This window comes from Myxocyprinus asiaticus, chromosome 14, assembly GCF_019703515.2.
Source record: "Myxocyprinus asiaticus isolate MX2 ecotype Aquarium Trade chromosome 14, UBuf_Myxa_2, whole genome shotgun sequence".
NCBI lineage: Eukaryota > Metazoa > Chordata > Actinopteri > Cypriniformes > Catostomidae > Myxocyprinus > Myxocyprinus asiaticus.
This window is the reverse complement of record NC_059357.1, coordinates 39,676,269-39,820,447: the sequence shown is the minus strand read 5'-3', so window position 1 is coordinate 39,820,447 and position 144,179 is coordinate 39,676,269. Positions and strand designations below refer to the sequence as shown.

The 144,179-nt window shown below is 38.0% G+C and overlaps 10 protein-coding genes across 30 annotated transcripts in view; 6 read left to right on the top strand and 4 right to left on the bottom strand.

Moving 5' to 3' along the window:
• Nucleotides 1-5,869: 5,869 nt before the first annotated feature.
• On the bottom strand, nucleotides 5,870-30,401 carry LOC127451316 (immunoglobulin kappa light chain-like). Of its 16 annotated transcripts, none has more exons than XR_007899087.1 (7): nucleotides 30,193-30,400; nucleotides 22,701-22,793; nucleotides 22,439-22,608; nucleotides 17,990-18,129; nucleotides 8,413-8,505; nucleotides 8,146-8,320; nucleotides 7,214-7,296 (listed from the first exon to the last, which is right to left on the bottom strand). XR_007899087.1 is itself a non-coding variant. In XM_051715893.1 (6 exons), the coding sequence occupies exons 2-6, from the start codon at nucleotides 18,027-18,029 to the stop codon at nucleotides 6,056-6,058; spliced, it is 813 nt and encodes a 270-aa protein (XP_051571853.1). In that variant the 5' UTR covers nucleotides 18,030-18,129; nucleotides 22,439-22,574; the 3' UTR covers nucleotides 5,870-6,055. The 16 variants fall into 16 exon arrangements, 12 of the variants coding, with proteins under 12 accessions (XP_051571853.1, XP_051571851.1, XP_051571854.1 ...); XR_007899086.1 differs by lacking the exon at nucleotides 8,413-8,505 and adding an exon at nucleotides 13,436-13,528 and having other exon boundaries at nucleotides 7,214-7,345; nucleotides 30,193-30,394; XR_007899085.1 differs by having other exon boundaries at nucleotides 7,214-7,345; nucleotides 30,193-30,394.
• Nucleotides 27,303-29,769, bottom strand: LOC127451318 (rho GTPase-activating protein 17-like). The gene is made up of 2 exons (XM_051715905.1): nucleotides 29,663-29,769; nucleotides 27,303-29,435 (listed from the first exon to the last, which is right to left on the bottom strand). Exon 2 carries the CDS (start codon nucleotides 28,166-28,168, stop codon nucleotides 27,527-27,529), a length of 642 nt encoding a protein of 213 aa, XP_051571865.1. The 5' UTR covers nucleotides 28,169-29,435; nucleotides 29,663-29,769; the 3' UTR covers nucleotides 27,303-27,526.
• A 9,180-nt stretch (nucleotides 30,402-39,581) lies between the features above and the next one.
• On the top strand, nucleotides 39,582-46,987 carry arl16 (ADP-ribosylation factor-like 16). Its single transcript, XM_051717605.1, is given in 6 exon segments — nucleotides 39,582-39,596; nucleotides 41,736-41,792; nucleotides 44,072-44,109; nucleotides 44,111-44,191; nucleotides 45,046-45,163; nucleotides 46,817-46,987. Coding segments are annotated over 6 exon segments (480 nt in total).
• Nucleotides 46,988-48,566: 1,579 nt separating this feature from the next.
• On the bottom strand, nucleotides 48,567-82,738 carry epn3a (epsin 3a). 2 transcript variants are annotated; one of them, XM_051715889.1, is made up of 11 exons: nucleotides 82,468-82,738; nucleotides 74,218-74,970; nucleotides 69,687-69,805; nucleotides 66,856-66,948; nucleotides 66,611-66,700; nucleotides 60,648-60,734; nucleotides 58,206-58,344; nucleotides 56,460-56,636; nucleotides 55,461-55,556; nucleotides 55,080-55,310; nucleotides 48,567-50,498 (listed from the first exon to the last, which is right to left on the bottom strand). In XM_051715889.1, the coding sequence occupies exons 2-11, from the start codon at nucleotides 74,813-74,815 to the stop codon at nucleotides 50,212-50,214; spliced, it is 1,917 nt and encodes a 638-aa protein (XP_051571849.1). In that variant the 5' UTR covers nucleotides 74,816-74,970; nucleotides 82,468-82,738; the 3' UTR covers nucleotides 48,567-50,211. The 2 variants fall into 2 exon arrangements, with proteins under 2 accessions (XP_051571849.1, XP_051571850.1); XM_051715890.1 differs by having other exon boundaries at nucleotides 56,460-56,633; nucleotides 82,468-82,737.
• Nucleotides 82,739-95,895: 13,157 nt separating this feature from the next.
• On the top strand, nucleotides 95,896-98,910 carry rasd2a (RASD family member 2a). The gene is made up of 2 exons (XM_051716420.1): nucleotides 95,896-97,935; nucleotides 98,031-98,910. The coding sequence occupies exons 1-2, from the start codon at nucleotides 97,293-97,295 to the stop codon at nucleotides 98,552-98,554; spliced, it is 1,167 nt and encodes a 388-aa protein (XP_051572380.1). The 5' UTR covers nucleotides 95,896-97,292; the 3' UTR covers nucleotides 98,555-98,910.
• A 3,680-nt stretch (nucleotides 98,911-102,590) lies between these two features.
• On the bottom strand, nucleotides 102,591-111,654 carry rsad1 (radical S-adenosyl methionine domain containing 1). The gene is made up of 9 exons (XM_051717213.1): nucleotides 111,451-111,654; nucleotides 111,213-111,346; nucleotides 108,818-109,022; nucleotides 108,315-108,680; nucleotides 107,843-107,906; nucleotides 107,564-107,711; nucleotides 107,403-107,457; nucleotides 106,020-106,123; nucleotides 102,591-105,904 (listed from the first exon to the last, which is right to left on the bottom strand). The coding sequence occupies exons 1-9, from the start codon at nucleotides 111,586-111,588 to the stop codon at nucleotides 105,757-105,759; spliced, it is 1,362 nt and encodes a 453-aa protein (XP_051573173.1). The 5' UTR covers nucleotides 111,589-111,654; the 3' UTR covers nucleotides 102,591-105,756.
• Nucleotides 111,655-113,299: 1,645 nt separating this feature from the next.
• Nucleotides 113,300-118,016, top strand: LOC127451692 (GTPase IMAP family member 7). Of its 2 annotated transcripts, none has more exons than XM_051716570.1 (2): nucleotides 113,300-113,409; nucleotides 116,152-118,016. In XM_051716570.1, exons 1-2 carry the CDS (start codon nucleotides 113,394-113,396, stop codon nucleotides 117,174-117,176), a joined length of 1,041 nt encoding a protein of 346 aa, XP_051572530.1. In that variant the 5' UTR covers nucleotides 113,300-113,393; the 3' UTR covers nucleotides 117,177-118,016. The 2 variants fall into 2 exon arrangements, 1 of the variants encoding a protein (XP_051572530.1); XR_007899129.1 differs by lacking the exon at nucleotides 113,300-113,409 and adding an exon at nucleotides 115,690-116,072 and having other exon boundaries at nucleotides 116,152-116,287.
• Nucleotides 118,017-119,139: 1,123 nt separating this feature from the next.
• si:dkey-120c6.5 (GTPase IMAP family member 7) lies at nucleotides 119,140-124,701 on the top strand. 4 transcript variants are annotated; one of them, XM_051716196.1, is made up of 3 exons: nucleotides 119,140-119,307; nucleotides 123,072-123,176; nucleotides 123,261-124,701. In XM_051716196.1, exons 2-3 carry the CDS (start codon nucleotides 123,119-123,121, stop codon nucleotides 124,241-124,243), a joined length of 1,041 nt encoding a protein of 346 aa, XP_051572156.1. In that variant the 5' UTR covers nucleotides 119,140-119,307; nucleotides 123,072-123,118; the 3' UTR covers nucleotides 124,244-124,701. The 4 variants fall into 4 exon arrangements, with proteins under 4 accessions (XP_051572156.1, XP_051572157.1, XP_051572158.1 ...); XM_051716197.1 differs by having other exon boundaries at nucleotides 119,141-119,307; nucleotides 123,052-123,176; XM_051716198.1 differs by having other exon boundaries at nucleotides 119,143-119,293.
• A 3,905-nt stretch (nucleotides 124,702-128,606) lies between these two features.
• On the top strand, nucleotides 128,607-137,637 carry btr02 (bloodthirsty-related gene family, member 2). The gene is made up of 7 exons (XM_051717604.1): nucleotides 128,607-128,740; nucleotides 129,724-130,020; nucleotides 130,179-130,262; nucleotides 131,922-131,996; nucleotides 132,115-132,339; nucleotides 133,977-134,118; nucleotides 137,093-137,637. The coding sequence occupies exons 1-7, from the start codon at nucleotides 128,672-128,674 to the stop codon at nucleotides 137,635-137,637; spliced, it is 1,437 nt and encodes a 478-aa protein (XP_051573564.1). The 5' UTR covers nucleotides 128,607-128,671.
• A 3,409-nt stretch (nucleotides 137,638-141,046) lies between these two features.
• The window catches only part of cldnk (claudin k), a 5,787-nt gene continuing 2,654 nt past the window's right edge, over nucleotides 141,047-144,179 (top strand). Inside the window, exon 1 of the mRNA XM_051717259.1 lies at nucleotides 141,047-141,608. The gene's annotated coding sequence lies outside the window, so the exon portion shown is untranslated. The remainder of the gene's footprint in view (nucleotides 141,609-144,179) is intronic.

The following is a 144,179-nucleotide window of genomic DNA, read 5'->3' as shown; positions in this document are numbered from 1 at the left end:
GAAGTGGTTGTGCATAATATGTGTGCTTTGAAGGGGGAAAAGGGCTCTTTATTGAGAATGTGTGAGCATCTCGTGCATTTGCAATGAATTTTGTATTCTTTTTTGCACTTATTGCATTTTTTATTGCATTTATTTGAGTGCAAGACACAGAAACAACATTTTGAACAATATTGTGAACAACAATATTCCTTTCCCAACAAACAGTAGTGGGGAGATGGGGAACAGTGTTTTGGGGCTCTGCTTTCCACTTCAAAGGGTTGTGCCTGTCAGGAGCACTTTTGCTGCGCGTGCTGATACGCAGGTGCTGGTGAGGCAGCAGGTATGGGGTTTTTAGTCGGGCGCTGGCTCGAAACAAAGCGAGGGCGAACCGGCTGTGATATACTCTGTTTGGGCATAAAGTATCTCATAGCCTGTGACTGCTGCTGAGTCACGACGTAATGCTCAGCAAACTTATTCACAGAGCCGCCAAAGAGGCTGGCTGGAGACACTGGAGCATCCAACAGAGTGGCTTAAAATACCTGGAGCACCGCCATTGCGTAGTGTGCTGATCCAGCTTGCCCTGCCGCTGAGAAAGCTTTTCCCGCCAGTGCGGACGTTTGTCGACACGGTTTGGAAGGATGTATGGGGTGTGATTTCCAAGGCCTATTACTCGCTGGGCAGAGGTATGCCACTATGCCTCCTCCACAAGGGGTACTTAGGCATAACCATTTTCTTCCCCGTGATCTACACTAAAGAGGATGGCGCCAGGACTTGGATAGTTCTTTATGAACTTCGTGGAAGAATGGGGCAGATTTGCGGGATGCTGCCATTTGACAGCGTCCGGACTGCTGGAACAATTCATCGAGGCGAGACTGTTCAGGTTCCTCTGGGGGAGACCACTCAAGGTGAAGCTCTTCGACCGCCCTTGTAAGGATGCGGATCATCTCCCTGTCAGTGGCGCATGCATGTTCCTCACCCTCGATTGGGATTGGGGCGGCAGCATCATCCAATGACCACTTGCCTGATGCAGTGATAGACATGATGACATCGTCATTATTCGGTCAGAACCACCGCACGAGACGAGGCCGCCTGCTCTTTTAGAAGGCCGGAGCTCATCTTGCACATAGCGTATCGGAAAACATGCGCTTCGGAGAGATTGAGGGGCTCGCGGGGCGTGTGCCGCCTCCCATGCCGGAGATGCCAGTTGGAGTCCTGTACAGAGCGGGTAGAACAGGAGCTGGGTATCACAGATGGGTATCACAGAAGAGGCGGGTGGGAGGGCACATGAGGCTTGATCGTCCCTCAGAACGAGGGTGATTCACGAGCAAAGCCTCTTGAGACTCATGCCCTCACAGTGAGGACAGTCTGTCTCCATGAGAGCTGACTCTGCATGGGCGTGGCCCAGACAGTAAACGCAGCTCTCATGCTGATCTGATGTGCCAAGTGACCCTGCTTTTTTTTTTCTTGCATTGTTGAACATGTTATATGTGCAACAATGACTCTCTCAGTCGGCATTAAGGAAAATTTAGACCCTACACATAAACTGATTTTAATGTAATTGTTTAATACATTATGATATTGAAAATAACTTTTTCATCTTTTCATTTCTGTAATCATGTCGCCCTTTTATTTATTTATTTTTAAATCAGATTCATGTAGTGTTTACAATATCATAGATAAGTGATGTATTTTAGAAGTTGTCAGTCACAAACACCTATAAAATACCTTTTTTTTATTCTTTCTAGCAAACAGCCATATAAGGGAATGTAAATTACTGTATGTGTGCTATATTTTTAAATTGCAGCATAGTTTTTATTATAAAGGGGCTTGGCTTTCGCAACTCAGTACTCAATACTCACCATTCATGAGTAATTTTAAATGAGCTACTCTTTTACTCAAGTAAGAGTGGTTTTTAGGAAAGGTACTTTCACTCTACTCAAACTACATTTAAGAAGTAACAGTACTTTTACTTGAGTATCATTTTCCAGTACTCATTCCACCCCTGCTACCCACAATCTTGAGAGAGAGAGAGACTGAGATTGAGCGTGTGTGATAACCTGCATCTGTTGCGACTCCAAAGGAGTGATGAGCAGTAATGCTGCTGAAGCTGTTAGTTTAACTCTATTCCTTAGCTGTAGTGTAATCCGCTCTGAGCGATCATGGAGTGATGCTGCACATTGGACATGCTATCGGAATTATCCTACAAGTATTTCACTTACGTTTAAATGTTTTGTTGTAGCAGAGAAAACATGGAGAATGCCAGATTCACTCTTGTATATTTCTTGGGGACCTCTTCTTTTGACACCGACACAGGAAGTTTTCTATCCTCTGCCTTGTTGAAAGTTTAAGTCTTCTCCCAACTTGGAAACTTGGGCATCAGGTAGGCACCCTGAGCGTGTGTTATTACTCCATCTGTCACAACTCTCGGCTGTGATAGGCAGTAATGCTGAAGCTATTAGTTTAACTCTATTTCTCAGCTATAGTGTAGCAGTAATTCGACTGATCATGGAGTGAGAGACAAGCCGATGACATCAGTGAAACTCATGCACTGACGGAGAACACAGTCTTTCTCAAAGTCAACTCAGCTCGCTCAAAGCACACACAAGACGTTCTTTTGTCACCACCTGCTGGTTGAAACCTTAATGTCACAGGGATGAATATAAATTCACACATCTAGCTACACTTACACATCAGCACTGCTCTTACACATTAGTTTGGAATGCCAGGAAAAAAAAAAGCTGAGTGATTCAAATATAGATATAATTTATATACACTCACTTAGCACTTTATTAGGAACAACATGGTCTTAATAAAGTGCCCGACGTGGTCTTATGCTGTTGTAGCCCATCCACCTCAAGGGTTGACATGTTGTGAATTCTGAGATGCTATTCTGCTCACTACAATTGTACAGAGCAGTTATCATAGCCTTTCTGTCAGCTCGAAACAGTCTGGCCATTCTCTGTTGACCTCTCATCAACAATGCATTTCCGTTTTTTTTAATTTTTTTTATTTTGTATTTTTTATTTTTTTTTGCTCCATTCTGAGTAAACTCTAGAGACTGATGTGAGTGAAAATCCCAGTAGATCAGCAGTTACCGAAATGCTCAAACAAGCCCATCTGGCATCAACAATCATGGCGTTGTCAAAATAACTGAGATCAAATTTTCCCCCCATTCTGATGGTTGATGTGAACATTAACTGAAGCTCCTGACTTGTATTTGCATAATTTTATGCATTGCACTGCTGCCACACGACTGGCTGTTTAGATAATCGCATAAATAAGTAGGTGTACAGGTCTTCCTAATAAAGTGTTTGGTGAGTGTACACTCCAATATATATAGCTGTAATCGAGGCAAAGACTACTTTGAAGTAACTCATTAGACTCATGAATTTTGAATCCAGTCTTTACCGCCCTCTATTGGTTAAACACTATTCATCAACACATAGCAGTTGATGCTGAAACCATTCATTTTATTAAATATAATGTATTTTTAATCTCCATCAGAGGGCAGACCATGAGATGTTTTTCAGGATCTTCAGATCAGCAGTGAAGGGCCTCTTTTTAGAGGTACAGACCTTTTTCTCTTCCATGTAATGTAATCTATTGCTAATTTAATGGCATATTAAATTTAATATTTGGTTTGTACTGTAGATGGCAGCTGGATCATGTTGGAGCAAAGATAATAAGAATCAAAAGAAGTCAGCCAAGACCTAAAAAAAAAAATATGTGTGAACCTCCACATGTCTGGTTCATCCTTGGGACCACGCAGCCATCATACCGCTCATGAAGGAGATGGATTATGTCTCCTAGAGATGAACGTAGTTTGGTGTGAAATGTGCAAATCAATCCAAGAACAACAGCAAAGGACCTTGTGAAGATGCTGGAGGAAACAGGTAGACAAGTATCTATATCCACAGTAAAACGAGTCCTATATCAACATAACCTGAAAGGCTGTTCAGCAAGGAAGAAGCCACTGCTCCAAAACCACCATAAAAAAACCACACTACAGTTTGCAAGTGAACATGAAGACAAAGATCTTACTTTTTGGAGAAATTTCCTCTGGTCTGATGAAACAAAAATTGAACTTTTTGGCCATAATAACCATCGTTATGTTTGGAGGAAAAAGAGTGAGGCTTGCAAGACGAAGAACACCATCCCAACCGTGAAACATGCGGGTGGCAGCATCATGTTGTGGGGGTGCTTTGCTGCAGGAGGGACTGATGCATTTCACAAAATAGATGGAATCATGAGGAAGGAAAATTATGTATATACTGTATATTGAAGCAACATCTCATGACATCAGCCATGAAGTTAAAGCTCGGTCTCAAATGGGTCTTCCAAATGGACAATGACCTCAAGCATACCTCCAAAGTTGTGGTAAAATGGCTTAAGGACAACAAAGTCAAGGTATTGGAGCCCTGACCTCAATCTGATAGAAAATTTGTGGGCAGAACTGAAAAAGTGTGTGCGAGTAAGGAGGCATACAAACCTTACTCAATTACACCAGTTCTGTCTGGAGGAATGGGTTAAAATTCCAGCAGCTTATTGTGAGAAGCTTGTGGAAGGCTACCCAAAATGTTTGACCCAAGTTAAACAATTTAAAGGCAATGCTACCAAAAAGTAACAAAGTGTATGTAAACTTCTGACCCACTGGGAATGTGATGAAAGAAATAAAAGCTGAAATAAATAATTCTCTCTACTATTATTCTGACATTTCACATTCTTAAAATAAAGTAGTGATCCTAACTGACCTTAGACAGGGAATGTTTTCTATGATTAAATGTCAGGAATTGTGAAAAACTGAGTTTAAATGTATTTGGCTAAGGTGTATGTAAACTTCTGACTTCAACTGTATCTAGTCATCTTTATGGTGGTGTAATAGTTGTGTTATTTGTCTGAGGAACAGGAGATCGCCACTCTTAAGGCATGGAATGGCCAGCTTCACAAACAGGTAAAGACAAATCTTCAGTTTGGTTTTACAGTTTAATGTAAAGTGTTTGGCTCTTGTAATGAACTGTGATTCTGTTCTCCCTGGAGCTGTTCCTAGATTAGTGGATCAGAGAAAATGAAGAAAACCTTTCTCGTATGGAGGTAAGCTGGAAAAAGTGACTGAAATTTTTACTTTAATTATGATTGAGAAATGAACTGCTGTCAAAAGCTTTCTGGCCCTGATCAGTTGTTCGCTTTATCATATCAACAGAGGATACTTAGAAAAGGAAGAACATAAGCTTGACCATTTCACTAAGTGAAAGTACTGTACTAAGAACTGTGATCAAGTACTGTGAAGAATGACTGTAACTGTTTAAACTGTCTTCACTGGTTGGATGAACATCAATTTATGATAAAAAAAAAAAATTTAAAAAAAAAGAGAGAGAGAGCACAGAAACTTCATCATTTGCATAGAGTAAAAATAACAAGTGTTGTAACAGCAGGTGTATCCTGTGAGTCGGGGCAGAAAATCTCCACAGCTCACTGCATCTGCTAGAAGAGAAACTTCAACAATGATGAACTTAACAAGAAAATAATTGTTTAATTGTTGACTATTCTATATTGAAAAACACATAATAAAATTACAATGACCATCTCTCATTAACTAACACTAGTTTATTTACTGATCATGTGATCCATCTCCATCTCAAACTGTCATTCAGTACTGCTGCCCACTGAATTACCGCTATAACACTAGTGTAGTTTTGATATTTTAACTCACAAAATAGTATTCAATGGATGAAATAGTAGATTATTTTCATATGCTCTTTTGAAAATTAGATACTTTTTTTTTAGAATAGTACAACATAAAAATGTAAATTATACATACATTTAACATTATAACTTAATATGATTTAATACATCTTGCGTGAAGATTTAGAACATAATTCAGTCAATAAAGTTTTGAATATGCAGTTTATTTTTATTCATAAAGCATACTAATGTACATGGATCTTCTTTACAAAGCAATAGTCCAAATGTTTTAAGCTATTAAGATATGTTCTTTATATTAATTACTGTAACTATGCCAGCAAATATTATCACTCACTATCACAAAAATCAAGAAAAGACAAAAACATCTTTGATTTCAGTCACTGCACTGAGATTTCTTGATGTTTCTGGCAGTGGCTCTTGAGCCGACAGTCACTTCACATGTCAGATCTTTGTCTTTCTCCCACTCTGAGCTCTCAGTGGTGAAATAACTGCTCATTTTGAATTTCTCATTAGGCTGCTGTTCAGCAGAGCTTGTGAAGACACCATCAGTAACTGAGATTCCATTGACAAGCCAACGCACATCAGCAAAACCCATGGGCATATCATTGATCAGACACACCAGAGTGATTTTACTGGAGCTTTGATCTTCACTGGATGGGAGGATGTTCACAACAGGAGGAGGAACAGCAGAATCTACACAATTATACAACAAGATTAACACATTTATAAGAAAGGAGGTTAACTTGACTGTGACACATTTTAAATATTAAATAACAATTCCGAATTACACGTTTCTCCATGTAAACAATGAACATCAATCTTTTCTTTAGTCATTTAATACAGAATTGAAGAACAGTATTATTTATTTTTAAATATTATAAATATTATTTATCTTAAAGACAGAAAACAATCTTTAGCAATTTTAATATAAATGCACAGCATCTCCATCTTTTTGACAACAAATGTAACATGCAATTTAACAGCCAGTTAGTGCTGTATAATGAATGTATGTATGTATATATATATATATATATATATATATATATATATATATATATATACTTATTCACAAATTAATAAAAAATAGATTTAAAAAAGTGAATTTAAAATCTTTCAATTCATACACAAACCGGATGATTCTTCAAAAATCAGAACTAGACCTTTTCTATTAAAAACATTCAACGGTATTTCTGGTTAATCTGTTTAACAGCTTAATCGAAACCTCTAAAAATCCCTTCATATAAAATATTTTTATAGAGCTGCATATAACATAAAAACAGTTGTAAAACACATTTAATTGAAAAATAAAACTTTATTAGTCTTTTCAATATCTTTTCAGGTTGGTTACTGGAGGATGGATAAAACTACCAATGACTAAACTGAAATTTACATATGGAGCATGTCACAGTTAATAAATGACAAGCTGGCTAACCTTTAAAAGGATTGGGTTTTTTATATTTACAAAGAAGTGTAGACTGCATGTAATACAGTGAAAATATTAAAAATTTATAATAATACAAAGATTACTCACCAGACACCATCAGTTTTGTTCCTTGTCCGAATACCACAGTGATACATTTCATATGTTCAGCCGTACAAAAACCTCCTCAGTCTCTGGCAAGCGATACAAACATTGAAACTCAAACTCAGCTTCATCTGTGAACTAAAGTATACTCATTGTAATTTTGTATGTTAGATAAACAAGTGAACACATTAAAACCACACTGGTATACATTTTAATAATAATTTTGTTACATTGATAAATATTTTGTTTGATTTTTCTTGAAAAGTCATATATATATATACACTATCTATTTTTTGTTTTGGTTTTTTACCCTGGGAAATAATGGTGTAAATGTCCAATAGCTTTATTGTAACAAAGACTGTAAGGGATGTGCCTATACAGAAATAATCTTTCAAAAATGACGGGTTTGCGGTGGTTTGAGGGTGAAATGATGCCACGACTAGTAGAAAATCAGTAGTCATGCAACCCCTACTAGAAAGTGAGACAAGTAATTCTTTTGTTTTTATCTATTGATGTGAAAAGGTCAATCATTTAATTTCTGAGAATTAAATTGAACTCTGATTCCAGAATAATCTATTAAAGTGTCGTGTACTCATAAGAAGAGCTGTGAGAATGATACAATCTACACAAACTGAAGAATTGCATTTTGATTTGTTTAGATTTTGTTTTATATGGCCCCATATTTTTAGTGTTATTACCGTGTGCTACTTTTTTATTTCCTGTTGTATTTTAGCAGTGAATGTGAGCAGTGAGGAGGTTTATGTCATGGTGTGAATCACTGTGATACCTCCTCTTTAACAGAATCATCCCAAGTGTGACAGTAATACACTGCTGAATCTCCCACCTCAACATTATTGATTATCAAACTATAATCTGATTTAGATGAATGTGTTGATGTGAATTTAGGAGCAGAGAAACCAGATCCATAAATAACTGACCTCCAGTCATGTTGAAAGTTTAACACATACTGAGGAACTCCTCCTGGAGTCTGTTTATACCATACTGCTTTATCATAAGGACCTGTCCCCAGATTACAGTTGAGAGTGACTTTCTGTCCTTTATTCACTGTGAGAACTGGAGGATTCTGAGTCACTACAGTCACACCACTGACACCTGCACAATAAAAACAACCTTTATATGAGATTGTGTTTAAAAACACTTTAAAGATGCCATTAAATGTGAGATGAGATATTGTGAACACTTACAGGTGAGAAGAGTGCAGAAAGTGCAGAATATTGTCATCATCTTGTGATTTGGTGTGTGTTGAGTGTAAAGATGAGCAGTGCTGTAGAATAATGCTGAGATGAACAGAGAGAGAGACTTTAAGACAGTAAAGAGCTCTGGGAGGGAGGAGCTACTAAAACACAAAACACTAAAGACCCGCCTACATCACAACAATATACTGCACATATCTCAACGGCACTTTCACATTTGTCATTTCATCACAAAGTGTAATGTATTGTCATCAAATTGCATTTGATATACGTACTTTGATGACTTATTTAGAAAAATGTACTTTCAAAACACTGATAAGGGAAAGGAATGAATTAATAATTGTTACAGTTACAATTATTAATACAGTGATCATTTGCATAAAAAGATCTTCAGCACTGTAGTGCACTTTACTTATCTCCATTTTAATTCTGAATTAATGTCATATGTGACAGGGCTGCTGCCTATTTATGGGCATCACTAAATAGCTTAGTTGTTGTAGTTTGTGTTATTTTAATTTCTGCCATATACAGTATAAGAATATTGATGAAAGTACATGTTATATAACACAAGATGAGTGAATATACAGTTATTGGTAGCAGTATGCTGTTTCAAATAGGCTCATATTATAAACTGTAAAATACATTGATTTTAGGCAAATGGGCAGATCTTAAACGGATCATCACAATTTGGTCATCATTTATTCACCCTCTCATTGTTCCCGTATGACTCATTTGACTCTCCCTTAAACTCTAGTGCATTTTTGGGCTGAAATTTTTTCACAATCATTTTTAAAAGCTCACCATTCACACATACTTTGGACAAATTGCCAAAAAAAAAAAAAAAAAAAAAAATCTAAGTTTTTCAGAGAACTGCCCAAATAAAAAGAAAAAAAAAATTATTCATAAATAATATAGTATGTGTTTATAATCTTATGATAAACAGAATCCTTTTGAGAAAAAATAAATAAATAAAAAATGTGTTGTCCTAACTTTGTAAACATGTAATTCTGGTTCTGTTCACTCAACCTCAATTTAAAAATGTCGAATTTTATTCCACTAGGTTGCAGAAAGCACTAGAAATTATTATTTTTTTTTTTTTCTCTATCACAATATACAGATGCCCTAAACGCATATTAGCCCTCACAGATGTGCTCGTCCATGGACATTCAGTTTAATTTTCAGTTCAAGCACCACCCTTGTTGTTTCATTGAATATCTTAGCCTCAGAGTGGACTAGAAGCTCAATGTCATTAGTGTCAATAGACACTAATCAATAGTCATCAATAGTCTCAGTGTCATGATTATTCAACACGAATGTTTTGAGGCTTTATTTTGTTATTTTAAGTAACATAAATGCAGAAGTGATGGTAATCTTCTGATTCAAAGCTTTCAAAAGGTACCTCATATGCGACTTATGTATACAAGACTTAAACGTTTTAAGCGTAAACTTTTTTGCAATATAATTTTTACTGTCAGAGTATGTACAGTATTTGATGAAGGATGCACTTATTGAACCCTAAAACATTACATTCTTTAGTATAAAGCATGAATAGATTCCAAACATACTTCTTTGGGGGGACGTGGTTATTGACCCGTGTCCTGAATATATGGCTTAATGACAATAACCACAAATAATCTGATGGTTATTGGTGGTTAAATAATCTAAATAAATAAAAGCGCAATTTAAGCACAAGAAAAAACTTTCTTGGTAAATATAGCACTTACATAAAAATAAAAAAATAAAAAACGTAAAGAAAACCCCGCCTGACTCACCTGTCTTTTAAATCCAGCATTTTTGAATATGACGTCTCCTTTGCTCCCGAGGGATTATGGGATCAAAAAGTGTCCATAGTAGGTCATCCAGGTATTTTTTGCTTACTGTTTTATGAATACTGAGGATTTGGACAAACTACTCCATTGGCATACTGCTTTTGGCATACTAATTAGTAAGGAAGTATGGATATTCGGACGCAGCATATGCCTCCAGAAAGGTAACAGGTTTGACAGTTTTAAATCCACTTTTCTCTCAGTGTGTGTGTGTGTGTGTGTGTGTGTGTGTGTGTGTGTGTGTATATGTGTGTGTAGAGAGTGGGAGAAAGAGAGAGAATTAAGATAAATTAATAGCTTTTATTACAATATATATATATTGTTTTTAACAAAATATACAAGAAAAAAACCCATGTACAATTAAAATGGTTACTTGATTTTTTTTATGTTGTGATTAGAAGAATATCTATAACAACAAAGTAAAATCTGGCAACAGATATTCATGAAGTCTTTTTTAACACATATGTACTGTATATAAGGAGCACAAATCGCACCTGTTATGTAGAATGACCCTCATGCTGTGCCTTGTTGTAAAGATGTTTGTTAATAGTATGTTTGAAATATCATTTATTTAGGTCGGCATCAACATCACAGATATCACATTTCAGAAGAACAGCTTAACTGTACGAGAGTTGGGAGACTGTATGGGGCCCATTTGGCCAAAATACTACTTAGATTGCACATCTGTTATTGTGAGTATCAATTAGTCATTCTACTCAGCAACAATCACTGCATTGTATGGTTGCCATTCAAGGGAAGATAGTAACAATCTGTTTCTTAACAGACTGAGTTTGTGTCTTTCCATTCTAAGTGAGAACAGAGAAAAATAATTTACATACAGCTAAATAAAGAACGGGGTGTTGAAGATGGTGTATCCTGAGTTAGAAGAGATGAACAGGGATATTATACTGTTAAATCACTGTTAGATCATCTGTAGACGATTTCGGTGACAATGTGGTTTCTGGCACAAAATACATATTTTCTGTTATAAATAAAACATAAAATTAAATTAAAATAATGATTCAATGAATGTGAAAACTCATCACTGTAAGTGCTCTGTTAGATAAAGAAAACAAAAACAGCTGTCATTCAAAATCCCAAAGATTTTTAACTGAAATACCAAGACTCAAAATGAAACAATCATATCATGTCAATGTAACACAATCATAGCAGCTTGTTTCAAACCCCCCCCCCCCCCCCCCCAAAACAATAAAAGACATAAAAACAATATTCTATACATTTGGACTTAGTTGGTATTATTTTAATAACACTCAGAAAATATATTTTTTAAACATTTACAGCCTGTTGGTTAATTAACACATTATGAGTTTAAATTTAAAGGCTACACTTCATTTGATAATTATATAATAATGCTTAAGTCAAACACAGATATACTAAGGCTGTGTCTCGTTTGGAAGGCTGTATGCTAGGTAGGACACATCCTTTGAAGGCTGCGGTATACCGAGTGTCCTCCTTTAAACAAGTCTCGTTTAAACAAGACAGCCTTCATAGGACAAACGGGAACGGAACGTAACATGGTTGCTATGACAGCACGCCACTCTTTAACAAGCGCGAGCGCTTCGAGTGAGAAGGGAACAAAGTCCCTTTAGAAGGGAATGTATGAGGTACATTTTAGGAGACTTATAATGATGTAAAGAGAAAAGAAAATAGATTTCACAGGTATACTTTTAGTCTAATACTTTATTTTAATTATATATTAATATAATTATACATATTATATACTCTGCACACATCTACTGAGGTACTTCAACTTAGGAATTAACATTACTTGCATTTGAACATCATATTTAAGGGCAAATTGGCATAATTTTTTTTCGACATTTCCGTTGAAGCAAAGAATTGTGGGTTGTGAGTGCCCACGAAGGATACACCTCATGCATCCTCCGAATTCCCGTGAAAGAAGGTCGCATTCAAAGTGTCCTACTCGCTTTTCTGAAACGAGACAGCTTCGATGACGTGTGCGGCCGACAAATGTGACCTCCGGAGGACGCATCCTTCCAAACGAGAAATCTGGAAAAAAAATATGCATGTTAATAAACTGTGTCATGGTAATTTTCAACCTTGAATATTTAACTCTAAACTCTAACCCTAACCTTAACAAATATTTCCTTTTAAATAAAATACAATAAAGCAAAATAAAATAAATGTCTTTGCTCCTACCAAAAAAAGATTACAAACTATAATAAAATATTTAAAAGGCAGGAAAATCAAGAGATCCTTAATAAAATGTCATGAATCTAGTTTTTAATCAAATTAATGAATAGTTATCAAAAGGTAAATCTTACTTACCAATCACATTTTGTTTTGTTTCTTGGCTGAATATTAATGTGATACATGATGTATCGTCACTCGTACAAACATCTTCTGAATTTCAGAGACACAGAACTGAAACATCTACTTGTAACTTGACCACACATTTCATCCCAGATCTCTCGTCATTAGATCTTTCAGTGATTAAGTATCATCATTTCAAGAGAAAACTTCATTGTTTGCTATAGTGTCTCATTTTGCTAACTTTTATTTGTTTGCTGATAACACACTGACAAACTCTTCTTGGAGGGATCTGTATAGCTTACCATTTAATAGACTAATCCTAAATAAAAATCACTGTCATTATTTTTCTCATTAACAATTTTCTCTCAAATTTTCACTAGTTTGATAATTTGTTCGTGTCTTTTCTTCTGTTTTTAAAAGCAGAAGTGAATGTGAGCAGTGAGAAGGTTTTTGTCATGGTGTGAATCACTGTGATACGTGCTGTTTAAAACTGTCGTCCCATATATTACAGTAATACACTGCAGAATCTCCCACATCCACATTATTGATTATCAAACCATAATTTTTGATAGATGATTTTGTTGTAAATGTGAATTTAGACGAAGGAACATTAGATCCGTACCAATGCTCGCTCCAGTCATACTTCAGAGTTAGAATGTGGTGAGCAATTCCTCCTGGAGTTTGTTTATACCATTTAATAGAGTCAGTACTTATTCCCAGATTACAGTTGAGAGTGACTTTCTGTCCTTTATTCACTGTGAGAACTGGAGGATTCTGAGTCACTACAGTCACACCACTGACACCTGCAGAATAAAAACAACCTTTATATGAGATTGTATTTAAACACTTTAAAGATGCCATTAAATGTGAGATGAGATATTGTGAACACTTACAGGTGAGAAGAGTGCAGAAAGTGCAGAATATTGTCATCATCTTGTGATTTGGTGTGTGTTGAGTGTAAAGATGAGCAGTGCTGTAGAATAATGCTGAGATGAACAGAGAGAGAGACTTTAAGACAGTAAAGAGCTCTGGGAGGGAGGAGCTACTAAAACACAAAACACTAAAGACCCGCCTACATCACAACAATATACTGCACACCAGTGTTATTATAGTTAACGAAAACTGACATAAATAATTTTTGTTTACTAAAATACATATAAAAACTGAAATTATTGGAAAAAACTGAAACTAAACTAAAATACTTTTTCATAATGCCAAAACTAACTAAAATCAAATCAAAATGATCTTGAATTCATTTTAGTTTTACTTTTTGACATAATATGATGAATATGGGCAGAGTGGAACAATTGTGGACATTTTTCTTTCCTTGACTCTTTGAATTATGATCCAGATGACACAACCTAACATTATACCTTTGAAGAAAGCTTAGGATGTCGTCTATCTAAGTCAAAAATTAAGAAATATTCAATAATGGGAAGTAGAACCTTTCAAGATCCTCTTTTGACCAAATCCCAGATGTATTTAAGCAGCAGGGCCTTCTGGTAAAGTGGGACAGAAGAAAAATTATTCTCTAGAAAATATATATATATATATATATATATATATATATATATATATATATATATATATATATATATATATTTGAAATTAATTTTGATATTTTCTTCTACACTTTCACATCATAACATTAAGTTAACTTTGACTTGTTTATAAGCTTAACTAGATTTACCTAAAATTTTTGTCATTTTCTTTACCATTGCTTTTCCCACCAGTGATCATGAAATGAGTTCTGCCACACATCCCAAAGTAAAATCATCAATTTAAAACCTCAAAATGATAAAGGGATAGTTCACTCAAAAATTAAAACACTTATCATTTACTCATCCTCATGCCATTCCAGATGTACACTATATTGCCAAAAGTATTCGCTCACCCATCCAAATAATTGAATTCAGGTGTTCCAATCACTTCCATGGCCACAGGTGTATAAAATGAAGCACCTAAGCATGCAGACTGCTTCTACAAACATTTGTGAAAGAATGGGCTGCTCTCAGGAGCTCAGTGAATTCCAGCGTGGTATTGTGATAGGATGCCACCTGTGCAACAAGTCCAGTCGTGAAATTTCCACGCTACTAAATATTCCACAGTCAACTGTCAGTGGTATTATAACAAAGTGGAAGCGATTGGGAATGACAGCAACTCAGCCACGAAGTGGTAGGCCACGTAAAATGACAGAGCGGGGTCAGCGGATGCTGAGGCGCATAGTGCGCAGAGGTCGCCAACTTTCTGCAGAGTCAATCGCTACAGACCTCCAAAATTCATGTGGCCTTCAGATTAGCTCAAGAACAGTGCGTAGAGAGCTTCATGGAATGGGTTTCCATGGCCGAGCAGCTGCATCCAAGCCATACATCACCAAGTGCAATGCAAAGCGTCGGATGCAGTGGTGTAAAGCACGCCGCCACTGGACTCTAGAGCAGTGGAGACGCGTTCTCTGGAGTGACGAATCACGCTTCTCCATCTGGCAATCTGATGGACAAGTCTGGGTTTGGCGGTTGCCAGGAGAACGGTACTTGTATAACTGCATTGTGCCAACTGTGAAGTTTGGTGTAGGGGGGGATTATGGTGTGGGGTTGTTTTTCAGGAGCTGGGCATGGCCCCTTAGTTCCAGTGAAAGGAACTCTGAATGCTTCAGCATACCAAGAGATTTTGGACAATTCCATGCTCCCAACTTTGTGGGAACAGTTTGGGGATGGCCCCTTCCTGTTCCAACATGACTGCGCACCAGTGCACAAAGCAAGGTCCATAAAGACATGGATGAGCGAGTTTGGTGTGGAAGAACTTGACTGGCCTGCACAGAGTCCTGACCTCAACCCGATAGAGCACCTTTGGGATGAATTAGAGCGAAAACTGCGAGCCAGGCCTTCTCGTCCAACATCAGTGCCTGACCTCACAAATGCACTTCTGGAAGAATGGTCAAAAATTCCCATAAACACACTCCTAAACCTTGTGGAAAGCCTTCCCAGAAGAGTTGAAGCTGTTATAGCTGCAAAGGGTGGGCCGACGTCATATTAATCCCTATGGATTAAGAATGGGATGTCACTTAAATTCATATGTGTCTAAAGGCAGATGAGCGAATACTTTTGGTAATATAGTGTACATGACTTTATTTCTTCAGCTGAACACAAATGAAGATTTTTAGAAGAATATTTCAGCTCTGTAGGTCCATACAATGCAAGTGAATGGTGACCAGAACTTTGAAGGTCCAAAAAGCACATTAATGCAGCATAAAATTCATCCATAAGACTCTAGTGGTTTAATCCATGTCTTCTGAAGTGATTTAATCTGTTTTGGGTAAGAACTGACCAAAATGTAACTCTTTTTTTCACTGTACATCTTGCAATTGCAGTCTACAGGAACAATCATGATTTCAAGCTCGATTACACTTACTAGTGCAGTTCGCAGAGTGCCAGATGGCGCTGGGAAATATAATCAAGCTTGAAATCATGATTGCCAAGGAGACTACTGATGTCAAGATTTATAGTAAAAAGGGACTTAAATATTGATCTGTTTCTCACACACACCTATCATATCGCTTCTAAAGACATGGATTTAACCACTGGAGTCAAATTGATTACTTTTATGCTGCCTTTATGTGCTTTTTGGAGCTTCGAAGTTTTGGCCCCATTGACTTGCATTATATGGACTTACATAGCTGAAATATTCTTCTAAAAATCTTCATTTGTGTTCAGCAGAAGAAAAAGAAAGTCACACATCTGGGAAGGCATGAGAGTGAGTAAATGATTAGAGAACTTTAATTTTTTGGGTGAACTGTTCCTTTAATTATATACTCTCCAAAGATTAGTTTAGTAATGATTTATAATAATTTAATTAAATACATATGGATACAATGTGGATCAAGCTTGAATGTCTTTTGTCACTTTGCCCATTTTCACCCTATATTATAAAATTTGCAACATTTACAATCCACATTAAACATGAAAATACCACTAGATAGACGTAACACAAAACTGCCCAGAGAAATATAATGATGTTACACTTTTTAATTACACCACTAAATGCTCAGCTTTGGCAGCCATAAAAAATATTAAAACTAAAATTAAAATGAACTAAACTGAAACTAAAAAACATTAAGAAAACTAAAACTAAACTAAAACTAACAGACACACTGTGAAAACTAACGAAAACTAAACTAAATTGTAATGGCAAATTGAATAGAAAATAGAAATAAAAACTAAATTAAGAATCCAAAACTATAATAACACTGCTGCACACACCTCAACTGCACTTTCACATGTCAAACTGCATATTTATTTGTCATTTGAGTATAATGCATGTAGAAAATTACATTCATTTGGTCTATTCTATTAAACAGACTTGTATGATGTTGAAAAAGTATAATAAATCAGGGATTAAAATGTCAATATGGTGATCACTGATTTACAAAAATATATAATAACAGCAAGATATGTTTACTGTTTCACTGTTTCAACTTCTTCAACTTCAGATATTTTTACAATTTCACTGTTTCAAATAAAATTATAATTTCAGTCTCAAAATGTATGAAATCCTCATGTTTTCTGCAACTTTGTGTCAGGTATGGGACTATCCCATAGGGGGTTGTGATTACATATGTTGAGCTGCTAGATGTGTGTTGGGGAGGCATGTTCACAGAGGTCCTTCAGCTCTCTCTTCTGCACTTTAATGACATCTGTTTTATTCACATAATATGTTACAATTCTGACAATGGAACTCAAATTCATTAATAAAATGAATTCAAAAAGACATTCATCAAGACGTTTAAATTTTGTCTGGATGTAAAGTGCATTTATTTGGACTAACTGGCTGAATTTAAACCATCCATCAAAAGAATCCTGGCTATTATATGAATGAAACAAAGATTTAATTCAGTAATTATAAACATTGTGCATATCTTACATTGAATATGAATTAAAGAACTTGAGATGAAGAGGTTTTTCAAGTTGTCTAAAAGCAGAAGTGAATGTGAGCACTGAGGAGGTTTTTGTCATGGTGTGAATCACTGTGATACGTTCTCACTAACAGAGCTGTCCCATGTGCCACAGTAATACACTGCTGAATCTCCAATCTCAACATTATTGATTATCAGCTGATAGTCAATATTTGATTTGGCTTTAGATGTGAAGCGGTTGGAGGAAAAACTGTCACCGTACTTGTCAGGGGAGCCGTGTGAATGATAGTATCTCAACACAAACTGAGGAGTTGCATTTGGAAGCTGTTTATACCAGAATACGTAATTGCTTTCATCTTTTGCTATATTACAGTCCATGATGACAGAGTTTCCCTTTTGTTCTGTCAGTACTGAGGGTTTTTGTGTGAGTACTTTAACAGAACTGACACCTGCAAATTGATAAGAAATGTGAAAAATCTTCATTTCATCCCCATGACTCTGAGAGAAGAACATGTAAAGAGTGAAATGTGTAACTTACACGACAGAACAGTGAGGAGAGTGTAGAATATGATCAGCATCTTGTCTGTATGATGAGCAGTTTGAGTTTAGTGGAGAGATGAAGAGAATAAGAGACGATCGCATGAGACTCATAAAGACAACTTGAGGAAGAGAAACTCTGAAAGAGGAGGGGTCATCACAATTCAGCCAATCGTTTCATCCTTATAATAAAAATAATATTATTTGTTAATTCTGACATTAAAACATCAAATGTTAACATTCTTTCTGCTAAAAAAAATAGATACAAAATGTTCAAAAATATAAAAATGAATCATTTAAAAGCATCACATTAATAATTTCAACCAACGAGCTGCTGAATATTAAATACAAAGAAAAAAAAGGAAACAAAAATCATTCAATCAATCAAATTTACCACCAGGATTACGAGACGCATACAAATGTACACCTACAACCTACTGGAGTATACTTGTTCCTTTAAGTATTTATGAATATGGTTTCTGTCCATTTTCTTTCAAATTCCTCAACAGTAGAAACCCTCTTCACTATATCTGTCAGATAAAGAGGTGAAGACATTGTAAAGACGAATTGATGTCTGGAGCATCATATACTCATACAGTTCTTTGGGTGTGTGCTTAATGATATATTGATATTTCTATTATTTATTGTATGTTATTAATGACTCATATTTTTCTGACACTATAACTATCTGCTTCTTAACAGACTGAGTTTGTGTTTTTCCATTCTGAGTGAGAACAGAGAAAAATAATTTACATACAGCTAAATAAAGAATGGAGATTTGTGGCAGGTGTATCCTGAGCGAGAAGAGATGAACAGAAATATTTCACTGTTAAATCAATGTTGTTATTATAATGTATGTAGATGACTTCTGTGACCATGTGGTTTCTGCCTGAAAATACATATTTTCTAGTTATAAATGAATCATGAGATTTAATTAAAATAACGATTCGATGAATGTGAAAGTGCTCTGTCAGATTAAGAAAAATGAGAACCATTGAAGACAGAAAAACAATATTTGGACTTAGTTGATAGTATTTCCAAGAACACTCAGACTTTGAAATAGTTTTCTTGGAGAATTTTGATCCCACTGACACTTCACATGAGAAATGCACATTATCGGTATTAACAAAAATAAAGCCAAAATGGAGAAACCATGTGTGAAAAACTAAGTACACCTTATGATTCAATAGATTGTAGAATGGCCTTTAGCAGCAATAACTTCAAGTAATCGTTTTCTGTATGACTTTATCAGTCTCTCACATTGTTTGAGGAATTTTGTCCCACTCTTCTTTACAACATTGCTTCGGTTCATTGAGGTTTGCAGGCATTTGTTTATGCACAGCTCTCTAAAGGTACCGCCACAGCATTTAAATCAGGTTGAGGTCTGAACTTTGACTGGGCCATTGCAACACCTTGATTCTTTTCATTTTCAGCCATTCTGTTGTAGATTTGCTGGTGTGCTTGGGATCATTGTCCTGTTGCATGAACCAATTTCAGCCAAGCTTTAGCTGTCAGAGTGATGGCCTCACATTTGACTCTAGAATACTTTGGTATACAGAGGAGTTCATGGTCAACTCAATGACTGCAAAGTGCCCAGGTGCTGTGGCTGCAAAACAAGCCCAAATCATCATCCCTCCACCACCGTGCTTGACAGTTGGTATGTTTGTGCTGATATGCTGTGTTTGGTTTTCGCCAAACGTGGCGCTGTGCATTATGGCCAAACATCTCCACTTTGGTCTCATCTGTCCAAAGGACATTGTTCCAGAAGTCTTTTCCAGATGCAACTTTGCAAACCTAAGCCGTGCTGCCATGTCCTTTTTAGAGAGAAGAGACTTTCTCCTGGCAACCTTTCCAAACAAACCATACTTGTTCAGTCTTTTTCTAATTGTACTGTCATGAACTTCAACATTTAACATGCTAACTGAGGCCTGTAGAGTCTGAGATGTAACTCTTGGGTTTTTTGCAATTTCTCTGAGCATTGCACGGTCTGACCTTGGGGTGAATTTGCTGGGACGTCCGCTCCTGGGAAGATTGGCAACTGTCTTGAATGTTTTCCACTTGTGAATAATCTCTCTTACTGTATAATGATGGACTTTAAATTGTTTGGAAATGGCCTTATAACCCTTCCCAGATTGATGGGCAGCAACAATTGCTTCTCTAAGATCATTGCTGATGTCTTTCCTCCTTGGTATTGTGTTAACACACACCTGAATGCTCCAGACCAGCAAACTGCTAAAACTTCAGCTTTTATAGAGGTGGTCACACTTGCTGATGATCATTAATCAAGGGCATTTGATTAGCAGCACCTGGCTACTACTTAGCCTCTTAATTCCTATGGAAGCAGTAAGGGTGTACTTAGTTTTTCACACATGGCTTCTCCATTTTGGCTTTATTTTTGTTAAATAAATCATGACATTGTGTAATATGTCATGTGTTGTTGTTCATCTGAGGTTGTATTTACCTCATTTTAAGACCTGCTAAGTACCAGATGATTTTTATTATGTCCTGATACGTAAACTATAGAATTCAAGGAGGGTGTACTTTCTTTTTCCCATTACTGTATATTACATCCGGAAATAAAATCTAGAAAATATTTGTTTCAACCAATTTATTAATAAAATGTTTATTTTCAACTTAAATCTAACTGTGAATATTTTAACCCTATCCTTAACAAATATTTTCTATAAAGTAAAATACAACAAAGCAAAATAAAATATTTCTTTCCTCCTCTCACAATTTTTTTGAATTATAATGAAATATTTAAAAAGCAGGAAAATCAAGAAAGCTTAAATAAAATCTCATAATGAAAGTTTTTACTACAAAATGACAATATGACAATAAATTATGTGAATGAATGAACAGCAATCAAAAGATAAATCTTACTTACCGATCACATTCAGATCAAATGTATGTTAGTAAAGATAATAGTGACAAGTGCAGTTTAATTTACGCAGTTCGGATACGATAAATGTCGTGAATTAATTATTTACTGTAATTCATGTCTTTGAAATGTATTTTCAGGCTATTTGTCATGTCTCTTTAAAAATGTAAACGCCCCTATGCCAAAAGAGAGTTTAGCACACATCATTGTCACTGCGTGCTCTGCTAACCTTCAGTTTAGTACAGCTCACAAGGGTATCCGCATGTCATTACAAAGTATTAATATGTATTAAATCAATTTGGTGATAATTAAGGCAATTAAAAAGTATTAAAAAGTTGAGGTATTTTTTGTTTTATTTTGTTTTAACATTTCCCTTCTTGGGTCGTAAGGTTGAATGAAAACCTTCCACGCCTCGCAGATAGCAGCAAGATTGGGCGCGCGATTTTCACTTGTGTGTGAGCGTTCAGTGTATATAAAGCCCCATTCACACCTCCAGCGACATCGCACAAGACAGCGACAACATCCCATTTATTTTCAATGAGAGCACAGCGACTTCCGGCAACACGAGCTGTCATGACCGTTGGTGACAGAGATCGCTGTGGGGAGCGACAGGACAAGATGAGACAATTTCAACTTCATGCAAATGACGAGCGACATTCGCGAGCGACTACCAATGAGAGTGAAGACAGAGGAGCTTACTTATCACATTAAAACCACAGCAGAGAAACTCAAGGAGCAGTTTGTCTTTAATTTCTTTGTTTCCACCAGACTATTTCAGTGCAAATAGCTGCACTGTGTGATAGGTATTTACACCTAGTACAAACAGTCACTCTATGAAAATGATGATGATAATAATAATAATAATAATAATGTTATATTATTGAAGTTTCTAATGTTTCCATCATTAATACACTGCGAAAAGCACAGGCGAAAGCATCTTTACAGAATGCGCATGCGCGAGAAGTTGACGAGAGAAGGATCCCTTCTAGACACGACCAATAAAAGACCCACTTTGAATGAACAAATTTTAAAATTAATACGGACATGAATTACAATGTAAAAATAAAATATTTTACAACAGACTATTTTAGGACATCCTAAAATATAGTGAAATTAACATTATATTCATATGCTTTACAAAAAAATACAAATAATTAAAGATACATTTTAATATCTGCTATGTAGTTAATTGTAAAACTGTACATATCAAACACAGTCTTGCAAACAAAAGACAACTATGTTTGTGATATCTGGTGGATATAGGCTATATCTGATATCTGTTGAAAAGTCTGCAATCTGTCTGCAATGCATTTGCTCATATGAGAATGTGAAGTTGTTTTCCCCCCTCTTGCCTTAAAGCAGAAGTGAATGTGAGCACTGAGGAGGTTTTTGTCATGGTGTGAATCACTGTGATACCAGCTCCTTGGCAGAGTTGTCCCATGTCTTACAATAATACACTGCTGAATCTCCCACCTCAACATTATTAATTATCAAACTATAATCTGATTTAGATGAATGTGTTGATGTGAATTTAGGAGCAGAGAAACCAGATCCATAAATAACTGAGCTCCAGTCATGTTGAAAGTTTAACACATACTGAGGAACTCCTCCTGGAGTCTGTTTATACCATCTAGCAGAATTTATAACTGTCCCCATATTACAGTTGAGAGTGACTTTCTGTCCTTTATTCACTGTGAGAACTGAAGGATTCTGAGTCACTACAGTCACACCACTGACACCTGCAGAATAAAAACAACCTTTATATGAGATTGTGTTTAAAAACACTTTAAAGATGCCATTAAATGTGAGATGAGATATTGTGAACACTTACAGGTGAGAAGAGTGCAGAAAGTGCAGAATATTGTCATCATCTTGTGATTTGGTGTGTGTTGAGTGTAAAGATGAGCAGTGCTGTAGAATAATGCTGAGATGAACAGAGAGAGAGACTTTAAGACAGTAAAGAGCTCTGGGAGGGAGGAGCTACTAAAACACAAAACACTAAAGACCCGCCTACATCACAACAATATACTGCACATATCTCAACGGCACTTTCACATTTGTCATTTCATCACAAAGTGTAATGTATTGTCATCAAATTGCATTTGATATACGTACTTTGATGACTTATTTAGAAAAATGTACTTTCGAAACACTGATAAGGGAAAGGAATGAATTAATAATTGTTACAGTTACAATTATTAATACAGTGATGATTTGCATAAAAAGATCTTCAGCACTGTAGTGCACTTTACTTATCTCCATTTTAATTCTGAATTAATGTCATATGTGACAGGGCTGCTGCCTATTTATGGGCATCACTAAATAGCTTAGTTGTTGTAGTTTGTGTTATTTTAATTTCTGCCATATACAGTATAAGAATATTGATGAAAGTACATGTTATATAACACAAGATGAGTGAATATACAGTTATTGGTAGCAGTATGCTGTTTCAAATAGGCTCATATTATAAACTGTAAAATACATTGATTTTAGGCAAATGGGCAGATCTTAAACGGATCATCACAATTTGGTCATCATTTATTCACCCTCTCATTGTTCCCGTATGACTCATTTGACTCTCCCTTAAACTCTGGTGCATTTTTGGGCTGAAATTTTTTCACAATCATTTTTAAAAGCTCACCATTCACACATACTTTGGACAAATTGCCAAAAAAAAATAAAATAAAAAAAATCTAAGTTTTTCAGAGAACTGCCCAAATAAAAAGAAAAAAAAAATTATTCATAAATAATATAGTATGTGTTTATAATCTTATGATGAACAGAATCCTTTTGGGGGGGGGGGGCATTTTTTGACCTAACTTTGTAAACATGTAATTCTGGTTCTGTTCAATCAACCTCAATTTGAAAAGTCTCATTTTATTCCACTAGGTGGCAGAAAGGACTTTTTTTTCTCTCTCTCTATCACAGTATACAGATCTGAAATGTAGGTGGTGCCCTAAACGCATATTAGCCCTCATAGATGTGTTCGTCCATAGACATTCAGTTTAATTTTCAGTTCAAGCACCACCCTTGTTGTTTCATTGAATATCTTAGCCTCAGAGTGGACTAGAAGCTCAATGTCATTAGTGTCAATAGACACTAATCAATAGTCATCAATAGTCTCAGTGTCATTAGAAAGTGGTGATCCTTCCCTTTGTGATGATATAAGACATTTTATCATCAATAGTCAAAAACATAATTTTTGATGATTTGTTTTGCATGCTTTTTCTTCTGGATGGCATTTTGTTCTGGACATCTAAGATATGACATTATATTTTTCAGCCAAGCAAGCTCTCTGACAAGTAAACAATGGCTCATTTTTTAGAGAATTTCCTAAGGTAAAAGCAGATAGAATGTGTTTTGGGTTTACAGCTATTTGGGGCTTACAGCAGCAGTTATTGGAGCATAAAAGAGACATTTGTATTTGATGACTTACTGAAATCATATTTCACTTTGTGAATCTTATGAAAATCTTTTGAACTGTGGTATTAGGGCAACAAAATTAACTGTACATTCACATTCCTGAGAATGAGAGCTTTCGTTAGATATTTGACTTGTCCATTTATGTGCTAAGTGAAGGACTTTTATTTGTATAAATATTTCTACCCATTACCTCTGCGGGGCGCTAATTTTCAACACGAATGATTTGAGGCCTTATTTTGTTATTTTAAGTAACATAAATGCAGAAGTATTTGCCTGTATTTTACTGTTGTTGACACCATGCCAAGGGGCTGCCATGTCGCAACATGAAGATTTAAAAAAAAAGCAGTTCTTAATGCGAAGCCGCTCCCCTCTCCTCCCGCCATACTCCATCTGCAGCTCCCGAGGAAATGCACGAGGGAGGCGCACAAAGAGTTTGAAGCTGATTTTTCACCAGCTTAAGCCATGCATCTCTTCTCTTTTTTAATCAAAATCAATGGCTGTAATCATTCTGAACACACTATATGACACTGCAGGGGAATTACAGGAAAGGCTCTTTGAACTAGTGTGTGAAATGAAGACCAGGAGTCAAAAGTTGCAATTAATTGAAGAAGATTTACTGTAGAAAGATTGTTTGCAGTTTCAAAGGCAGAAGTCAGCATGAGAAAAATCATGTTCGTAGAAGGCTTCCTTTTCAGCTTCAAGATAAGGTAACAATTCTACTTAAATCAAAAGGTCCATCTACGCCTACGAGAGCCCCCGCGACAACTTTGCCATCGGATTGCTCAAGTCCGGTGCTTCTATACAAATTTTCTGAGGCAAAATTACATAACAGAAAATAATTTGTAAAACAAACGCCAGCCAATAGGCAGAATAAACACAAAGAACGTGTAGATTAATTCAACTGTCTTGAAGGTGTGTTCCTCCACAAAACAAATTCCAACTGATATAAAGCCATTCGGTTTCCTCGGACAGACAAACAAGTGTTCAGTGAGCTGGCTGTTTATGAGTGCAGCAGATGACATAATCATTCCAATGTCCCGTAAAAATACTCCACAAAATAGAAAGAGAAAGAGAGAGAATTAAGATAAATTAATAGCTTTTATTACAAAATATATATTGTTTTTATCCAAATATACAAGAAAAAAACCATGTACAAATAAAATGGTTACTTGATTTTTTATGTTGTGATTAGATGAATATCTATAACAACAAAGTAAAATCTGGCAACAGATATTCATGAAGTCTTTTTTACACATAGAGTACTGTGCAAAAGTTTTAGGCACTTGGGAAAAATGTTGCATAGTGAGGATGTCTTCAAAAATAATGACATAAATAGATTTCATTGATCAATTAACATCATACAAGTCCGGTAAACATAAAAAAATCTATATCAGTATTTGGTGTGACCACCTTTACCTTCAAAACAGCACCAATTCTCCTAGGTACACCTGGATACAGTTTTTCTTGGTTGTTGGCAGATAGGATGTTCCAAACTTCTTGGAGAATTCACCACAGTTCTTCTGTCTATTTAGTCTGTCTCAATTCCTTCTGTCTCTTTATGTAATCTCAGACTGACACGATGTTCAGTGGGGGCTTTGCGGGGGCCATGACATCTGTTGCAGGGCTCCCTGTTCTTCTATTCTAATCTTTTCTATTTGCAAATGTAATGTTTGTGAGTCTAACATTTATATTTCCTATTGACACTAAAGCTGAAGATATAAATAAACGTTTTAAGACAAATGCTTTTGTGAAACATCTTATGTGCCTAAGACTTTTGCACAGTACTGTATGTACTGTATATAAAGAGCACATATCACACCTGTTTTGTAGAATGACCCTCATGCTGTGCCTTGTTGTAAAGATGTTTGTTAATAGTATGTTTGAAATATCATTTATTTAGGTCGGCATCAACATCACAGATATCACATTTCAGAAGAACAGCTTAACTGTACGAGAGCTGGGAGACTGTATGGGGCCCATTTGGCCAAAATACTACTTAGATTGCACATCTGTTATTGTGAGTATCAATTAGTCATTCTACTCAGCAACAATCACTGCATTGTATGGTTGCCATTCAAGGGAAGATAGTAACAATCTGTTTCTTAACAGACTGAGTTTGTGTCTTTCCATTCTAAGTGAGAACAGAGAAAAATCATTTACATACAGCTAAATAAAGAACGGGGTGTTGAAGATGGTGTATCCTGAGTTAGAAGAGATGAACAGGGATATTATACTGTTAAACCACTGTTAGATCATGTCATTTTCTTTACCATTGCTTTTCCCACCAGTGATCATGAAATGAGTTCTGCCACACATCCCAAAGTAAAATCATCAATTTAAAACCTCAAAATGATAAAGGGATAGTTCACTCAAAAATTAAAACACTTATCATTTACTCATCCTCATGCCATCCCAGATGTATATGACTTTATTTCTTCAGCTGAACACAAATGAAGATTTTTAGAAGAATATTTCAGCTCTGTAGGTCCATACAATGCAAGTGAATGGTGGCCAGAACTTTGAAGGTCCAAAAAGCACATTAATGCAGCATAAAATTCATCCATAAGACTCTAGTGGTTTAATCCATGTCTTCTGAAGTGATTTATTCTGTTTTGGGTGAGAACTGACCAAAATGTAACTCCTTTTTCACTGTACATCTTGCAATTGCAGTCTACAGGAACAATCATGATTTCAAGCTCGATTACACTTACTAGTTCAGTTCGCAGAGTGCCAGATGGCGCTGGGAAATATAATCAAGCTTGAAATCATGATTGCCAAGGAGACTACTGATGTCAAGATTTATAGTAAAAAGGGACTTAAATATTGATCTGTTTCTCACCCACATCTATCATATCGCATCTAAAGACATGGATTTAACCACTGGAGTCAAATTGATTACTTTTATGCTGCCTTGATGTGCTTTTTGGAGCTTAAAAATTTTGGCTCCCATTGACTTGCATTATATGGACTTACAGAGCTGAAATATTCTTCTAAAAAATCTGCTGTAGAGCCAAGGAGGGTGGGGCCGGGCTGTAATGATGCACGCCCGGTCCCCAATCAGCCTGATGGGGTGCGCAAGGGATAAAGGTGGCCAGGGACGACAGTTCGAGAGAGAGAGAAATACAGGCAGCTGTACTGTGTGTTTATGGTTGTGTGTTTTTGTTTAAGTTATTTATTAAATTATTATTTAAGTTGTCAAGCCAGTTCTCACCTCCTCCTTTCCACTGAACCCCCTTACACTGGTGCCGAAACCCGGGAAGGAGGAGGGATTCCCATCGCAGAGTCCTCGACACTGCTGTCCACCCAGGGGAGTGCCACTGCCATCCGATGGGGGACGGAGTAGCCCGACCACCCGGATGCAGGGAACGGCCGCCGTCCATGATGCGAGTGGGGACGGGACTCCCCGACCACCTGGAGTGAGGGAGCCGCTGCCGGGGGTGGAGGTGTGCCCTGCCGTCCCCCGGGAATGCGGAGGGGTCGAGAGAAGACTGCCGTCCGCCTGGAGTGGTAGGGCCACTGCCAGGGGCGGAGGAGTGTCCCCACGGGATGCCGGGAACGCGGAGGGGCGTTCTGTCCGCTGGGGGTTGGAGGTCTGACTCCGGTCCGCCCGGGGAGGAGCAGCTGCCGTCCGCCTGAGAGGGTGGTGGAGTGATCGAGGACCATGCAACGGCGCATCAGAGAACCGGTGAGTTTCTTTTTCTCTCTCTCCTCTCTCTCTCTCTGTCGCTCTTTGTTGGCCTTTCCCTCGCCTATTTTGTTTTGTTGTCGTTGTTCTTCCCCTCCTGTCTCCTCCCAGGTCGAGGAAGGCGGGGATGACCCGCCGGTAGTCAGGGCGCAAGGCACTCCCCCCGGAGAGGAAGGGGGGATGTACGTCATGCCAGGGGCTCCCCGGGCCTGAGGCAACGCCGGGAGGAGTGTAGAGCCGAGGAGGGCGGGGCCGGGCTGGAATGACGCACGCCCAGTCCCCAATCAGCCTGATGGGGCGCGCAAGGGATAAAGGCGGCCGGGGACGACAGTTCGAGAGAGAGAGAATTACAGGCAGCTGTACTGTGTGTTTATTGTTGTGTGTTTTTGTTTAAGTTGTTTATTAAATTATTATTTGTCAAGCCAGTTCTCGCCTCCTCCTTTCCACTGAACCCCCTTACATCTGCATTTGTGTTCAGCAGAAGAAAAAGAAAGTCACACATCTGGGAAGGCATGAGAGTGAGTAAATGATTAGAGAACTTTAATTTTTTGGGTGAACTGTTCCTTTAATTATATACTCTCCAAAGATTAGTTTAGTAATGATTTATAATAATTTAATTAAATACATATGGATACAATGTGGATCAAGCTTGAATGTCTTTTGTCACTTTGCCCATTTTCACCCTATATTATAAAATTTGCAACATTTACAATCCACATTAAACATGAAAATACCACTAGATAGACGTAACACAAAACTGCCCAGAGAAATATAATGATGTTACACTTTTTAATTACACCACTAAATGCTCAGCTTTGGCAGCCATAAAAAATATTAAAACTAAAATTAAAATGAACTAAACTGAAACTAAAAAACATTAAGAAAACTAAAACTAAACTAAAACTAACAGACACACTGTGAAAACTAACGAAAACTAAATTAAATTGTAATGGCAAATTGAATAGAAAATAGAAATAAAAACTAAATTAAGAATCCAAAACTATAATAACACTGCTGCACACATCTCAACTGCACTTTCACATGTCAAACTGCATATTTATTTGTCATTTGAGTATAATGCATGTAGAAAATTACATTCATTTGGTCTATTCTATTAAACAGACTTGTATGATGTTGAAAAAGTATAATAAATCAGGGATTAAAATGTCAATATGGTGATCATTGATTTACAAAAATATATAATAACAGCAAGATATGTTTACTGTTTCACTGTTTCAACTTCTTCAACTTCAGATATTTTTACAACTTCACTGTTTCAAATAAAATTATAATTTCAGTCTCAAAATGTATGAAATCCTCATGTTTTCTGCAACTTTGTGTCAGGTATGGGACTATCCCATAGGGGGTTGTGATTACATATGTTGAGCTGCTAGATGTGTGTTGGGGAGGCATGTTCACAGAGGTCCTTCAGCTCTCTCTTCTGCACTTTAATGACATCTGTTTTATTCACATAATATGTTACAATTCTGACAATGGAACTCAAATTCATTAATAAAATGAATTCAAAAAGACATTCATCAAGACGTTTAAATTTTGTCTGGATGTAAAGTGCATTTATTTGGACCAACTGGCTGAATTTAAACCATCCATCAAAAGAATCCTGGCTATTATGTGAATGAAACAAAGATTTAATTCAGTAATTATAAACATTGTGCATATCTTACATTGAATATGAATTAAAGAACTTGAGATGAAGAGGTTTTTCAAGTTGTCTAAAAGCAGAAGTGAATGTGAGCACTGAGGAGGTTTTTGTCATGGTGTGAATCACTGTGATACGTTCTCACTAACAGAGCTGTCCCATGTCTCACAGTAATACACTGCTGAATCTCCAATCTCAACATTATTGATTATCAGCTGATAGTCAATATTTGATTTGGCTTTAGATGTGAAGCGGTTGGAGGAAAAACTGTCACCGTACTTGTCAGGGGAGCCGTGTGAATGATAGTATCTCAACACAAACTGAGGAGTTGCATTTGGAAGCTGTTTATACCAGGAGGTGTAATAGCCTTCATCCTTTGCTATATTACAGTCCATGATGACAGAGTTTCCCTTTTGTTCTGTCAGTACTGAGGGTTTTTGTGTGAGTACTTTAACAGAACTGACACCTGCAAATTGATAAGAAATGTGAAAAATCTTCATTTCATCCCCATGACTCTGAGAGAAGAACATGTAAAGAGTGAAATGTGTAACTTACACGACAGAACAGTGAGGAGAGTGTAGAATATGATCAGCATCTTGTCTGTATGATGAGCAGTTTGAGTTTAGTGGAGAGATGAAGAGAATAAGAGACGATCGCATGAGACTCATAAAGACAACTTGAGGAAGAGAAACTCTGAAAGAGGAGGGGTCATCACAATTCAGCCAATCGTTTCATCCTTATAATAAAAATAATATTATTTTATAAAGAGCTTTCGCATTCTTAATTATTTTAGACATGAAACATCATTTTGCTGATAATGTCTGCTATTTTTCTAGTAATAAATATATGAATTTAGTAGTATAAATGGATCAATAGTCCTATTAAATCTGTGCAAAATATAAAAATTAGTAGTTTTCAAAGCATCAAATATATAATAACTGAGCTGCTTAATATTAAAATAGAAATGTATTATGGAATCATCTAAATGTAGCACCAGAATTTCAAGAATTTCCTAGAGTGTGTGTTGATGAGCTGTTCTTCAGATATAAAGCATTTCACTACATATTTTTTCATTTAAGTGTTTTTAAATATACTGAATTATTGATTGCTGTTTGTCTCTATAGGAACTGAAGGTCTTTTAGACACACTGTGTTTCTCCCCTGAGAAAAAAACAGAGAAACCTCACGATTTACATAAAGCTATAAATGTGGGCTACAGCGAAAGCAGGTGTGAACCTAACAGATTCTTGCCCTGCAGTAGTTCATAAAAGCTCAGAGAGTGAAAAAATCTTCATCTCTACTGAAACGCACAAATTAAATTGGATGGAAATAATGACATAAGAAGATATAATATGAAGTTCCAGAGGGGAAGAAGGTGTAGGGTAAAGGAACAGTTCACCCAAAAATGAAAATTCTCTCATTATTTACTCATGCTCATGCCATCTCAGATGTGTTTGACTTTCTTTCTTCTGCTGAACACAAACAAAGATTTGTAGAAGAATATTTCAGTTCTGTTGGTTCATACAATGCAAGTGAATGGTGGCCAGAACTTTGAAGCTCCAAAAAGCACATAAAGGCAGCATTAAAATAATCCATAATACTCCTATGTTTTAATCCATGTCCTCAAGAGTGATATGATGTAGGTGAGAAACAGATCAATAGTTAAGTCCTCTTTTGCTATAAATTCTCCTCCTGTGCAGTAGGTGGCAATATGCACAAATAATGCAAATTGCCAAAAACAAAAGAATAAGAATGTGGAAGTGAAAGTGAAGAATTATAATTAAAAAAAACGTACTTAAATATTGATCTGTTTCTCACCCACACCTATCATATCACTTCAGAAGATAAAGATTTAACCACTGGAGTCTTATGGATTATTTTTTATGCTGCCTTTATGTGCTTTTTGGAGCTTCAAAGTTCTGGCCACCATTCACTTGCATTGTACAGACATACAGAGCTGAAATATTCTACAAATCTTCATTTGTGTTCTGCAGAAGAAAGGCATACGCATCTGGAATGGCATGAGGGTGAGTAAATGATGAGAGAATTTTCATTTTTGAACTGTTCCTTTAAGGAAAAAAAATTCTGGTCACAAAGTGTACCAAGATTGAAAAAATGTATTACTTTCTATAGAAAATGTATGGAGAAACATCATTTGTGTGAAAAGAAATAATAAGTGAAGGTTGTTTTGATTAAAATTCATAATAAAAAAAAAAATAAAATAAATAAATAATAAAAAAAAAAGTGGCTAGGGAGCATTTTACCCAACATTTAAGGTAAAAGGCCCCCAGGGGGGTTAAAGTGATATCGAGTACATATAGGTACAATAGTCACAGGGCAAAATCTATCAGCTTAGGCAAACATTTTTGAGACAGCAAGATGCTTTTTGAGTAACATATTAAGATAATACTTTTTCAAAACAACCACTTCAGAAAAAGATTAACCATTTTCTGTTAAATTCAAACACATTTGACTTTCCATAACATCTCCACTGTGATTGGATTAGTCAATGTGAGCCCACTTTGAACATTTTTCATAATAAAATTTGACCCACTTGTGTACATCCTGCAACAGGGTGACTTTACTCCAAATACCATCCTTTCACTTATTGGACATTTATTAAAAAACTTTTGATTGAATCACCTTGAACAAAACTGAAAATGAAGAATAAGTATTTTGTCTCAAAATAAATGTGATGATCTCAGGGAATTTCATTAGCTACATAAATTTGTAAAAATTTAAAAATAATCATGGATTAGGAATATTTTACAGTATAACATGACAAACAGCTGTTTAGGAAAGTACTGTGGTTGTCTGTGTTGCTGTTTAGTGTATTAACCCTTGTGCGACCTTCGGGACATTTTTGTCTTTTTTTTTTTTTTTTTTTTTTTTTTTTATCATTCTGGCTGTGTTAATGCCAACGGCATAAATTTTGCCAAAGATGTGTATTTTGGAGGAAATTTAGCTATTTCAACCTCAGTTCCTATAATACATCTATTATATACTGTGTACACAAAACAGTTACACTCAGGACCTTCAGGACAAAAATTTCCCCATTGAAACCCATTAAAACTATTATATTACTAAAACTCTCAAACTAAATATTTGATCCCAGTGCCATTAAAGCATAAAATCATGAATTCTATGATATTATGCTTTCATTCCGGAGCCCTGGCTTCATAATTTTTCTATTTTCCAATAGATAGCACTATTTTATGTTTAGCCTATTGAGCAAATACATGCTTTTTTTTTTTTTCTATTTTCTGTTTGCTGAGCACTGCAGACCAACTGAATAAATGATGCAGCTAAAATTGTGTGGATGTGTTGCTATGGATGTCAGAGTGTGTTTTGTATGTATGTATTGAGAAATTTGTGTTTGTGTGGGCAGGTTTAAGTGGTTTACGAGGACTTTTTTTTAGGTTACAAACTGGTAATTACAAGGGTATTATGCTATAAATGTGGTTTATGAGGACATTTCTAGTGTCCCCATAATTCAAATCGCTTAAAAAACATACTAAACTATGTTTTTTTGGAAAATGTTAAAATGCAGAACGTTTTTTGTGAGGGTTAGGTTTAGGGGTTGAGTTAGGGTTAGAGGACGGAATCTATAGTTTGTACAGTATAAAAATAATTATGTCTATGGAGAGTCATCATAATGATAGCTGCACCAATGTGTGTGTGTGTGTGTGTGTGTGTGCGTGTGTGTGAAAACAACAGTGGCATTATGTAAACAAAGTCAGTGAAAGTGGAAAATAATATTAATATATTATATTTGTATGGTAGTTTTTTGACGTGGACATTTTTGTCCTCTAAGGTCCTGAGTGTGAGTAAAAAAAAATTATAAAAAAAAAACCTGACACTGCACAAAAAATAATAATGCATAAAAATAATGTTGTTGCTAATCATTGACATATCCCAGATTGTGATAATCCAAAAACAAATTCCCCTTAGCATTTAGTATATGGAAAATAATTCATTTTGTGTGTGTGTGTGTTTTTTTGTTTGTTTTTTTTTTTCATAAAAAACAACAGTGGCATTATATAAACAAACTGGCATTTAAAGAGTTAAGATCTTGAAAATTAATGAATATTTGTTAGTTATGATCAGGACTGATGTTGGTTAAAAAAAACTAATTGAAAGCAGAAAATACTATTAATTTATAATATTATTATGGCCGTTTTTGGATTCGTACATTTCTGTCCTCTAAGGACCTCTGAGTAACTTTTTTTATTCATGCACAAGGGTTAAAAAATAAAAACAAAAGTGCATTTTATCTCAGAGGGGCCTATATATAGCCCCGTTGTATCACTAATGTCTCTGGTCTGCAGGTGGAGGTAATTCACGCTCTTAGTTTGCTATTTTGTTTTAAAAAAAAAAACTTACTTTGCAAGCGTCGTTGTCATGGCGATACAGTAACTCTGCACATGTAAACCCCTCTCATTTTAAAATACAGAATTGAAAACTGCACATCTCGATAATATAATTGCTGCAAGGCTAACTGATAGCAACCATGTTTCCCTATCTATCACTCACTCGACGTTGTGTCGATGTAGTGACACTAGGGGTCACTCTTGGGAGCCGGAGACACCTCTGGTCTTTGATAAAATGCCAGTGAAAATTGGCGAGTGGTATTTGCATGCCACTCCCCCGGACATACGGGTATAAAAGGAGCTGGTATGCAACCACTCATTCAGATTTTCTCTTCGGAGCCGAATGGTCATGCTCACTGAGCTGAATTCCCACGACTGTTCATTCACCTCTGCTGGATCTGACGGTGCATTTCAGCAGCTTCTCCCTCCTCTGCACTGGCACACTGCAGAGAATGCCCCTGGGTGCTTCGGTAGAAATAAGAGTATATTTCTCTAAAAGAATATATTTCTCTAAAAGAGCGGCACATACGGAACGTCTTTTTAAAGACGCGTCTTTTTAAAGATGCCTTTCCTTTGTGTGTTATTCCTGGTTGCGCTCGTAATCGCTCGCCTTCTGATGGTCACGATCACTGTCTTTCGTGTCTGGGCACTGCTCACGCGGAGATAGCGTTCGTGGTTGGGTCATGTACTCATTGCGAGGACATGTCCATGGCAACGATGTGGTCGCGGCTTGCCTTCGTAAGAAAGCAAGCCACCCCAGGGGCTCCCCGCCTCGGTCCTTTTACCCACGGGTATGAGGCCAGCGTGGCTAGCACTGGGGGCGATTTGGGGACCCGAATGGGACCGCCTCCACTGGGTATCCCCCCGCGGACCTCCCATTCCCCAGCACGTTCGTCTACCCCGATCGGGCTTCCGGATGAGTCTGCCGGCTCGTCTTACGGCGAGTTCGACCTCTTATTCCGAGCCCGCGAAAGTGATGAGCTCTCGAGCGCAGCATCGGAGAGTGGGCTCGTCCAGTCAAACGCGGAAGCCTCAGCTGGGCTCCTCCCTTCGGGGATGATTGCCCAGTCACAGGCTGACGCGGAGATGACGACATGCTTTCCCGGGCAGCCGCGAGCGTCTGGCTAGAGTGGAACCCTCCTCTCTTCATTGAACCCTCGCGGCTCGATGATTGGTTCCTGGGCACACTGCGCCGCTCAAAGCCATGCCGCGCCCCCGTTCCTTTCTTCCCGGAAGTGCATGAAGAGCTGACAAGGTCGTGGGAGGCACTTTTTACTGCCCGGTCCCGATCTTTTCAGTTTCCCCGCCCTCACTACCCTCGATGGTGGGGTGGCCAAGGGCTATTCGGCAATCCCCCGGTGGATAAAGGCGATCGCGGTGCACCTATGCCCGCAGAGCGTCACCACATGGCATGGGTGCCCAAAGCCCCTGTCCAAGGCCTATGGGCTTATGTCGTCTCTGACGGCCAAGGCCTACGGTGCCACTGGACAAGCCGCCTCTGCCCTGCATGCCATGGCTCTCCTGCAAGTCCGCCACGGCGCTAAAGGAACTGCACGAGGGTAGTTCCACTCCAGGATTGATGCAGGAACTGCACTCGGCGACCGACCTCGCTTTCCGAGTGACGAAGGTCACGGCGCAGTCTCTCGGGTGGACGATGTCCACATTAGTGGTCCAGGAGCGCCACCTTTGGCTGAACCTGGTCGAGATGGGTGAGGCCGACAGGACACGGTTCCCTGCTGCCCCCATGTGCCTATTCAGCCACACCATCATGGACTTTTCCCAGCAGTTCTTGATGGTGGAGCAGCAGACAGAGGCTATCCGGCATATCCTGCCCTGGCGCGGCTCAAGATTCCGCACCCCGTCTGCTCGTCGCCAAGGGCGTCCCCCTGCGGTAACTGCACCAGCTCCGCCGCAGCCCGCCCCTTCGGCCTGGCCCCGGCGTAGAGCCCACCGCAGGAAGCAGACGCCACCCGTCTCGCGGCCGCCAAGAACCCGTGAAAGGCTTCAAAGCACCCCTGAGACAGGTGACCCAGGGACGACGAAACCTGCTGCTCTGGAGCTGGAAAGCAGACCACTCCATCCCCCAGTCGAGGGCCGGGAGGAGAATCTTTTTGTTACCTTTGCATTTAATTGCGCTGCATGCCCAAGTGGCTGCAGTACCCAAGAGTTCAGCAAGAGCGGTTTCCTTGTTCCCTGGGTCACGTATCCAGTGTGCGCAGCCTTCATCACGACCACAGTCCACCACTCTATTTGGCAGGTTTGGTGCTTCAGCGGTGGTCTTCCGCACAAATCTGCCCCCGATGTGACAGTCTCCACGGGTCACGAGGACAGGCCTCTTACTCCCCCGTCCAAGGCTGTTCCAGGGGTGGTCACAATAAGCCAGGTAAGTACTTCAATGTCCCTGAATTCAGCACGACCACAACATGGTGTGACACCTCGAGCTCCGCCCCGCCGCAAGGCCCCACCCGCCGGTACGTCTGACGAGATTGTCCCTTTGTCCCTTTGGTCCCCCTCGCGTGGAGCTTCAATGCGTGGCTTGCGCTTTCCAATCCGTCGCGATGGCTGGTCCGGACCGTCTGACTCGGCTACGCGATTCAGTTCGCCAGGCGTCCGCCCAGGTTCAGCGGTATCCACTTCACCTTGGTGAAGGACGAAAACGCTGCTACCTTTCGTGTGGAGATCGCCACCCTCCTACGGAAGGGTGTGATAGAGCCTGTCCCTCCGGCCGAGATGAAGAAGGGGTTTTACAGTCCCTACTTTATCGTACCGGAAAAAGGCGGTGGGTTGCAGCCAATCTTGAACCTGCGAGTACTGAACCGGGCTTTACACAGACTCCCGTTCAAGATGCTGACGCAAAAACGCATTCTGGCGAGCGTCTGGTATCAAGATTGGTTTGTGGCGGTAGACCTGAAGGATCTTACCTCAACACAGACCCTTGCTGCGGTTTGCATTCGAGGGTCAGGCATATCAGTACAAGGTCCTCCTTTTCGGCCTGTCCCTGCCTCCTCGCGTCTTCCCGAAGGTCGCAGAGGCAGCCCTTGCCCCATTAAGGGAAGTGGGCATTCGCATTCTCAACTATCTCGACGACTGGCTAATCCTAGCTCACTCTCGCGACATGTTGTGCACACACAGGGACTTGGTGCTCTCACACCTCAGCCAACTAAGGCTTCGGGTCAACTGGGAAAAGAGCAAGTTCCTCCCGGTTCAGAGCATCTCTTTCCTTGGTTTGGAGTTGGACTCAGTCTCTTTGACAGCGCACCTCATGAACGAGTGCACCCAGTTGGTGCTGGCCTGTTTGAAGGCGTTCAAACAGAAAAAAGCGGTTCCACTGAAACTTTTTCAAAGGCTCCTGGGGCATATGGCATCCTCAGCGGTAGCCACCCCACTCGGGTTGATGCATACGAGACCGCTTCAGCACTGGCTTCAGACTCGAGTCCCGAGATGGGCATGGCACCACGGGTCACATTGCGTGGTCATCACGCCGGTCTGTCACGTCTTTTCAGCCCTTGGACCGACCTCTTGTTTCTACGGGCAGGTGTTCCCCTAGAACTGGTCTCCAGGTGCGTCGTGGTCACGACAGACATCTCCAAAACGGGCTGGGGTGCTGTGGACGGGCCCGCAACTGCATTGGCACATCAACTGCCTCGTGTTGTTGTCAATTCTGCTTGCCCTGCAGAGGTTTCGGCCGTTGATCCAGGGCAAGCACGTGTTAGTTCGGACAGACAACACGGCAACGGTAGCATATGTCAACCGCCAAGGCGGTCTGCACTCTCGTTGTATGTCACAACTCGCCTGCCGTCTCCTCCTCTGGAGTCAGCAGCACTTCAAGTCGCTGCGAGCCACTCACATCCCGGGCAACCTCAATACTACAGTGGACGCGCTGTCACGGCAGGTTACCCTCAGGGGAGAGTGGAGACTCCACCCTCAGGTGGTCCAGCTGATTTGGAGTCGATTTGGACAGGTACAGGTGGACCTGTTTGCCTCCCAAGAATCCTCCCACTGCCCACTCTGGTACGCCCTGACCAAGGCCCCCCTCGGCATAGATGCGCTGGCACACAGCTGACCCTGTGCAAAGTCAGGGAGGACGAGGAGCAGGTCATCCTGGTAGCACCCTACTGGCCCACCCAGACGTGGTTCTCGGACCTCACGCTCCTCTCGAATTTCCCTGAGGAAGGACTTTCTTTCTCAGGGATGGGGCACCATCTGGCACCCGCTACCAGACCTCTGGAATCTGGTAGACACGATCACTCAGGCTAGGGCCCCCTCTACAAGGCGCCTGTATGCCTTTAAGTGGCATTTGTTCGCTAAGTGGTGTTCTTCCCGATGGGAAAACCCCCAGAGATGCGCAGTCGGATCAGTGCTTTCCTTCCTGCAGGAAAGGTTGGAAGGGCGGCTGTCCCCTTCCACCTTGAAGATATACATTGCCGCCATAGCAGCACACCACGACGCAGTCGACGGTAAGTCCTTAGGGAAGCATGACCTTATCATCAGGAGGCTGAATCCCTCCAGACCGCGCCTCGTTCCCTCATGGGACCTCTCTGTAGTTCTTCAGGGTCTACAGAGAGTCCCCTTTGAGCCTTTGCAGTCAGCTGAGCTTAAGGCACTCTCCTTGAAGACTACCCTCCTGACTGCGCTCACTTCCATCAAGAGGGAAGGAGACCTGCAAGCATTCTCTGTCAGCGAAACGAAACGTGCCCGGAGTTCGGTCTGGGCTACTCTCACGTGATCGTGAGACCCCGACCAGGCTATGTGCCCAAGGTTCCCACGACCCCTTTTAGGGATCCCAGGAGGAGGCAGACCCAGCCCTATCGTTCCTGTGTCTGGTGCACGCTTTATGCATCTATTTGGATCACACACAGAGCTTTAGAATCTCTGAGCAGCTCTTTGTCTGCTTTGGTGCACAGCAGAAAGGAAGCACTGTCTCCAAGCAGAGGATCGTCCACTGGCTCGTTGATGTCATAGCTATGGCATATCACACCCAGGATGTGCCACCCCCGGAAGGGTACTATGAGCCCATTCTACCAGGGGTGTATTGGCCTCCTGGGCCCTGGCCAGGGGTGCCTCTCTAACAGACATTTGCAGAGCAGCAGGCTGGGCAACACCCAACACCTTTGCAAGGTTCTACAACCTCCGGGTGGAACCGGTTTCGTCCCAGGTAGTGGCACGCAATAAAAGTGGATAAGCCCGGGATAGCCAGCCGGGTGTATCGCTTGCACATAGCGCCTTCCACCTTGTAAGGGGGTTCAGTGGAAAGGAGGAGGCGAGAACCGGCTTGACAACTTAAATAACAATTTATTAACCAAAAAAAACACAACCAAAACACACAACTGAAAACACACAGTACAGCTGCCTGCAATTCTCTCTCTCCCGAACTATCGTCCCCGGCCGCCTTTATCCCTCGCGCGCCCCATCAGGCTGATTGGGGACCGGGTGTGTCTCATTCCAGCCCGGCCCTGCCCTCCTTGGCTCTACACTCCTCCCGGCGTTGCCTCAGGCCGGGGAGCCCCCGGCATGACGTACATCCCCCCCACATATTTCTTGTGGTTCGTGGCGGTAGACACATTTCTCGTGCGTTATGCCCCGACTGCCGGTGGGTCCTCCCCGCCTTCCTCGACCTGGGAGGAGACAGGAGGGGAAAAACAACACAAAATGGCGAGGGGAAGGCCAACATGGAGCGACAGAGAGAGAGAGAGGAGAGAGAGAAAAAGAAACTCACCAGTTCTCTGATGCACCGTCGCGTGGTCCTTGATCACTACTCCACCCTCCCAGGCGGACTGCAGCCGCTCCTCCCCGGGCGGACCGGAGTCAGACCTCCGACCCCCAGTGGACAGAACGCCCCTCCGCGTTCCCGGCGTCCCGTGGGGACTCTCCTCTGCCCCTGGCAGCGGCCCTACCACTCCAGGCGGTCGGGGAGTCGCTTCCCTCCTCCCCCCGTGGACGGCGGTCTTCTCTCGACCCCTCCACGTTCCCGGGGGAAGGCAGGGCACTCCTCCACCCCCGGCAGCGGCTCCCTCGCTCCAGGAGGTCGGGGAGTCCCGTCCCCACTCGCCTCGCAGACGGCGGCCGTTCCCCTCGTCCGGGTGGTCGGGCTACTCCGTCCCCCGTCGGACGGCAGCGGCGCTCCCCTGGGTGGACGGCAGTGTCGAGGACCCTGCGACGGGAATCCCTCCTCCCTCCCGGGTTTCTGCACCAGTGTTAGGGGGTTTAGTGGAAAGGAGGAGGCGAGAACCGGCTTGACAACTTAAATAACAATTTATTAACCAAAACACACAACTAAAAACACACAGTACAGCTGCCTGCAATTCTCTCTCTCTCGAACTGTCGTCCCCGGCCGCCTTTATCCCTCGTGCGCCCCCATCAGGCTGATTGGGGACCGGGTGTGTCTCATTCCAGCCCGGCCCCACCCTCCTCAGCTCTACACACCTCTTTTGAGCTGAAGACGTGCACCATTATTTCCCAGTAGTGTTCACAAACTATGTTTCCTGGTTGACTTCCTCCGAGCCCTGTGGCAGTCGAGTTTTTGGAGAGACTCGCTGCCGGCCCAGTACACGTGCTAACTAATAGTCCTGTTCTGGGGTAGGTGCTCCGCATGTGGCGGTTCCCTGTAAGGCAAACCCCATGCGATGTATATCTTCCACTAATTCGTTTCCCTGTTGGCAAACTGCATCTTCCTTGGGCAGAGCCCCACTGCCCCAGTCTCCATGTTTGTAGTAACTCCTCCCCCGTTGGGTAGGATCTACCTTGAAGACTCTCCACATGGACGGTATGATCATGTGACGTATTTTTCCACTTAAATATCCCCCCCTTCTTTGGACGAGGTGTGGTCTCCGCAGTGTCCTCCCCTTGGGAGGGACACCCCCCGACTTGACCTGGCGGCCCAGTCGGATAATCTCCCTTCTTTTTTAGGGAGTGGAAAAAAAGAAAGGGAAAAGAGGCCACAACTGGGTTAGCCTGTATTTTGGGTAGTCTACTTGTCCCCAAAGGGCTGTTCGACACTCATAACTATGTTGGGGGAGGTTACATGTCAGCCTGGTGTGCTGGCTACAAGGCACACAGTGGTCTGACCGTCACACACCGCCATATCAGCCAGTTGTGGCATTTCATATAGGGACTCCTAGTGTCACTACATCGACACAACGTCGAGTGAGTGACAGATAGGGAATGTCATGGTTACTTGTGTAACTTCCATTCCCTGATGGAGAGAACGAGATGTTGTGTCCCTCCTGCCACAATGCTGAACTACCCGCTGAAATGGCCGGACTTTGTCTCGGCTCTTCAGCATAAAACCTGAATGAGTGGTTGCATACCAGCTCCTTTTATACCCGTATGTCCGGGGGAGTGGCATACAAATATCACTCGCCAATTTTCACTGGCCTTTTATCAAAGACCAGAGGTGTCTCGGGCTCCCAAGAGTGACCCCTAGCATCACTACATCGACACAACGTCTCGTTCCCTCCATCAGGGAAGTAAGTACACAAGTAACCATGACGATTTATTGTTCTGCCCAACAGGAGTTCAAAAAACGTTTTCTGAAGCGAAGACAGAATATACTTCACTAGTTGTTTACACTAGATAGCCTACATGCTGTACTTGTTAACTGTCTGATACTTTCTTAAAATTATTTCACACTTGCAGCCTGGTTTTACATTTTGAGCTGCATGTTTTTATTAAAAACTGTTAATAACATGTTTTATTTAATTGAATAAGACTTCTTTATCTGGACTAACAGTTGTGTCGGGTCGACTCGTCTGCAGATTTGGGTGAAGCGCCCGTCACGCTGCCAACAGTGAGATGAGTCGCTGCTGCTGGTCCAAATTAAAGTAAAATTGTCATAATATTTAAAAAAATGCATCAGATAAATGATGTGATAGTAAGTGTTAATGAATTGCAATGTACCATCATTCATTTTGTGTTCGGAAATAAGGTAACATGGTTGACATGTTGACTTCCACTTTTTAATTGTTATCAATTGTTTACCAGTTAAATCATGGTGACAGGGTTGATATGCTGATGTCCACTTTAACAGGGTTGATTATTCCCTACTGACAAACATAAAACAGGTGATAAAATTAGGAGACTTTAACTTGCCATTGAAGGGTTCACCTTGTTAAAGGATGATGTAAGTATGGCATTTTTAATTTTTTTCTGGAATGGTTTATTAATTTTAAAGGGAAAATCTGATTGTAACTGGGTTGATGCAAAACCTGCAAACACAACTTTGTCTTTATTACATTATGTGCACTAAAACACACAAATACACAATTGAGACAAAATGCTAGCTTTTTAATCTAAATTTTTATCAAAAAAAAAATAAAAAATTAATATACACTGATGAGCCAAAACATTATGACCACCTGCCTAAGGTCCTCCACATGTCGCCAACCCGCTGAGGCATGGACTCTGCAAGACCCTCTAAAGTTGTCCTGTGGTATCTGGCACCAAGATATTAGCAGCAGATCCTTTAAGTCCTGTGGAGGTGGAGCAGCCATGGATCGGACTTGTTGGTCCAGCACATCCCACAATGCTCAATCGGATTGAGATCTGGGGAATTTGGAGTCCAGGGCAACATCTTGAACCCTTCATCATGTTCCTCAAATGATTCCCGAACAATGTGTGCAGTGTGGCAGGGTGCATTATCCTGCTGAAAGAGGCCATCAGGGAATACCGTTGCCATGAAGGGGTGTACCTGGTCTGCAACGATGTTTAGGTAGGTGGCACGTCAAATTGACGTTCACATGAATGGCCGGACCCAGGGTTTCCCAGCAGAACATTGCCCAGAGCATCACACTCCCTCCACCGGCTTGTCAACTTCCCACAGTGCATCCTGGTGCCATCAATTCCCCCGGTAAACTACACACACACATACATGGCCTCCCACATGATATAAAACAAAACGTGACTCATCAGACCAGGCAACCTTCTTCCAATGCTCCAAGGTCCAGTTCCGATGCTCTTGTGCCCATTGTAGGCGCTTTTGATGGTGGACAGGGGTCATCATGGGAACTCTGACTGGTCTGCGGCTACGCAGCTCCATACGCAGCAGGGTGCGATACACTGTGTGTTGTGACACATTTCTCCTGTAACCATTATTAAAATTTTCTTTGACTTGTGCCACAGTAGACCTTCTTTCGGTTTGGACCAGATGGGATAGCCTTCGTTGCCCTCACGCATCGATGAGCCTTAGGCACCCAATACCCTGTTGCCGGTTTGTGGTTTGTCCCTTCTTGGACCACTGTCGGTAAGTACTCAACACTGATGACTGGCAGCACCCCACAAGCCATGTCGTTTCAGAGATGCTCTGACCCAGTCGTCAGGCCATAACAATTTGGCCCTCATCATAGTTGCTCAGGTCTTCTGCACATTTCTCCTGCATTCAACAGGTTGACTATGTTGATTGATTGAATTTGCTTACCATCTAATCTGTCAAGACCTTGACATGTGGCCTTGTTAGGAGATGATCCACGTTATTCGCTTCACCTGTGAGTTGTCATAATATTTTGTCTCATCGGTGTATGTGCAGTAGTAGTGGTAGACCAATATAACGGCCAGGCCAATATTTGGCCATTTCGCGATTATCTGCATCGGCCGATAACAGTGTTCACTTGGCTGTGTTCCAAAATCTATCAACGGATTTGTTAAAGGATAGTCAGAGCTTTCTGTTTTAAAATGTTTTTTTTTTTTCATTTCAAGTTTACGCAAATTTTAGTAAATATTGCATAAAATAAGTTTGTTTCACTTCAGACATTTTGTGCACATCTGATTAACTGTTACATTTTTTATTATGTTTATTGCCAATTTTATCAGCCATCCTGCTCGCTAGATATCAGCATCGGCCATTGAAAAACCCATATCGGTCGACCAGTAGTAGTAAGTTACTTTATTGTTAATGAAAATGACTAGAACAACACAATGTCCATACAAATGTCTATAAAATCTGGCATCAGATATTCATTAATTATTTTATTACACATACGAACATGAGGTTCACAAATCGCACCCATTTACATGCTGTGCCTTGTTGTAAAAAAGTTTGTTCATCTTTTGTTTGAAATACCATTTATATAGGTCGGCACAGATCTCACATTTCGGAAAAAGAGGATAACTACGAGAGTTTGGAGGCTGTATGGGGCCCATTTGGCCAAAATACTACTTAGATTGCACATCTGTTATTTTGAGTATCAATAAGTTATTCTACTCAGCAACAATCAATGCATTTTGTGGTTGATATTCAAGGGAAGGTACAGTTGAAGTCAGAAGTTTACATACACTTAGGTTGAAGTCATTAAAACTAATTTTTTAACCACTCCATAAACCATAGTTTTGGCAAGTCGTTTAGGACATCTACTTTGTGTATGACACCATTAATCTTTCCAGCAGTTGTTTACAGACAGATTGTTTCACTTTTAATTGACTATATCACAATTCCAGTGGGTCAGACGTTTACATACATTAAGTTAACTGTGCCTTTAAGCAGCTTGGAAAATTCCAGGAAATGATGTCAAACCTTTAGACAATTAGCTTCTGATAGGAGGTGTACTGAATTGGAGGTGTACCTGTGGATGTATTTTAAGGCCTACCTTCAAATTCAGTGCCTCTTTGCTTGACATCATGGGAAAATCAAAAGAAATCAGCCAAGACCTCAGAAAAAAAATTGTGGACCTCCACAAGTCTGGTTCATCCTTGGGAGCAATTTCCAAATGCCTGAAGATACCACGTTCATCTGTACAAACAATAGTATGTGAGTATCAACACCATGGGACCACGCAGCCATCATACCTCTCAAGAAGGAGGCGCATTCTGTCTCATAGAGATGAACGTAGTTTGGTGCGAAAAGTGCAAATCAATCCCAGAACAACAGCAAAGTACCTTGTGAAGATGCTGTAGGAAACAGGTAGACAAGTATCTATATCCACAGTAAAATGAATCCTATATCGACATCTGATTCTGTATAAATTCAAAATATGAAGAAAAAAAAATCTGCCTGTATATTCACAAAATAATCATGTTGCCCATTAAGATTGATATCTATTTGTTATAAGTGCATTTTCGTTCATGGTGGCCAACATCTCCCAGATTTCATCCTCATGCGTTCAGCTGCTGTCTGTACTCTCTGCTAAGCCACTTCAAGCTGCTGCTGTACTTGCACTTTTCAACAAATTCATACACTACAGCTATGTTCAGAATGGAAAACTAAAGCCAAGCGCACACTACAAGACTGAAGCTTGTCACCCTGCACACACTCAGCATACTACTTAGTAGTAATGGGGATTTTATGATTTTCAGTGACTCAAGGCTTTTGAATCCGTTCACATAAAAGATTCTTTCAGAATTGTTTACTGATTTGTTCAGCGACTATTTCTGTAAATTACACCTTTTCGCCAGTAGTTGCATGTCGAGTGGCGACAAATGAGCCATTTTGAGTGAGTCATTGAACCAAAAGCACCAAGTTGTTCCCGACCAAAACAAGACTAATTATCCTTTATGAAATTATGCATGTTTACAAATCTACTAAGAACTTCAGCAGAGTGTTTAAGCAACATAATAAGCGTTTTACCCCACAAATGATAACAAAGCATATCTATAATTTTGTGAACTGCTGAACATGACTTTTATCAAGCAATACAAAAAAGACAACAATAGCCTAAAAAACAATAATGAGTTTAAATAGGGTCCATATATCATTGTAATGTGTGGTCATCAGTCACTTTTATGCCGACGTTAACGAATGACGTACCTCTACTTGTTCAGTCAGTCAACCGATCCTCGTTTACAAAATGACCCAGAAAATTCAGTTTGTTCATAAACAAGAAGTCTCGTTCAGACTCAAATGTACGACAGTGAAGTGAAGGTGCATATTAGTTCAATGGGTCAAACCACTGCACAGGGCACAGTCTAATGCTATTGGCTCACACTATAATAACTCTTTAATGGCAAAAAAATGCCACCAAAGCAGTCTCGTGCTTAAAACTAGAGCTCATTTGCTTTGAAAGGGAGAGACGTCAGTGAACAAGAAAATATGAGTCAGTGTATGGAAGTGAACAAGAATGATTCGTTCACTTAAAGGATTCATTCACGAACAAAACATCACTACTACTTATTATAAAGACTTAGTACTGCAGTACTTCACTGACGTCTCTCCCTTTCAAAGCAAATGAGCTCTAGTTTTAAGCACGAGACTGCTTTGGTGGCTTTTTTTGTCAAACTGTTTTTAAAGTGTAAGTGAAACAGAACGCACAATGATTAACATTTCAAACAGTAGCATGCTACACTGTCAAATTGTCTCATCATGTTGCATGTCTAATTCAGTGACTCATGACCAGTTATCATTTTGAAAATAAAAACGGTTATTTTGCATTTTAAAGGAGTATACAGTTCATCCAAAAATGAAAATTTTAATTTTCTACTCATCCTGCTGTCACTTCAAAGCTATGTGACTTTCTTGTGGAACACAAAAGGTGAATTTTAAAAAGTCTTCACATGGTTTATTTGCTATATAATGACTGATCTGTCAAGATCGAAAAAAGCAGAAAAAACACCATTAAATGTCCTTAAAATAATTGATAGTACTCGCACTATATTCCAAGTCATCTGAAGTCATACGATCACTTTCTGTGATGAACATTAAACAATTTAAGTCCTTTTGTGTCCTTTTTCAAGCTTGTCTGTCAAAAAAAAAAAAAAAAAGTCCACGTTATGCATCAATTACCCACATAATATTTGTACTCAATACTCATATTTATACAGCATATACTATTTATGTTAGTATTGATATCACACCATCTTAATTTCCTGGTATTATTCCTTATCTTTAGGGATCTGCCATGCACACTGTCTCTTGTGGAGCTGAAATCATTGTTCAGAATTGATCACATCATTAAAACTGCACCTCAGTCAATCACAACATAAGAGATCAGTGCCAGTTCTGGACAGGATCTTTAGGAAGTGCTTAACTGGCTCTTTTCAAACCGTTCTGACACATGATAGATGTGGCTGTAGAGAACTGCAGGCCAATAGTATATCAATGGGCACAGTAAACATCTGACAAATGTGATGTGAAGATCTGATGGTAATTCTAATCATTTCGATGCTCTGTAGACTCATTCCCAGTTGTGTTGTGCAAACACATTAATTTGAGCAACATTTGTTGGGAAATGTTCAAAAAGGCGAAGTGGTGGATTTCTAACAAAGTGATTTAGTTACATAAAGGGATAGTTCACCCAAAAATGAAAATTCTGTAATCATTTACTCATATGACTTTATGACTATTATTTCTAAGACTCGTGAAGCCATATAATAAATTTGTGTGAGGTAAAAAGTGAAATTGAAGTCTGTTTGACAGCCCCTGATAATAATATACTTTGATTGTGTGAAATTAAGCAGATCAGAAATTCTTAAAAATATTGTATTATATGATAATGAAATAATATGATATTATTCAAAGTTATAACATATTTTGAAGAATCTCTGAGCTGATTAATACACGGTCCTTAACAGTACAGCAGCACTGGGACGCTTCACATTTTGTATCACTCTGCTTCTCTGTGTTCGTGACTTTTAATATAGTGGTTGATTACTCATTTTGATTTCTTTCCCATGGTTTGTTCAGTGACAATTTCTGGAAATTGCATATTTACGCCAGTAGATGGCGACAAGTGAGATTCTTATAAGCAAGTCATTCAATCATTGTCTCAACTGATTGGTTAATAGAGTTAAACACCAAAACAAAGGAAGTGAACAAGAATAATTTGTTCACTTTAAAGATCAGATTAAAAACAGTGATTCGTTTACGAACTAAACTCTACTAGTTCAAAGCAGAGTATTAAGTAGGGTTGCCAACTCTCCTGGGATGTGCCGTTTTGTGCCAAAATTAAGACATCTCATATTTAAGTGGCAAAACACACGATCAGAACCCATATTGAGGAGCTCAAGAAGCTACTAGTATTAAGAGTGGTGCAAAGAGTGGAGTTGCGCTTGATTCTTTGGCTTCTTTTGGATACATTTTTGTTGGCGGAAAAGAAATGCATAAACTAAATTGTCAAAATTTTTTAAGAAGGTGCTGTTTCACTCAGTGCACCGTAAGTTGTGGAAAATATTCCGCCAGCCCTGGTCATGGTTTATAAATAAAGATTATTTTGTGAGGTATAAGGAGTTGATTTACAAACCCAATTTGTCCTCTTGGATTAAACTTGTGGTAATGAATTATGTATTTAAAAAAATAGGATAGGATATTAAAAAACCCTCAACATTTAGACAGATGATATTCAAACACTTATCCATGTGTCGATACCAGTCAAAAGTTTGGACGCTCTTGACTCAATGTATGGTTCTCATGATATCAAAAACCTCTTGATCTAAAGGTTTATTCTTAAATGCTAGAAATTATTTTAAATAATTGATTTGTAATTCCACCTGTTATTTCATAGTTTTGATGACTTTACTATTATTCTAAGAAGTTGGAAATGGTACCAATAAAGAATAAGTTGTTGTGTACAGTATAGTAGGAAAGAATATAGCTGGAGTACAATATGTGCATAATAAACATAAGGCAAAGGCAGACATGTCATTTTCATATTCATCCTTGTATTTGCTGAGCAAAATCATGTACAACCCATCACGTGTAGCGGTCTCACATTCTTACATTCTGTTAGTATGTGGCATTGATTCATTCTGAATGCCACAGTAAGTACATTCTCTTGCTGGAAGTCTATTCATTCAACAGTCAATGCCCAATATTATAAAATCATTATACTTTAGAATTGTCTTCATAAATTATTTGTCCCAAATTCTTAGTCCCTTTTATCTGAGATACTGGTGTTAGAATCCATATTCAGAATGGCATCCCTTCTCTGGATGGATTTCAATCATCTCTCAATCACTGATTTCACTTTGCAGATAACAGTCATCTCAAGTAAATTAAAGGAGAGCATTGCAAGAAGTCATCAGATACTCCAGGCTAAGAAAGTAACACTAAAACACAGCTAGGAATTGGTGCAAGAAATCAACAATAGGATAATTCCAAAAATGCATGAGAGGCTTTGGACTTGTGCTTGGTTATGTATTGGGTTTTATGGTATGACTAACAAGTGTGTTATTCTTTCCAAATAATTCTCACAATAATGTGATAATAAGTATGTACAATAAGTATGATGTTATTCATTCTGTGGGAGTTACATTAAATATTTAATTCTCAACCTTAAATTGTGCCATTTATTGGTAGTTTCTTATAAAGCTTGCATACTTCTATATTGTCATGTAATGCATAGTGGACGTTCACACATACAGCAATTACAATGGAAGGGGTGTTCACACATCAAGCGATTTTATCGTTGGAGGTCACAGAGAAACTGTATTGTTGGTCGTAGTGGGTGTTTCTGCTGCTGATGCCCTAAAGTTATTGGTGGGTCGCACAACTGGCCATAGCTTTTTGAAATTTCTGATCTTAAATGGGATGTATCCACAGTTTCCCTGAGCAACCATTAGGTGGTGCCATGATGATTTAGATTGCCCCTGGACTGTTTTCTAGTACCTGTCTCCATAAGAAGCAATGACAAAACTACAGAAACAAGTGATCAAGGAGAACAACAAGCATTTAGAGTAAAAATTATTTCAGGATCAACTCGATGGCTAGCATAACGACTCAAAGTAGTTAATGATATCAACATAACAAACCTTGGTCCATCTCTTCATGTCATCTAGCATCTCCGGTGAGGCACTGTCAAAATACGGTCATCACTACTAAAGTAAGCTAAAGTATCAGCCATATGGAGCCACACATTTTTTTTTTATTTGCCAAATTTTACAAATTGAATATGCTAAACATCACATTATCCACTAAAAAAGTGATGCAAGTGAAAACACTTGAGACTGGAAAACGAAAACAGGCTTCCGTTATGAATCGTGGAACACTTCCGCATTCAGGAAAAAGGTGGATAGCTGGTTAATAATAAGAAGTCATTCTAATTTGACAAGGAATCAGATGTTAGGGAAACCAGTTTGAAAACAGTTATTATGAAAAAAAATTCTCGCTGCAAATCACTGTATGTGTGAATGGCCCTTAAGAATGCCTACAAAGAGCAAAACCAGGAGGTTGTGAAAATAGCCAAGCTATTTAAAAAGTTCCTGCTGAGTCAAGTTGGTGGTTAAAATTTCTATCTCAAGGCCAGTAAATAGTGCCAGGCCTTGTTGGGGTCTGGTCAGGCGGTCTTTCATAGGAATGGATTCTGATTGTGTTGGTCTGGATCTCCAAGTGTGTATGTGGTTGACAGGGGTAGCAGCGGTTGGGGCAGGTTCCCATGGATCTCCAGATGAGCATGCACAGACTGAGTGAAGGTACTAGGCAGGGAGGAGGGCTGGTTGCTGGCAGGCATGGACTGAGAGCCACTGAATGGGAGGGATGTGGGTACAGGGGATGTGGAACTGGGACGCATCTGATTAAGAGTGAGACGCTGTTGTTCATGTTGGAATGGATTAGTCGCTGAGGGAGCGTTCACTCCTAGACATGGGACAGAGTGCAAACATTTTTTTTAATATAACAGTATTATGCTTTTTTAAACACCAGGGTTATGTGTCATTCAGAATTTAATTGAGAACCCCAATTTAATTCCTGAATTTGTAATTCAAATTTGAAATTAAGGAAGTAGAATTAAATTGGAATGAAATTCAAAGAAGTTCATATAACTGCTGTAAGTGACTCCCTCCCTTGCTGTAGGGTACAGTTATCCCATCATCGTGTGCTACCCGGACGGCATTCACAGTTGCACACTGTCTCCGTGTTTATATCCGCGTCTCTCACTGAACGCGTTTAGATGCGCTCTACGATATGGAATTGCTTTTCGGTGGACCACGCCTCTCAGACAGGCATGCAGCACTCGTTGAGACTGATTGTGTGTTTTTTTTTCCACGCATGACAGTCAAAGTGCTTTTCTCTCGGCTTGCTATAACGCTGAGTCTACGTGGCATCGTGTTTTGAATTACACTGACAACTGGTTGCTTTTAGTGCTGTCAGAGGCACAAGCATGTGAGCACAGGGACCTTTTGCTCACACATTGGAGTGTTTGGATCTCAAAATCAATTAGCTGAAAAGTGTGTTGGTGCCCAGTTGGTAAGTTTCTTTCTTGGGAATGAAACTCGACTTGATGACCATGTTGGGCCTATTTGCCTCCCTGGAGACCATGCACTGTTGTGTCTGGTGCTCCACGACTGAAGCTACACTGGGCTAGCTCACAAATGGCCAGGGGCGTAGCATCAAATTTTGGGCACAGGACTATTTTAGGGCCCCCTGACCAATTTGGGCTTGTGGTGGGGATAATATCCAGTATAACCATTTCAGATGGATATTTAACAGTGCTAATTCACAACTTCTTATTTTCAAATGCAAATATTATTTGAATCAAGCTAAATATTATTTAAAAAAAAAAAAAGCCTTCTAACAAAATTAATTATACATGAGTTTTCTTGTTGGCAAAGTCACCATAACATTTCTGAAATTAGAAGAGTGCCAGGTTGTTCTGTCTATCCCGAGACATTTCTGCTCTCAGGTAGTTTTAGAAAGTCTTAACTTGCTAACTGATTTTTACACAGGGTCCAAAATTAACTTAAAACTAGGGCTGGCCTGGGTATTGTTACAGGTTTCCAGATTCTAGGTATATTTTGGTTACAATTTCCATTTAAATTAAATATAAAATAAATTCTAGGTATAATCTGAAAATATTACTTTTACAAATTATATTTTGTCAGTTTTTCATCATATTGGTTGCATTTTAGCTTTTGAAAAATGGTAAAATTCATTATGTTCCATCAATAAATGTCTTGAAACTGCATTTATTGTTTTGCATATATATTTGTTACATGTTTATTGTTTACAAGCATAAATTGTTCTATTTACAATGATTTACATTGATATTCAGAACACATGCTAAAGCAGTACTGTCTCTTTAAATAGACAACGGCATCTGAGCATAATGACAGATGATTTTGTTCCTTACATATTATTTTGGTGGCTTAATATGTGGAAAATTTCACATGTAGCTCATGGAATTCTGGAAAAAAAATAACTGTTAGGCATCATAGATAAACATCTGATGGTAATTTTTTATCAAACAAATATTCACATAAGTAGCTATGCTGACATGTATGGCTCACTTTTCTTCTGTTAAAAACTCTTTAAAAAAAATACATTGTCAGCTACCTCCTGCTCTTTCTCCATTCCTTTTTCTTTTGAATGTTTGATTTTGGATTAATTTCTGTAGATACATTAACGGACTAAGCAGATAACATCATGATGTGTACTCAGTTTGAACCGCGCGCCGCTGATGGACCAGACCACTTTCACTTTTGTTGAGGGGGGTGGGGGTCGCTAACATGGGAGGAGACAAGGCAGATTATAGGGGAACTCCCCATTTTTACAGGTGGAAAACAGAGTCTTGCAACATTTTATTCCAACCAACAGCATTTTATTACTATATATATATATATATATATATATATATATATATATATATATATATATAAAACAAATGATAATATAATGGAATATCAATGAAGCCTTTCTGTGGGCCCCCCTCCAGTGAGTGCCCCTGTTACTCAGGTCCATCATTACCCGCAGTCTAACGGCCCTGAAAATGGCCAGTGAAACGCAAGTATGCGTTCCCTATCATTCTACACCAAGTGTTGTGCAAAATTCGAGAAGACAGAAAAACCGTGCTGTTGGTTGGACCAGAGTGGCCCAACCACCCTTGGTTCTGAGCTGGTAGAGTTGTTGGAGCTGTTTGGTTTTGGTTAAACTTATTGGGGATTTTCAGGCCTTGTCGGTCCATGTCTCTTACACTTCGGACTGGGCTTGTCTAAGGCCCATTTCCACCTGATATTAAGATGTGTTTCAGGTGATCCGATCACATGTGGTCAGCCCTAAATACAGATCTAAACGGGGTCTAAATCGTTTTGTGATAGGATCACAAAAACCACATATGAATGTGGTCAAAAACGCATGTGACCAGATCAGATTTCATCTGTGGTGTAAACAGTAATCCATCCTGTATGAGTCTTGGCAGCAGTGAAGCGCCACCCCTCACTGCTGCGCTTAAACAAAAGTTTAAAGTTTCCCGGTTACGAGAGGCTTTGAAAAGGAAATAACCGTCCGATTGGAAAATTTAAAAAAGCGAATACATACACAAACACAAGAGCTTCACAGATCTTCTTTAGTGTGTTTGATATCAACACCGATGACAAGCACGAACAACTGAAGCTCCTTTAATACAAGTAATCCACTAAATAACAGATGATGCTGCTCGAAATGTTGCGTTTGTGCTTAGATTAAATTTCAACTGCATCTGGGAGAAACAGTGCGCCGTTTTTTTCGTGCTTTCTTTGTCTTTTCTGACTTTGTTGTGCTTTATTATCATGCAGTAACACACTGGCATAGTGACTGATGTATGTCGTCATGAAACAGAGACCCTCTCCTCCAAATCCAAACATAATCTTCAGAGATTGTCACTTCTGGGGGGGATTTTCCAATAGCATCAACTACTGACGCAGTGTCTCAATCCCTCCTTTCAGGGAACCAGGATCACAGTATTTTTAAAAAATGCATGTCATTTTTCAGTATCAATTACAGGAATACCTTTTATTATACAGCATATGGGGTACATGTCCAGAAACATTAGATTATATCAATAATGAATGTATAAAATGCCACCAGTGTATATATATATATATTTTAGACATTTTCTTTATTGTATTTAATAAATTAACCTTTATTTTATGGGCCTTGGTTGAAGAACACCTTCCCAGAGTGCTTTGATGTATTACATAATCATTGGATTAAAATGTTAAAATCAATCTTTTTTTAAAAAAAAGTTATCTGAAAACAGTGTGGCGGACATGTTATGGTGCTGTATGGCAAAATTAAAACCTTTTAAAAAAAATCTGGCTGTGTGACTTTAAAAAAAAAAATACTCCACATTTTAATTATGGAGGAATTATGGAGCCCCTCAGAGGACAGGGAGGGAATTTATTTTCTGAAATAGTTTTGCATTATCTCACAAAAAGTTTTGTGTGGATTCCCTCACAATAGCTTTACAGATCCCTTACAAAAATTAACCATGGTTATACCACAGTAAACAGTTGAACCAATTTATTTGTAGTAAAACAATAACCTCAAAATTTACAATGGTTTTACTGCAGTAACCATATTTTAACCATGATATTTGTTGTAAACCCATAGTAATAATGCAGGAAAACCAAAACAATGGTAATATAAGAATTATGCCAAAAATACATTTTAAGGTTTTTTAAACGATGGTTGCTACAAAAAAAAGAAAAGAAAAAGAAAGAAAAAAGGAAAACATGCCCTTACAAAAATAAATCATTTTTCAATATAGTAAAACTAGAGAAACCATGAATGTAGTAACCAAGTTTTTTAGTAGGAACCATGGTTTTAAAATAATAGTACATGTACCACAAATTAACCTTAGTGTTAATGTAGTAAAACTATTGTAACCATGTTTTGTTTTTTTTTGTTTTTTATAGTTTTATAGTTTTGGTTTTCCTGTATTATTACTATGGTTTTACTATAAATATCATGGTTAAAATACGGTTACTGCAGTCAAACCATAGTAAATCTTCATCAGAGATGGATGGAGTTATTGCCAGGACACCCACAACTATTCAAAGCGAATATAAAACTTACTGCAAGGGAACACAAAATGTTTTGTGAGACAATAGAAAACTATTGAGTTACTCAAAACTATTTCAGAAAATAAATTCCCTCCTTGTCCACTAAGGTCCACTATCTGGAATAAATAGGCATTATTATTTAAAATGAAAGATAATAGTAATTATCTTCTGTTGTAAAACTTGCTGAACTAATGAAAACCCTCTATTGGGTGACTGTGTTGAATTTCTTTGATTTTCAATTCAGTAAATTATTCCAATTCAACATCCAATGGGGCGTGGTCAATTCATTAAAAAACTCATGATTTGAAATGGAGTAAATTCTGAATTTTACCCAACCCTTTGACATACATGACAACAATAAGTTAAGCAATGGTCAATCATACAAGCTGGGCATTCTAACCTGATAAAAATGGGTTGAAGTTCTTAGCAGGAGGGTTGGAAGGTATCAGAGAATCTAGGTTGACAAGTGAAGCTGCAGTGGGGCCCAGGAATGCCTCTGGAGTGCTGCAGGTTCGAGGAGTTGGTTTTGGTAGATTTTTGCCCAAGGAAGACAAATCGAAAAGCGCTGGACTACCATGGCCATTCACATTTGCCTGACCTCCATCCATAGCCTCATCAAAAAGATCGTCATCTAAATGAAAACAGGAATAAAAACACATTGAATGGAATGCTTCAACATTCTGTGACAAAAAATAAATAAATACTGAGATCAAATTAACAAATGATTAAAAGCAAAAAGATATTGTAATTCAGTTTAGAAGAACTAAGCCATTGTTAATACCTGAGGGACTTCCTGCCCGAGGGGAAGGAGTTTTGAGAGGGCCAATAGATCCTTGTCCGTCCACTGTTGGGGGAGAGAAGGGATCCACTCCAGTTCCTAGAGACATTAAATCAAAATTGGAGTTCTGTGGCTTTTAGTCCATGTCTATTAGCTTTTAAAATGATCTATATGATGATGTACTCTTAAAAATTGACTAAATTAACTTTTAGCAGATATACGCATATCAAATTCACAGTTCCTTCCAGGAAAAAGGACCAAAATGACATCTTACCCTCAGGGGTGTATTCAAATTCATAAAATGCTCTCTAGAATGAGAATGCCTCATCCCTCTAGAAATAGCAAGTATCATGGTTCATGACTGCGGCATGAATTAAAGTCTCAAAAGAAAATGTTGATCCGTCCCATCCCATCTTCTGGTTTAAATAGGAAATACGTCAACACAGGAAAGAAAACTCCACATTTCAAGTCATTTAATGGGGTCTTTAAAGTCAATGTTAAACAGCATTTGCAAATACTTATACTTTAGTAATATGAAATTTTCAAGGGAAACAGAATATCCAATGAGAAAAACATTTTAAAGGATTTTATCCATTAGGAATTGATTGGATTGTGTAAAGTGGCCATTCTATACTAGACAAATGCCAGGTTGTTGTAGAAGAGATGTTGAAAAATAAGAGGTCTTGGACATTAGCCGAAAAGGTAAGTTGATTAATTGGTGAAGCTTCATGAAAGATAACAAAGACAAACAAATGTTTTCCTCTGGAATAACATGCAGCAATTAATTGTTCCCAACAAGACCAGGAATGGGTATAAAAAAATGTAATAATGTCAATTATGATTTCATGTTAACTTCTGCCACAAATCAAAAATTGTTGGACTTATATAGGACACACAGTTCATCTTTAGTTTGTGTCTTTCTTTTTATTTCATTTACTGGTATCACCATTGATCAAATCTGTAGTTTACTTTAAAAATAACTTGCAAAAAAAGTGCATGTACCGGTACGAGCAGGGGAGGTCCAGGTCTGATTCCTGGAAACAGGACTTGGGGCATTCTGAGGGGCTTCCCATGGGTCAAGAGCCGGCTGTCGCTGTGACCAAGGCTGGGATCGAACACTTGATGCAGGTGGTGCCATCCATGAGCTACTAGACCTCTGACTTGAAGAGCTGGCCTCTGCTTGAACACATTCCAGAAGGTTTGTTGAGTTGGTATTAGTAAGGCAGGATAAGAAGGTCAAAGATAAGTAATGTAAAGTTTGCATGTGTTCAAATTTATGTTCATTATGCTTAAAGGTGCACTCAGTAACTTTTGTCTTTGTGTCATCTTGGACTTACACTGACACCTAGTGGTTTGGATGCAGCATAATTTAAAATCAATAGTTTTCAGTTTCAGATGCCATTCTAGAAATTTAGTATTCACAGTCAGCCATGATTACTTTAATCAATGAGTGAAAGGGTCAAATAACAGGATGTTTACTGAGATTAAGTGAGTAGTATTCATCTGGTCATGTGATTCTAACATGGCAGCCCCCATGTGTGGACCCTCTCCATGTAGAATAAAACAGCTTTTATAAGGTTACTGATATGACTAAAGTCTTCAGTTTAATGTGAGTGATCATGATTTTATACATATATTGCAAAATTACAACTCATGTCTTTAGGAAAATTTAAACTTTTTAATGAGGAAAACATTACTGAGTGCACCTTTAAAGGTGCATTAAGTCATTTTTTGTTTATGTTTCACCAACGAAATGACAGAAATCCAGAACTTTATACTGACACCTGATGGCGTGGATGCAGCGTCACGCAACAACAAAAGTTTTTGATGGCTTTAGCAAGTAAATAAACCACCAGTTTTTCCCTCGCCAGTGAGTCTGTAACTTTATTAGGAATGTACATTCCTAATATTTTTATATTTATAAATATAAACCCGAAAGACGTTTGTTGAACTCTTAAAGAGACAGTACTATTTTAGCGCTTGTTATACAAATGAATGTAAGCTTATTGTTAATCCTTGTAAATTGTACACATTATATAAATCAAACAGTGACAGTTCATATCATTATTATATATGCAATTTCATAACATAATATTAAATGACAGAATGTAGAATTGTCATTTTTACACAAAGGTAAAATGTGATTATAATAATGTTAAGTTATATTGCTTGTACTGCACCTGATTAGCCTGAATATAATTATTTTTGAAGTTTTATTTGTTTGTGATCTTATATTATAGAGAAAGGTACATGAAAAACTCTTATTTGTATATTGAGAATTTATATTGTGTATTAGAGAACTTAATTCTAATGAGAAATTATAATTTGCATTTTGCTCAAACATTTTTCTAAAAATAAACATTTTTCTGTCATACTTGGTCATTTAAGTGTTGTTATATCAAATCCAGATTATACCGAATCGTGAACCTCTTATCTCACTATTCCGTTGGATGTACTATAACCAAATCGTCCCACCCCTACTGGACACTTGTTACATGGAAACTGTCCTTATCAGTGGAAATATACCATAAGAAGTTTACCTTGGATAACTAATTATTTTTTTTATTTTTTTGTCTCAGTGTGAATAATGTTAAACATATTTCTGAAACCTTTTTTTATGAAAAAATAAATTTATAATAATACATTTATTTATAATACTTTGCACCATTAATTAATTTCACCTTGAAAACATGGGGGTTTTAACTAGTGCAGAAGAACAAATCTTTCATGTAGCTGCAGAGCTCTTACCCAGACAATCCCAGGGGTCAGACCTCAGAGGACCAGCCTGGGCTTTGGCACTATGACCTCCGGATGAATCCCAAGGATGGGTACTAGAGGGTGCATCAGGAACTGGAGCAAAAACTTCTACAAGATCCAATATGGCAGACTGCCAGAGGAGAGAAGTAGCAGAATAGCACTTTCAGACAAGAGATATTTTTAGGTCAATGCGGTATGAATCCATATGTAAGTATTCACAACAAGCCTGCAATGGGGTGATTTACCTGCACTACAGTACCTTGCACATTTAAGAGGGTTTGAACTCAAGTTTGCTATACATTTTAATTTACAGTGACAAATCTAAAGAACAATCAGTAATGCTTCCTAAATTTACAATAGTACTGACTCTGCTCCAGAACCTAGCAAGCTGTTTTTCTGTCTACTGCCTAGATAGGCAGTTGCCTTTTAGGGCATCATCCAAACTTATTTAGGAAGCTCTACATAGGCAGCATTTTTCTATATCACACAAATAGTGCTCCTCAGCCGAAGCATAATTTATTTAATCTGACAGAACTGGTGTAACTGAGTCAGGTTTGTAGGCCTCCTTTCTCGCACATGCTTTTTCATCAGATTGAGGTCAGGGCTTTGTGATGGCCACTCCAATACCTTGACTTTGTTGTCCTTAAGCCATTTTGCCACAATTTTGTAGGTATGCTTGGGGTCATTGTCCATTTGGAAGACCCATTTGCGACCGAGCTTTAACTTCCTGGCTGATGTCTTGAGATGTTGCTTCAATATATCCACATAATCTTCCTTCCTCATGATGCCATCTGCTTTGTGAAGTGCACCAGTCCCTCCTGCAGCAAAGCACCCCCACAACATGATGCTGCTACCCCCATGCTTCACGGATGGGATGGTGTTCTTCGGCTTGCAAGCCTCACCATTTCTCCTCCAAACATAACAATGGTCATTATGGCCATTTTGTTTCATCAGACCAGAGACCATTTCTCCTAAAAGTAAGATCTTTGTCCCCATGTGCACTTGCAATCTGTAGTCTGGATTTTTTATGATGGTTTTGGAGCACTGGATTCTTCCTTGCTGAGCAGCCTTTCAGGTTATATCGATATAGGACTCGTTTTACTGTGGATGTAGATACTTGTCTTCCTATTTCCTCCAGCATCTTCACAAGGTCCTTTGCTGTTGTTCTGGGATTGATTTGCACTTTTCGCACAAAACTACGTTCATCTCTAGGAGACAGAATGCATCTCCTTCCTGAGTGATATGATGGCTGCGTGGTCCCATGGTGTTGATACTCGCGTACTATTGTGTACAGATTTGTACAGATGAACGTGGTATCTTCAGGCATTTGGAAATTGCTCCCAAGGATGAACCAGACTTGTGGAGGTCCACAATTTTTTTTCTGAGGTCTTGGCTGATTTCTTTTGATTTTCCTCTGATGTCAAGTAAAGAGGCACTGAGTTTGAAGGTAGGCCTTAAAATACATCCACAGGTACACCTCCAATTCAGTACACCACCTATCAGAAGCTAATTGTATAATTGTCTAAAGGCTTGACATAATTTTCTGGAAAATGTAAACTTCTGACCCACTGGAATTGTGATATAGTCAATTAAATGTGAAACATGTCTGTAAACAATTGTTGGAAAAATTACTGGTGTCATGCACAAAGTATATGTTCTATATGATTTGCCAAAACTATAGTTTGCTAATATTAAATCTGTGGAGTGGCTAAAAATTAGTTTTAATGACTTCAATCCAAGTGTATGTGAACTTCTGACTTCAACTGTACCTCGTTTTGGACTAATTTTAAGGTAGCATCGTATGCATCCTTCCCCAGGTAGGTCATCCCAGAATGTTGGATGTAGGATGTTCCCAAATACATCCAAGATGGTGGACGAAGCGAGAGAAATTCTGACTATAAATATAGTTCTAATACATTCAATACTAAAAAGTATAGATTAAAAAAAATTATATATATAATAGATAACTGACTATTTCATCCAAAATGTGTGTGTACTATGCGTATTTATGCTCATTAGAGTATAGCGTTGCTCTCGTGCCACATCTATTGAAATCAATTGCAAGTCGAGTCTCGCGTTTGCTGCACGTGACGAGCGCTATTTGAATAATCGTGGAGATGCCACCTATGTAGAGTGTTCCAAGTCGCTCTCTTATGAGGCATCATTTCAGTAAGGATGCTGCCATAGAAGACAGCTGCCTAGAGTATGTAGGCAAGACAGCAAGGCAGCTTACTAAGTTTTGGAACAGACCCTAGGTCTATTTTTTATCCTTGTCTTCTTGTTTACTGTAGGAATGGCTACAGATTATTTGTCATCCTAAAATTCTAGATTTATAATCAGTTTAACTATTCCTAATAAATACATGCACCAAGTCAAGCAGATTCATTAATGAGAGCTTTTTAATAGCCAAGAGTTAAAAGAGTTGTCTCATACTCCTCCTCCTTTGGCCTCAATCTCCCGTTTGCTCTCCTCAAGAGCTTTCTGGAGCAGCGACTCATCTCCCTGGCGACTTCGTTCCTCCTAGTAACCAACAGACAATGACATGTTAGACTTTAAATACAAGTTTATGAACCTAACCACTAGAAAAAAAAAATCTCAAACATAGAATGGCAAGTGTGCACTAATGTATGTCTAACTAACCATATCCTATGGAAGATCCCGCCACAGAATGAAAAAAATAAAAAAGGTAATTCTGACTTTATATCAGAATTGCAACAAAATCAGAATTGTGAAATATAAAGTCAGAATTACCTTTTTATTTTTTTATTCAATGGCACCATTCTATCCTGTTATACCAATTAAAGGGGTCATATAATTTTTTTTTATTATTATTTAGTTTTTCTCCCTGAGGTCCACTTATAATGTTAGTAAAGTTTTCTCTCTCTCTATACGCTAAACAGTCATATATTTTTTTTCCAACCTCTCTCTGAGCCTTGGAATTAACCCTGATAGCACACGTATATCACCCAGACATCTATTTGATGTGTGTGTTTACATCTGGAAGACTTATTTTTTACATTGTTTGCTCATCTGAAATACGCCTAGAAGATGTATGTCAACAAACATATCTCTGATGTCAATAAGACATTTAGCAGATGTCTTTGAGATGTTTATGATTTAGAATGTTTGTAAATCTGATCTTATTAAGATGTTTAGCAGATGTTAATTCGATTGTGATGCTTTCCAGAAGAAAAAATCTAAAACAGACATCTCAGATATGTACGTGTGCTATCTGAGAAAATGCCCATTTTTTTCTGCTGTGCCTTTAAGACTCTAATGACTCTAATGAGAAACAGCTTTTTGCTGCAGGCTGCGGGTTTAATGACACGTCCAAGAGTTTTTAACTGCCGTTTTCGTTTTCTTTAATAACCGCCTCTTTGCAAAGCTTGCATTATATTGGCAGGTTCTCAGAATAATCTGCACTAAAACGTGCCACTCTGTTCAATTATTTTATAAGTGCTAATATTGGACTGAAATGATCAGGGATCATAAAAATAAACTTCAGCTGCTAGTTTCTTACATTGGGATTCTTCAAAAGGATGCAGAGTTGCAGGTAAACTGTCATATATTAATGTTTCAGGTTTTTGACGTCACAAATCCTGGGATTTTAGAACAAGCCATTTTTACGGCTTCATTTTAATAAATGGTCTTCTGGTTCTGAAGTTCTGAAAGGTATAGATTTTTAACTCTTTTATTCAAAAAGATCAATGCCATTTTGATATGACTCTTTTAAAGCTACTTGTGAGAACTCATCAGAATTCATCAGGAAGTGCAACTGATCAGGACAAAGATGCAAAAAATCTGTACCTCACTGCAAGTGACTCGGTGAGAGCCGCTATTACGTAAATCTCACAGAAAATGAGAGAGAAAGAAAGTCAGAATGACTTGTTGAAAGCACAGGATTTTCTATGCTAGAGGCAGTGACCAGGTGGACAAGGAAGATGTCAAAGACAAACATCTTTTAGCAGTTTTACAGTAAAAGAAGCAGTGATCATTTTTAAACTGTTTTAGTCTTTTGACAAACATTTTGTTAATATTTCATCGTCATATTCATTCATTTTAGTCAGTTATACTCTGACCAAAATGGCATTTAATTTTAATCAACGAAAATAACATTTTAATTGATGATAATGTGCAAAATGACAAAAATGTGTAATAAAAAAATAAATAAAAAAAAAACTGTAACAGATTAAAAGTTAATCAAATATTCAAACGTTTAGAAAAATGTATATACTTTTAATAACGTATTAAACATAAAAGATATAGACAAAACACAACTGTCCTTGCTGTCAAAACCTCAGTTTCTGAAATAATAGCATATAATGAATAATGAAGTATCAGCTACTTTTTAGAAGTTACTTTATTCTGAATTCTTCATGCTTGTTATTCATCGTTATTGATTGTTATTAATTTGTAATTAATATTTTGTTATTAACTTATAAACTGAATGTTATTAATTTTCCATGTTTTAGCCAATTTAAAATATTGCATTGCGTGTAGCACATTTTTAGAGAGCGTATTCCCAACGCATCCTGACTAGCACTTCGTTCAAGTTAGTTCAAGTTCACCTGTTAATTCACTTTATTGTCTGTGAAGATGTAAGTTGTAATATTACGTATATGTTATATTCTATATAATGTATATAGTGATTAATCCCATGTATATATAGGATGTGTTTGAGTAAGGTAATTAACCTGTGTGCAACTCTTTCTGTTCATGCAGCTCAAGTGGGGAAATCAACAACATACTCGATTATTGGATTATATGAATCAATTCTTTCTAAATGTTTCTTCTTCTAAAAACAGATATTTCTCTAGATGTTTCGTCTTCTGTTTGTGCACTTTTAATATCTTGCAGTGTTATTTTTTCTCATCATATTTTCATCAACAGTGTGTTTTAATTAAAATCATTTAATTATCGTCATGATGTGTCTTTTTCATCTTGTCTTAGTTATCGTTGACAAAATCAAAAAACCCTTTGGCAATTAACATTTTCATCAGCAATTCCGTTGACAAGATTTACTGTGGTAAGAACCACGACTTATTTTCTAGGAGAGGAAATTAAATAAGGTACAATCATTCAATATATTTATGGATCATTCTTAGGAAACTTTGCCATTTGTGTCCCATTTGTATCCTTATGATTACTTCTGATATAATAACAAGGATAGTTCACCCAAATGAAAATTTTCTAATCCTTTACTCACTCTCGTACCATCCCAGATGTGTATGACTTTCTTCTGCTGAACATAAATGAGGATTTTAAAAAGAATATTTCAGCTCTGTAGGTCCATTCAATGCAAGTGAATGGTGGCCAGAACTTTGAAGGTCAAAAAAGCACATAACAAATCCATAAGACTTCAGTGTTTTAATCCATCTCTTCAGAAGCGATATGATAGGTGTGGGTGAGAAACAGATTCATATTTAAGTCCTTTTTTTTACAATCAATCCCTACTTTCAGTTTCAATTCTTCTTCTTTTGTTTTTGCCGATTTGCATTCTACGTGCATATCGCCACCTACTGGGCAGGGAGGAGAATTTATAGTAAAAAGAACTTATATATTGTTCTGTTTTTCATCCACACCTATCATATCACTTCTGAAGACATGGATTTACACACTGGAGTCTTATGGATTACTCTTATTTTGTGTTTATTTGCTGTTTGGATCTTCAAAGTTCTGGTCACCATTCACTGCATTGTATGGACCTACAGAGCTGAAATATTCTTCTAAAAATCTTTGTCTGTTTTCTGCAGAAGAAAGAAAGTCATACACATATAGGATGGCATGAGGATGAATAAATGATGACAGAATTTTCATTCTTGGATGAACTATCCCTTTAAAGGTGCAGTCACACATACCTTTGCACGGCGAAATTCCACGGGCGAAGAAGGCATGTGCGGATGTTGAGCGTGTGTGAAATCAGCAAAAAAATTACTGTCAAGCAGCCTCTTTTTAATGCTGCACTTTATAATCTGGAAGAATGAAGTTGAAAAGAATCTTGCCACTAAATTATATCTTTGTCCAATGTGAATATTCAGTGCAGTTGTGTACAATGCACTGCCCACACAGAGGTCACCGTCAAAACAAGCATCTTCCTATTGGTCAATGTGGCGAAAGTTCACGCAAAGTTCACCAAACTTGAACTCGAGGCGAATTCAGCATGAGGAAATTGAGATAATTGTATTTCGCCCGCGGAATTTTAGTCGTGCAAAGGTATGTGTGACCGTGCCTTAAAAATCACAGCTGAAGAACTTTCGAAAAGTTTAATGTGTAATGCAAAAGCAATTTTATAATAAAAAGCTAAATGTATTTTTAAATGTTTTTCGTTGAAAAATGCATTGGATTTTAGGAATGGGGAAAAACAAACTTTACATAGACATTAAAATATAACAATTTCACTAGCAATTTCTATAAAGCATTGTGCATTTTTCTTCATTTTCTGTTCAATCCCGTTAGGTTATGATATTTTCCAATTAAAATAATGGTTTGATCTTTCTAACATCATATTTGAGGGACTGACATCAAGAAAGTCTTTTTGATGACATTCAGTTCAAACAAAAGTTTCTCTTACAGATTTTTTTTAATATTTCACTGTTTACACTTCAATTGGTTATACCAAGCTCAATATTTAAACTTTGTAACAGAAAAAAAACAGTGATAGTTTTTTATTTTTTACCTAATGTTTTCCTAGCACAAAGTACAAAAATATTGACTATGAATATTGTGGTGTGGTGCAATTATATTTTCTAGCTGAGGCCATTATTTGCCATGTTTTTACTTTCCTCTAATCCTGTAACATTCAACCCTGATATCTCATTTTGAACGTAACAGGGATGGCACAAAAAAATATATATATTGACTTAAAAATATATATGTAGAGCCGAGGAGGGCGGGGCCGGGCTGGAATGACGCACGTCCGGTCCCCAGTCAGCCTGATGGGGCGCGCGAGGGATAAAGGCGGCCGGGGACGACAGTTCGAGAGAGAGAGAGAATTACAGGCAGCTGTACTGTGTGTGTTTATGGTTGTGTGTTTTTGTTTAAGTTGTTCATTAAATTATTATTTAAGTTGTCAAGCCGGTTCTCGCCTCCTCCTTTCCACTGAACCCCCTTACACTGGTGCCGAAACCCGGGAAGGAGGAGGGATTCCCGTCGCAGAGTCCTCGACACTGCCTCCACCCAGGGGAGCGCCGCTGCCATCCGATGGGGGACGGAGTAGCCCGACCACCCGGACGCGGGGAACAGCCGCCGTCCGCGAGGCGAGTGGGGACTGGACTCCCCGACTGCCTGGAGCGAGGGAGCCACTGCCGGGGGCGGAGGAGTGCCCTGCCGTCCCCCGGGAACGCGGAGGGGTCGAGAGAAGACCGCCGTCCGCGGGGGGAGGAGGGAAGCGACTCCCTGACCGCCTGGAGTGGTAGGGCCGCTGCCAGGGGTGGAGAAGTGTCCCCACAGCACGCCAGGAACGCGGAGGGGCGTTCTGTCCACTGGGGGTCGGAGGTCTGACTCCGGTCCACCCGGGGAGGAGCGGCTGCCGTCCGCCTGAGAGGGTGGAGGAGTGATCAAGGACCACGTGACGGCGCATCAGAGAACCGGTGAGTTTCATTTTCTCTCTATCCTCTCTCTCTGTTGCTCCGTGTTGGCCTTTCCCTTGCCTATTTTGTTTTGTTGTTGTTGTTTTTCCCCTCCTGTCTCCTCTCAGGTCGAGGAAGGCGGGGATGACCCACCGGAGAGGAAACGGGGATGTACATCATGCCGGGGGCTCCCCGGCCTGAGGCAACGCCGGGAGGAGTGTAGAGCCGAGGAGGGCGGGGCCGGGCTGGAATGACGCACGCCCGGTCCCCAATCAGCCTGATGGGGCGCGCGAGGGATAAAGGCGGCCCGGGTACGACAGTTCGAGAGAGAGAGAATTACAGGCAGCTGTACTGTGTGTTTATGGTTGTGTGTTTTTGTTTAAGTTGTTCATTAAATTATTATTTAAGTTGTCAAGCCGGTTCTCGCCTCCTCCTTTCCACTGAACCCCCTTACAATATATTTATAATTAGAATCTATGATTTATTTCAAAGTTAATTTGGAATTCACAAAAATGTATTCCAAACACACTGACGGGGCTGAAATAGCAAAAATAACTTATAAGGTTATAAGTTAAATAAGATTAGTAAAAATAAGTATTATTGGTACTTTGCAGTGCTGTAACCACATATTCAGGAATTATGGCAATATTTTTTTTGAAAAACCCATACTTGTTGACCATGGTGGTACCCTAATGTGCATGGTAGTTAGGGGAATATATAATTTCTTGAATAGTTCAGCACTAACATTTTTAAATGAAATAATTATTTATTAAATCCTGAAATTATCAGAAAAACTGGCACCATGCAAACCATGATCCAGGGTCCTACCTGTTGATGTTCCTCTTTACTGAGACTAAGGGCCAGCTGGAGCTGTGCATCTTCATCCATGTCCAGGGCAGCGACAGGAGCGAGCACTGGCTAAAGAGATCAAGAGTTACAATCAAACATTAGTACAAACAGAGTTGCTCAAAACATACATGCATGTCACTGAAACTGTTAGACAACAGGCAAATGAATGAAGATACTGTAGGTGGTTGAGCGAGGTGTAGGGGTGACTCCTGGTGGTGCAGTACCTTCTGTGCCTCCTCCTTACTGAGACTCATTGCAATCTGGAGCTGTGTCTGTTCATCAATATCCAGAGCAGCAGCAGCAGGAGGAGGAGGAGGCTAGAGGGGAAGAGGAATGGGGTTAACCAATAAATCTGAAACCCCTGGAGTTGCCATGACTTGCGTGCAACAATGAAATCTAGACAACTTTTTGAATCTGCTGCAAGGAAAAACTGTTTTCTGTTAAAAGTTTTTAAAAGTTACGTATAAGTAGAGTAATTAATAATGTGATTACTTTTTCGATTACATAGTATAGTAATTGGATTACAATTCATAAAAATAATTAGTAGTTTGTAAAGGATTACTGTTTTACAGTACTTTTTCCAACACTGGGGTGTACTGTAATTACCAGTACCATTTGAACAAATCCAATAGGTGACAAATAATATTAAACTTCACTGATTCTTGAGTAATGACTTCATAACATTTGGTTATGTAATGCACATAAGTGACCTGTTGCCATATTGAATATGTGCGCTGTTTACATGAGTTTACAATAAATTTAATTTGATTTGAGAGTAAATAACGACTTAAAATTTGGTCTGTTTATCATACAAAATTATCGAATGCTTTCAGAAGACTTGGAATATGATGCACGAGTCACATGGATTACTTTTATGACACTTTTTGGTGTTTCTTAAGCTTTAAAGTGAGTCAGTATCAACTGTTATTGTATTGATATCAGCAATTTCAACATTCTTTAAAATATATTTTTGTGTTCTGCAGAAGATAGTAATATGGGTTTGGAGTGACATGAGGATGAGTAAATAATAACAGAATTTACATTTTTGGAAGAACTGTTACTTTAACATTATATCAAATTCAGCAATACAGCAAAATCATAGCATTAGGTCGCAAATGTGAAACATAGATTAAGTTGAAAATAACTATAACTTACAACATTCCTAAATAAACCTTAAACTCATATATGTTTCAACTGTGCTAAATTAAGGATGCCTTAACTTAAATGATAACAAAAGCCTGATGTTTTAACTAGATTTAATTTGTAAAACTTCTATTTGATTTGATTTATCATGCTTTAAAATATGACACTCAAAGCTTATGGTAGATTTCTGATGTGCACTAAAGTACTGTACAATGCACTCTACCTAACACACACACACCCCATACATCCCTTCGTCATCAGTATAATGAGAGAGCCACTGAGCCTGACTTATGAGCACTGGATCAATGCATCAGTCCAGTAACACACTAACAGTCATTATAGCTTCACTCAGACCTGCATTATCAGTGAAATCACAGTGATGGAGAGGATCCTGCTAATGCAGTCCCAAACACTGTCAGATAATGATGGACACACCAATATGTAGCTCAAGGGCCCTACAAAAACATATAAGCCCACATACAGTATACTAAAACAAAGGGTCTCAAACGACCAGCCTGCAGGCCAAATTCTTTCATACAATTGTTTATAGTTTGTCCTTAAAGGAAAAGTTCACCCAAAAATTATCTAATTATTCACTGATGCCATCCCAGATGTGTGTGTGTGGCAGCGGGGGTATGGTCAAGCGTCTGTCCGGAGAGAGAGAGAAAGCAGTAAGGGCGCTTGTACCTGAGCTAGATTATGTTTAACACCTGTCTCTAATTCCAGTGAGCATGGGGAGAGCGGCATATAAGCAGCCACACCACCAGCAGAGGAGAGAGAGAGCCTGGCACAGGAAGGCCACGGTGCTCCTGAAGCTGTTACGTTTATCTTTTATGTTTGTGAAGCTGATGTGTTTATGTTACTACTTGCCTGTGAAGCTGATGAGTTTGTGAAGTTGTAAAGCACTGAAGTGGCCGATTAAAAGTCCTACCTGAGCCTGGAAAAAACCTGCTTCCCTGTGTTCTCCTTCCCTTCTGCTGTGAAGCTGTGGTACAGTATGACTGTCTTTATTCAGCAGAACACAAATGAAGATTTTGAGAAGATAGAGCTCTGTCGGGTCCTTATAATGCAAGTACATGGGTGCCAGTACTTTGACGGTCCAAAAGTCACATTTAGGCAGCATAAAATAATGCGTTAACCAGCCCATCTGGCACCAACAATCATGCCACGGTCCAAATCACTAAGATCGCATTTTTTCCCCATTCTGATGGTTGATGTGAACATTAACTGAAGCTCCTGACCCGTATCTGCATGATTATATGCACTGCACTGCATGGATGATTGTTGGTTCCAGATGGGCTGGTTTGAGTATTTCTGTAACTGCTGATCTCCTGGGATTTTCACACACAACAGTCTCTAGAATTTACTCAGAATGGTGCCAAAAACAAAAAACATCCAGTGAGGGGCAGTATTAAGGATGGAAATGCCTTAATGAAAGAGGTCAACAGAGAATGGCCAGACTGGTTCGAACTGACAAAGTCTATGGTAACTCAGATAACTGCTCTGTAGAACAGAATGCTATTCTGAGATGCGGGTTGGTGCTGTTTTGGTGGCACGAGGGCGACCTACACAATATTAGGTAGGTGGTTTTAATGGGGGCCTTTCACTGCAAATATTGATATATGCGATTCATTGCGATTAATTCGTGTTATTAATATTTGTAATCGACTGTCAGCCCTAGTAATAATATTAACCATTTTGATATAAAGAATATTTTTGTTTACATTTGTACTATAAACTATTTGATAATCGCATTAAATTTCCACTTGATGTCCGATGTGAAATCTGGGTCCTGAAACAAAACTAGTTGAAAACCACTGATGCTGATCCAGTTAAGAGCAAGAGTGCCTGCGGTAATGTGTGTGTGTGTGTGTGTGTGTGTGTGTGTGTGTAGGCACTGTGTGAACCTCACCTTCTCACTCTCCTCTCGGCTCATGGCTAAGGCCAGCTGCAGCTGAAGCTCCTCCTCTCCGCTCGTCTGCGGCCGGGCGCACTCCAGATCAGGAGCCAGATGAGTGGAGGAAGAGGAGGCTGGGAGGAAGAGAAGAGAAAATGCTTGATTTAACCTCTTGGTTTGGAAGAGAAAGGACTGGTACCGCCACCGAATGCTAAACGAGTATCAAAATCGCTGTTGTTCCATGCCCGGGCTGTGATTGCTTTCTTTTCAGCAAGTACCTCTTGACTCTGCTTTTGAAACAATGGGGTGTCTGTGTGGGGCAGTAGAGGAGGGGAGGGGTGGTGATGGGGTGTACATTATAATTTTTGGTGTCTGTATTTTTACGTGCTAGGCTCTTACACAAGCATCAGTATTTAACGCCTTGGGAGTGAGAACAGGATGAAAACGGGTGCTTTACACATTCAGTCTTATATTTGTTTTGTTTTATTTGTATTTTTTTATTAATATCTCATCTGAATATTTTTGGTACTGCCACCCTTGCCTCCTCGGACAAAACATCCCTGGTCTAGAGAAGGGGAAAGGACCACAAAATGGTACCATGCAGTTTTCCAGTTCCAATTACTTCCACTACAGTGCTACTGAAAGCCTATGTCTGGCCTGGAATGCATTAGTGGAGACGTCTGGTCAACTCCACATTACCATTGGCACCTCTGTGGCACAAATCACAACATTAATTCAGGCTAATCATGATATTCTGGCCCTGTTAACAGTGCCCACTAACACCTTCATAAAGCTTGCATGATCTATGGAAATGCATAACAAGAAAATTTTGTACTTTCCCAAAATCCCTGGCATCACGTCAAAAATGTGGGTCTAATGTTGGTTAAAGTGAAACCAAACTGTAAAATCAAAGGCAGGATTTCAGTAGATATGAAATTTCAGTAGATATGTTTTATTGTCCATTTTTTACATGTCTTCTGTCAGAAGAGTCAGGTTTTAGGCTAGTAAAGATTGGTTTTAAAATAGTGCTGCTATTAATCGCATAATTTTTGTGGTTATTCGCGATTAATCGTGGATTATGAAAAAGCTGAAATTTGACATCATATACACTTTTTTTGCTGACAAAATGCATTTATTTCCATTTTAGGAAAGATATAACATTATAATGCTTTATTTACATTTTCCAAACAAAGCCTTCCACAGAATAAAGATAGAAATGCACTAAAATAGCACCAATTAAAGTAACATTAAACGTTTCCCAAAGTCTAAGTGGGAGTTTGACTAATTGAAAGAACTAGTCTCCACAAAGGTGGCATATTCATTGCAATGGGCATTAAATCTCTTAATCTTTCATCCCTCACAATATTCATCTGTACTGGCAATAACCTGCTGGTAGACTGCGGCTATCCACTTTGCTACAGCAATCATGAAGCTGGGTTCATGATTCGCGTCAGTGCGTCAATGCCAGCGTCAATCGTCACTTTGAACTCCACATGAAAAGCGCTTGAAGACAAAAATGTGTCATCCAGCGTTTTGATTATAGTTAAGACATGGCGTGCTTATGCAGTAATTAAAATGCTCCTTACGTTGGCTGAAAATACTTTCTATCACAATTTCTATCACAAATCCCATCTAGGCTCGTTTTGTACATCAAAAAGCATTATTTCTCCATCATTTTTTAACTGACAGGGAAGCGCTTTATTGATTCTGGGTGGACACGTCGCAAAGATTCCACCCTTCCAACAAGTGTTTATTCTGGTTTATGCTGTATCAATGGTAAATGCATTAATTGCAATTAAGAAAAATTAACGAGTTAAACTTTTTTAATGAATTGCATGCATTAACGCTTAATTCTGATAACTCTAGTTTTAAGTATAAAAATAAATTCAGCTATCTTATACCTTTATGGATAGCCTAAAGTATGTACAATACAAATCTGTGATCTTGTTTGATTAGGTTTCTTTCCCAAAATTTTCATGCTTATACAGTACATCTAACAATCTCCTCATTAAAATATATATATAGTGTATATATATATAGAGTCAGTATCCTTGTATGTGCTTTAAAATGACATTGCACACAAAATTATTCCAACAACCTGAAACCTCAACTAATCAACATAAGCAAAGATATATTGCAAAAGAGCTTTAAACTGGAGTAACGAACAGAACATAGGAATAATGTAGATGCATATCAGATCCAAGGTTACACATGCATCACATGATCAGTGACAGCAAACATTCAAGCCGATCTTGATATGTGAGAACTTTTGAAACAGAGTGCAACCGTCAGGTCCAAGAAACAAAAAATTATTCCCATTCATTTTCTCCATAGAGAAATTGATTTTTGACAACAATATAAAAACCTTTCCACATACACTAAACTTATTAAGTGCACTGAGGTTGTTAAGTGATGAAATATGCTTCTTTAGAAGCCACCAGTGTGATTTCATTTAATAAAAATCTAAATTAGCAATCAACATTGCAATCTCTTTTAAACAAAACATAAGGAAATTTTACCCAACTCAAGGGCCATCCGGAGGTTGCAAAACAAATGTAGGAAACCCTCTTCTTAATGAGTCTGCAATGTTAACTGGAATATAATTGAGAAAGGGCCACCAAAGCTTATCAGAAGAGCTCTCCCTCCCCTTTAAAATCAAACTCAGCTGTTCCATGGGTATAAATTAGAAAATTTTCCCTTGGCTTTTCCCTTGGCTTAATCCATTTAAATAGAATGCACCACCTCACAAAGCAATGCGCTTTGAATAATCTTTGAAAAAAATAATTATAAAGACCACAATGTTTCTTCACTCTCATTATTTTTGCTTTAATGACATTTCACAGTAATGTCTTTTCCTGACAGGCTGTATTTCCTTAATAATAAAATTTCTAATTTATGTGCTGTTTTTAATATAATTGCTAAGCCATAGCGTATTTGTTACAGGCTATGTCTGACTCTAGAGAGTAGGTTATAACTGGAAAATGCTATTCAGAGAACATGTCGGCAGTGAAAATGGACATAACCGTCTTCTTTAACCCGTAATGCTTTTAACGTTTTAATATTTTGATTTGTATCTACAAACAAATGTGCATGATAACTATTGGGCTACTATTTCATATATTTGACGACATCACAGCTCTATGGTTTTGTCATTTCCCAATATTGGCGATCATCATCTGTCAATGACTGTTGCAATCAGCATCAGGATATTTGTCAGAAATCGTGACAAATTTCATTGCACTATCGCCCAGCTCTACATGCAATGCCACATGGGATGAGTCAGTCCCTTAAATAAGAATGTAAGTACACAGTCACAGTATCTTTTTCTTTGCTCCGATTTTCATATTGTTGTGATTCACCTCGAAGCTGGTTGGTTATGGTTCAAGGCTTATAACTTATAATTTTATTGAAGAATTTTTTGAAATGCCTATGGAGAAACTTTATGGAATTTTTTATTTTTATTTTGAAAACTGGTGATCATTGTTGTGCTCTGTTGGGGACAAGAACATAAAGACTTACACATATTGGAGACAATGTCCATGAAACACCAAAACCTGATGTTTTTACCACTTCAAAATTGCAAAGGCTTTGTCCTGTTGACTTATCAAGCCCAACCAGGTCATGTGTTGTTTCCATATTCCTTTCATATACATTCTACATACAAGCCAATCGTTTTAGCTTGTGAAACTGAGGATAAGACCTACACATTTTGAAGGCAAATGCCATGAAACTCCAGGTAAGAGTTTACAGGAAAAGTCTTTTATTTTACCACTTCAAAGTAAAAGACATTTCCTGTAAACTCTTACCTGGAGTCTTCCACACCCACATCAAAATGTTTTCACATGAGAAAGCATGTGTGGGTATCACACTCTTACAAAAATGAGGAGGTAAAACTTCCAGAAGAATGCAGCATGCATATTATGAGCTAAAAGTGGGTTACCGTGTCTCTCGGTTTAGTATGTACACATCTTTCTTTTAGATTACTCATTGCCTGGGTTAGAAAATTTCAACAGCTGATTGATTATAAAACCAATTCCCAATCCAAAAAGAAAGTGCCTACCCTGCTGAAAAGACCAGCATAGTTGATCAGCAGCAAATGTTGTTTTTTGGATGCCGGTCCCAAGACAACTTGACCAGTTTAACAGGTAAGACTTTCTTGGTCAACCAGCTTCACCAGAAAGATCATGGTGGTTGTCCAGCTTCATTTGAATAGCACTATATCTAACCAGCCTAAACAAACCTTGACCAGTATGGAAATTCTTGACAATCTAAAGGGCCGTTCACGCGTATTTGCGTCCGTTTTTTACGTCTTTGGTCATGCTTCTCGCACAGGACCGCAGTGTTTTAAGACGCTGTGTCAAGTTACAAAGAACTTCAACTTTTAGAAATGCGTCTAGAGACACCTGCATTCTGTTCATTCATTGCATTGCATCTAGTTTTTTTAATATAGGAACGTGTTCAATCTGAACGACCCCTAACATGGTCTTTTCAGCAGGGTACACAGTGAGCCCGGTCATTCACAAATAGTAAGAACAGTCACACTCACAGTTAAACGAAGACGGTGAGCCCCTAGATCTGCCATAATCTTCCCCATACAGTGCTGCCATGCTGGGCTGACTGGTGCGGCGTCCTGGATAAGGAGGGGGTAAAGATCCATAGCCCACTACACTGCTGGTTCCTGTCATGCGCTCACGGGTCTTGTGTGCCTGGGATCTCTCTTGCTTGAGCCGCTCATCATTCCTCAGCAGAGACACCAACTGCTTGGACTTTTCCCGCACGTTCATGCCCTGGTCCTGACCATCCTTGTCAATGTACTGGAAGTCCCGCAGAGTCTGGATGGCGTAAATGTTCTCCTTGCACTGCTGTGCCACTCGCTCTGATCCCGTCTTGATCAAATAGTCCAGTAGAGTGAGCGCCTTGTACACATGCCGCCAGTTCTTGCCGTGATCATTGAGTCTCTTCCAGATTATTCCCATGACCTCAGTTAAAGCCACCACATTGAAGGTTAGGTCTGCTATTTCCATCATGAGCGAGGTAGGAGGACCCCATGGGTCATTGGAGGTCGCCTCCCTGACCTTGACCTCTGCATCTGTGTAGTTGTTTACAATGTTCTTTACCTGGCGCCGTAATGATGAGGTCGTCATTGTGACTTTAGGTGTGGGATGATGAAGATGGGGTGCCCTTCAGTTTATGATAAAAGGGATTTTGTGATTTTAGACAGTAGGGCGCTGTTCTATGCAATGTTTGCCACAAAGACGCAATGGTCAGCAATCTTCAACCAACCTACAACTTTGTTAACCTGTAGCAAAGGAAGGTAAAAACAATGGTCAATAGGCTGGACACCTATGACTGAATTTAGGTTTCATATGACCTTAAATTTATCTAAAGACCTTTTAATCTATATGCTTCTGCTTAAATGCTTGAAATTAGTTTTGTAGACAAATATAAACTGTACCAACTTATGAATTTCTTAGTTAATGTTAAAATTAAAAAAAAAAAAATTTTAAATGGATGATTTGAACCAGATAGACAGTGAAGGAAAATCAGCCAATAAGTGTCCAGCATGGGAGCTCATCCAATGTTAAAACAGAAGCCCAGAAATTCTTTGGAAAAATACTTGCTATTCCAAAGAATTTGCCTGCTTTCCACTTATGTAAACCTACTGTCTGACAGCTGACATGTTTGTCCTTTTGATATAGAAATCAAAGGAAATGCTTTGGCTTCACTCTGCAAAATTAAACATACCTGCAATCAACATTTCTTAAAAGAAATAAGCACCAGCTGAGAATCTTTCTTTCTATCTATCTATCTAAGGTCTGTGTCTCTGTCTGTCGCTGTATCAGAAGATCTATCTATACTACTTAGCAGCTACTAAGAAAGAGATGAGTCTGTGATAAGGAAAAAAATAATAAACAATTGAGAAAGAAGCAGCAAATGTAGGTGGTTATATGCCACTGAAGGTAACAAAAAGGGAAGTTGGAGGTAACAAAAGGGAAGAGGTTTAGTTGTCCATCTATACTACTACGGCACACATTTAGTTGCCTTTATCTCAGTAAAATTTTAAAATGTTATCGTACATTGGTGGATATAAAATACTATACTACTACTATAAACCTTATTACCATAAAACTACTTTAAACCTTATAATTTCACATAAATAAAAAATAGATTAATTATAATTATGATATAGTATCAGTGTTCAAATGCTTATACAACTTGGGGGGGGGGGACATTTCAGTAAACTGTTTCTTCTTTTTTTGTCATTTTGAAGGAACAGTTCACCCAAAAATGAAAATTCTCTCATCATTTACACACCCTCATGCCATCCCAGATGTGTATGACTTTTTTTCTTCTGCTGAACACAAATTAAGATTTTTAGAAGAACATTTCAGCCATAAAATGCAAGTGAATGGGTCTCAAAATGTTTAAGCTCCAAAATGCATGTAAACGCATCATAAAAGTAATCCATAAAACTCCAGTGGTTTAATCCATGTCTCCAGAAGAAAAATGTTTTTTTTTTTTTTTTTTACTATAAATCTCCCCTTACATATTCTCAAAGGTAGAGTTAAAGTGGAGATTTACAGTAAAAAAGGATTGAAATATTGATCCTTTTTCTTACCCAAAGTGATTGCATCACTTCAGAAGACATGAATTAAACCTCTGGAGTATTTGGGTTACTTTTATTCTATCTTTCTATCTATCTAACTACAGTACTGTTCAAAAGTTTTAGGCACTTGTGAAAGTACACCTGGACACAGTTTTTCTTGGTTGTTGGCGGACAGGATGTTCCAAGCTTTTTGAAGAATTCACCACAGTTCTTCTATCTATTTATGCTGTCTCAGTTGCTTCTGTCTCTTCTTGTAATCCCAGACTGACTCGATGTTCAGTGGGGGGTTCTGTTGGGGTTACGTCATCTGATGCAAGGCTCCCTGTTCTTCTATTCTATTCTATTCTATTCTATTTGCAAAAGGAATGTTTGGGAAATGTATATTTCCTATGGACACCCTAAAGCTGAAGATATAAATAACCTTAAGACAAATGTTTTTGTGAAACATCTTATGTGCCCAAGACTTTTGCACAGTACTTTATCTATCTATCTACATTTGTCAGTATTCAAAGAACATAAGCCCTAGTTACCTTCAAATTTCAAGGCTTCCTAAACTGTCAGACAAGGCTTTGTCAAGCCAAAATTAGAGTTTGTCTTGAAACACTTTCCTTTTCTGATTAACAGTTACTGTCCTTAAAGGAATAATCCAGGTTCAATACAAGTTAAACTCAAATGTCAGCATTTGTGGCATAATATTGATTATCACAAAAATAAATTTTGACTTGTCACTCCTTTTCTTTGAAAAATCGAAATAGTTGTTACAGTAAAGCTACCGCCATACTAGCTGAGTTTTCCACAGATTTTTAGGGTGTGTGCATTTACAAAATCAAAGAGGTCAAATGGAGGGAAACATTAGCGTCTGCCAGCAGGAGGTCGATAATCCCTTGACCTTCTGTGCTAAGATAATCACTTCACAAACTACTAAAAAAGCATCTGGCTTGTTTAAACTTATCTTCGACAGTTGATGAGATGGATACAAATTATATTATACATTATAATTATTTTATATATTTATATATACAGGTGCATCTCAATAAATTAGAATGTTGTGGAAAAGTTCATTTATTTCAGTAATTCAACTCAAATTGTGAAACTCGTGTATTAAATAAATCCAATGCACACAGACTGAAGTAGTTTAAGTCTTTGGTTCTTTTAATTGTGATAATTTTGCTCACATTTAACAAAAACCCACCAATTCACTATCTCAAAAAATTAGAATACATCATAAGACCAATAAAAAAAACATTTTTAGTGAATTGTTGGCCTTCTGGAAAGTATGTTCATTTACTGTATATGTACTCAATACTTGGTAGGGGCTCCTTTTGCTTTAATTACTGCCTCAATTCGGCATGGCATGGAGATGATCAGTTTGTGGCACTGCTGAGGTGGTATGGAAGCCCAGGTTTCTTTGACAGTGGCCTTCAGCTCATCTGCATTTTTTGGTCTCTTGTTTCTCATTTTCCTCTTGACAATACCCCATAGATTCTCTATGGGGTTCAGGTCTGGTGAGTTTGCTGGCCAGTCAAGCACACCAACACCATGGTCATTTAACCAACTTTTGGTCCTTTGGCAGTGTGGGCAGGTGCCAAATCCTGCTGGAAAATGAAATCAGCATCTTTAAAAAGCTGGTCAGCAGAAGGAAGCCTGAAGTGCTCCAAAATTTCTTGGTAAACGGGTGCAGTGACTTTGGTTTTCAAAAAACACAATGGACCAACACCAGCAGATGACATTGCACCCCAAATCATCACAGACTGTGGAAACTTAACACTGGACTTCAAGCAACTTGGGCTATGAGCTTCTCCACCCTTCCTCCAGACTCTAGGACCTTGGTTTCCAAATGAAATACAAAACTTGCTCTCATCTGAAAAGAGGACTTTGGACCACTGGGCAACAGTCCAGTTTTTCTTCTCCTTAGCCCAGGTAAGACGCCTCTGACGTTGTCTGTGGTTCAGGAGTGGCTTAACAAGAGGAATACGACAACTGTAGCCAAATTCCTTGACACGTCTGTGTGTGGTGGCTTTTGATGCCTTGACCCCAGCCTCAGTCCATTCCTTGTGAAGTTCACCCAAATTCTTGAATCGATTTTGCTTGACAATCCTCATAAGGCTGCGGTTCTCTCGGTTGGTTGTGCATCTTTTTCTTCCACACTTTTTCCTTCCACTCAACTTTCTGTTAACATGCTTGGATACAGCACTCTGTGAACAGCCAGCTTCTTTGGCAATGAATGTTTGTGGCTTACCCTCCTTGTGAAGGGTGTCAATGATTGTCTTCTGGACAACTGTCAGATCAGCAGTCTTCCCCATGATTGTGTAGCCTAGTGAACCAAACTGAGAGACCATTTTGAAGGCTCAGGAAACCTTTGCAGGTGTTTTGAGTTGATTAGCTGATTGGCATGTCACCATATTCTAATTTTTTGAGATAGTGAATTGGTGGGTTTTTGTTAAATGTGAGCCAAAATCATCACAATTAAAAGAACCAAAGACTTAAACTACTTCAGTATGTGTGCATTGAATTTATTTAATACACGAGTTTCACAATTTGAGTTGAATTACTGAAATAAATGAACTTTTCCACGACATTCTAATTTATTGAGATGCACCTGTATGTATATATATATATATATATATATATATATATATATATATATATATATGTATTGTGTTTTTTTTTGTGTTTTTTTGTTTTTTTTTTCCCAATTTGGAAAGAGCGCTTTGGGAATTGGGCAAAGTCCTCATGGTGGTGTACCGACTCGCCTCAATCCGGGTGGCGGAGGATGAATCTCAGTTGCCTCCGTGTCCGAGACCGTCAATCCGCACATCTTATCACATGGCTTGTTGAGCGCGTTACCATGGAGACATAGTGCGTGTGGAGGCTTCACGCCATCCACCAGCATTCACACACAACTCACCACACGCCCCACCAAGAGCGAGAACCACATTATAGTGACCAGGAGGAGGTTACCCCATGTGACTCTTCCCTCCCTAGCAACTGGGCCAATTTGGTTGCTTAGGAGACCTGGCTGGAGTCACTCAGCACACCCTGGGATTCCAAATTGCAAACTCCAGGGGTGGTAGATTTATAATTATATTTAATTATGTGTGAAACGGTCTAATATGTACAAAAATATTTTATGTCTATATTTTTCAAACATAGTTGTGTAATAGGTTTAGTTAGCCAGTCATTATTGCGAAATAAGTAACTCAAGGTTTATGCCTTAACCGTCTATTAATATCGATTAATAAACTATCACGCGTGCATTAAGCAACTGTTATGAGCATGTTCTTACATCTAATTCCCACTGGAGAATTGCCAAGCCATATTGTCCATGACCTCGCAAATTTGGTCTTGTCCAAACCTTTCGCCACTTCTTCTTCCGCTTCTTTCTGTGTGCAACCACAAATGATAAAGCACAAATTGCAATGGCTGCCAAGAAATTATGTTCACACGGTGCTCTTGCTCTCTGCGAGCTTCAGGTTGATTGGCTGGGACAAAATGGACATGATAGTGAAGTGCTGAAAAAGTGCAGAGGCAGTCATATCCTCCTTTCTTAATCGGTGAATGTGACAGGCCAATCGACTGAGGATCGAAATCGAGTTATTCCGAGTGTGCTAGTGTGGCGCCAGCTTAAAGCACACAAAATTGAAATGAATAAGTTTTCAAACTGTATACATTTAAATGCTCACTGTTTTAAAAGAATAGCCACATGAAGTAAACAACATGCGTGTTAATATGATTTTCGTGTAATAAAATCGCTTACTAACCTTTTCTGAGTAAAGTTATATACAGTATTACAACTTTATGCCATGACGACATAATGCCGCAAACCGATTCCCAGTTATTTATTAGTTTGCTGTAAAAACAACAATTTAAACAAACTCAAATAATACACAAGTTATAACAGAAGAATTAATGTAAGTGCTTTTATAAAATTATAAATTTCACATTTCTACCTTTAAATCCTCCAAAATTGGCCCCATTCACTTCCATTGTAAGTGCCTCACTGTAACCTCGATTTTTGCTTTTTTTAAATAAAAGGAGGGATTAGTCCAAATATTTTTATTTTTTTTAATTTTTTTTTTGGAAATCAACATTATGCCACAAATGCTATCGATTGAGTTTAACTTGTATTGAACTCAGAATCGCCTATTCCTTTAAATACTTTTTTGACAGAATTTCATTTAAAGAGCAACAAAACTTCAACATACAACTTCAAACAAATGCTACATTCCTCATTCAATTTAATCATTATCTAAAGCAAATAGCTAAGCAGGAAAATGACATACTACCACTTGCAAAACAAACTCGTTTTAAAACACACCCTTTTATTTTTTTTAGTTGTCATTACATCATATATCCACTTACCATTTCAAGTGAAGAAGAATCATGAAACATGATTGTGAATTTATGAATCAACAGATCCCGTTGGTGTAATGAAATCATGCCAGTGTGTCATATGTGTGCTTTAATTTGCAGTCTCTAGTACAAAAATAATGTTAATGTCTTGTAGCTGTATGAAGACACAATATCGGATGGATGGATGGATGGATGGATGGATGGATGGATGGAAATGAAAACTTCATTATGATCTCACATCATAATGTCCCCTTAAAATGTGAAGCTCACATTTTAAGGGGATGGATGGATGGATGGATGGTCTGATCAATAAGATAACCATAAGTCTAAACAGTTATATTAAAAAAAATCTACATACAAAGGCAGAACAGTCTAAAGAATTCTGCCGAGTTTAGAGGACATAGCCTGAAGGCTCTAGGTCTAGGAGGAATTACTGTCTGACATTTAAAATGGAAGTCTAAGGTATTTGGGGGATTTTTAAGCATCCACTATGGGAAAACCCCAAGTATGATAAGTTTGAAAAGATATATTAGCAACCCAATTCAGAACAGGCTGAAGGTCTGTGCCAAGTTGTTGTGCATGTAGCTTAACAGCTACAGGAGGAGTTCCAGTCAGATATTTTGGTCTTGGGATTTTGACAAGACCCTAACCTAATTTTGTGCAATTACAGTACATTGGCTTCATCAAGCAAGCTAATATAATTATATGACTGCTTTCTGACAACACGTTGTCTGTATATCGGATTTTTTAAAAGGAAAGATGTAGAAAATTATCCTGTTTTGTAACTTCAAACCAGATTAAACCCTGCATATGAAAAAAAAAAAAAAAAAACATTGTACAACCTCACATCAAAGTCCAATGCCTAATACACTAATGAGGAAAATGATATCACACTGCACAGCCTCTCTCTCTAAACTGGGTTTAGGCAACAATCAATAGGAGTCTGTTGGATCACAAAGAGGCTGGAATTTCAAAAGCAGTAAGGACTGCTGGGACCTGTGCACAATACACAATTATTTTCACCGTAAATTTCTCTCACTGTTTAAAAAATAATAAAAAAGTCTACATTGATGGTCAATACCAATATCTAGAGAACAGGATGGCTAATTGCTCATTTATTATACAATTTCATATTAAAATGAATATTAATAATAACATTTTCAATGGCAATGCTGTTGGTGGATTATAACAAGTGACAGAATGGGGATCAAAAACTAACGTTGATCTGCCAAGCAGGCACAAATATCGGCCAATACCGATAATCCCAAAATTGCCAACTATCCGCCTATTAATCTGCTTGTCTGATATGTTGGCCTATCACTATTCTATCCAAACTGAAAAACGAAAGGTAGATATTAATAAAGTGGAAACATTTCTAGATACATATTTGAGGAAAAGTTGTATTGTGGCTTGTTGCATTAGCACTCTGTGACGTACACAAAGAAATATAATAATGCATAATAACAGTACTAAACACGCAATTAAACAATAACAGAATAGTTTTTCTTGTTTACTAGCATAACTTCTCTGTTCTTTCATAAATGTGTTTACTTTGTCCACTTCACATTCAATCCGGGCCGAGCCCCAGCACCCTGATAGTTTTGATTTAACATTTTAAATCATTAATATGTCAGATCAGAGCCTTCAGATCAGATGGGACGACACTAAACTCCCTCTCTACCAGCGTTCACGTCCTCATAATGCGGAATTTGCGGCAAAAGAGGATCATGTTGAAAGCCAACATTCGGTTGCGTGACTCAGCTGGAATACTGGAGTCATTTTTGGAAATCTTATGTTACCAAATTCGTCTCCTCTGAACGTCCATTGTGTCCTTACCTCTCATTGCTAGATATACAAGTCCCAACTTTGGGATGCTATAGGTTGTTGTGCTCCCCTCGACATCCCCGCGTGTTTATGTGGATAGTTTTGAATTCTGCTCCAAATAAACCAGGCGTTCACTTGAGCGCTTCAAAGTTTCTCCTGTGTATTTTTGTTGTTTCGATATGTGTAGGCCTATCCGGTCAGGAGTTATTGGTTCATATCCCGAAAAAGTCCCGGGCGCCAGCCTCGTTGATAACAGAACCCCCCCCTGTTAAATCCCAGTAAAGTGAACCGACGGGAAGAGGCTGGTGGAGGGAGGGCGGATGCCTGCAGAGTCAGCTCTTAACCCGTTGTGCTCCGAAACAGTCCATTGAGACATACGATACTGTCAGTCGTCGAACTGATTTGGAATGGAAATTATTTATGTCCTAAATATCCTGATTTATCTATCTTGAGAGCTCGGAATGATGGTCACAAAATGTGCTTTATTGGAAACGGAGAACTCACTAGTGCCAATAAAAGTGGGGATGGGGATGTGTTCAATTCCTCATGACTCTAAAATAACTGACTAACTCATTCATTCTCCTTAATTACACATTGTTTTCTAGAGGTGAGTAATCAGCAGTGTTGGGTGTAATCTGATTACAAAGTAGCTACAAAGTAATCAGAAATAAAGTTACAGACTTCAAGTTAGTTACTTTTAAGTACGTTACTTGGATTACACATATTTCTAAAATAATAGCAATATAATAAGAACATTACGTGAAATATATAAGGAGCCCCCAACAAGTCATTGTAAGGGGGAAATGAGTGAATGATTTGTGTGTGACAATGAATTAGACATTATTTTGAAATCGTTGAGGAAAACAAAAACTTTTCTGTGAAAAGTGTTTTAGAAAGTAGCTTAAAAGTAATGTGATTACTTTTTCAATGAAGTAATCTTCAAAGTAATCTGATTATTTTTTTCAGAGAAGTAATCAGTAACTTTCTTTGAGTACTTTCTTTGAGTAACTTACCCAACACTTATAATCAGTAATGTAATGGTTTAATAGACTAGAACAGTGTTTCGCAACCTTTTCGCAGGCCCATAAATAAGGCACAAGTGCACCTTCATCAACACCAAAGCAGAAATGTGTTTCTTTTTAACTCATATAACAGTGGATATTATTCAACATTATTATTATTATTATTATTAATATTATTATTAGCCTATGAATGAAATCACTTAAAACAATGGTGGCTCACTGTGTGGGTGAAAAACACTCTCCATATATTCTGCTAAGAACTGAAAAAATAATTTGATTCATTATAATTAGTTATTTTGAAGTCAACAAAACAAAATCTAAATCTTTCGAAGTATGCCTTGCACTTTTAAGAATTACTGGACAAGAACACTCATTGTACAGACAGACCATTAATTGCTTTGGCCAGAATTCACACTTTTCTACTTAATCGGTTATCGGTTCCTTAATATCGGGTCTATGATAAATGGCAAAATCTTGTTTCAAATCTCCTTTCGGAAACATTCCACTTTTTCATAATTGACTTTGTTCATCAACAACAATGTGCCTGTTTTTTCCATTATTAATACAATACCAATAATGCACTCTTTTATTTATTTTTTTTATTTTTTTTATTTTATTTTTTTTGTAGTCTAATAATATTTTAGCTATCATTGCATGTGTCAAAAAGCAGAAATATTTTAAAATTAGTCTTGCATATTGGTTTATGGACAATTAAACATAAAAATAATTAGTAACTGTATTGGTCATAAAAAAACAATATCAGTTAATTTCTCATACATTATGTTTCAGATGATCTGCATGTTCAAGCAAGGAAGTTGGTATACACACAGGGAGAATGAAATAAAGCAAGAGACAGATAAAGACTGGTTCAAAGCTTCGTTGTGACAAGTGTTTGGTCAAGCAAGATTTTCTGGAAAGACCAGCTCTGCTCTTGATACTCAGCTTCTTCTGATGGATGAACAAGGAAAGGTCGTGGATGAACTCTGAACAGCTCCCATAGTGGAGTAACATAATTTAGACCCTTTACACAGCTTGGTGGAAAGAAAAATATCTTTGCTTTTTATTTTTCTTTACACAAATTGTAGGCTAGCGTTGACTGCATTTGTCAAGTTCAACAACACTGTAACCAAAAAATAATAATTTGGGTTACAGGGTTGAAAGATAAGATATTTTACTTTAATTTATATTATGTATAATATAAATGTATAAATACTTTAAACCAACATTTAGTCGCAGATTAGCCAGCCCCTTATGAGTGATGGCTTAGTTTAGGCTAATTCTGAAAAACCTATTAGGGTGGATATGGGTAAAGTGGGACAGTTAAGCTTGATCCCCATTATATCCATATTTTCAATCCATCTTTCAATAGATAAAGAAAATCAATGATAAATAAAATGAAATAGAAATATAAGGTAAATCTTAAGGTTATGAAAAAGTGAAAGTTGTTTGGAAATGTTACATATTATGATTTACGGTGTGAAAGTGTATCTGAAAATGTAATATATTTACATTTATAGAATAATTTTTCCTCTGTCCCACTTTACCAGAGGTATATGGGCAAAATGGGAAAGGGTGATACTGGTTAAGTGGGACAGAATATCAAGTCATTTAAAGAGGATCTATGAGTTCATTATCAACTTACTGTATTATGTATGATTTTATTTTAACATGGTTGGCAGTGATTGGATGATGCTGGCCATTACTTGTATCAGAATTGATTATGCTAATTTCCGATTGGTAAAATGCTTCAGCACTGGCTGTCACTTGTTTGTTTGACAGTGCAAAGACAGAACATTGACATGCATATGTTGTCGTGAGATTCACTCGAAAGAACATTCTGGTTATATGAGAGTGTCTTTGTAACTGTATATCTGTTGTGCATGATAGCATTATTGCTTAAAAAAACACAAATACCCACATTATGCTGTGCAAACTACACTTACATCTGACTGTCTCAGCCAGGCTTCATTCAATCAAGGCCACTCTGAATGGATTGAATTGTTGTGCGGCGTGCTTTGCTTCTCCTTTACAATGTTTGCCACGGAAAGTTTGAGACTAAATGTTCTTTTCTAGAGTTTCATGAAGAACATTAAATCACCTTGAAAAACATCACCATGGCTACCATGCACTTTATAAGAACTGATTTCTAGAGAGTATTCTATAACGCTACAAAGCTATAAGAACATCTCTTTTATGAGGCATTACAATACGTGTGCTTTGTGTCGAAACTTTTCTGCCCCTGCTTTATGACGTGGGCTACTTATGTAAGATTGTTTTTTCTTAAAAAAAATTCAGATTAAATTAGCCAACAATTGAATGTTTAAGAAAAATTCTTGAATAAGCAAAAACTTTGGCTGTATCCGCCAAGTCAATGACTTCACAAGCCATAATTCGCATTTGAATGCACCTCCAAAGAACACTAGTTTTGGACCGCCTTATGGACATTATGGTACCCCAAGACACCATAACATTATGTCTTATCTAAAACAAATTCCAGTAATTTTTAGACATAAAGCAAATATCTACACTGTACAGTGCATCTGGAAAGTATTCACAGCACTTCACTTTTTCCACATTTTGTTATGTTACAGCCTTATTCCAAAATTGATTAAATTCATTATTTTCCTCAAAATTCTACAAACAATACCCCATAATGACAACGTGAAAGTTTGTTTGAAATCTTTGCAAATTTATTTAAAAAAAAAAAAAAAAAAAAAAAATCACATGTACATAAGTATTCATAGCCTTTGCTCAGTACTTTGTTGAAGCACCTTTGGCACCAATTACAGCCTCAAGTCTTTTTGAGTATGATACTACAAGCTTGGCACACCTATTTTTGGGCAGTTTCTCCCATTCTTCTTTGCAGGACCTCTCAAGCTCCATCAGGTTGGATGGGGAGTGTCGGTGCACAGCCATTTTCAGATCTCTCCAGAGATGTTCAATCGGGTTAAAGTCTGGGCTCTGGCTGGGCCACTCAAGGACATTCACAGAGTTGTCCCGGAGCCACTCCTTTGTTATCTTGGCTGTGTGCTTAGGGTCGTTGTCCTGTTGGAAGATGAACCTTCGCCCCAGTCTGAGGTCCAGAGTGCTCTGGAGCAGGTTTTCATCAAGGATGTCCCTGTACAGTGTTGCATTCATCTTTCCCTCAATCCTGACTAGTCTCCCAGTTCCTGCTGCTGAAAAACATCCCCACTGCATGATGCTGCCACAACCATGCTTCACTGTAGGGATGGTATTGGCCAGGTGATGAGCGGTGCCTGGTTTCCTCCAGACATGACGCTTGCCATTCAGGCCAAAGAGTTCAATCTGTCAGGCAGGCTGTCATGTGCCTTTTACTGAGGAGTGGCTTCCGTCTGGCCACTCTACCATACAGGCCTGATTGGTGGAGTGCTGCAGAGATGGTTGTTCTTCTGGAAGGTTCTTCTCTCTCCACAGAGAAATGCTGGAGCTCTGTCAGAGTGACCATCAGGTTCTTGGTCACCTCCCTGACTAAGGCCCTTCTCCCCCGATCGCTCAGTTTGGCCAGGCGGCCAGCTCTAGGAAGAGTCCTGGTGGTTCCAAACTTCTTCCATTTACGGATGATGGAGGCCACTGTGCTCATTGGGACCTTCAATGCTGCAGAAATTTTTCTGTACCCTTCCCCAGATCTGAGCCTCGATACAATCCTGTCTCGGATTGATTTGTGCTCTGACATGCACTGTTAACTGTGGGACCTTAAATAGACAGGTGTGTACCTTTCCAAATCATGTCCAATCAACTGAATTTACCACAGGTGGACTCCAATCAAGTTGTAGAAACATCTCAAGGATGATCAGTAGAAACATACACCTGAGCTCAATTTTGAGTGTCATGGCAAAGGCTGTGAATACTTATGTACAGGTGATTTTTTTCGTTTTTTATTTTTAATAAATTTGCAAAGATTTCAAACAAACTTCTTTCACGTTGTCGTTATGGGGTATTGTTTGTAGAATTTTGAGGAAAATATGAATTTAATCATTTTGGAATAAGGCTGTAACATAACAAAATGTGGAAAAAGTGAAGCGCCGTGAATACTTTCCGGATGCACTGTTTAAAGCAATAATAATGATAAATTGGCTGTGTAGTGAAGTGTAGTCCAGTGTAGTGTATTTACAAGCAATGAAAGGAGAATTTATTCTTTATATTAATCTCTGAGCCTATACAATGTAGTGAGCAAAATTATAATATATTCAAATACTGAACTGTGTTTATCTTTTTCAGAGGTATTTATTTTTTAAGTTGATTTAAAGGAATAGTTCACCCAAAAATGAACATTTGCTGATAATTTACTCACCCTTAGGCCATCCAAGATGTATATAACTTTCTTTCTTCATCAGAACAGGATTTAAGATTTTTAGGAAAGTATCCCGGGTCTTAAGCTTCATCCAATGCAAATGAATGGACACCAATTTTTGACAGTCCAAAAAGCATATATAGGCAGCATCAAAGTATCCACATGACTCCAGTCGATCAAGTAATGTCTTCTGAAGTTAATCAATACGTTTGTTTGAATAACAAATCGCAAATGAAAAAGTTTTTAACTTTAAATCGGCGCATCCGCTGTTTGAATTGACTTAACTCTCGCATGAAGTACGTTCCTCTGTGGTTAACAGAGCGGAACTTCTGAATTCTCGCGTAAACGCACCAACGTGATGACATCACGCGACGTGAGGCATTCAGTGTTTACAGGAAGCGATTTTTTAAAGTTAATGACGTTTTAATTAGCAATTCGTTTGTCACACAAACATATCGATTCACTTCAGAAGACATTACTTGATCGACTGGAGTCGTGTGGATGCTTTGATGCTGAATAAGTGTGGTTTTTGGACCGTCAAAAATTGGTGTCCATTCACTTGCATTGGATGAAGCTAAAAACCAGGGATATTTTCCTAAAAATCTTCAATCCTGTTCTGATGAAGAAAGAAAGTCATTTACATCTTGAATGGCCTAAGGGTGAGTAAATTATCATGGGTGAACTATTCCTTTAAGTAGATTTAACACATGGATATTTCAATCTTTATGTAAGCCTCTGTTGCAAACAAAATAAATACTTACAATAAACTATATTCAAGTACAGGCCCCTGTCTAGCTTGTTTCCGCCTACTTGCAACCCGGTTATCCATTCTGGTTTTAATTGTTTCATTCTAAAATTATAAATTGTTTGTCATTTATTCTAATGTTAGCTTGAAAATAGCAAATTCAGACAAATTAGGGTTTTAATCTGTCTTGAGACCTCACAGATTTTGGTAACACGGTTGCAAAACTTCCAAACCTCAATTAAAAGAAATGTGAAATCAGATAACTCATTTACTATTTAGTTTGACGTCCTGAACATGAATTATCTTAAAAGGAGTATACACATTTGTATTTTACATTTCGCTTTCAGATTCAGTCATTATATGATGGATGGCCCAAGTTTTGGTCCTGTCTGTATGAACATAACTGCTGTCTCTGTGAGCCAGCGGAAATGAGGGCTGAATGTATTTTTTTTAAGGATGTTTGTGTTGTGTATTGACTAACATTTGTCTGTACACATATTTTTTTCACATTATATATTTCCTGTTAATTTTATCACATAGCACTGGTACAATTATTATGTACATTGGCCTTACTGAACTTGAACTAGTTTAATTTTATCCAGCTTGGTTAAGTTATCATTTTAATTGACACAGGCTGCTTCTATGTCAAAAATGTTTGAGACAAAATTTCAAAGGTTTAGGTAAAAAAAAAAAAAAAAAAAACGTTTTTGGAAACAATTCACAAAAACAAAAAAAATTGTTGTTTTTGTGCACTGATTAAAATATTGCTAGACTCGGGGCCTGGGTAGCTCAGTGAGTATTGACACTTACTACCACACCCCTGGAGTCACAAGTTCGAATCCAGGGTGTGCTGAGTGACTCCAGCCAGGTCTCCTTAGCAACCAAATTGGCCCGGTTGCAGTCACATGGTGTAACCTCCTCATGGTCGCAATTAGGGGTTCTCGCTCTCAATGGGGCGCATGGTAAGTTGTGCGTGGATCACGGAGAATAGCATGAGCCTCCACATGCTGTGAGTCTCCGTGGTGATATGCACAGCGAGCCGCGTGATAAGATGCGTGGATTGAAGGTCTCAGAAGTGGAGGCAACTGAGACTTGTTCTCCGCCACCCAGATTGAGGTGAGTAACCGCGCCACCACGGGGACCTAGTAAGCAGTGGGAATTGGGCATGCCAAATTGGGGAGAAAAGGGGATAACATTTTTTAATTAATAATAAATAAATAAATAAATAAAATAAAAAATAATTTAAAAATATTGTAATTTACAAGTAAACTATTGTGACTAAAATGCAAGCTGGCTTCAGAATTCACACCTTTGAGGTCCTCACATGGTCTCTACTCTGGGCATCATAGGAACTGTGCTTGGTTGGTTCAAGTCCTATCTCTTAGGTATGGTGTCCAAGACACATCAGCTACTTACTGGGGTACCTCAGTGCTCAGTGCTTGGACCACTTCTGTTCTCTATATACACAACATCATTGGGACCCATCATTCAAGCACACAGGTTTTCTTACCTCTGCTACACCTATGACACAAAGCTCTACTTGTCTTTCCAGCCCAACGACCCCATGGTGATGGCTCGAATCTCGGCCTGTTTGGCAAACATATGTAGCTTTAAAAGCTTATATATATATATATATATATATATATATATATATATATATATATATATATATATATATATATATATTATAAATTCTGAATCAATAAAAAAAAAAAAGACTTGTTTTGTTGCACAGATTGCAATATAGCTAGACTATAGAAACATTGTACAATGTACAAGTAAACTACTGTGACTATAATGCAAGCTGGCTTCAGAATTCACGCCTTTGCTGCCCTCACATGGTTGTTTTTCGTTTGTATAGCAAGTATAAAGATAGAGTCCATGGCTGCATCTAAAAGATGAAAAATACTGCCTTCATATGCATTACACGCAGGTAGTAAAGCTTCAAGACATGTCCAAATCTAATATTTGTGTAATCCTTCATCGGTTTTTGAAGGCAGGAAAGATGTGTCCTTTGCGGTCTTTGATATGCCACAATCCTGTGCATGCGATTAGATGGTTGCAGGTTGAAAGAATAAAAATGGCGTCTAATAGAGCAAGTGAAAGCAATGGTATAACGGCTAAAGGCCCCCCGAAGTAAAAAGCACTTTTCATTTTATTTTCTCCCAAAACACTAAAGAGCAAAAAAACTACCACAGCACTTTTCTAAATACCTTTGTGTCACTCACTATGCACTGCAAAATATTCCTGATCCAACCCCGCCCTCTTTTGGAGATTCCACCCTCGTTTGGAAATCTCCGGCATGCAGCTATACCTACTTGGGCCTGAGCGCATAATACAATATTGAAGGTACTCTGCAGTTTGTTTCGTTGAGTTGAATCTCTTGAGATCTGTAAAGTCCCATAATTTTCATACCGTGCCGTGCTATTGCATCTGTTTTAATTTATTTTAAGTATTCTTTTGTATAGAACAACAAAACAACATTCAGCTAAGTTTCTGTTCTCGCTGGATCTTCTGGGATCCATGGGCATTGCCAGGTTTGGAAAAGATAAGGGGCTTAGCCCCAAGAGGACCCCCCTACCCCACATAAATTTGTTTAATACGTTAAAATGTGTATAGGATATAGTGATACTACACCAACACCTTGCATACTTGCATCACTTTTCTTTTAGAATTGGTTTAGAAATAATATTCTATTATTGTTAGCCAATTGCTTACTGACCATGACCAGTTATGTTCCCTTTCAAAATTTTCCCAAAAGTATCATTTTGAGGCCACTCCAATAGAGTTCCAAATTGTCATAAATGCCATTTCTATTGGTATTATGATTCTTTTAAAAGGAGAGCAAACTCTGTGTGATCCAATGTCTTTGAATATAAGGAAGTTCTCCTTTCAAGGAAACACTGTTACTGATGGCAAGATTAATAACCAATTTGTTTATAATTGTCTCAATAGAAAAACTATTGCAGCATATATTTTCAATGGATTGATACTTTATGAGGTCAGTTAGAATTTGGTTTGGCATCTTTGTTTGGGCTCAAATAAAATTAGAGATATTTCTTTGAAAATCTTACACAAATGCTATCCCTGTAATAGTACACTTTCTAAGTATATTAACAAAATTAAAGGGAAACATTTTTTTTTTTAATGTGTTTCAGCAAATAGCCTATCTCTCAAAAAAATAAATGGTATCTGACATATGTATTAATGTTTTTGAAATTATTTTTTATAATAACAAAAAAAAACTATTTTCTAATTCAATATACATATATTTTCCATTTGTTTATTATTTTTGGATAAGTTTAATTTACGAGTGTATATTTTTAGGCAAGAATCCACTCCTCCAACTCTGTTTGGTTGATTTTAATTCTTATGTTACATATGTGCATTAAGATTGCATTAATAACAAAAAAAAGGTCATCAAATATTGTTGATATATAACCACTTATAACTGCTTCCCTCTGGCTGTTGTATTGTATTTTATTGTATTTCTGTAGCAATATGCAACTGCTGTAAGTATTCAGATTGTTCTTGGCATTACTAAAAAAAAAGAGTTTGTAGGAACAACAATTAGGTAAGTAACCTTACAGTAACTGATGTTATCAGACAGTTACTTAACTGGCTATATCAAACATAGATAAATATTTCTAATATCTAACTTTTTACAATTTACAAGAACATTGTCCTGTTAATATGTACATGTATTTATATAAATTTTAACATATTTGATTGAATAACGTTGATTATTTCAAAGTTCAAACTATAGCTTAAACTTATCAGGTTACGTTATAAACTGTTCATAATTAAGCATAGAAGTCAGACATAAGATCTCAATTTCGCTTTGAAACAGTGATGGTTTGTTGAAACCTGCAGAGTGACAACAGTCCCACCTATACTGGCCGGAACAGCTGATGGTCGTTTATGCGCAGAACTGAACGAACGCAAGCGATAATCTACCACAGCCAGTGCCCATTGCTTTTCAATATGGATAGATGGACTACTGGCAAACAAAGACAAAGTCATTCAACATTTTTTTATTTGTGAAGTGAAACGTGTGTGAATCTTCAAGAAAAGATCAGGGGCTTGGGACTCCCCCCCCCCCCCCAACAACACCCCTGTTGTGATCCTTCCCCAGCTGTCAACTGAAGCGTCCTTCACTCTTAAAAAAAAAAAAAGGTGTCAAAAAGGGTTTTTCACAGCAATTGCTATTGAAGAACCATGTTTGGTTCCCCAAAGAACCTTTCAATCAAAGGTTCTTAAAAGAACCATTTTGAAGGTTAAAGGTTCTTCATGGAACCATACATGCTGATAAAGAATGTTGTGAGTGTTAAGAGTGTTGTAATGGTGCAACAGCAAATGTTTCGTCTCTCACAGCCCACTCTCTCATTTGTTTGGGTGTGAGGTGATAAAATTCAGTAGAGACATGAGCTGCTATAAAAACGGAACACACTTTTGATCCAGGAAGGATATGGACAGTTGGCAACTGTTATGCAACACATGACAGAAAGTTTATTAATCAATTTGCAGATCTGCCAGACCAATTTTTGAGTGGCCCACCGGGAATTTTTCTGGTCCTACCTATTAGCCACTCCGGCCCTGCCTGAAATGATATTTATTTTGAGACAACATACTGTACGTATTTTTCATTTCCAGTTTTGTTCATTTTTTTAAATCAAAAGTTTTTAATTAACTGTTCAATAAGTAAAGGAATGAAATTTGGGGTACAAAGCCCCTTTTTTGCCGGGGCTTTATCTCCATTGCACCCTAATACGTTTATAAATGTTCTGTTTTTCATTTTTCTCAAATTCGGACTTCATTTCTATAATTAAAGAAACATTGTAGATATTTGCTTTATGTCTAAAAATTACTGGAATTTGTTTTAGATAAGACATAATGTTATGGTGTCTTGGGGTACCATAATGTCCATAAGGCGGTCCAAAACTAGTGTTCTTTGGAGGTGCATTCAAATGCGAATTATGGCTTGTGAAGTCATTGACTTGGCGGATACAGCCAAAGTTTTTGCTTATTCAAGAATTTTTCTTAAACATTCAATTGTTGGCTAATTTAATCTGAATTTTTTTTTAAGAAAAAACAATCTTACATAAGTAGCCCACGTCATAAAGCAGGGGCAGAAAAGTTTCGACACAAAGCACACGTATTGTAATGCCTCATAAAAGAGATGTTCTTATAGCTTTGTAGCGTTATAGAATACTCTCTGGAAATCAGTTCTTATAAAGTGCATGGTAGCCATGGTGATGTTTTTCAAGGTGATTTAATGTTCTTCATGAAACTCTAGAAAAGAACATTTAGTCTCAAACTTTCCGTGGCAAACATTGTAAAGGAGAAGCAAAGCACGCCGCACAACAATTCAATCCATTCAGAGTGGCCTTGATTGAATGAAGCCTGGCTGAGACAGTCAGATGTAAGTGTAGTTTGCACAGCATAATGTGGGTATTTGTGTTTTTTTAAGCAATAATGCTATCATGCACAACAGATATACAGTTACAAAGACACTCTCATATAACCAGAATGTTCTTTCGAGTGAATCTCACGACAACATATGCATGTCAATGTTCTGTCTTTGCACTGTCAAACAAACAAGTGACAGCCAGTGCTGAAGCATTTTACCAATCAGAAATTAGCATAATCAATTCTGATACAAGTAATGGCCAGCATCATCCAATCACTGCCAACCATGTTAAAATAAAATCATACATAATAAATTCTGAATCTATGTACTGATTACCATTGTCCCATGTCTGCCAAACATGTTGAGTGATCCAAACATCGTCTGCAGCATGAAACTGAACTTTTGATAGGAAGTTTGGATTGAATGCACTTAGCTGCATAAAGAACTATAGGATGCTCCCTTGCTTCCTATTAAGTGAATGACTTAACCTCCAGTGTGCTGTCTGTCTGCACTGGTCTCAGAACAGTTCAAAATGCACCTTATTTTCATCCTAACTCCATATAAAGCCTCTGAAAGCAAAACATTATCTCAATGTGAAAATGCATATTAAATTTAGGATTTCTAATGAAATGTTTTGCTATTGTACACATTAGTGTACATTGTGTTTAACAGTGTGGAGTTTTGCAATAAATTGTTCAAATTTTTAAAATGGCATATCGGATGAAACTAGAGGTTCTACTTACCAGAAGTAGTTTTGTTGGAGTTTCTCCCAAAGACAAACTCTGCTGTGATCGGCGCTATGTTGTTTTGTCACAAGTTTAAGAATTTACTGACAGCACAGAGTCTCCTGAAGTCAGATCAGTCGGTTTAAATGAAAATAATTTATGTGTTGCGTATAGTGTATAACAGTTTACCTTTTGTATCATTTCCACAAGTTAATGCCTACTCTTAACCATACAGATACATGTGCATGTCTCAGGGTACCACAAGTTCTTATACTTTGTACCCTCGTGCACAGCATGTAAAAAGCATTCATAATTAGTCGTGATCATACCTATACAGCATATTCCTATCATGGTCGTGTTGATTAGTCATCAAGTGTTAATATGCATGGGCACATATTAATGTCAGCTGCTTTTATTCTATATCTAATGAGAACCATCAACATCATTATGCAGATAGGAATTCATGAAACAATTGCAATTCCTGCGGTACTCATGCCATCTTGACTCAAACAAAAGCGCATCACCTCTTTCACCTTATGTTTCCGTGCTCCCACACAAATAACACAGGCTTTCCATCAGTAAATCACCCAATAACTGAAATGAATTGAGCCTAATCATTTGTGATGCAACTGACAGCTTTTTTTCATAGAAAGTCAGTCATTAGTAACCCCACCGTTGTTATGGAGACAGCTCCAGGGAATAAACTCCGAATGTTGGACACCTAAAGTAAGTGTGGTGAATTACATTAATGCTTTCACGTCGATATACATCACATTAAACACCCCATCCAAAAATAGCATAATAGTATAAATATAACAAATTGCTTTCTTTTATGGCTTTCTTCTTCTATTTGTTGATTCACACAAATAGGCCTATATGTTTATTTTTGGGCACTGAAAAGTTTGACTTCATCTGTAATGATACATAAAAAAAAAACAGGATTGTTGCAAGTTGTTCAGTTTACTTAATTAAAATGAACTAAAGCAACACAATTCTAGAACATTTTGTCACAACCTAATTTCATTGCGTTGTATCTAATTAAATTTGTAAAATGGAAGTTTACTTAATCCATTTGAGATGGGACTACATGAATACTTTTTGTAGCATTGTTGAAACTCGTTTTATGCATTTTTAAGCAAGATGAGAATAGGAGATTTTTTATGTTTAATGTTCTGTTATATTGTTATTAAAAATAGAGTCTGTTAGGCTTTAAGAGTTTTGGGGATTCAACTTGTGGTGAAGACTGGTGCTTGTGCTAGTCTCAAACTCTCAAATTCAGTTAAGTAAGGGTAATGACTTTATTTTTTGAGTGTACAACCAGGTTTGTATCCAAAGTCTGAGACCACTAGGGAAAATGCTTCTTTGTGCGTATATCTAATTATTTTTTATTTATTTATTTTTAGCATTAGAAATTATTGGCATAACAATTTGGGTGAAAAGCTGAATTGCAAAAAAAAATGCATTTTATTGAATTTCATCATTAATTTCAGAATTTGAAAAGTATAGTTGATATGTAAAGTGATAACAGTTGGGTATTCAACTTTTAGCACTTTTAAAGGTGCACTCAGTAACTTCTGTCTTTGTGTCATCTTGGACTTACACTGACACCTAGTGGTTTGGATGCAGCATCATTTCAAATCAATAGTTTTCAGTTTCAGATGTCATTGTAGAAATGTAGTATTCACAGTCAGCATGATTACTTTAATCAATGAGTGAAAGTGTCAAATAACAGGACAGTTACTGAGATTAAGTGAGTAGTATTCAGCTGGTCATGTGATTCTAACATGGCAGCCCCCATGTGTGGACCCTCTCCATGTAGAATAAAACAGCTTTTATAAGGTTACTGATATGACTGGAGTCTTCAGTGTAATGTGAGTGATCATGATTTTATACATATATTGCAAAATTACAATTCATGTCTTTAGGAGTTCAACTTTTTTAATGAGGAAAAAATTACTGAGTACACCTTTACGTCTTGTTTTTTTTTTTTTTATTTTTTTTTTTTGTCTACTAACAGTGTATACGTCACAGGAGATTTTTGTCATTTTTTCTGTAAGTCATAAAAAATTCACAGCACAGTGTCAGTTCCGTTCAGCACCGGTTCTCCCTATGGCCAGTCCGCCCCTGATGGTGTATAATGGAGGGATTGTTCTTGCTTGTTTTAATTATTGATTATTGATTATGATGTAATGAATTTACATCACAGCGTTTCTTTGTTTTACATCAAACACAGTAAAGGCCTTCTGTATATTTCCAGGTTTAAATTGCACTTTGAATCCCAAACTAGTTTAACCCCATATACATTTAACTGATAATACTCTCAGATTTTGCATAAGACTGGCACAATGACCGATATTATGATGAAATGTATAGGCTATCTCAAGTGACACTGCGGTAAGCAGTAATGACTGCGGCTGTGGCCAATTCCTTAAATAGACAGCAGAATTGTTCAGATTCACGAACGTAACGAGTTACCAAGAGAATGACGCACAATATGAGACCACCCACCCATCACAATATAAAAGGCACAGCGTGTACTGCACAGAGCTCACTGTAAAGAGAGGACGGGGTGCTGCGCATCCCCTACCGACGTCCTGCCAAGCACCAATCGGCGCCGTTCTGGATGATACCAGCAAAGAGCATGCAGGTGAACACAACTGAAAAGCCAGTTCTTTCAGTTGATGGCACCGAGACGCTCTCCTGTTGCGACTATCATTCTGAAGGCGAAGCAACAGTTCATGCGCATTTGCAATGCCTGCGAGCCAAAGCTGCGGTGAATCGCGCATCGTCCTCGACGAATCTGCAGGTTCCAGACACACATTCCCACACCTTCAAGCTCCCCACCATAAAAACGGTAACATCACACTGGAGACATCCAGAGAAAAAGGTACAGGTGGTGAGGTCGTCCAGCACTGGAAACCGACACCCCTCGTCTGAACGTAAACCGCGGCGATCTCTGGAGCCCTTCCCCGCGTCACAGCTCCATCAAACAAAGCTTATGAGATATGAGAGTAAAAACGACGATCTGGTCACCGTTAAGCCCAATCATTACCGGCGCATAGTTGTGCTTGGCGCACCCAGAGTGGGTAAAACGGCAGTCATCCGGCGTTTCTTGGGTCATGGATTCGAGGAACATTACGAGCCAACGACAGAAGACTTTCACAGCAAACTGTACCACATCCGAGGAGAGAGATATCAGCTAGATATCCTGGACGCGTCCAAAGAAAGAGACTTTCCTGCCAAACGAAGACTCTCTATTCTGACAGGTCAGTGCAAGCTTAAGTTTATCTGGTGATTCCAATTCTGTCCTATGTCCACCACGAATTAAGAAGTTCTTATTTGGTGTGTTTTGTTTCAACAGGCGATATATTCCTCCTCGTGTTCAGCGTGACCGACAAAGAGTCTTTCGACGAGGTGTGCTTGTTACGCGAGGAGATTTACGATGCCAAATCCAAGCTGGCGAAATCCAAAGAAAACAGACAGCTTCCTATTATCATATGCGGCAATAAGTCTGATTTAAATGCCTCAAGAGCTGTGCACCAGTCCGATGTCCGCCAGTGTCTCGGGGAGGACAGTGTCCTGTTTGAGGTGTCCGCTAAAGACTGCACCAAACTGGAGGAGATTTTCGGGGCTCTGGCGGTGCTGGGAGGACTCCCCGCAGAAACCAGACCCTCTCTCCACCGAGACATCTCCATCCACACGTATCAAGCGCTGAGCAACAGAAAGAGAAACAAAAGAGCCATTCGGGCGCTGGCGATAGATGAGCCGTGTGGGGCCGTGCAACCGCTTGCCCGCAGACCGAGTTTCGATAGTGATCTGCGGCGCGTGATGGGGGAAACCACACCGAAACGAAGTACGCCTATTGAGAGGTGCCAAATACAGTAAAGAGTAACACTAGTGACTCTGTCTCGAACCAATGAATAATATTTATTCAACTATGTAAGAATTATAATATTCTATAAGCTCTAGGCTGGACCAGAGGACAAATGTATTTGTGAAATGTCTTTAAAAATATTCAAATGTAAGCATGTTTGCTTTATAGTGAATGCATTAACTCAAATTTGTTTCCACATTTTTCTTATAATACAGACAGGGGCGTAGATTCCGGGGGGAACACACACTGTAACCCCCCTAATGTTCAAGCCAAATCTACGCCCTTGAATACGCACTGACGCACCATGTTTTTCCTGATATTGAGTGGGACACTTTTGTTTTCCACATTTTAACACTGACAACAATAAAAGACCAACTGTGTTTTACAAAGAATGAGTTCTGTATTTTTATCCTAAAAACAAATGGGTATGTTCAAGGGTGTGACGACCATACCACACACATTTGGGAAAATAATCATTTTTTAAGAGTTTCACTGAAAAGTACAAAGAAAAAAAAATGTGTCAGCTGCATAAAGGCTAATTTATACTTCACGTCAAAAGCAGTGGGATTCCATATAATAAATGGCACTGTCTACACACTGTCGTGCGTCACATCGCGGATTCCCCGTTCAATAGAGCGCAACAGTGCCTGCCCACTTTTTCAGCCATCTGGGGGTAAGTATTTTCCCCATTACTTTCTTCCATAGACTTTATAAAAAATCCTTCATAAAAGAGTCGTGAACACACAAGGCTGTGTACTTACCGTCTTTCATGAGGGCACAAACTACAATCCCATGAGGCATTGTGAATGATGTCACTGAATAAAAAAACGATGGGAATATATAAAACTCTTGATTTTAATTTGTTGAATATTAGTATAGAAATATATAGTAGTTTAAGGGTGAATGGAGACCGACTGGATTACATCATTCACAGTGAGTCATGGGAGCGTGCAGTGGCCCCGAGGCACTTTTCGCGGGTTTCGTTGGCCGCGGTTCTCTGATTGGTGGATGTTTCTCTGCTGTGCCATGGGTAATGTAGCTGTTTACCATGAATTATGCTATCAAACACGTTTTTTAAACAACAAAGTTGAAATAATGCAGACTGATGGCTCCAATGGAAGCATATACCATCGATGAGCAACCTTGTAACTCACGGTAGGTCTGTCTTTAAAGATTTATAAGTTATCGTTGAAAATCAGTTAGTCTATAGGATAAATGCGGGGATTTTTACTTTCGGAACCAGAGTGTTGAGCTCTATTGCTAATGCACTGCAGAGCTGATTTTACTTACCAAATATCATAGGCTACGTGTGAATCTTTCTACCATGAATTTTATTCGTTGCATTTTTAGATCACTTCTGACAGTTACACCAAGGCCAACTCGTAGTGTTTCTGGTCTCTAGTCTACTACTAATTTAAATCATCTTTTGTTTCTAACGACATGTGTACACAGTTTTAGCAACAATAACATTACAATAGCTTATCGAATAAGTACATTTTTATACCAGTTGAATTTCGTTGAAAATAAAGTATGATGCTATTTCACCCATTTAAACATTGCGGAAGGCTGTTCGAGCTCACAGCTGATTGGTCCGGCTTTCTGCACGCCATTTAAATTAGAATGCTCACTGCCATGTGTCCAGTGTAGACCAAAGGTCGTAGATAGCTTATTAACAGCTGTTTCCATGGACGCGGTCGGCGTCCGCCATATTGGTTAGGTCAAGAGCCCAACATCAACACATGAATGTAAATTGACAGAGACGGTCTGCAAAAGTCTATTGTCTTTTAAAGCAAACTTTCAGATTATCTGATTTTCCACAAACACTGGGCAATATTTTAAATGATATAAATAATAAATAAGCGGCGGTACTAAATTGGTTAGCAGATATTGTCTTTACCACCTAATTAATATTCATGAGTCAAGCTGGTATGTTTTGTAATGAGTTCGGCTCAGTTTTCAGATAGCGTGTCCTTTAAGGACAAACCATACCACTTATTGTATGACCATTTATGGATGAACAACGAGAAGAAAGTAGTGGGTGGCGAAGGAATAGTTCTCATCATCTGCAATGTCTTGAATCATCACTGATGTGCTGTGCTGGCGTACAATCCTTTTATATTAATAAGAAAGTGCGCCCACGCTCTCATAGGTGTCAACCTCTGACAATAAAATCGTGCTTTGCATAAGATAAATTATGCAACATGTTATATTGCTACAGAAAGAGATGAATTCCCTTTAGACTTTGAATATGCAAATAAAATGCAGCTTACAAAGACCTGACTATTTACAGCACAAACATTTTCAACAATCAATTATTTGTTACACAAAAGGCGATCAGCACCATGGACAGCAGACCGCTCGTAGTTGTACCATGTTTTCATATACAAAACATTTTAATACGATATTTTAATGATGTTCCAATTACACGGTTTATGTCATTTTTACATTTTACTGTTACACAGTTTTGTTATAATCTTATATATATATATATATATATATATATATATATATATATATATATATATATATATATATATATATAAACTTATAGGCATGAGGAAAGAAAATATTTTTAATAGTATGTAAAGTACAGGCAACTGGTGGTTGCAACACAAGAGACTGCATAAAGAGCAACATGAATGATTCATGTTTCTTCAATTACCTTGCCTCCCACTGTGGATGGAAAAGAATAACTTCAAATGGCTTGTCTTGTCGGTTTCCTAAACAATATTTGAACATACTAACTGTAAAAAGGGAGCAAAATGCTGTTTATACACATTTTTGGTGTGTCTGACAGCACAGAGATAAATGCACCATTTTGATTTTAATTTGATGGTGAATTTTTGTAACATGTCGAGCTGGCATAAGCCATAATTCAGTGGAAGCTTTTGAGCCCTGAACATTTGTAAATATTACATGTGTGTGAAACAGAGAGTTTTTCAACGCCTCCTGGTCACTTACACCATTTCATAACCAAAGGTCCAAAACACCCATGGTACCCATCCATCCTCCAATCTCCCCAAAAAGAATTCTCCGCTCCACAGGGAAGAATCTCATTTTTACTTTACTGCTCATTACCTTTAAAATGACTATGTGTGAACACTCTTTCTCGTGTTTCTTTGATCAGGGTTCCCAAGCCACAATTGTCCAAGACATATTATGTGCCCAACAGGTGTAATATTTACGTAAAAACCCACACGAGAGGTCATGATGCATATTGTGGTTGTTGAATTGTTGTTTTTTTCTGAATTCATTACACACATTCATTTTGAAGCGCTCAGCACATGCAGATTATATATGAACTTAATTGAATCACAACATTTTGCAGTTTAATAATCACACTACGACATATCACAATTTTTATTTGATTTGTGCATTCAAACATTCTTTTTTTGTCCCAAATATGTCAAATAACGAGATACTCCACGTTTTATAGATAATGCCATTTTTATGACTGGATCCAGTGATTCTGTCCCTGTTTTTCACATCGTGGAAATCATCGGGCCCTAGATGGTGTAACCACGGTATAAGCAGACTCAGATTGTTAATTATTAAAATTACATTACATTCACATCCCCAAGTGCATGGGTGTAGAATACGCGGGGCATGCGAGGGACATGTCCCCCTCACTTTCAATAAAACCAAAGTTTGTCCCCCACACTTTTTCACAGGGCAAATGTGTTTACGCTGTGTCTTTCATACAGCAAATGTCTAAATGTGTAAAAGCAAAAGTAAAAATTCACTGGTCAATCATGTAATTAATTCAATAAAAAATTGTAATCGATTGACAGCCTTAAAAATATATCTTATAGATTTATGTTCGTCTTGCACTAATCGTTTTGTCCCTGTCACTTTTGAAATGATTGCTTCGCCCCTGCCGAGGTGTAAAGGAAGCATCACAACACTACAAACTCGGCTTGTGTTAAAAAAAAAAAAAAAACAGCAGACTGACTGTCAACCATTGTCTAAGATTTACAACTAAAATGTTTTTGTAGTTAACACAACAGCAATGGGGAACAAAAAAAAAAAATCATATTTTTCACTATATTAATACATAAACAATTTAATTGGACCAAAGCAGAGATGACAGCAGATGAGTAGCGAATGTACGTGACAGGGCTTCGTTTATGACAGTCAACCGTTGACATTGTTTCACAACGTGCAGCCGCCAGCAGTGACAAAATAGGGATGCACCGATGTATCGGCTGCCGATGTTTATCGACCAATTATTGACCAAATTAAAACCATCAGCATTTCATTGGCAACACACTTTGTAAAAACTCTTGGCACTCTTAAGAACATATAATATTTCATGTTAATGTGGAAAAGCGCCATAAACGGATGTGACAGTTGTGAAAATGGCACTCACCTAAAGTATAGGCTACATGAATAGGGAAACCATCCAAAATGCTTTGAAACCAACAGACTTTGGCTTCATGACAGCTTGGTCTGTCATGTGTTCAACAGATCCAATTCGTGTTCAGTGGAAATTATTTATTGTTAAAACAGCGAAAAGGCACATTTACATTTTTAAAGCAAAATTCCAAAATAAAAATATAGCTGCAAGCAACAATACCGGAGTCAAGCCAATTATCGGCAGCATGAGCAGCAATAGAAGCATCCTGACACATTTTAAGTTAGAATTCTGATGAATGCTGTAGGAGTTAAAGATAAAAATAAATAAAAAAAAAAACATCTATGGCCATGTTTCTCAAGATACACTACTGTTCTATTTGTGTGTACTAGTTGCACATTCAATCTCTATCATCGGCAGAACAAAAGTGCTTGCTCTTTTTGCTATTAGTACATTGACAAAGAGCATTTACTCAAGGTTGTGCAGAGGGTGTTAAGTGCAACATTGCACACTATACATTGTTTTGTGTATTCTCAAGCACTTTGTAGGATTTTTTGGAAAAAATTGGAAGTCAGTTTTTACATCCATAGGATTATATGCAATACATTTATAGACATCTATGCAATATTTATTCTGATCCAATTTAAACTAAAAAAAAAGTTTTGATTATTTGCATGACACTAACTTAATTGAAAACAATTTGTCTAATTGACTGAAATATTTCAAGCAAGCACATTTAGCCACTGTTTACTACAGGGCATCCAGATTTCACAATGACCCCCCCCAGGGCAAGGTCTTAAAATATTTTCATTTTACTAAGCAAATGCAACAGCCTTAATTCCTCTTTGGTATTTTTTATAAATTTGGTACTTTCAAATTTGTTTGTGAAACAATTCTAAACAACAAAAATCTATTTGCTAACATTTTCAGGCATGGTCTGTAAATAATCAGCAGATTTCAATTTCATGTTGATTGGACAAATGTTAGGAGTAATAGCAACAACAAAACATTTTACATAAATCAAATCATGGCTAACATTGGTATCATTGTTCTCTGTATGACCCACACAATCGAACAAGACCAGTCTCACAAAAATGCAAACATACAGCCTCAAGTCCATTTTGGTGTGCTCAAAGTCAAATGTGTTGATGATTGGCCAATGGCTGCCATGTTTCTCAATATATGCAACTGTCCTCATGATCAATGATGGCAGCTCCCACAAATACACTGAATGCAAAGACACTGCATGCAAATTTTGAAATGAATCGGACCAATGTTTCTATATTTAGAGCCACTTTCATATTGTTCCCTGTTATAGCGCCACCAAATGGTCAAACCCCGCAACTTTTTCTGTGTGTTCTCAGGTTGAGCCCTTATATAAGTGTGTCATGACTGGTGAAAATATCTTATTTCACTTAAGAGTTATATCACTTTACGTAAAAGCAGAGACCACTTTTAAAATTCATCAGCCTGTTTTTGGCATTTACAAGCAAAATGTTGCCATGTTCTCTTTTATCTAAAGAAATTTACAAATGATGCTTTTTATTTTGGTGGTTTCGTTCCGATCGGATGAACAGCTTTGAAGCAACTCGCTAAAGTAGTTTCGGAACTATTTTCGAAGTGGCAACAGGCCATAAGGACAACCATAGCAAATATGGTATCGTTGTGCTCGGCAAGTCCTCCTGAACTTAAAGAGACCAGTCCTGTGAAAATAGACCAACGCCACAAAAAGTTATAAGCTCACAAAGTAAAAAAAAAAAATAATAATTTTTCCACCACTAGGTAGCGCCGGACCCAAACTTCTCAGACACCTTCAGGGCATGTTCCTGGGGACACATACAAAGTTTCGTAATGATACGCCAATGCGTTCATAAAATACAGCATTTTGCGACAAAATTCAAAATGGCCGACACCCAAAACGGCCAACATGGGAAAATTGGGTATCGTTTGACTCGGAATGTTTCACTGAATCTAAAGAGACCAGTTTTATAAATTTTGGCCAAAGCGTTCAAGAGTTATAAGCCAAAATAGCCATTTTTGCTATCTCCTGACTAGTAGGGGGTAGTGTGGCGAAACGCTGCAGGTAACCTCAAGGCATGATGGCGATGACACATACCAAGTTTTGTCACAATTCGTCAAAGTGTTGCGGAGATACAGCATGAAGTCCATTTTGGCGTGCTCGCTGTCAAATTCGTGAAGCCATTTCTCAGGAACGATTTCAAACATCGAAAAAAAAAGTGATAACTTTTGTCTCACTATCGCTTTAAAACAATTTCTGCATTCGACTCGGCATGAGCTCAGGAATCAGGGGGAAAAAGAATTTTGTCTCTAGGACTTACAGTTCAAAAGTTGCTAGCGTAAACATGAGTGAAACTTTGACCTGTTGGTGGTGCTAAAGGGTTTGAGTTACAGACTCCAAATTTGCTGTGTGCAAAACTTCATAACTTTCCTGTGAACAGCTCTATGGGCTGCCATAGACTCCCATGGCAGAAGAAGAATAATAAGAACACCAACGATTACAAATAGTACTAATAAAAAAGTGATAATAATGTAAAGGGGGAAATATTGGTATCGGCCTATGGTTTTTTGTTCAAACTGGTATCGGACAAAATTTCTATATCGGTGCATCCCTAGACAAAACTATACGAATATGTGTATTTGACCCAATCGTTACCATGTTTTTCTACATGTAACAAAAACCATTTTAGCTACACAGTCAAACAGTTTTATTATAATTAACTATTTTCCAGGACATTTAGATATTTTTCTCATTTCCCATTACTTCTCCATGACTGGAAAAATTGCATTGCAAAACTCCAGGTTTTCCAGCATGCGTAGGAACCCTGTTGACGTAAAGTGTCATTTGTCTCTCTGCATGTCTGTCTCTCTGCTGGTGTACTGTGTCTTCACGATGCTCCTGCTTTTGAGAAACATCTCTAATTCTACCAGCAGTGTGGGTAAGATGCTGTCCAGTAAAGCCAAGCCTTCCCAGGAACACCGCAAACCCCTGCAACATGAAGATCAAGGGGAAATTTATGGATAACTGAAAATATAAAGTGCAATCACACTTGGCTTATATAAATAGTATGTATGTACAGAAAATATTACAGACATAAAATCACCTGTCATCAAGTATAAGAAGTCCCCCTGCTTGCAGTTCCTGTACGTTATCTGACACCCCAAATATTTTTTGGAGGTCTGCTTCTGGGCTGAATAGCTCCCAGTGCTACACAGTTTAACAAATAATAATTTTTTTTTAAAAAACATTGGTTAGACAAGACATCCATCACCAATTGCATGTAAAAATGCATTTGAGTAAGTCTCACAAAAATACTATGTCCAGATTATAATTCGACCGTGGCATGATTGGTGTCAGACGGGCTGGTTTGAGTATTTCTGTAACTGCTGATCTCCATGGATTTTCACACAAAACAGTCTCTAGAGTTTATTCAGAATGGTACCAAAAACAAAAAGCATCCAGTGAGTGGCAGTTTTACTGTAATACATCCAACCATTCTCTATAGCTGCTTATCCTATGCAGGGTCGTGGGTAGTGCTGGGGCCTATCCCAGCTGTCTCGGGCCGAAGGCAGGGAAACACCCTGAACAGATGGCTAGTCCATCACAGGGCAAACACACATACATAGACATACACACACACCTACGGGCAATTTAGAGTCTTCAATTCACTCGACCTGCATGTTTTTGGATTTTGGGGGAAACCGGAGCACCCAGAGGAAACCCACTCGAACACGGGGAGAACATGCAAACTCCACACAGAAATGACCTTCTTGCTGTGAGGCGACAGTGCTACCCACTGAGCCACCGTGTGGTGTATCACACCGATTTACTGTGATACAGTAAAAGTAAAATTGTAATACAAGTACAGTTCAACAAAGACTACCATAATGTTTAAATATAATATTTTTTGAATTACTGTCAAATGCATTTGGGTGGAAAAGTGCCTATATTGTTATTCATAAAGCAATTTTCATAAATAATGTCTGGTGCACTAATGCAAAAAATCATAAAGCTGAAGTATGTAACTTTTTCCTGTGTTAATATACTTTCTCTATCCCAGCTTAATATGCAGAGACAGCTAGCTATTAGTAGTACGCCATTCATAGGTTAATTTTCTCAAAAACTGTAAACACTGTGTTTCTGTAGCGATTTGAAAATTACACTGTTTTGAGCAACCGGTCTATAAAAACACAGTAACAATGACTCAACCAATAGCATGAGCTGGGGGCGGGACTATCTCTTTTTTTTTTTTACCAACAGGGGGGCGTAGGGGTGTATTCAGAAAGCCGTTTTGAAAACAAAGAGTATTTTTGCAATTCCGTTTGGTGGCGTTAGTGGCACAGAAATGACATTCTTCAGCTTTAATGGTCCATAAAATAGCCTTAATTTTCATTTGTATTATTTTTTCTTAGCAAGTTCATGAGATTCCCCCATTTGTACCAACACAAAAAAAAAAAAAGATCAAGTCATTGAAGGTCCGTTTTACCTGGTGGCTGATTCCTTCATTCATACGCAAACCCATGACCAAAACTTCCTCCAGCCTGCAGACAGAGCATGTTGATCCAGTTCAATAGCTTGTCAACAGCTTGTACGATTGCTTTATAGCTAGTTGTGTACGTTTTTGGACTACAAATCTATTGCTCTTACAGGCCATGATGATCGAGCTGTATTCGTCTGCGTGTTCCGTGACCTTGTCGCTGAACCTCTCGTATCCAAACATCTGGTTCTAAAGTCTGTGTCCGAGCTTCCCTCTGAGCTCCTCCCACTGCGCATGGAACAAAGCGTCCATGTGCCCCTAACAGGTGGTAGGATATTAAATGCAAATTATTATTCAGTAAACAACAAATCTTACCTATGACAATGTATTATCTTTAAATTATATATATATATATTATATATGAGTGCATTGTATGTGTTTAATTATACCTGGGCCTACTCCTATGTACTGCTGACTCCTCCAGTACCCGATATTGTGTTCACTGAAAGCATTCTATAATGAATAAATACCAGTAGATAATCAATAAACCTGTTATTTAATATGTTTGGGTAGTTGAACTTTTTCTTTTATTCAACAAGATTTTAGGTGACATTTTGATATTATGAGGTTCAAGACATGTACTGCAGCAGTTCTGAGGTGAAATGTCCATTATGTGGCGTTAAAAGCGAGTTTAATGTTGTCTCAAACAGGTAATGTTTTTAAGGTTAAAGGTCAACTACCCTTTTAATTATTTGGCAGACACTTTTATCCTTAGCTACTTACAGTGCAAAGTAATCATTTTATAAGTACATGTGTTCTCTGGGACCCAAACCCATGATCAGAAATGATATATCATTTTTTCGCTCAATATTAAATCTACAGTTTTGAACGACGTTAAGAACATCAGCCATTAGAACTTACGTTTTTGGCAAAGTTGGACACCTCATACTGATGAAACCCAGCCTGCTCCAGGATCCTGCATGCTGATTTGTACATAACAGCTGTGATATAATCACCAGGCACACTTAATTCACCACTGCCAACCTGTTTAAACAGCCGTGTACCCCTTTCTAAAGTCAGTTGATACAATGAAACATGATTGTCACAAACTGGCAGGAGTTTCTCCAGCTCCTTCTCCCATGACTTCACACTTTGGTATGGGAGAGCAAACATGACATCCACAGACACCCGTCTCGGGCAAAGTGTCCTGGCCTCTGCCACTGTCTGAAGAGCATGTTGAGAACTGTGATCCCTCCCTAGAGTCCTCAGGTGATCATCATTTAGTGACTGTGGGGCACAGCATTCGTTTTAACTGTCGATAGAACTTTGCAGACTCTGCCTAAGATGCATCTTAAAAATTAAAACTTATTGGCTACAAATACAACACTTCTGAAAGACCGTGAAATGTGTGCAATGCACTGCACCTGAATTCCAATAGAAAATCGGTTAACTCCAGCTAACATGAAGTCCTTCAGACTAGCTTTTCCAGCAGGTGTAGGATTCACTTCCAGAGTGACCTCTGCATCATGTGAAAGTTGTGCATGTTTGGAGACAGTCTCCAGGACGGCAGCGATTGTGGAGGGCTGAGCCAGACTGGGTGTTCCTCCGCCAAAAAACACTGAGCTGATTCTGGGGAACAGTAAAGACCAAATTAAAGGAACAATCCACCCCGAAAAAAGGAAATTCTGTCATTATTAATTTACACTCATGTTGTCCCAAACACAGCTCTTTTCAATATAGCAAGAGTTAACAATGACCAAGGCTGTCAAGCTTAAAAATAGTCTAAGTTGTTATTTACTGATTATCTTCACCTCTCAAAACTCATTCAAGATTGTTTTAAGATAAAAAACAAACAAACTCTGTCTTATAATGTTGTGCCATGTTTGACGCCATTGACAACTGTTCATAGTCACCATGACTATCAAAAGTGCCATGTTTGACACCATTAACACTCTCAAAACTAATTTAAGATTGCATTCCAATTAAAAAAATGCCACCTTGTCGCATTGTGGTGTGTTTGATGCCATTGACAATCAACACTTATTCGAAACTGCATTCAGATTAAAACAATAATGCCTTGTCGCATTGTGCCGTGTTTGATGCCATTAACGCTCTCAAAATTCATTCAAGATCGCGTTCAGATTCAGAAATGGTGCCTTGTTGCATTGTGCTACGTTACACTCCAATGATTCTCTCAAAAGTCATTTGAGATTGCGTTCAGATTAAAAAATGGTGCCTTGTTGCAATTTGCCATGTTTGACGCCATTGATATTCTCAAAACTCATTCGAAATTGCGTTCAAGTTCAAAAATGGTGCCTTGTTGCATTGTGCCATGTTTGACGCCACTGACACTCATAAAAACGTATTCAAAGTCACATTCAGATTTAAAAAAATGCTGCCTTGTCGTGTTTTGCCATGTCTAATGCCATTAACGCTCTCAAAACTCATTAGAGATCACGTTCAGACCAAAGAAATGTTGCTTTGACGCATTGTGCCATTTTTGACGTCATTGATGCTCTTAAAACTTAATCAAGATCATGTTCAGATTTCAAAATGGTGCCTTGCCACATTGTGCCATCTTTGCCCCTTGACGCTTTCAAAGCTCATTCGAGTTTGCATTCAGATGGAAAAAAAAATATTGTCTTGTCGGTATTTGCCATGTTTGATGCCACTGATGCTCTCAAAACCTTTTCAAAATTGCCTTTTAAAACAAATTCCATGTTGCCGCATTGTGCCATTTTGACACCATTGTCGCTCTTAAAACTCATTTGAGATCGAGTTCAGACTAAAGAAATGCCGCTTTGTCACATTGTGCCATTTTTGACACCACTGATGTTCTTTAAACATATTCGAGATCACGTTCAGATTCCGGCTTGTCGTATTGTGCCATTTTGATGCCACTGATGCTCTTAAAACTTATTCGAGATCATGTTCAGATTAAAAAATGGAGCCTTGTTGCATTGTGCCATGGTTGTAGCCATTGACACTCTCAAAGCTAATTCAAGTTAGCTTTCAGATTTAAAAAAAAAGTGTCTTGTCAGAATGTGCCATGTTTAATTTCATTAACACTCTCAAAACTCATTTGAGATAGTGTTTAGATCAAAAAATGTTGCCTCGTTGCATTATGCCATGTTTGACGCTCTCAAAACTCATTCAAGATTATGTTCAGATTCAAAAATGGCAGCATGTCTCATGTTATTTACCCTCTTAAAACTCAATCAAGATCGCGTAAAAAAAAAGAAAATGGCACCTTGCAGAGTTGTGCATTGTTTTATGCCACTGACGCTCTCAAAACTCATTTGAGATCACGTTCAGATTTAAAGAATGGCACCTTGTCGCATTGTGCCATATTTGACGCCACTGACACTCTCAAAACTAATTCGAGATTGCGTTCAGATTAAAACAATGCTGCATTGTCGCATTGTGCAATATTTGAAGCCATGATTACGCGGGACAGAGAATGAGATTTGAGAGCTGTGGTGGAGGGGAAGATTTTCTGTGAATAGCGTATTGTCTGGTTTCAGAAGACTTGGAAAATAGCACACATATTGTATTGCTTTTTATTGTGCCATTTTATTATTTTAAATATTTTTTTGTAGTATTTATTTTTGACAGTCATGCTCACTCTTAACTGTCGTTGTAAGAAAAAGAGCGGTGTGAAGATTCTTTAACAATTATCTGTCTGCTCCAGGGAAAAATAACAGCATTTTGAACTGACAGAAGGGCGAGTAAATATTGACAGAATATTCCTTTAGGCTGACATAAATTGCTAAATATGTGTGTACTGAGGAAACAGCCATGCATAAAGTGCACACTGACCGAGAGACCTGGCTGAGTTGCACTAAGGTCTGTGTCTCTTTCTGCAGACATTCGGTCATGACAGCATGGTTTTGGCTCCGAGGAATATGCTTGTTGAAGTTGCAGTAAGAGCATCGTTTCAGGCAATAGGGCCACTACAGAAATGTAGAAACACAGACAGACAGAATAGGTTACGTTAGTCCTCCGGCTCCTATACATACAGTATGCCAGTTGCTGTGACCATCGTTTTTACACTCACATGGACATAAATTGACGCCTCATCTGCGTATGGAGGCAGCTTGAGAGTGCTAACAGATCTGAACAGAACTCCACCGACCGCCGTTCCTACACATGTAAAAGTGTGTTGTTTTAGTAACGATCGACACACTGCTTTCATAGTAGCTGGGCAATACCAGAACCACGGCCAAAGGAAAAGAAATTAAAGACAGGTTTCGGCTACATTTTCTACACGGTACTGTTTCACTGCAACACAATGCGTCAAATTAACAGCGCTCTTCCGTCAATAACAGTGGGCGGTGACCAAACGGCATTTTTGCGCCCTTGAAGTGCACTTCGGGAAGGGGGCGCCACTCGATGAGTCGTTCCAAACAAAAGAAAGTTTATTTTTTTCCACAAAAGTCCCTTTTACAAGACTTTAAGGGTACATTCAAACTGTAATGCCATGCTCTTTCTAGAGTGTCCACATCAAGCGCTTTGTTCTTTGTAGTGAGTAGGGCATAGGGATGATCACTTTCGATTGGAATTCGTCCATTGAAAACTTAGGCCTAATAAAACGTAGACCTATGTTTACTGTGCAGTATTATAAAGTTATGTATAGCCTCAGTTAAGTTTAATTGATTTTATTCATATTATGTTGGGGGGTTTTTTTTCCGTAAAACGTACTGCATGCTGTACAACAAAAATGACTCTCTGTAATATTCCTGAAGGAAAAAAAACAAATGCATAGGCTTACTATAGCTGTGCATAAAAATATATCAGTTAAAAATAAGTTATCTGAACGATTACGCTGTTTTCCATCGTTTGCTAGTTATTGCTAAACTTTAAGAACTAGCTTGAACAGGCCAAAAATTGTTTCTTCAATAAATCACCAAAATACGAAACATTTGCCTATACCCATCATGCACCTGATGAGCTGATATTATTATATACATATATATATATATATATATATATATATATATAAAATGGCAAAACTAAATTATTGTAACAAATGGTTGCTGAGATGAGACATAGGAGCTATTCACAGGCTTTAATAAAAATGATGACAGGGAAACAACAAACAGGAACTCAGAATAAGAACTGACAAAGAAGGAACTAAACTAGAGGATATTTATACATACAAAAGCTAATGAGGGAATGGAAAACAGGTGAGAACAATCAGGAACAGATGGCAGTGATGAGGGCAGTGCATACTGGGAAATTTTGTCTGGGAAAACACTTCAAAATAAGAGTCTTATGCAACATGAGGGAGACAGACTGATAATTATAATATGTTTGTAAGATATATATATAAGAAGAAGAAGAAGAATAGTAATAATGTTAAAATAAATAAATAAGGTGTCATGTCTTGTAGAATTTTACTAGTAGTGTTTGTTGAAATAATTTATACACTGAATCACACTGGCAGACATACAGTAGTTTATGAGTCCAATTAGTTTGGCCTGTGCTGTAGCCTGATGTTGTTTGAAGAATTTTTTTGTGACATAGGACAGTTTATGTTAGAGTTTATGAAGGACATGCATTGTCAGTGCATTACAGTCTTACCCTTGAAACACAGCAAATACATTGCAGATTTGAGTATTATGTGATTATACAAAAAACAAACAAAAAAAAAAAAACATTTCAATTAATTAATTAATTTCAAAAGTCAAAACTGTAATTTGACTATCCTATATTAATTGATATAGATGCATGCAGACAAAATCGAAGTCATGTGTTATGTAAAAAATATTAATGGTACAGTGTGCACAGGCAGCAGCATAAATCCAATTTCCCATTTCCTTCAGGGCAAATTCCATCCAGTATTGGAGCTTGTACATTATCAACAGAGGTTGAGATGAGACAAGTAATGTAACGTGTCGTCTGACTGGATCTAATATTATTTTTGACACTGAGAGAAGCTTTTCACATCAAGATCTTACAACAACAAAAACATATAACAACAAAGCTGTCTCTAAAACCATGCCTAAAAGAGGAGGTAAGTTGAAAATGTCTTCACGATGTGCAGCTTATTTCTAACTTAGACAAATACGGAATTTGAATACAGTGAAACATATTTCCAATATTTTCTACATTTGAGCTACATTTTACTTTTTTAAAATAAATGTTTTTTTTTGTTTTTTTAAATTATAAAATAGATTTAATCTGTGATTGTAACATTCTTTTGATGGCTATGTCAAGTACTGTAACATCATTGTATAATAAGGATGCATAAAGATTACTATGTACTACTAATCTTAAAGGAATAGTTCACCGGAAATGATCATTCTCTTCTTATTTTCTCACTTCATTGCCGTTCCAACCCTGTAGGAGTTTCTTTCTTCTGTGGAATACCAAATAATTTTTGAAGAATCTTCACACAGCTATTTTCAACAGAATGACTGTTCATAGTGACCATGTCTGTCAAATAATACTTCCTCTCCGCTGCGGCTCTCAAATCTCATTCTCCATTCCACATATTCTAACTGGCGTGTTGTGTTTGTTTACGACACTTGTAAAAGCCAATGACATCATTAGCTGGAATTCCAACCAAATATTTTTATGCACATTTTGGGATATCACATAAAAAATGCTGGATGGAAACACCAAGATGCGACAAAAGTTTCCAAAATGCTCATAAAATTTTATTCGCTAAGAAGACACGCATAAACTACTATGGAAACTAATTTACTGAATATATTCCTATAGAATTTATTTAGGAATATACACTGAACAAATGCTTTTATGGTGAAATAAATATAGCAGAACAGATTAAGTACTTTCTACATTGAATAAGTAAGTTTATGTGTGAACTTGAAAATATTAAGTAAATTCTACATTTGTACTTATTTCAAACATTTAAAAATGAATTCTCTAGCTTTTAGGTAAATACAAGTATTATTTATGATTTTTTTGTCATCTTTACAATGCATCATCATGTACCAATCCTAAAGTAGAAAACCTTGTCATATTTATTCGCTAATTTAGGTAAATTCCACAGGTAGGTTTTCGATGCTGGTATTCCCAGCATGCACGGGGCTCGAATAATTAATGAGCTTGAACTGTTTGCAGATTTATTCACACTGTTTTTATTGTTGATTTTGTCGTTACGTTTGGTAACTGCCAATACAATCTCACAGCAAAATCGTCAGGATCCGTACGACTTTTCTAAATTTGGCTAATTCGTATGATATCATGCGACTGCACTCGTTTGAATTCCTACGACTTTCACTACAGCCAATGACGTCGCTGGACATCGTTTCCATCTAATACGCGACAATTACTTACTTCTGTCACACACAACAGCTTCCTATCATGTTTACACACTCTACTGATTGGTTAAGTTTAGATAAGAGGTTTGGGTAAGGGCATAATATTAATAAGCATGTCCTTAATGCCTCGTGTGCGGAACTCGCGCTTACTTCCGCATTAGACATCCGGGAATTTGCACGTGATGAAGTCATATGAAAAATGATCTGTTGATTGTTCCATCATCATGTTTTGTGCACCAAGTGTTGAGGTTTGCGTTCGCAGCTTTGGATCTTGTTTCAGCTGCCCATAATGCAAAGTGTTGTCTAGAATTGACAAGTACATTAACCGTGTTTATAAGGAAAGTTCAAAATGTGAAATGTTCTAATAAAATGTTTGTTTACATTTTAAAAAGTTTATTTAAGTACCATTTACATCAGATTTGGAAGAAAAATTACTATACTAACTTAAGTTAAATGTCTTCAAGCACTTTAATCAATATTATGTCATGAAGGTATTGTAAGTAGATTTTACTTAATTTAATACCATTACAGTTTACTTAGAATAACTGTATGCAAAAACTTGCGTAATAAAAATGAAGTAAATCATCATTTTTTTCAGTGTAGGTGCGCATCAAAAAAGCCATGTGACTTTACCTCAACAAGCATTGTGAATGCGTAATTCGCTCAGAGAATATAATCAATATCATCGCACAGCATCTCAAATGTTGCTCTGGTTATTCTGAAATACCAAAGCCTGTCATCAACATGACTGGCTACTGTTGCCTCCCAGAACTGTCTGAAATGCTGTTGCTTCCGGAAGTTGTGCTGGAAGCAGAGAGCCGTTGCATAAGATTGAACGGATGCTGCAGGCAATTGCGAGATGCTACTACATCAACAGGTCTTACAACAGAGCGGAGGAGAGTGTCCAGAGCAAGGAAAGAAAGCTACAGAATAAAAACGGTTTGCCTAACAAAACAAAGAGGACTCCACATTCTAAACTGCAAGTAATTTGTCCCTTCCACATTGGCTTCAACTTCAACTTCCATTTTTGCTTCTTTTTTGCACCAATTTTCCCAGAAGTGACCATTTTGTTTCCTTAAACACATGGAATGAAAATGCTGCATTATTCACAAATTGTTCAGATTTTTCACATGAATTAAATTTCAAATATAGATGGAAACATAGCTAATGACATCAACCTGGTGCAGAGCATCTAAAGTTGAAATCTGTTATCCTGACATGGGCTCAAATAAGATTTCAGAGCTTCATCGGTTAGGAAGATTATTGGAGCTTTTTAGCGCTTCATAGACATGGTCACTATGAAATTTTGTTGAATGGAAGATTCTGCAAAAATTCTCATTTTGTGTTCCACGGGAAATATGACAGCATAAGGGTCTGGAACGACATAAGGGTGAGTAAATAATGACAGAATTTGTCATTTTCTTCAGTTAATTATTTCTTTAACCACTGTCGTGTTGTGTTCCCTGTAGGGTTTGGTGATGAGGAACTAAGGATAGTGGTTATTGGGAGCAGTGGTCAATCTCAGTTCTTTCTCACCAACTTCATTTTGGGACGGGAGGAATATTCTGAAGATGTCTTCAGCATTTCGGGCAGCCAGAAAAATTTGGGAGAGCTGGAAGGAAGACAGGTTGCGGTCGTCAATGCACCAAACCTGTATGACGAAGAGCTGTCCAAGTCCAAGATGAGAAAAGAGATGAGAAGATCCATGTGCTTGTCGACTCCTGGACCTCATGCCATTCTCTTAGCTTTCGATCTGGAGAAAATCTCCTCTAATGACATGAACACTCTCAAACTGGTTATGAAGCAATTCGGAGAGAATGTCCTGAATTACACCATGATCCTCCTGGTTTACGACGGGCAGCTGAGAGGCAGAGCGCTCCATGACAAGGTCATGAGAAGCGACTGTCATCTGACAGAGCTCGTCGAGCAGTGCAGCTGCTGTTATCACGTCTTCAGTAAGAACTGGAGAAATCGTGCTGGAAGCAGAGAGCTGTTACATAAGATTGAGCGGATGCTAGAGGCTATGGGGGGACACTACTACATCAACAGGTCTTACAAGAAGGCGGAGGAGAGTGTCAGGAACGAGGAGAGAAAGCTACGGAGTAAGAGACAGGCTGAGACAAAGAGGACACACCGGGAATTGGAAAAGCAATTTCAAGGGGACGAGTTGCGCTGGCAAAAGGACCTCTACAATGCGAGTGTAGGGGCAGAAATCAGGGCCACGGCAGAGATGGAGAACAGCTGGCTCAGGACTTCACTGGCCAGAGGGTTGGGACTGGGGTTTGTAGCTGGAGCAACTATGGGAATGATAGTGGGCTCCGTGGAAGGGCCACCAGGAATGGTAGTGGGAGGAGCTGTGGGAGGAGTTGTGGGCGGAGTATCAGGTGCTGCTGTCCAGTTAGCCATTGAACACCTAGACGACAGAGTGGGACCCCATGCGACCAGTTTTAATTCAGCTTTTGTTAATCGCTTCTATCGGGCACCGAATATCTGAATATGAAAGCTGTGTTTTTGTGTTTATTAAAGGAATATTCCGGCTTCAATACAAGTTAAGCTCAATCAAAAGCATTTGTGGCATAATATTGATTACCACAAAAATGTATTTCGACTCATTCCTCCTTTTCTTAAAAAAAAGCAAAATTCTGGGTTCCAGTGAGGCACTTACAATGGAAGTCAATGGGGCCAATTTTTGGAGGGTTTAAAGACAGAAATATTAAGCTTATCATTTTATATAAGAACTTACATTAATTCTTCTGTTAATACTTGTGTATTATTTGAGCTGTTAAGTTGTTTACATCATCTTTTAGGGTTGTAACTTTGTAAAAAAACTTTACACCAAAAAGGTTAGTAAGCGATTTTATCACACTAAAATTATGTAAACACACATATTGATTACGTCTTGTGGCTATACTTTTGAAATAGTGAGTATTTTAGCGTTTATGGTTTGGCCCCATTCACTTTCATTTTAAGTGCCTCACTGTTACCTCGAGGGACAGGTTGAACATTAATTTTGGTGCCAAAAATGCTGTCGATTGAGCTTGACTTGTATTGAACCCAGAATATTCCTTTAAAGAATAACACAGCACTCATGGACTGAATTAACTTTATTAAGAGAGGAAATGCTTGCCACCTCTGATAGAAACACACATTTTTAGGTCTGAAATAAAGGGTAAAAATGATATTATGGTTCTACTATAAAACTGTAATCTTTATTGTAGACTACAGATATGCCTCTGCACATAATTCAGCCATATGACTTCTCTAGCATAAATATATGTTTTCTATTAAAGCATATTTCAATACACTCTTTGATACACTATAACTTTTACAACAATGTAAGCTTAGAGGTCATGTGCATGTCTTGTGTTATGTGTTGAGAATTTTCAGTTTTAGGTTGGTTGTATGTACAGTGGTGTCCAAAAGTCTCAGACAATTAATGCTTTGCATTTTCTGATTAAATGTTTTATTACAAAATAATAAATGGACTCTATAAGTTGAATTGAAATATTAACATGAATTTCAGAATTTGGTATGTCCACCTTTTGTTTTAAAAATATTTTGAGCTCAAGTTTGTACAAAACCTGATGATCCATGTTATCCCAGCATGATTTGACCAAGTCCCTTCCTTGAAAATATTAATTGCTCCCACGGCTATGCCTAGAAATGGCCCTGTTGGCTTTGTGTGGCGTCCCTAGGCATTGCATAAATTGCATATATAGTTTTTTGTGCCTCTACAGAACCCCTAACCCTAATGTGTTGAAGAATCACTCCCTTTTGGAGCTGACCCAACCCCCTTCTGGAGTAGCCCTGCCCTGTTTTGGAGCTGGTCTAACCCTTTATGGAGTAACCCTGCCCACTTATTTTCTTCTGCTGAGCACACACACAGATTTTTAGAAGAATATCTCAGCTCTGTAGGTCCATACAATGCAAGTGAATGGGGTCCAAATCTTTGAAGCTCCAAAAAAGCACATACAGGTAGCATAAAAGTTATTCATATGACTCCAGTGGATTAATCCATATCTTTAGAAATGATATGATAGGTGTGGGTGAGAAACCCATCAATATATAAGTCCTTTTTTTACTATAAATCTACACTTTCACTTCCACATTCTTCTTCTTTTCTTCACTTTTGGCGATTCATATTCTTCATCTTAATCGCCCCCTACTGGGCAGGGAGGAGAATTTATAGTAAAAATCATCATTTTATTTTATGATTTTCTATCATATCACTTAAGAATATATAGATTTTACCACCGGAGTCATGTGGATTACTTATTCTGCTGCCTTCATGTGTTTTTTGGAGATTCAAAGTTCTGGCCACCATTCACTTGCAATGTATGGACCAACAGAGCTGAAAAATTCTTCTAAAAATCTTCATTTGTGTTCAGCAGAAGATAGAAAGTCATATCTGGGGTGGCATGAGGGTGAATAAATGTTGAAAGAACTTTCAGTTTTGGGTGAACTGTTCCTTTAACCCGCAGCAACTAGTTCACGAAATACTTTCACTTTCATCCTGGTGTCGTACAAGTCTTTTCTCCATTCAAAGACAACTTTTTTTTATCGCTCTTTCATGAACTCATTTGGATACAAACCACAGGAAATATATCCAGGGTATGTAAACCAAGGTATGTAAACATCTACAGTAAATCATGTTCTCAAATGCGTCAGAAGAAAAAGACATGTCCAAAAAGAAAATGTCCACCAGGCAAAATCGAAAGTTTACTCTCAGAAACTGTTGTAATACGTGAGAACAGATTTCGATTTGGGATATTGGTTGGTCTTGCCTGTTTGCTCTCGATGCTGCAATTTCAATTGTATAGTTAAATCTCCCTTCTAAAATTAAAGTTTATGCGTGATAGCAGCTCTAATATTATAAACCGCCGGAATAATGACCAGCGCCTTTCAAAGTCGGACTTTATTATCTGTATCTTAAATAAACGCTCCACGGAAAAGGTACTCCATATTTCTAATCAATCATAACCTTCATTGTTGTGGTGAAGGAGTTCGAGACTGGTAAATGTAGTTTGTTTATGGCGAAACATGAAAGTATTTGTGCGAAGCTGTGACGTCATGGGGTCCTATTTTATAATGTTTGCTTTTGCTTTGAAAGTAATGGCTAAATCATTTCAGGTGATTTGGAGACCTAGTTTCCTGAAAACTAACATAATGAAACAACAACAACAACACCACCACAAACCCATCAATTTAATTAAATAATCCATGATTTTAACATGACAAATTATTTAATTGAACTGGCAATGGATAATACATTTTTTCACAAAATGTAAAAAAAATAAAAATAAAACAAAATGCAAAACTGCAAAATGACTGAATTTGAATAGCATAATAACATACTATGACTATTCAGTGTGTAGTATGCATACTGTGCACAGTATGTGAATTTTCTGAGATTCAAGTTTGCCTAACAAAACTGTATTATTTTATATATTAAAGTCCACTGTGCTCAATATGCTTATTAGTTTTAGTGGGATGCTGGTGTGCCAACATGGTTGTGACCTTCACAGGTAACATTTGGTTGAGTGAATAAGTATTTTATTACACTACATGGCGAGCTTCTATTTTATTGTTGGACAGATTGATATTGAGCCTTATTCCTATTCTGCATGCTTTGGAATGGTAGTATATATTGTGTTGTTTTAATATGATACGTATAAGAATTAAAGTGATCTCCATAATTTTTTTCTGATTAAAAAGTTTTACTCCACAAGAAATTAATAGTAATTTTGAAACATATGTATAAAATCATGAGCACTCACATAAAATGAAGACTCCAGTCATATCAGTAATCTTATAAAAGCTGTTTTATTCTACATGGAGAGGGTCCACACATGGGGGCTGCCATGTTAGAATCACATGACCAGCTGAATACTACTCACTTAATCTCAGTAACCGTCCTGTTATTTGACACTTTCACTCATTGATTAAAGTAATCATGTCTGACTGTGAATACTACATTTCTACAATGGCATCTGAAACTGAAAACTATTGATTTTAAATGATGCTGCATCCAAACCACTAGGTGTCAGTGTAAGTCCAAGATGACAAATTAAAAAAATGAATGAGTGCACCTTGAAAGCTACACTCTTGTGGTTGAAGCATAAAACTGCAAGTTACTTGCGAAGGGACATTGTTTTGGTAATTTCATGAGTTAGGCTTCAGCTTTGCTGTTCTGCGCCGATTAATCTGATGGTTTGAGGCGTACTGGTGTAGCCTTTCTGATAACTAAAATGCAGATTAACCTACTGATCATAAAACATTCCCTACAAAGTGAAACAAAATACCTAGCTCAAGAGATAACCTGTTTAGCTGGAAATGGTTGCTAGTTGACTAATAAGACAAACGAAGATATAGCTTGTTTGCGGATGCATAAAGTTTGCATTTTCCACTGTCCTTCCTTGAAAATGAAATCAAGCACTGCAGTACCACAACCGATAATAAAATGCCCCATTAGAGTGGCTAACGCTATCTAAAAAACTGGCTAACTTTTGGCCCAACAAAATCGTATCTGTTGAGTAAGAAAAAAGCCATCTCTGGGTCGCTTGTAAATCCTTTCAGATCTCGGAGTTGTCGCCACCTCCAGTGTTGATTCGTGTTTTATTATGGGCTCTGTCACTTTCCCTTTTTGCTTGCTGACTCTTCTCGGTTCGAGGTTTCTTTATTTTTACAATGGATGATTCCCCAGAGTTTAGATTTTTTTTAATTATCTATGGTCAATATTCTTTATTTTTTGTGGCAACAAGCTTTTAGCTTCAAGCTACTAACACATTTTTCACTGCACTTTACATGCACTATAGTAGTCTTTCTTTATTCATGGATATGATGTAAACATGCACGGACGAATGACGGAAGTATGCAGTTTCCCAGAAAATCTGTCCCGACAGCTCTAAAACATAAATCATTATTATAGGTTTACCAAAGTGAATCAAAGTAAGTAAAAACACTTCTTGGTGTAGGCCTACTCGCTCATTAAGTAAATTTTGTTCATTTCTAACAATAGTGTAGCTTTAAGTATATGTTTTTGTTAAGATTCATTGGAATCTATTCCTCTCATTTAGTTAATGTTACACATTTTCTTTATTAGCTAGACAGCTGTTGTATATACATTATTTGCTGTTTATCTCTTAAGTCTCTGTGTGTTTAAGTATTTTTGATAGGCCGTTGAGTTGTCAGCATTTTTCTGAGCTGACTAGGAATTTAGCCAAAATTACAGCCTTTGCTTCAGGAACACACCTTTAACTATGTTTCCATCCCAAAAAATTTTTTTGCCGAAAAAAGGTTTAGCGCATCAAAATAAAGTTGATGGAAATGCAACTTAGCGATAACATTTCACAAGTGTTGACATAATATTTTTCCGTTTAACTTTACACAATATGCGATATACACAAAACTATGTATGGAAACGATAAGAAGAATACGATTTTTGCCCTAATATCAAAGGTCTTAGTAGAGAGAAAAAACTGATCTAACATGGATTTTCTTGATAAAAATATATGATCATGCCTGGTAACAGGTGCATGTAAAATATGTAAAATAGCTTGAAATAGCATTTTAGCTTAGCATAAAGCTAAATGTTCACATGACAATTTACACAAGGTTTATTTATATTTCTTCTGCTCCAGACTTACTTCAGACATACTTCTCTGTCTGCTCGTATGAATGTAACACATCATAAGAAAGTGTTTCACCGCTGTTCAGACGCTTTTTGAATCGCATCATTTATATGTATAAATGTTTTCCATCTGAAAGGACTAAATATTAAATGAAACAAATGACAATAAAATGCAAAGTAATCTCTTCAGTAATCAAAATACTTTTTGAATGTAACTGTATTGTAATAACCAATTATTTAAATTGTAACTGTAGTGGAATACAGTTACTTATATTTTGTATTTTAAATACGTAATCCCATTACATGTATTCCGTTACTCCCTAACCCTGTCTGTATTTAATAAAATCCCAGATGCAGTTTATTGTGCAATCAAAAGCCCAATAATAATCAGGTTTTTTTTTTTCATTTGGTGCACGAGACATTTAGCTATGAACAAGACTTTTATTTTGAAATGTTTGTGCTCCCAGCTCCCACAAACACATAAGGGAAACAAAATATGCACTCTTAAAATCACCTAATATGTATAACAATAAAAACACCATAAAGTAAAAATTGTCATAGGTTAATAAAAATTGTATGATCAGTAATTCAGAAAAAAATAACATTGTCAACTATCGCCATTGACTTTTGCAGATAACCGATAGTTTCAAAAAGCAAGTGTCTGTGACCTCTGGTTGGAATGGTGTAGTTCAATCACTGCATGAGTGTTAAACTATCTATCACTCTTTGTGTTTCACAGAATGACTTTTCTTTTAATAGGATAGCATAATCCGCATCCTTCCAGCCTTGTTAGTGTTACTCGTAAGATGGCAACAGACAAAGGAGGGATAAGGAGAAGATGGAGCTTAGAAGAACCACCTTACAGTGAGTTGACCAAGAAATCACAACATTTGGTGCATTACATTTATAAAGATTGACTATTAAGAATACTATAACCTCATTTCACAGTGAGCATTGAAACACCGTTGAGGATGCTGGTCTTTGGCAGCTCAAGTCTTCAACAGATCTCATTGACACACTCTGTTTTGGGGCCGGGCATCTTTACCAGAGATGATGTCAATATTACAGCTACCAAGAAAAGTTCACGGGTCATCCAGGAGAGAAACATAACACTGGTCAACACACCGAATCTTGGGGATAATGATTTGCCAGAGAAGATACTTTACATGGAGTTCAAGAAGGCTGTTTGTTTCTCCTGCCCAGGGCCTCATGCTGCACTCTTGGTTCTAGATACATTTCATTTGACCTCCATTGACCTATTGAAGCCAGTGATACACTACTTTGGAGAAAGAATCTTAAAGCACACATTGATTGTTTTATACCATGAGAAAGGTCTGCAAACTTTATCAATAGAAGACGAGGTAAAGAAGAATAAAATCTTTCGAGAGCTTGCTGAGAAATGTGGGCAGAACTACCTCTTCTTCAATGAGGAAATAAACAGGACTGACAGTAGTCAGACAAAAGCATTGTTGGCCAAAGTAGATGAGATGGTTTTGGAGCATGACATTTATTCAAACCTGGAATTTAAAGATGCCGAAAAAAGAATTCAGATAGAGGAGCGATTCATCAGAAAGTCAAAGGAGAAGGAGTTCAGGGAGAAGTTGAAAGCGCTGGAGAATGAACATTCAGGGGAGGCACTTGACAGAGAGATTATGAAGTATGAAGAAAGAGTACAGTTGGAGGGCCGAGAGATCGCAGAGCTGCTCGTTGCAGGAAGACTTGGATTTACGCTCAGACTTGTTGATTATGCTGTAGCAATTGGAAAAGGCGCATTTATAGGGGCACTTTTAGGATTCACAATTGGATATGAAGGTATGGCAGTAGGAGCTGCTGTTGGTGCAGGGCTTGGTGGTATACATGGAGGTGCAGCAAATGCAGCATGGAGCTATATTGCCAGTTCCTTTGCAGATGTTCGCAGGGGGAATACTTAGAGCATAGTCTCAGGCTCAGACAGCACGCCCACTTGTAAAATACTTTAACAATGAAACAAGCAATATAGCAGTCCAAACAGTGAGAAAACAAATTGAAATCACAATCCAGAAACAACAATAGAATCAAGGTGGCAAGAATTCAACCAAAAAAATAGATAAACTATCAAGACTTTCCAAAAGAAAAAGAACAAAATCTTAATGTAAACTTTGTTGTTGTTGTTGTTGTTGCTGTTGATACTTTCCTTTTTTTCTGAATATCTCTTCCAACTCTCTGGGCATATTTGGACTTTGCTCTTTAAAGTTGGTTGTTCCCATTTTTTTATTCTTACTCTTTGCAAATGAAAAGGTTTTGATCACAAAAAAAAGTAAAATTTTACTAATATATACACATATATATATATAGTTTGTGCAAAGTTGTACATTTTATATTTTGTCAAAGTATCAATAATTAAATATATTTAAACACTAAGCGATTTGACTCTTTGTACAGTTTATTCTCTTGTATGACTCAGCAGGAGGCAGGCATTGTCTGGCCACTCCCCTTGTTGAAAACACACCTGTGAACTTTTTATGATCTAGTCTAGTACACTTTTATCAAACTCACCGTAAGACACGTGAACGACTCCCATTAATACTCTCCGGCAAAGGTAAGTTTCAATAAGATTACCATAACTTCCTTTGAACATGTACCTTTAAATGTTAGCTTGCAATTAATAGGGCAATTAACAATTATAATCCGGCTGTTTAAACAAGATCTGTCAACACGTGTGGGAAGTATTTTAATTATATTCAGGTATAATACAGTTCCATTTTGGAATAAATATGTTTATTTTATATTGTTGGAGTTTGACCAACAACTAAAAGTGTACATGAGAGCTATGTTTGAAAATCTGTTATGTAGTCCTGAAACCTGCTAGATAAATATTTAGTTTTGTCCTGATGACGAAATGGGATTTCTGGTTTTACTTGTTCTTCCCCATTCCACTCTGTGGTCACGTTGAATAGAGGCACCTGAAGAATTCCCATTCCACAGAATGGAATGGCACACAAATGCATTATATAATAATTAGGGAATTTACATAGCCACAATAAAGCAAGCTTTGCTCTTTAGATGAATGATATTGCAGAAAATCAAGCTGGGAGAAGGACAGCATAATTTTAATATATATATATATATTAACCCTGGAATGTCTGGTATGACGCTGACTGACAAGAATGTTCCGTTCTCTTATCTTCTCTAATGTGTTTGCTTCCTGCATCAGACCATGACCTGTACTTGACCCAAACATTTACTTGCTAAAGTTTTTTGCCAATGTATTAAGACACTCTTTTTATGAACTATTCTGTGATTTGAGAAAGATGATGTCATATTATTATTATTATTATTACGTTGACTTTATTTGGCAAGAATAAAAGTTGTTTTTATTGTGACAAAACAAGTTTTTAGACGTAAGAAATGTATCGACAATGAAATCGAAAATGCTGCGAGATGCGACAGTCATACCCTGTCAGTATACAGTCATACAGTATGGAGCAGGATTTCCGACCAATGAGATTTTATTGTCCGTGGAGCTACCCAGTGTGACACAACAGAAATGGAAAATAAAAAACCTACAAAATATCCTGTTGCTTGTCGCTGTCATGGCTGTTTATGACAAAAACTCTAAAACCCCTAAATGAATCGCCAGCGAATGTCCCTTTCACGTTAAAAACGAGGCTGGAAACACATTTGCACCTTTACAATAGGTAGCGCTAATCGACAAGCAATTTTACCCCGATACGGTAGGTGGCGCAAAGCACCTTTCAGCTGGTCTGCCTTTAGCCCCTCACTGATGAAAAGAAGAACTTGACCATTAAACAACCAGGGAATCACAATACAAAAGACAAGCAAGCGAGTTCTCTAGTGCAGGGGTTTTCAAACTTTTTGATGCTAAGCACCCCAAAATATGATGATCCCCTTGCAAGGGACCCCCTGTGTGAGAGAAATAGTAAATATGATATTATAGAAACATGTTGTTTGCAAAATTAAAATAAAATAATCAACATAAATAACTGACTTTATAGTGTCATTGTACTAAATCAAAATGTATTATAAAAATTTTATATGTGTGTATATATATATATATATATATATATATATATATATATATATGGTTTTGAAATTAATTTGACTGCATATTTTTTTTCTATTGTAGTAATGTAAGATATTTAAATGCAGAGAGAAATATTTTCAAATCAAATTGATCTGTATAGCACTTTTCACAATAAATATTGTTTTAAAGCTGCTTTAAAGAGAATAGTGAAGTACAACCCTTATTTCTTACAAATAAGATACGTTTTGTTTTCCATAATATATGAAATTATATGCAGATTTGTTTTTGTTTCTTATGGTTTCAAACTATAGCTGTCAACAGAATAAAATAATGTGACTAATCTCATGATTTCAGAATGAAATGGTAATAATTTGACATGTCAACGGAACCCGTTTTTCACTGAACCCCTAGTACCCCTTTGTGGCCCCCTGGACCCAAGTTCGACCCCTGCTCTAGAGAACCGATCGGAAAAAAATTAAACTGATTTCGCTTCAAGCTGCAGCAGCGATGATGAGTGTGTTGCTGATTTGCTCAGTGAGAAAGAAAACATTCGAGACACTCCACAAACTACTTCAGTTCACCTGCTGGACAAGTTGACTGACAGTATTATCATGTAGACAGTCTGAGGGTTTAAAATCACTGCGTAATGCACTCACTTAATGACTGTTAAAACAAATGTTGTCAAGTGGAATAATACTGATTATATCTTATTGCCATTTTTTTCTCAATCTGCATGTTACAAATTAAATGTGACGACATGTAAACGAAGAGCCTGTATAATGCAAGCAATAAAACACAAATCCCAACCAACAAAACCCATCTAAACTTAACCCATTATAGATACTTTACTATTAACGACTGTTAACGATAGCGCAGCAATAACAATAACATAATTTTGTGGAGAAACCACTACGTTTTGGAATATAAAGGCACAGAGTGCACTGCAAGTAGGCTAACAGCAATAATATTAATATTTGGTGAAGAAAAAACCTTCAGATCTGTGAAGTTGTTTATTTAAAAAAGTGATAAGGCAAATATGCTACAATTAAATGCAAAAGCAAAAATGCAGTAATATGGAATACATTATGAAGATGATCCACGTAAGATCAGAGTTGTTTTTTAAGTGGATGCAAGGCAGTGATGAAGCAATATTGGGGGGTCTCCTAAGTCCCCTGAACTTCTAGAAATTTCTAAGCTCGCGTAAAACAATGACTTTAATACCCAGCAGAAGCCTACTGATTTTAATTAGATTTCAAACAACCTACGAAGGTGGTTTAGATCAGACTTGTGAAAATCTGATTTCATGTGGGGGGGTTTTCTTGTGAAGGCCAGGCAACACGGCAGTGAGGTTTGGAGGTCGCTGAGCCACCATACTTTTAGTAACTAATAGGCATTCCTACTTGACTACAACATCCAACTGTATTAGGCAGCATGTGTGCACTCCTTTAGTAGGTTGTGGTCACCACGTCATATCGCTGCTCAATTGCATAGTCGAACTCTGCTCAACTTTTTCACATCGCCCATGGTCGCTGTCGCTCATGTCGCCTGAAAACAACAACTCTTAAAAAACTGAAATGTATTACTTCAGGTTGCTTTGTCAATGCAGATCGCTGTCAGTGTGAACAACCCTTTATGTAGAAGAGATAACCTTTATTGCTTATCACTTTATGGCATCACGCCTGGTTAGGACACATTGTTGAAGTGCAACAGATGCTAAATTATTGGAAGCCTGTAGGCTACTGTGGATGGGAATGACTAGAAATGAGCATGTGCATCTTTGAAATACTGAAAAAGTACTTTTCTTTTAGGAATAGTTCACCATAAAATGGAAATTCTCTCATCATTTATTCACTCTCATGCCATCCCAGATATGTATGACTTTCTTGCTTCTGCAGAACACAAACAAAGGTTTTTAAAAGAATATTTCAGCTCTGTAGGTCCATTCAATGCAAGAGAATGGTGGCCAGAAATTTGAAGCTCAAAATATCACATTAAGAAAGCATAAAAGTAAAGACTCCAGTGATGAAATCTATATCTTCAGAAGCGATATAAGTGTAGGTGAGAAACAGATCAATATTTAAGTCCTTTTTTACTATGAAGTCTCTTCCTTGCCCAGTAGGTGGTGTTACGCACAAAGAATGCAAATTGCCAAAAACAAAAGAAGAAGAATGTGAAAGTGAAAGTAGAGGTTTATAGTAAAAAATGACTTTTTTTTTTTTTTTTTTTTTTTTTTGAAGATATGGATTAAACCACTGGAGTCCTATGGATTACTTTTATGCTGCCTTAATGTGCTCTTTGGAGCTTCAAAGTTTTGGCCACCATTCACTTGCATTGTATGGACCTACAGAAAATCTTTGTTTGTGTTCAGCAGAAGAAAGTCATACACATCTGGTATGGCATGAGGGTGAGTAAATGATGAGGGAATTTTCATTTTTGGGTGAACTATTCCTTTTTCTGATTAACAATTTTTTATTGATTCACATATTGAACAGAGAAAAACAAAACATATATACACAGAATCAACAATTAACCCCCACTATTACCCCACCCCCAACAACATCCCAGTAGTCATACATGATTATAGACACACAAATAAAAAAATAATAATCACACATCCAGAAACGCCAGATATCCACCCCATTTCCCCACAAACAAGTCCACGTTCCCCAGTCTTCTAAATGACCCTTCTTCAAAGGCCACCACCCTCCCCATCTCTGAGTACCACTCCTGAAATGAGGGCGCTCCAGCCGACCTCCTTCCCCATAAAACTATCTGTCTGGCAATCATGACACTGGTTATGACCCAACTCTTTATGTGCCTATTCTCTACATCGATGACTGCCCCATCGCCCAAAATACAGACTCTGGGGCAAAATGAAACCCGAGTGTCCAATACATCACACACAAAACTCTGAACCTTCAACCAAAACTCCTGGATCTTAACACACCCACAAAAGACATGGGTTATATCTCCATCCTCTGATTGGCATCGCCAGCATGTGGGCATGTCTTTAAGACCAAGCCTATACAATCTAGAGGGGGTCCAATGGAATCGATGTAAAATCTTAAATTGCATAAGGTGCACCCTTGCACCTCTAGATGCAGACTTGACGTTTTTTAGAATCCTAGCCCACACTCCCTCCTCCAATACCAAGTTGAAATCTTTCTCCCATAATCTCTTGAGAGAAGTTGAAGCTCCATCCCCCAGACCCTGAATTAGCAGGGAGTAATACACTGATGCCTCATGACCTTTTTTTAAAAGCAGTAATCACCTCTCCCAGAGTATCTATTGCTTTAGGGGGGTGTATGCTACTCCCAAAAATAGTATAGAGCAGGTGGCGCAACTGTAAATACATATTATTTTTTTTATTTTACGTTGTGTTCTCAGGCAATGGAATCAACCATCAGCCTCCTCTCCGAGAAGCACTTCCTGTGCTCTCTGTGTGAGGAAATCTTCAGCAACCCAGTTACGACGCCCTGTGGACACAGCTTTTGTAAAATGTGTCTGCGTGTTTACTGGGGCCGCAGTGGTTCAGGTGAGTGTCCACTCTGTAGAAGGACCTTCAGTTCCAGACCCCATCTCAGTGTTAACCGCATACTGGAAGACGTTACTGAAAACTACAGGAAAACACGCTTGACTGCTAAATCTAAGTTTTTTAGTATGGATGAACTGCAAGACGAACCTGTGAGTACTTTTACAAGGTTAAAGAAATGCAGACTGTAAAAATAACACAATGCACAATGCAAATTTTGTGGTTTTGAGTGACTGAGACAATATTCTTAAAATGAGTCAACAATTGTAATAATTTTTTGGCTTGTTCTTCACTCTTACACTGGAAACAGAAGAACACAGGAGAGGTGGAACAAATGATCCAGGATAGACTTCAGAAGGTTGAGAAGTTTCAGTGTTCCTTAAAGCTCCTAAAGGTACTGCAAAATTAATTAACACCAACATTTTCAGAATTATTTGTGAAAGGAAAAATGCTTTAAAGGTTTTGTTTATCATTTACTTACCCTCATGTTGTTCCGACCCCTTATTATTTTCTTATTTTTCCTTTGTATTTTCTTCCTTGAAAAACAAATTGAGATGTAAGACAAAATGCCCAAGCTGACCCCCCCCCCCATACAACTTAAGAGGATGGTGATATTTACTGCTCCAAAAAGCACAAAAAAAGCACAATTATAATCATAAAAGTAGACTGTGGAACATTGCAGACTATGTTCAAAGTGTTCTTAAGCCATACATCAGCAATGTGTGAATACTATGGAGATAAAACAGTATCAAAACATTTCACAAATGCATACAACAGATCCACAAGTGCATGCGGCAGATCCACACAAGCATATGGTAATCTACAAATGCATGCGACAGATCTACACATGCACAGTGCAATCCACAAATTCACGCAACATATCAACGTGCTTAATTAAAAAATGCACACAACAGATCCAGATGGGCGCTCAATCCACAAATGCATGCAACAGATCCACACACATCAGTTCACAAATGCTCCCATCAGAATGCACAAATATAAGCTATACAATGATTTCTTTGCTCACAGTACAGTCCACAAAAACTTTTTCCACTGGTATTCTGCCTCGAGGATGTCCGTGAATATGTTTTTGCATTTGTGGATAGTTTTGACACTCTTGTTCCATGGCCTTGATGCACAAATATGAGCAAGATGATCTCCTATGTTAGTGAAGCAGCCTTTTTCTTCTCCTTCCTTATGCATTTCGGGGGTAGATTTCTATTTGTATCTCCAATACAAATAATTTGAATTCATAGATTTCAACAGAAATATTGTCCAGAGTACAATTGTGTGTACATTCCCTGGAACGCACATTCATTTAGCTTCAAATGAATGTTGAAGACAAGCGAGATTAGCTTCCTTATATTTGTGAATCAAGGCCGTGAAACAAGAATGTCAAATCTATCCAAAAATGCAAAAGCACATTCACGGTCATCCTCGAGGCAAAATACCAATGGAAAATGTCTTAGCATTTATGTGTGCATTTGTGGGCTGTGAGCAAAGAAATCATCGTATAGCTTATATTTGTGCATTCTGATGCATGTATTTGTGAATTGAGCTGATAAGTGGATCTGTTGCATGCATTTATTGATTTAGCGCACATGTTTGAGGATTGCCTTGTGCATGTGTGGATCTGTTGCGTGTGTTTGTGGATTGCTGTGTGTGGATCTGTTATGTGGATTTGTAGGTTGTCGTGTGCGTGTTTGGATCTGTTGCATGCATTTGTGGATTGTCGTGTGCATTTGTGGATTGTTGTGTGCATTTGTGGATCTGTTACTTGCATTTGTGGATTGTTGCGTGGATTTGTGAGATGTTTTGATACTGTTTTATCTCCATAGAATAACTGACTGGAATTTATGCTCAGGTTTAACATCATTGGTGCCAAGCACCATTATTTCTCATGTGTCGCATGACCAATTGTGACACGGTAAGAATAACAGCGTAAATTTCAGCCAGTTCCTTACACAAATCTATTGTGTAGCTTCAGAACACTTGAAATACAGTGCACGAGTTGTATGGACTACTTTTATGATGCTTTTTTGTTCTCTTGAAGCACGGCAGTATAAATCGCCATCTACCTGTCAGAAAAAGCAAAGCTCAGGCATTCACGTCTAATATCTCCTTTTGGGTTTTTTGGAAGAAAGAAAATAATACTGAAATTAAACAACATGAAGGTGAGTAATTGATGACAAAATGTACATTTTTGTCCAAACTGTTCCTTTAAAGTGTTTTCTTCCCCCACACAGAACACTTGTCTCAAAGAGGTTCAGGAAAGTCAGAGGGTGTTTTCTTGTCTGCTGAGCACATTAGAGCAGAGCCATAAACTGGTAGTTGCTGCAGTTGAGCAGAAACAAAGAGAGGCGGAGAAAAGAGTCGACAGACTTGTGAAAAGTCTGGAGAAAGAAATTTTTGAACTGAAAAGTGGAAACACCCAGCCAGGGCACTTGGATGACAAGGAGCGCCTTAAAAAGGTGACCGAATTTGATTTGTGTGGACCTTTTTGAAAATCATTAGATATCTCTTTTCCCTTTAAGTTTGCTTTCAGTAGTCTTTTTATTTTTATTTTATTATTATTTTTTTTTTATGTCTAGTCTATTTTTTTCTAAATACATTTCTGGCAGAGAACAAGTCTCTGAATTCATTATGTTAATCTTAAAGGTGAGCTCAGTAATAAACAGAGTTAATGTCATCCTGGACTTACACTGACACCTAGTGGCATGGATGCAGCATTATTCAAACACAACCATTTTCAGTTAATAATGCCATTGGAGAAATTCACTAATCACTGTCAGCCATGATTACTTTAATGCATGAGTGAAAGTGTCCAATAACAGGGTGGTTACTGAGATTAAAGGGTTATTTCACCAAAAAAATTACATTCACTCATCATTTACTCACCCTCATTCCATGCAGAATATGTATGACTTTCTTTCAACAGCAGAACACAAACAAAGATTTTTGAAGAATATTTAAGCTCTGTAGGTCAATACAATCCAAGTGAATGTTGACCAGAACTTTGAAGCTCCAGAAAGCACATAAATGCAGCATAAAAATTCACACAGCTCCAGTGGTTTAATCAATGGCTTCAGAAGTCATATGATAGGTGTGGGTAAGAAACAGATCAATATTTAAGTCCTTTGTTACTATAAATCTCCACTTTCACTTTGACTTTTAGAATGTGACAGGATATGAAAGTGAAAGTGGAGATTTATAGTAAAAAAATAAGCTTAAAATTCTGGTCACCATTCACTTGCATTGTATGGACCTATAGAGCTGAAATATTCAACTAAAAATCTTTGTTTGTGTTCTGCAGAAGAAAGAAAGTCATTCAACATATGGGATGGCATGAGGGTGAGTAAATGATGAGAGAATTTTCATTTTTGGGTGAACTATCCCTTTAAACAAGTAGTATGGTCATGTGATTCTAACATGGATATGTTAGAGGACCCTCTCCATGTAGAATAAAACAGATTTCATAAGGTTACTGATATGACTAGAGTCTTAATTTTTATGCAAGTGGTCATGATTTAATACATATGTTTCAAAATTATTATTCATTTCTTTAGGAGTAAATATTTCTAATGAGGAAAATATTACTGAGTGCACCTTTAAAGAACTAGTTAAACCAAAATTGAAAACTATGTCATTTTGTACCTTATATTGTTCCAAACCCATATACTAGCTCCCCCAATGGAACACAAAAGGAGAATGTTTGAAGAATCTTCATGCATATTTTATTTTCCGTACAATAACAGTTCTTGAATGCTGCTGTCAAGCTCTAAAAAGGACCAAAAAACATCAATAAAGAACCATAAAAGTAGTCCATACATCCTGTGCACCATATCCCAAGGTAAAGGGAAGACTATCAGTGAACAAAAACTTCAATTTTGGTCTGTTCCTCACAAAAAGCTATTGAATGTTTTCAGAAGACTTGTAATAAAGCGCAAAAGATTTTTAGGCTACTTTTACTGTGTTCTTGTGGTGGGGTTTCTTCAAAAAAACATACAGGTTTGGATTAACATGAGGATGAATAAATAATTTTTGGATTCACCATTCCTTCAAACAAGTACTGCATAGTAAAGCATAATGTTGATATTTCCATCTCTAGAGTTTCAGTCAATTACCTACAGTGATGAGAGACTGGTCTAAAGTCACACTGGAGACTGATCCTTGCGTTGGTTTCACCAGACAGGCTGTGGTCGACTTCATGGATACAGTCATGGTGGAAGCTAAAAGACTTTCTAAAGCAGGTGTTTATGATCAGTTAATTCGATTTTTATATCATAATTTCCCTTAACTATTTTCCTAATTGGTGCTTAATTATGCTTTTGCCTGTTTCTTCCATTTAGTACCATTATCATCATTTTTTGGAGCATCTACAACATATTTAATCCCATGTGCTGGGGTCAAATCCTGTACATTTCCAATGTAGCACCATCTTTTGCTGCTTAAATAGGGGAGATAACCATAGTCATTATGAAAACATAAAATTAGAGAGTGGAAGCATGTATGGATACAGTGTCTTTATTTAACTAAAGTTATATTGACTATGACCAGTTTATGACAATAATATTTCTCCACATGTTTTTATTGTGTTTTTATTTGTTTTATTCTACATAAGGTGGGTCACCCACTCATGGTGGCCACCACAATGAGATCACATGACCAGCTAAATTCTATTCAATTTATATTTGTAACCTATTATTGGACACGGAAATGGAAATGGTTATGGAAAAAAATTATCATGCACCCACAAATACACTTGCATATAGGCAATGGCAGTCATGGCGAGATCAGACATGACAACCCACAAAAAAACAAAAACTTTGGCAGCTAACAAAAAAAGTAGCTATAAAAGAAAGACATGTTTTGATTATTATAAGTAGCAAATTAAAGGCCTATTATTTAGGGATGGGCATTTTGGTCATTTTGTTTTTACTCAAGTACACGGACTAATTGCTCGTCGAGTACTCGAGGGGCAATGAAATTTACATAACTGTATATATAATAACATGTCTGACAAACGTCTTTGGCTACTGCATTGCGTCTTGTTCCAGTGTATCAACTATTCATTATTATAGGCTGTTATAAAATAATCTGTTACAGAATGTACAAAAGATGGCATAATCAAAATTCACTGCCCAACTCAATGAAAGAATGTGCATAACGCGCGTCTGTCTGTTCTTCCTTCAGGTTACTGTAGTAATCCTAGTTGTGCGCGCACTAGTTTTTTTAGTGACTGTCTGAACCGTCTATTTTCAGATTGCGGATGGATTAACAGGAGACGTCATAACCATCACGTTTTTAATACGCGTGTTAAGTTGAAGTTTTGAAGACGCTGCATTCTGTTCCATTTAGCTGCGCTCTGTCTAGCTGTTTGAAACACTCGCCTGCTGTATATACGTTGAGTCCACTGCCACACGCCTGGTGTGTGTGTGTGTGTGTGTGTGTTTGTCTCCCCAATTGTTCCCTCCTGTGGGGAAAGCTACAATACTCTGTATTGTTGTTGTTGTGATGATTCATGATTCAACTCAGAGAGTCAGAATTTCCACTTTTCAACTGGGAAAGTGCAACGGAATGACACTTTATGTCAGACTTCTAATGTGAAAACTCGTATTTTGTCGAGATGCAGGTGTGTGTTATGTCACACAAACATTTCGGCACCCAGGGCAGGGAGGTTTACAGTCAGCGACAAACATTCACTTTTATTGAGTAATATCCATTAACGAGTCAAAGTTCTTACATTAAATTATAATAAAACGTGTTTAACAAACGTTTTGCAGAGACAGGTGTTCAAAACACTGTTACACTCTCTTTTGATTATCATAATGATAGCATTACAGCATTGTAAATCAGTTTGGTTGCTATGAGACGTCTCTGACAATCAATTTACCCCTTGAAACCACAACGTAATCAATCTTAAAATTAAAAATAAGCTCCCTCTTTGACACGTGTGTGTTTAGCTGTCAGGTAATTGTCACTGAATTTCGAATTAAGTGAAAAGACACATCATGCATGATCACAATCGATCATCGTTTTCATGCTCGATCATTGCTGCCATGTCCGAATACCCAAGTACTCGAGTACTTGTGCACATCCCTACTATTATTTAATTCTAATAAATCTACTATAAATTATACAAAATGTATCAGGGAAAAAACAATGACTATCTTAATTAAGCTGACATTAAACAAATAGAAAGTCATTAGTTAATTGAACAAATAAATGTATACTAAATAAAACATACTACATTTAACATTAATTTATACTACATTGTGCGTACTATAGAAATGTATACTAAACTAAATAAACTAAACACTTAATAAACTAAAAACTTTTGTATGATCTGAGTTGAAAACATAGTGATTTACAGTTGCAGTTAACTATTTTGCTTTAAAAAAGAAGATGCAGTGACTTCTAGCATTGGCTTTACATGAACCATCCAAACGAACCGACTCATTAAAATAAATTGGACTTCCCAAAGCTACTTATAAGTGAATTGATGAATCATTTGTTTAAACCGGCTTAGGTAAATGTGTTTGATCACTGTCTCGGTTTGCTTGCCTGCAGTGTGCCTAATGTGACAACACTGACAACATACAATGTGACAAAAAGCAATGAAGTGTTTTGTTATATTATACTATTACCTGTTGGAAAAAGTAGCTTGTTCCTGGAAAGTCTACATTAATGTGGAAATAGTTGATCTACTGTCATGCTACTATAGAAAGTAATTAAGTTAGCGACTAGTTAGTTACTAATTACTTCCCAATACTTATGCAGGGGTGTGGTGCAGCTCCTCAGGGATAGATTCCTATGCTAAGATCCGCCCCTGCAAATATGGTATTTCTATAATAGCACCTTTTACCGAAAACTTTTGCATGGTGCTGTATTTGAAAGGTGGCTTGTCGACCAGCGAAACAAACAAACAATTACTGAGTGCACATTACATGTAAATGTTAGGGATTGTAATTAAGAATGTAATACTTTTTTGTGTTGTTAATATTGTTTTTTGTTTTTTAACCATACAGTATGTTTATTTTATAAGTCCTTTTTTATTTTTCAGAACTAAAGAGATTACAGAAATACTCAGGTATGTTTTATAATCGAAACCCCTGCTTTATTTACATAGAAATTGTTACAAAAGTGGTTGGGCTCAAAAAGATGTTTTCTATCTTTGTGGGTATTTCTGGAAATTTAATTGTTGACCCTCTGTCTGCATTACAGTTGATGTTACTCTGAATCACCGGACAGCCCACCCCAATCTCTTCATCTCTGAGGATAGGAAAGAGGTTAGACATACAAACAAACGGCAAGAAGTCCCAGAGAACCCTAAGAGGTTTGACCGGGTGGCCAATGTGATGGCCAAGGAAGCCCTGAGCTATGGAAGGCACTTCTGGGAAGTGGATGTTGGAGACAAGACTGAGTGGGACTTGGGCGTGGCCAGACAATCTGTCAACAGAAAGGGAAAATTCACAATATGTCCTGCCAATGGCTTCTGGACACTTAGCTTAAAGAATGGGACCCAGTATGTTGCTAACACATTCCCTCCCACTTCACTGTGCCTCGGTCACAAGCCCAGAAAAGTGGCCATCTACCTGAACTATGGGGAGGGTCGCGTGTCTTTCTTCTGTTTGGATACTGGAGCTCATATCCACACTTTCAAAGATACTTTCACAGATAAGCTCCACCCCATACTCAGCCCGGGACGACCTCATGGGGACAAGAACACTGCTCCTCTGATAATCAGCTCCAGCTGTTGCAGCATCTGAACCAATATGCTGCCCTGAAACCTTTCAGTTTCTTTATCAATGCCATTACAGGATGCAGTTTTTATTATTATTATTACAAATATAGCAAAATGCAATTATTTCTTTTATTTTTTACAATTTATATTGGTTATGATGGCATAAATAGCTTAAAGTCCATGTGAAATTCTGTTCGCAAAATTCTGTTTTACTTCCATAATATGACGTAAGTCTTAGCGAAACAGGATATTCGGTGAGGAAAGAAATGTAGGATGGGACTTAATTTGATCCAGAATTGATTGGATCATATAAAAGTGGGCGTACAGCCTAAAAGGAAAATCGTTTCACAGGGGAAGCATGTTATTACATTTTGATGCATGAAGATATTATTTACTTGAAATAATGCGCACAGATGAATCACTCACAATTAAACTGCATTCACTTCCTGTCGGAATTACTTTAATTACGAGATGACAATTCAGAGATTCTACTTGGGGCAGTTCACATCCTCAGAATGAGAAATTATTTGTTTCTATGACAATGCTCAAAATTGATCCATATGCAGCTTGAAGACAGCAAAATATTTAATCACTACATTAAGCTCTTCAATTCTGCAAAAGGGGGGCTATGTCAAGAGAAAAGTTTATGCTGAAAATGTTCAAGTCTCCAAATACATCAGTCAGGCATACTATATGTGGTATCCTTTGAAAGCTTAGAATCTGAACTTTTCATAGATAACCATCACTTCTGCATTTGTTACCTAAAATAACAAAATAAGGCCTGAAAAATCAGTGCCACCTAGAGGTCATTTGGTAGAAATATTAATATGAATATAAAAGTCTTTTAAATAGCACTTAAATGGACATATCATATATCAAATGAAAGCTCTCATTCTGAGGAATGTACAGTTTATTTTGTTGCCCTAATACCACAGTTTAAAATATTTTCTAAAGAATCACAAAGTGAAATATGATTTCTGTAAGATATCAAATATATATGTCTCTTTTACACGCCGATCAAAGCAGCTGTAAGCCTCAAATAGCTACAAATGTATATCTGCTTTACTTTAGGCAGTTAATTAGCCATGTTTTACTTGTCTGTGAGCTTGCTTGTGTGAATAATACAATGTTATATCTTAGATGTCCAGAACAAAATATGCAGTCCAGCAGGAAAAGGATGCTAAAAACATCATCAGAAATATACTATATGTTATCGACTATTGATATATAAATATACATCATCGCATAGGGGAGGATCTCAGCTTTCTAATGACTTAGATTGAGCTTCTAGTCCACTCAGAGGCCAAGCTATTCAATGAAACAATGGGGGTGGTGCATGAACTGAAAATTAGACTGAATGTCTATGGACGAGCACATCTGTGAGGGCTAAAATGCGTTAGAGCGCCACCTACATTTCAGATCTGTATATTGTGATGGAATGTGATAGAGAAGAAATAATTTATTCTAGTACTTGCTGCCATCTAGTGGAATAAAAAGATTTGTTTTATTATATTCATCATAAGATTGTAAACATATACAATATTATTTATGGATAATTAGAGTCTTTTTTTCATTTCTGGCAGGGATTTCTTTAAAGAAAATTAGACCAATTTTTGGCAATTAGTCCACAGTATGTATAAATGGTGAGCTTTTAAATTTGAGCGCGAAAAATTGCAGGTGGCACCCTAAAAATGCTCCAGAGCTGAAGAGGTTAAATCACCTCTAAATACTGTGAAGGGGTACGTTGGGTGGTAAAGGAGGAAACGGGAAACTTGGGACTTTAACTCAAAAGGTAGATCTTTAATTAGACAAACTCAAATAGCTTTTCAGCATTCAGTAATCACACTTTACACAGCTGCACAGTTGCACAGTCTCTGTTGTATGTGGTAACTCTCTCTCTGTCGCTGGCATGGTTCCTCCTTATATTGCTCTCCCCAGTGCTTACTGCAGTCAGAAACAGGTGTTAGACACTGTAACGCTCAGGTGTGTGCACCCTTACCACTTTCTTTCCGGATGACCACTCGACCACGCTCCCGCCGTCACAATATTCTTGCAAAATGTTTAAAGTCGGCATGAAATGAAAATTCACCCTATCTATTTTCTAAATGCATGTTATTGGTCTTATTGTGAATGATACATCCATGCATATGTTTTATTTATTTATTTATTTTTTGACCTTGTAATCTTTAATCGAAATGTAATAACTCTATCTTCCAGTGAAACAACAGACTTCTCTCTGGTGACGTATGCAGGACTTCTCAATCATTTAATCTGCTTAAACACCTCCCCTTTCTTATAAATACCCCAACCTTGCGTAGAGTTGAACGAAGTGTCAATCTCATGTTGGTGAAGATGGCAAGGTGGATTTTTGTCTGTTTTCCTTCAAAACTATCATTCCTTAACCCAAACTTCCTTGGTTACGGGTCAGCTGACTTGGATTTACATTTTGAATGAGTTGGATGTCTTCGAGACATTTCACTGAGGTGATTGCTGAGGTGAACACTAATGAATACAATGCTTCGGATGCCTCTGGAGTTTTTTATATTTTTTATTGCAGTTATCTTGGGATGCACAGCACAAGTACGTGTTTTTTAATTTATATTTAGTGTATGTTGATTCAAAACGTTAAAATATGGTTATCTTTTAATTTATCTTTCTACAGCCTCTTCGTAAGCAAAGACCGCGATGTGCTCGTGCATTTATGTTGTCAGTTTGATCTTAAATGTGTTGAGATCACTACTCAATTTCACCGATAACTGGCTCTGACTCGAGCAGCACAGTGGTAGGGGTGTGTGTCCACTGCAAACTCGCATTCAGATCTGCCTCCGTTCCGCTATGCAACGCCCATATTTTCACAATCCAATCGACAACCAATGGATAAACTCAAATACCCATCCCACATTTTTTTCTTGTTCAATAAGCTGTTTCTCTTCGAAATACATCACAATACGGAAGTAAAGTTGGTCGCAACTTCTGTTTCATACCGACTTTAAAAACCAAAAAAATGGTCCAGGTAAAACTGGCTACAATAAAATGGCATATGAAACAGAAGTATGTGTTCACTACCTTTTAAATGTTGAGGCCGTTGCCATTTTTATTCTTTGTACATGACATTAAGATTGTCAAGTCAGAGCTTACAAAGAATTCATAGTTTAAAACTTGTAATTACAAGCTCTACAAAGACATGAATTACTGTACTTCCGACATGACATGAACACACCATAAGACAATGCATTAGGAAAGTTAATAGGGTAAATTTTGATTTCACATTAACTTATAAGTTGATGCATTTGTTTTTTATTTAACAAAATGATTGATTCAAACTGCTGTTTAGCAAAAAATTGTAACATTTAAAAAGTTTCTAGAATCAAAAATGTCCATAAAGCTACAATAGTTTTTAAAACTACAACTTTTTATTTATTTATTCCAAAATGTTATTTATAACTTATAGACATATATTCCATTGTCATGGAGACATGAAATTAAGAAGTTAACATATTAGTACTCATTCTGTTTACTGCAAAATGAATTAAAGGGAGTAAGAAACAATAAGGTTCACATCAAGGCAACTTGGAGGTGAAGGATGAAAAAGAGGACTAGATTGATAGGTTGGGTTGAGGAGAGCGAGGGCGAGAGAACAGCGAGTTATTGTGTTGGTACACCAGGCACTGGGAGACACATTAATGCATTCACACACTAACACGAACACGCACATAAGCGCGTGCTTCTGCCCACCGCTGCACAGACCAGAGCTGGCATCCCAGAGGGCATCACTTTATCCCACTACTGTTCTTGCCTCTGAAACTTGAAGCCCATGTTACGTTCACCCTCTCCATCACTCCAGAGATCTTTATCTGTAGGTTTCACCTCCATCGCAGCAACATTTAAGGCATTTTGGGTCAAGCACTGTGTCCAGATTGAGGATCCCCAACACAGAGTGGAGGACTAGCTGATAAGAGACTGTGGAACAAGCTATACTTCAGTATCATCCACCAGGTAACAAACATTTAGGTCATTTTATTATGAAAATGAGAAGTTATGTATGCAGTTACTGATTTAGTAGAGAATAAGCAAGTAATTAACTATGCTATTAAAAGAATTCAGACCTTTCTTTCAATTATATTCTGAATTGCTGAAATCCCTGCTGGAAAAAAAAAATATCTTAAACCATCTTGAGCTAGTTTTGTCAGCTGGTCAGACTAGGAGACCAGGCTGGTAGACTAGATAGACTGCCTTAAACCAGCTAAGACCAGCAGACCATTTTAGGCTGGTTTAAGCTGTTTATTCATAATATCATTAAAGTGTATTTCAAAGGTTTTAATCAGTGGCTTATCATTGAATGTAAACACTTCTTAAACATTCTTACAGCAGCATACAGAAGGCACATAAACGGACTCAAGTCTGCTTGGCCCACTCTGAAAGTTTCAAAGAAAGCTTCTTGTGTTCAGAGACTCCTCATGTTTTTCTGAGATAATCCACTCACCCCACCAGGCGTAGCACTACACCTACAGCAGTGAAAAGGACTCATTCTCTCAGATATATAGTGAATCCAGTAGTGCTCACTATACATAACAGTGCCTAAATATTTATAATGTGTAAAACCACATGAATATTTAAAGGAATGGTCCAAGTTAAAAGCATTTGCGGCATAATGTTGATTACCACTGAAAATAATTTTGACTTAAAAAAAAAAAAAAAAAATAGTGGTCATAGTAGGCACTTACAATAGAAGATAGACAATAAACATCAAAACACAATTTTAAAAGTAGCTATAGCCCCAATACCTATACATTATAGGCTACCTGTTAACATTAGACTATTGTGATAATATCGCTTACTCACCTCGTCTGTGTTAAGTTATATCCAATTTTTCAACCTCAAAGTAAACCTGAAACTTTGTTATTTGCAAGGACACTAAAGAGAGACCGTTTACATGGAGCAAACTCCACTCACAGGAATGCAAAGAAAATGTCTGGAATGCAAAACCAGAAGTTTATACACATACTGTAGAAATCTAGTTCCACCTAAAAAAAAGGACAATTTGCATGTTTTTACCGAGGATTCAAGTAAGTGTAAAAACGCAAGCTTCACATTTCTGCTTTTAAAGGGTTAGTTCACCCAAAAATGAAAATTCTCTCATCATTTACTTACCCTCATGCCATCCTAGATGTGTATGACTTTCTTTCTTCTGCTGAACACAAACGAAGATTTTTAGAAGAATATCTCAGCTCTAAGCAAATGGTGGTAATATACAAAGACAATTTAAAAGATTTACGAGGTGTTTTTGTCCATACAATGCAAGTCAATGGGGTCCAAAACTTTCAAGCTCCAAAAAGGACATAAAGGCAGCATAAAGGTAATCTCTAGTACACCAGTGGTTTAATCCATGTCTTCTGAAACAATATGATCGGTTTTGTGTTAGAAACAGACCAAAATGTTACCTCTTACTATATAAATGTTGACATCTGCAGAGGAATCGAGAGGAAGTGTAAGCAAGCCTTAAATCATGGTGGTGCCAAGGAGACAGCAGATGTTCTTTGTTTCTTTGAGAAACTTTGCACCATAGGCTTGGGATCGATGCCTTTTTCACGTATCGATAATAGTACGATTTTCCCAATGATTACGATATACAGGTGCATCTCAATAAATTAGAATGTCGTGGAAAAGTTCATTTATTTCAGTAATTCAACTCAAATTGTGAAACTCGTGTATTAAATAAATTCAATGCACACAGACTGAAGTAGTTTAAGTCTTTGGTTCTTTTAATTGTGATGATTTTGGCTCACATTTAACAAAAACCCACCAATTCACTATCTCAAAAAATTAGAATATGGTGACATGCCAATCAGCTAATCAACTCAAAACACCTGCAAAGGTTTCCTGAGCCTTCAAAATGGTCTCTCAGTTTGGTTCACTAGGCTACACAATCATGGGGAAGACTGCTGATCTGACAGCTGTCCAGAAGACAATCATTGACACCCTTCACAAGGAGGGTAAGCCACAAACATTCATTGCCAAAGAAGCTGGCTGTTCACAGAATGCTGTATCCAAGCATGTTAACAGAAAGTTGAGTGGAAGGAAAAAGTGTGGAAGAAAAAGATGCACAACCAACCGAGAGAACCGCAGCCTTATGATTGTCAAGCAAAATCGATTCAAGAATTTGGGTGAACTTCACAAGGAATGGACTGAGGCTGGGGTCAAGGCATCAAGAGCCACCACACACAGACGTGTCAAGGAATTTGGCTACAGTTGTCGTATTCCTCTTGTTAAGCCACTCCTGAACCACAGACAACATCAGAGGCGTCTTACCTGGGCTAAGGAGAAGAAGAACTGGACTGTTGCCCAGTGGTCCAAAGTCCTCTTTTCAGATGAGAGCAAGTTTTGTATTTCATTTGGAAACCAAGGTCCTAGAGTCTGGAGGAAGGGTGGAGAAGCTCATAGCCCAAGTTGCTTGAAGTCCAGTGTTAAGTTTCCACAGTCTGTGATGATTTGGGGTGCAATGTCATCTTCTGGTGTTGGTCCATTGTGTTTTTTGAAAACCAAAGTCACTGCACCCGTTTACCAAGA

Coding starts and splice junctions, on each gene's coding strand:
- LOC127451318 (XM_051715905.1), bottom strand. CDS start 28,168: ATGACGTACATCCCCCCTTCCTCTCCGGGGGGAGTGCCTTGCGCCCTG.
- LOC127451316 (XM_051715892.1), bottom strand. CDS start 30,232: ATGCTGATCATATTCTACACTCTCCTCACTGTTCTGTCGT. Junction 7,248..13,019: donor ACGACAGTTTTAAACAGCAC/GTATCACAGTGA, acceptor TGTATCACTGTG/GTATTCGGACAAGGAACAAA. Junction 6,376..7,213: donor AACAAAACTGATGGTGTCTG/GTGAGTAATCTT, acceptor ATAATTGTGTAG/ATTCTGCTGTTCCTCCTCCT.
- epn3a (XM_051715889.1), bottom strand. CDS start 74,815: ATGACGACCTCATCATTACGGCGCCAGGTAAAGAACATTGTAAACAAC. Junction 60,735..66,610: donor GTAAAGAGGAACATCAACAG/GTAGGACCCTGG, acceptor GTTGGTTACTAG/GAGGAACGAAGTCGCCAGGG. Junction 55,557..56,459: donor GACCTCCCCTGCTCGTACCG/GTACATGCACTT, acceptor TAATGTCTCTAG/GAACTGGAGTGGATCCCTTC.
- rasd2a (XM_051716420.1), top strand. CDS start 97,293: ATGATACCAGCAAAGAGCATGCAGGTGAACACAACTGAAAAGCCAGTT. Junction 97,936..98,030: donor AAGACTCTCTATTCTGACAG/GTCAGTGCAAGC, acceptor TTGTTTCAACAG/GCGATATATTCCTCCTCGTG.
- rsad1 (XM_051717213.1), bottom strand. CDS start 111,588: ATGAAAGCAGTGTGTCGATCGTTACTAAAACAACACACTTTTACATGT. Junction 111,347..111,450: donor AGGCGTCAATTTATGTCCAT/GTGAGTGTAAAA, acceptor ACATTTCTGTAG/TGGCCCTATTGCCTGAAACG. Junction 106,124..107,402: donor ATGAAGGAATCAGCCACCAG/GTAAAACGGACC, acceptor TAAACTGTGTAG/CACTGGGAGCTATTCAGCCC.
- si:dkey-120c6.5 (XM_051716196.1), top strand. CDS start 123,119: ATGGCAACAGACAAAGGAGGGATAAGGAGAAGATGGAGCTTAGAAGAA. Junction 123,177..123,260: donor CTTAGAAGAACCACCTTACA/GTGAGTTGACCA, acceptor CTCATTTCACAG/TGAGCATTGAAACACCGTTG.
- btr02 (XM_051717604.1), top strand. CDS start 128,672: ATGGACCTACAGAAAATCTTTGTTTGTGTTCAGCAGAAGAAAGTCATA. Junction 130,021..130,178: donor ATGAACTGCAAGACGAACCT/GTGAGTACTTTT, acceptor CACTGGAAACAG/AAGAACACAGGAGAGGTGGA. Junction 130,263..131,921: donor GTTCCTTAAAGCTCCTAAAG/GTACTGCAAAAT, acceptor GTTCTCTTGAAG/CACGGCAGTATAAATCGCCA.